Source organism: Impatiens glandulifera, chromosome 1, assembly GCF_907164915.1.
Source record: "Impatiens glandulifera chromosome 1, dImpGla2.1, whole genome shotgun sequence".
Taxonomy (NCBI): domain Eukaryota; kingdom Viridiplantae; phylum Streptophyta; class Magnoliopsida; order Ericales; family Balsaminaceae; genus Impatiens; species Impatiens glandulifera.
The window spans coordinates 137,991,870-138,136,048 of NC_061862.1; the positions used below are offsets into that span (position 1 = coordinate 137,991,870).

The 144,179-nt window shown below is 31.5% G+C and overlaps 4 protein-coding genes and 1 non-coding gene across 6 annotated transcripts; 3 read left to right on the forward strand and 2 right to left on the reverse strand.

The window, feature by feature from the left end:
* The first annotated feature begins 17,984 nt into the window (after positions 1 to 17,984).
* Positions 17,985 to 18,056, forward strand: TRNAE-UUC. Its single transcript has one exon. It is a non-coding gene; the product is annotated as a tRNA-Glu (tRNA).
* A 4,357-nt stretch (positions 18,057 to 22,413) lies between these two features.
* On the reverse strand, positions 22,414 to 26,701 carry LOC124919891 (probable protein phosphatase 2C 38). Its single transcript, XM_047460257.1, has 5 exons — positions 26,360 to 26,701; positions 25,764 to 26,270; positions 23,985 to 24,352; positions 23,130 to 23,366; positions 22,414 to 23,023 (listed from the first exon to the last, which is right to left on the reverse strand). The coding sequence occupies exons 2-5, from the start codon at positions 26,089 to 26,091 to the stop codon at positions 22,808 to 22,810; spliced, it is 1,149 nt and encodes a 382-aa protein (XP_047316213.1). The 5' UTR covers positions 26,092 to 26,270; positions 26,360 to 26,701; the 3' UTR covers positions 22,414 to 22,807.
* A 15,351-nt stretch (positions 26,702 to 42,052) lies between these two features.
* LOC124919892 (SAC3 family protein A) lies at positions 42,053 to 54,944 on the forward strand. Of its 2 annotated transcripts, XM_047460258.1 has the most exons (14): positions 42,053 to 42,382; positions 42,457 to 42,531; positions 43,899 to 44,864; positions 46,500 to 46,943; positions 48,120 to 48,221; positions 50,172 to 50,269; positions 50,491 to 50,683; positions 50,862 to 51,347; positions 51,456 to 51,596; positions 51,828 to 51,887; positions 52,342 to 52,472; positions 53,487 to 53,620; positions 53,716 to 53,948; positions 54,478 to 54,944. In XM_047460258.1, exons 2-14 carry the CDS (start codon positions 42,469 to 42,471, stop codon positions 54,577 to 54,579), a joined length of 3,153 nt encoding a protein of 1,050 aa, XP_047316214.1. In that variant the 5' UTR covers positions 42,053 to 42,382; positions 42,457 to 42,468; the 3' UTR covers positions 54,580 to 54,944. The 2 variants fall into 2 exon arrangements, with proteins under 2 accessions (XP_047316214.1, XP_047316215.1); XM_047460259.1 differs by lacking the exons at positions 42,053 to 42,382; positions 42,457 to 42,531 and having other exon boundaries at positions 43,979 to 44,120; positions 44,189 to 44,864.
* Positions 54,945 to 72,575: 17,631 nt separating this feature from the next.
* Positions 72,576 to 89,931, forward strand: LOC124919893 (cingulin-like protein 1). The gene is made up of 18 exons (XM_047460260.1): positions 72,576 to 72,931; positions 73,638 to 73,859; positions 75,494 to 75,589; positions 78,406 to 78,458; positions 78,641 to 78,737; positions 80,000 to 80,073; positions 80,499 to 80,616; positions 81,999 to 82,109; positions 83,366 to 83,442; positions 84,255 to 84,321; positions 85,802 to 85,867; positions 86,819 to 86,926; positions 87,091 to 87,221; positions 87,391 to 87,457; positions 87,565 to 87,632; positions 87,717 to 87,810; positions 88,386 to 88,453; positions 89,311 to 89,931. Exons 1-18 carry the CDS (start codon positions 72,779 to 72,781, stop codon positions 89,687 to 89,689), a joined length of 2,049 nt encoding a protein of 682 aa, XP_047316216.1. The 5' UTR covers positions 72,576 to 72,778; the 3' UTR covers positions 89,690 to 89,931.
* A 30,062-nt stretch (positions 89,932 to 119,993) lies between these two features.
* Positions 119,994 to 123,556, reverse strand: LOC124919894 (ankyrin repeat-containing protein ITN1-like). Its single transcript, XM_047460261.1, has 4 exons — positions 123,367 to 123,556; positions 122,726 to 123,205; positions 121,560 to 121,969; positions 119,994 to 120,985 (listed from the first exon to the last, which is right to left on the reverse strand). Exons 1-4 carry the CDS (start codon positions 123,386 to 123,388, stop codon positions 120,161 to 120,163), a joined length of 1,737 nt encoding a protein of 578 aa, XP_047316217.1. The 5' UTR covers positions 123,389 to 123,556; the 3' UTR covers positions 119,994 to 120,160.
* Between the last annotated feature and the right edge of the window lie 20,623 nt (positions 123,557 to 144,179).

The window sequence follows — 144,179 nt, forward strand, 5'->3', positions numbered from 1 at the left end:
AACAATTTCTCCCTTTTTGATTATTTTATTTAAAATTATCAAAATCATGTAAGTTTGCAACCGTAGGCCGGTTGTTTTGTTTGTCCGGTTTTTGAAAAAAGACTTAGAGAATTTTTCGAAAAATTTTGAGAGAAAATTTTGAGAAAAGTTTTGGAAGAGTCTTTATCTTTTATCTAACAATTTCTCCCTTTTTGATTATTTTATTTAAAATTATCAAAATTAAGTAGAAATGCAAAATAAGGCCGGATTCAAAAATAACTTTATATATTTATATATAGATGACCGGAAAAGACAAAATATATAGAAATACTAAGGCCAATAAGAGAAAGAAGGATAGTCCCTATTCAGAGTCCGTGAAGTCATAGACGCTCTTCTTTTTCTTCTTCGGTTGTTGTTGCCCGGTCGGTTCGGAAGATCGTCGCCTTTTAGACCGGGACCGCAGTTGTTCTTCGACTTCGTCCTCGACTTGGTCGGCTTGCTGCGATGTACCCGTAATGACCGGTTCAGAGACCTCTTTGAGCAGCTCAGCTATCTGAACTTTCTTAGGGGCCTCCCTCTGTCTCTTTTTCGGTGCTGAAACGGAGGCGGCCGCCTTCTTCTTCTTGTTTTCCTTTGCATAGCCTTCCAGCCTCCGTGCTTCCCTTTCCAACCGTGCGGCATCCTCCGCAGCTCGGGTGGCTACTTTCTCAGCAAACCCTGGGAATATGGCCTCAGCATTTTTAAGTCGTGCGGCTTCCACTTCCGCTTCGGTCAGCTGAGTTGGGCGCGGTGCCTCTTTATCTTTGCTAACTTCAGCGTCCAGCGCATCCTGGACCCTTTTGGCTACTTGAGCATCAGCCGCTATAGCCGCGGCATCCGCGTCCACCTTAGCCCTTAGAATTTCGGCCATTTGTTCGGAGAGCGCCTTCACTTCGGCCATGAGACTCTCGTTTGTCTTCTCGAGTTCGGAGACCCTGTTAAGTGTTGTGTCGACCCGATCGAAGTCTTTCTTTAGATCGGAGGTCACATCCTCTAGACTTGCGGTTCACTGAGCCCATTTATCGCGCTCACCGGCCTCTTCCCACAGTCCGTTGCCGAGTTCTGAGAGTCGTTCTTGATGTTTTTCCAGAAGCAGCCTTGTCACGTCGGTGAACTTCAGGGCCGAATCAACTATTCTGTTGGATCTATCCTTGAATGGTTGAAGCTCGGACACGTTGTGTTCTTGTATGCGGTCATCGATCCGTTCCGATATGGATGCTTCAAGCTTTTGAAGACGGTCCTCAACCCATTCTTTAGCAGCCCATTCTTTAGTAAGGTCTGAAGCGGTGACTTCCGGTGGTGGGGGAGGTGATTGCTCTGTGAGATTTGGATCGGCTCTGTCATTGGATTCTATCGGTGCCGCATTTTCTTTTGGAAGTTCTAATGGTGCCGCAATCTCCAAGATCGGTGCCGCATCCTCCAAGATCGGTGCCGCATCCTCCATTGAAGGTGTTGGACAGTTAACCGGAAACTTTTCGATTACGGGAGCAGTATAGACCGGTACTTGCATTCGGCTGCATATCGTTTCCAGCCGCTCGATTTCTTGAATTATTTCCCTTTTGCCTTTTTCAAGCCTTGTTAACACCCGCGGCGCTACGGTGTCCACCGATCCCGTCTTGTTGAGCTCTTCCTTAATTCTCCGAATGCGCTTTCTTAATTTCCGAAGTTGGATCCTCGGTAACAGGAGACAGGTTCGGCTTTGTACCTCTTGAATTGTGTTGGATTTTGTGAGGCTCATCATCAGGTCCTCTACTTCCTCCAATCTGTCGATGCATTGCTTTTCCGTGTGGCCCGGTAGGATATCTCTATATGGTGTACCGAACCGGTGCTCATGCCACTCCAAGTATAGCTCTTCAACGTCTTCTGCTCGCTTGTTGACGCTCTGAAGGATTTTCTGGGCTAATCTATCGGCCTCTGCTTCTTCGGCCTCCTCCCTCTCCGTGTCGTAGCCTTCATCATCGGCTTCTTTATCAACCCCTTCTTCACCCTCGGTGGTCTCAGGGTTGGTGTTCGGTGCGGCATCCTTAGGGCTCTGGACCGAGCCGTCTGCATTGAGGACCGTTCTATCATCCTCCGTCTTTTCGGTGTCTGTTCTCTCAGAAGCCCACTCCTCATCTTCTGTGTGCTGAGGTGGGTCGGAGAAGGTTATCTTTTCTTTTCCTTTGCCTCCGGTCTTTGCTTTGGCCGGGGCATCTTTCTTTGCGGCTTTCTTCTTTCGGCCACCTGTGGAGCTGGGGGCCGCTGTGTCCTTTCAAGGAATTGCCTTGATCTGATGAGGCAGCGTTTTGCTACCGCAACGCCGGGACCGATGTTGAGATTTAAATGGAGGAATATCTTACCGAGAGGCACGGCGTATCCCCACGACCGGGTTGAGTCCGGTTTCACCATATCCATGAGGTTGCTGAACACCGATCTTGCCCAGTTGACCTATTTACCCTCCATCAGACCGATTAGCATCTTGATTTTGTCCCTTGTGAGGTTGTTGAGGTTTCCTCCCCTTGCCAGGATCGCCCTTGTGAAGATGTCACATATCGGGATATACTCCGGCCTTAGCATTTGTTTGCTCCCGGATGTTTTGATCGGCTCATTAGATGCCGATAGAATGTAGCAAGCCGATTCAAAGGTGTCCTGGTCTATTTCTGCCGTTGCATCCTGGCCGGTAGTTGGAAGACGCAGGCTTTCGGCCACCAATTCTTCTGTGAGCTCTATTCGGGAACCGTATACAGTCGCGGTGATCTTGTCGTAGGCGATAGTTGCGGTTTTGAAGAACTCTTCGACCGCATCTTTGTAAATGACGTGAGGACCGCCTAGGAAATATTCCAGACCGGTTTTGATTACCCGGTCAATAACTGCTTTCGCCTCGGTCGTACCATTCAGCCGGATTTCCTCGAAATCCACCTGAGAGTAGAGTCTGAACAACACCGAATCACGACCCATGTTAAAGAGTTTGAGAATGTGAGAGAGGGTGCCGATTCAAAAGAGTTAGAAAGCTTAGAGAGAGAAAGTAGATTCGCGTGAGAATGAAATAAAGTGACCGAAGGTCCCTTTTATAGATGCGGTTTGGAAGCCCAACCGTCCCATCAATAATGGGCGGGAATTTTCCCTCCAAAATGGAAAAGGCGCCAAACTATGGGCGGTAAAACAAGAAGAGGTGGGCGGCAAATTTGAGCGGGAGATTTCCCTCCAAAATCCTTTGCTTATGTCATTGATGACGCACTCTTCTTCTAGAGACCGATTGATGATGCGGTTTCGAAGTCTGACCGGTTACTTTGAGTGATTAGAGTGTTAACAGATTAAGCAGATGTCATGTGACCGGAAAGGAATGCGGTTATAGTTTGAAGATGTGAACCGGTTACTTAGATAAATGTTCAAAAATTAAGGAGACACGGTCATTTAAACTGAGATGATAATAGAATTCAAGAAATAGCAGATAAAGGAAACCGATTATAAGATTCGGTACAGAGATAGGCATACAGAAACAATGTAAAGTATAGCCTATTCAAAAGACATTCTCCAGATTCGTTCTATTGCCGAATCCCTGTCGAGGATGTTTGAAGAGGAAGCCGGTGTGCCCGGTCCGAACTCTGGTCGGTACCCAAGAATCAGCTTGCTGATATGCGGTGCATACCCGAGACCTTTCTTGGTCGGCACCATATTCTTTAAGTTTTCCCATATGACCGATGACTAGTTGATGGCCGATTTGCAAAGAATGTGGGTCATGATGTTGTAGGTATTCCTGGAATACCGTTGATTAGGTGATTGACACAGAATCGACCGGGTCACGATTTCGAGCAGTAGCTGACCGTGACTAGCAAGTTGGGTTTTTGGCCCAAAGTGTTCCACCGGAGAGGGGGTGGCCGACAAGTATTGCGCGGTTTCAAATCCCGCAAGGTCCTGAATAGTTGGAAAGTCAGAGAAACCTTCAGTGGGTAGACCGAATAGTGAGACAAATTCAACCTCGTCGATCCAGAACGTGTGGTCTCTGACAGTAGAGACGATATACTTCTCCCTGATGCAGGCGCTTCGAAAGAAGGCCTTGACATCGTCTAGAAGAATAGGACCGGCCTCTTCAAGAAACGGTTGAAGACCGGTTTCAGCAAGAGAGTCATACATGAATTTCTGCTTAGTAGTGCAATCTCTTATGCCCGTGCAAGAGTTGAAATCGATGCATAGAAAGTTTCCCAGAGTTCTGCTCGGCATGATTTCGGTATTGAGAGAGACGAAATTCAAGAATATCAGAAGTGAGTTTGTGTTTTTCGGATGTGATAAAATGGGTAGAGGATGGCTCCTTATATAGGATCGGTTTTTGGAGGGAAAATCTGAGCATTGATGGTCAGTTTTGTTTTATTAAGGAAAAGAATCTTTACCTTTTCAAGGCGCATGGGGAAGTGGCAAATTGCAAAGCCCAAGGTAGGTGTTAGTTGGGAAGTAACCAGTTTGGTTGGAAATTAAATGTGCGGGTGGTTGGGGGTTATCTCATTGATTGGGATTATCTCATTAAATGCACTTAAACATAGCCGAGGTTAATTAGATAGAAGCCGAAAATAACAGAGACAATGCCGAAAATGGCATAAAACGATGAAGAAAACATGAAATCACGAAAGTCATAAATAAAGCCGAAAGAGACAAGGATAAGGCCGAAACGATCAAACTTGAGTTGGACAAGAATACACCCGGTGCATGAAGCAAAACGACCGGGTGCAGGAAGGAGTGACTTAGGGTGCAAAGGGGTTGACATCACCGTTGCGGTTTCTTCTCCTCCAGGCCCTCTCGAACCGTCTATAAAATGGGTCGGTTACTTCTTTGGTGAGCACCTGAGCTTGGTTTAAACCTTCGCCGGGACAGGTTGGGACTCCAAGCTCCACAAGGAGGCTGCTTATTTGAGGAATGAAACCAACTGATCGGATGCCGATCATCCAGATAAGGGTGTCGAAGAGCACCCTAGACCAATTTACTGGTGTGCCGGTGATTATGGCCGCCATCATGTTGAAGTTCGAGACACTGTAGGTGTTTGTGACGTCCCTACCAAAAATGCTCTTGCCGATCACATCGTTGAGAAGCTGATATTCAGCTCTCAGACATGATTTTGCTCCATGGTCCTCAACCGGGTCGTTAGACCGAGAGAGGGCGACGCAGACTTCGGCTTTTACATCCCCAGGGATGTCCAGATCTGTGATCCCGTGCCTTGGCAGGCTATGACACCTTGCAAAGTCCCGTTCAGTGAAATCGAAGACAATGCCTCCCACCTTGGATTGGATGTGGGTATCAAAGTGGGGGGTGCCCCGAAACACCCTTGCATTGTGGAAGAACTCCACAACGGAGTCCGGATAGATGGAGTGCTTATCACATAGGAAACTTTGGAGGCCGGTTTCCTCCAAAGATTTTATCATCTTGTATATTTCATACTGGTCTGTGGAAGAACAGGATTGAAAATCAACCTGAAGGATGTTGGGAAACTGAGACATTTTGTGCCTTAGTGAGAGGATGTTCTTGTGACTTGTGAGTGTTGTGGTGAACGTTTGCTTCACTTAAATACTAGTTTAGGGACTATCCTATTGTCCAGGCATTAAATGGGATGACATGTATTAACTGCAGGATAAGAGATATTGCATGAAATAGGCATGTTTGCAGTCTAGGTGTCGGTCATAGGCCTGGACTGTGAAAGATATCAAAAGATCTTTACGTCTTTTTAGGCGCGACCATGTTACTCTGAAAAGGCAATGTTTCAGAACAGATATCTACAAGCATTGATAGTTGTTCCACTTCTGTGTGAAATTCAAATAATCTAGAATGACCTGCTTCCAAACCGGTCAGGTATCAGTTGTTCATCCCGATGCGGTTATTTGGTGTTTCCACCAAGTAGCCGGTCGGTTTACTCTATATGATAGACTGGGCGGTTCTTCCACAAACACCCTGAAGATTCGAAGTTCAACAGTTTAGGAAGAATTACCGGTTTTGTCTGTCCGAACCGGTTTCCCTTTAAGCATCCTTTGGAAGGATTTGGCTAATGTCGGTTAAGCCGAGAGTAAGCCTGAATTGAGAAAACTTAGCTTCCTGTAGCGGCTTTGTGAAGATATCGGCTACTTGTTGATCGGTCGGTACGTATTCCAGCCGGATATGCTTCAGCGTGACATGCTCCCGGATGAAGTGATGTCTTATGTCGATGTGCTTGGTTCTGGAGTGGAGAACCGGATTGTAGGTGATCGCTATGGCACTCGTGTTATCACAGAAAATCGGGGACTCTTCGGCTATGACACCGAAGTCCTTCAGCTGCTGTTGGATCCAGAGGAGTTGAGAACAGCAACTTCCGGCCGCCAAGTATTCAGCCTCTGCAGTGGATGTGGCCACAGATGTCTGTTTCTTTCTATGCCATGAAACGAGCCGGTCACCAAGGAACTAACATGTTCCGCTGGTGCTTTTTCTGTCAATCTTACAACCTGCATAGTCTGCATCTGAATAACTTGTTAGATTGAAGGACGAGTCCTTTGGGTACCACAGACCGACATCAGGTGTGCCCTTTAGATACTTCAGTATCCTCTTTGCGGCTGTGTAATGGGATTGTTTTGGATTTGCTTGAAATCTCCCACAAACACCGACTGCAAATAAGATGTCCGGTCTACTTGCTGTCAGGTACAGTAGGGAACCGATCATGCCCCGGTATGCAATCTGGTCTACCGATTGACCCTCATCATCTCTATCCAGTTTAATGGATGAGCTCATTGGAGTAGCCGCCGAGGAGCAGGTGTCCATTCCGAACTTCTTTAGTAGCTCCTTGGTGTACTTAGGTTGGCTTATGAAGGTTCCTTCCTTGAGTTGTTTAACCTGAAGACCTAGGAAGAAACTTAATTCTCCCATCATACTCATTTCAAACTTGTCAGTCATCATTTTTGAGAACTTATCACATAATTTAGGATCGGTTGAGCCAAAAATGATATCATCTACATAGATTTGAACAAGTAGGATATGTTCCTTCTTCTCAAATTTGAACAATGTCTTATCCACTGAACCGATGGTGAAATCATGTTCTAGTAGAAATGCGGTTAGTGTATCATACCAGGCTCTAGGTGCTTGCTTTAGACCGTATAAAGCTTTGTTCAGCCGGTATACATGGTTTGGAAATGCAGCATTCTTAAAACCGGGTGGTTGTTCAACGTACACCTCTTCACGTAGGTCACCGTTCAAGAATGCATTCTTAACATCCATTTGAAAAACCTTAAAGTTTTTGAAAGCTGCAAAAGCAAGAAAAATCCTAATGGCTTCAATTCTGGCTATAGGGGCAAATGATTCTTCAAAATCAATGCCTTCTTCCTGTTTGTAACCTTGAGCCACTAATCTTGCTTTGTTCCTCGTGACCAAACCGTCCTCATTGAGTTTGTTTCTGAATACCCATCTTGTTCCTATGACCGATTGATCTTTCGGTCTGGGGACTAGGTACCAGACTTTACTACTCTCGAACTGGTTTAGCTCTTCTTGCATTCCCAAGATCCAATCCGGATCTGACAATGCTTCATCTATTCTTTTCGGTTCAATCTGGGATATGAAAGCAGAGTTAAAATATCCTTCCAGAAGTTGACTCCTAGTTCGAACATGTTCTGAAGGGTCACCTATAATTTGCTCAGGAGAATGTTTACTGTTTCTTCTGAGATTCAATTCAGGGATGTCTACCAAATTACCGTTTATTTGATCAAGGCTAGACATGTCGGTAGGCTGAACGAGATTGTCAGACCGACCGACTCCCTCGGATTGGACCGAAGTGTCAGCTTCCTGTTGTGGAATAGCTTGATCCGGCTGGGTATCAATATTACCCATTTGGTCATGGACAAACCGCCTGAAGACCGGAGTCTCATCTTCACTATCAGAATGAATATCGTTATTTTCCAGTCTGTTGTGTAGATCAAAGCATGAAGCAGTATTGCTTTCAACCGATTCATCGAAAACAACGTGAATTGTTTCCTCCATGGTTGCAGTTCTATTATTATATACTCTATATGCTTTACTTACTGCCGAGTACCCTAGCATGATGCCGGTATCGGTTTTTGCATCAAAAGCGGTGAGTTGGGTTTTACCATTTATGTGAATATAACATTTACAACCGAAAATCCTGAGGTACTTGAGTTTGGGAACTCTGTTAAAATAAACCTCATACGGTGTTTTGTTGTGAAATCTATTTATTAAAGAGCGGTTTTGTGTATAGCATGCAGTGTTGATAGCCTCAGCCCAAAATTTCTGAGCAATGCCGGAGTCGGCTATCATGGACCGTGCGGCTTCCTTGAGAGTCCGGTTTCTTCTCTCGGCCAGGCCATTTTGTTGAGGAGTCCTAGCACTAGACAACTCGTGTCTAATGCCGGATTCATCAAGATATGCAGTTAATATACTATTGGTAAATTCGGTACCTCTATCACTTCGAATGCTATTAATGCGAGTTGATTTTTCATTTTGCAAACGCTTAAGAAGTGTGATCAGGTTTGATACAGTTTCACGTTTAGATGGTAGAAATATTACCCATGTATATCTAGAGTAATCATCAATAACTACCATGGTGTAGAGCATGCCTCCTAGGCTAATGACCTGAATCGGTCCAAATAAATCCATGTGAAGAAGATCTAGGCATCGGCTAGATTGGATATTTCCTTTACTCTTGAAAGATGACCTAGTTTGTTTACCCATTTGGCATGCTGAACAGACCTTATCCTGGTTAAATACTATGTCAGGAATACCTTCAACTAGCTTTTTGCCGCGAATGTAGTTTAAAGTTTTCATGTTTAGATGGTTTAGTCTCTTGTGCCATAGCCAGGTTTGATCAGTCTTAGCTATCATGCATATAGGATATTCTATTCTGGTTTTCCAGTCTACCTTGTAAATGTTACCTATCCTATTTCCGGTTAGTAGTACGATGCCTTGAGAATTCTTAACTAAGCATGCATGTTTAAGGAATTCTACCGTGTATCCGGCATCACACATCTGACTAATGCTAAGTAGGTTAAAACTTAGGTTTTCAACTAGAAGTACATTATCAATAGTTAGGTTACCATGGACAATCTTACCCTTGCCCACAGTTTTACCTTTTGAGTTGTCACCGAAGGTAATTAGAGCACCGGTTACTGATCTAATGTCGGTTAGCAAATTACTGTTTCCGGTCATGTGCCTGGAGCAACCGCTGTCCAAGAACCATTCGGAGTTTCCTAGCCGCTTCTTTGGGTCCTGCAAAATGTACATATTTACAACTGTTTGGTACCCACATTTACTTGGGTCCACATGCGATTAGTCCCTTGGGTAACTTTGATAAACCGGACGGTCTTCTTTGCTAGGGTTTTAACTGTCCTTTTGACACTTGGTTTCGTGTATTTCGGTTTTCCTTCAAATGTCCTAAATGGTGATGGTCTTTGGTTCGGTGATCTATGGTTTGACCTACGCGGTTCAGGAAAGGCTTTCTTATATCTGAGGATTTCGGCTTTTCTTTTCTCAGGGTCAAGCCATGAATCGGTTGGACCAATATAATCGTATTTTAGCTTCTCTTCCCTATAATATGCGGTCTCCTCTTCTTCAGCTGTACAGGTGCTCTTAAGAAATTTTATAAAGGGAAGGTTTCCTTTTGTAAGCCTTGATTTCTCTATGGGTTTTCGGTCTTTAGAGCTATTCCCTGTGTATCCAAGGCCACGCTTACAACGAGGATGCCTGTAGTGTTTATTCATATTCTTTACTATATCGCTAGATCTCTTATAGGCGGCCATCTTGTATTGAAGTCGAGCATTCTCTTCCTCGGTTAGTTCTCTAGTCGGTTCACTAGATTGTTCGGTCTTAGGATCTAATTCGGTTTCTAGAGTATGGGTATTATCAGATTGTATAACTTCCGGTTCGGTTCTGATAGGTACCTCTGTTTCTATTGAAATAGGTATTATGGGATCGGGCTTCATGTTAAGGTGCTTAGGTAGCATGGTCAATAGGTTCTTATATTCTTCTACCATGTCATTCAATGCATTGTATAACTCATCTTTAGTAAATTCCTCACAAGGAGAGTCAAATACCTGTTCCTCATTTGCCATGAGACATGTGAGTTCATCGTCACTATCACTGCGAGCCCATAGACTTCCTCCATTGTCGGCTATCAGTGCTTTCGGTATCTCACTTCCTTCACCAGTTTGTTGATAATTGTTTCGGTCATTCTGATAGTCCGGTTTCTGGGTATCCCTCCTCGGTTTCCTGCATTCCCACTTAAAATGTCCCAAACAGTTGCAGTTATAGCATCTTACGTTGGATTTGTCACCATAGTAGTTGTTCGTCGGTTGGCTCCTCTTCATGAACCTTCCAAACTTCTGTGCAAGCATTGCCATGGCATCCTCAGTGAACTGTTCGGCGGTTCTGATCGGTACGGGTGCAGGGACCGGTATCGGTGCAGGTGTAGGAGCAGGTGCAGCCGGTTCTGTAGATGTGATTAGTGCTCTGGTTAATGTTGAGGCCGAGACTTCCTCTTCAGTTCTGGATCTCATTTCGAACTCATATGCCTTGAGATCTTCGAATACATCGTATAGTTTCATCTTACGTAGGCTCTTTGACTCCCTCATTACCATTGTCTTTATATCCCAGGCACTTGGAAGAGATCTCAAAGCCTTCATAACTACCTCTTTGTTCTCATACTTCTTGCCCAGAGTTGCTAGTTCATCTAACACACCGGTGAACCGGTCACTGTATTCCTTCATAGTTTCTCCTGGTTTCATTTTGATGCTTTCAAACTTCTGTGTGGCCATCATTATTTTGTTCTCCCTTGTTCTTTCATTTCCTTCAAAGATCTGGATAACCGTGTTCCATGTCTCCTTCGCGGTTTTGCAATCTCTGATCTTGCAGTATGTGTTTCTGTCCACGCTGTTGGAGATCCGGTTTCTAGCATGGTTGTCCAGATTGTTCCTTCTCCTATCTTCAGCCGTCCATTCCTTTCTATCTTTATCAATGAATATCGGTCCTTCGGTCAGAATGGACTCCATTTCATCGTCCAAGGTGACTAGGTGCAGGTGCATGCGTGCCTTCCAGTTGGCAAAGTCATCACCTTCTAGCATTGGAGGCCTATCTTGATACATGCTTGCTTGAGTATTGAAACTACCTGCTCTGATACCAATTGTTAGGATCTAGATCGCCGCTGGTGAACCGGGGGTTGGACCGGTTAGCGGTTCACACTCGAAGGGTGGTGGTTAATCCGGTTAGAGATTAACACCGGGGTTTCAATACTACACAACCTGTCACAAACCCTTGAACTAGGTTCAAGCGCGGAAGAGGTTTGCTTTCAGGTTGAAACGGTACTCTTGTATGATAGGCACGGTCGGCTTCGGATGATGGGGATTTGGAAATGGTGGGTCGGTTTCGGTAATCTGGATATTCGGTATGGTTAGTATAAAGTCGGTTTGGAGCGGTGTGGTTAAGTTAGTCAGTTAGATAATGAAGCCGACAGAAAGTAAGTAACAAGACGGATTTTATGGATGTTCGGAGATAAAACTCCTACGTCACCCCTTCCTCTCGAAACCGCGAGAAAGATATTCACTAAGGAATACAAGTACAGGCCGATCGAGACTTATTTCCTGCTCGATAACACTCTTACAATTTACACCGAAATTGTAAAACACACTTTAACTTTCAACACTTAGGCTTTCTAAAACAGCACACTCTTATCACTTGTAGTAAATGCTCTTAGCGCTATCTCAATATCACACTGTTGTCTCTTAATGTCCCGCTTAAGTCACTGCATTTACTCTTCTTCAGCTACCCCCTTTTATAGGTGAAATATGCCAACGGTCATATTTCACTGCCTTGAATCTGATTGGCTGATCAGAAGTGCAGTGATTCAGTGTTTCAGAGGTTCAGACCTGCGGTCGTTTCCTCAGACCTGGTATTATGTCTCAGACCTGGCGGTCTGTTCTTCCGGTGTGTAAGACAAACCTGCCGGGTTTGTCTTTTACTTGATGTAGGCACTGTCTGTTGGACAGTTGTCTGTACTTGGAAGATTTCCTTTCTGGCTTATCCCGAAGTAGAAGGATCCGGTAGTACTGTTTTCTGCAGCCTACAGTCTTTCCTCAGACTTGCATGGATATGGAAGTATTCAGTCTGTTCCTTTGGTATCATTCTCAACAGATACCCAAATTGTCTTCTTGTACTGGTCGGTCATTTGACTTGGCCGAATGTCTTTTGGTAGTGATGTAACCGGACTTCTTCCGGTTATTCTTGTCTTGTGGATGATCGGCTGTTTGATGATTCCGGTTTTGAGCTTTGACCGATCCTTTCTTTGTGCGGTCACGTTCCGAATACTCTTGATCGGTTTGGTAGCTTGACCGGTTAGGTTTCTTTAGTCGGTTCTCTTGTTGGTCCGGTTCCTTGTTCCTGCATGGAAAGTTTATTTAAGTTAGGTTTATTTGAACCGGTCTTATTTTATCTAACACATATATTTAAGAATATATGTATATATATATATATATATCAATATATTAACTTATAAAATTAAGCTTCGACAAAAAAAATAATGTTATTAATAAAAATATGTGACCGCAAAGGATCAGCACACATATTCCACAAACACATTTAATCATTTATCAGACGCGGAATTTTTCGTTTGACGGGCTCGAACCCAGGATCTCTCAAGGAGACTGAAAATATTCACATCTTGTTGCTGCTAGGCTAGAAGAGGGGATAAATAATGTTATTAATAATATACATATATATGTATATATATATAATAAAGACTTATCTTTAGGTGATTCATATATTCCTTAAGATGAACAATTTCAATTCATTTTTTTCTAAAACATCAAAGAAAAAAAAGTCGATAGTGCAAGCTACTAAATAGCTTAGCACGCTAGAATGGTTTGAAAATCGTTAAGTGTCTTGTCTTGAAAATTACATAAAATATATAAAGATACAATGTTATAAATAAAATAAATAAAGTATAATATACGGAAAAGCAAAATCACCAAAATAATATATTTGATTTGAGGCATTTTCATAATACATTTCCTTTAAAACAGTTTAATTGTCTCTCTCTTATGCTAAAGTTTATAGTATATGGTTGTCACATTGGGTATAACGAATATAGTATTGATTCGGTATTCAAATCACTATGCAGTGAACTTGATAAACGTACATGAAATATCACCATGATCAAAACAAAATTGTGTTAAGGCACAATAAATATGATCGATGAAATGTTTTGTTTTTGAAAAATTAAAAAGTAGCTAGCTTTTTGTAATGTTAAAAATAAAAAATGTAGAAATTCATATAGGATGATTGAAGGACAAGATTGTTCTCTAATTTCTATTATCTTAAACAATATGTGAGCAATTGAAAATTTATATCAAATTAAGTTGTCAATAATCCTAAAGACTAATATATATATATATATATATATATATATATATTATATATATATATATATATATATATATATATACTATATATATATATATATATGAGAGTAAATGTATACTTAGGTCGGATCGTGGGTTGACCCGTCCATAAACTTAAAACGGTTAAAAATAAAATTAAAAATATTATATGTATGTTTCAACTTGTAACCTAACAAAACAAGTAAAACCCTTTAACCAACTAAGCTAATAAAACTTTATATTTTAAATTCTACACAAAAATTAATAAACGCGCGAATATAATATATATATATATATATATAATATTGCTTAATTTGAATTTTTATCGGGTCAAGAGTAGTAGTTAATTTGGATATATATGTAAGTGTAAATTGATATTTAGGTCGGATCGTGGGTTGATACACCCATAAACTTGGAACCTAACAAAACAAGTGAAACTCCTTAACCAGGTAAGCTAATTAGACTTTATATTTTAAATTCTACACAAACTTTGATGAATGCGCGCATTCATAATAATCTCTAACATCATTAATAATCTCTATCATCATTAACTTTATATAAATATATTATTTTTTATTCTATTTATATATAAATAAAAGCTTAACCTATTAAATCAAATATTATACAATATAAATTAAAAATAAGAAAAACAATATATAAAACTCAAACAATTATTTAGTATTTTTTGAAAAAAAATATAGGAAAAATATGATATAAATATTTATATATATAATTAAATAAATAAATATGTTACATTATATAATTATTATATATTGAAAATAAATTAAAAGATAAATATTTTTAATTAGAATAAGATATAAATATATATGAGAAAAAAATAAAATAAAAAATTATTTTTATTAATAAATTTATATATTGAAAAAATTAAGATGTAATAATAATTTTATATAATAATGTTAATTTAGAGAGTTATTAATTTATCGATTAATTAATAATTATTAATTTAACGATAAATTAATAATTATTAATTATTAATTTAAAGATTTTTTTAGTCGATTCAACGTATAATTCATATATTTGTATAAAATAAGTAATTATACATACTAAATAAAAAGGCAAATTAGTTTATGAGGTGGGACAATCTGATCTAGGAAAGATAAATGTCTTTAATGTTATCGATTATTAATTATTAATTTAAAGATTTTTTAGTCGATTCAACGTATAATTCATATATTTGTATAAAATAAGTAATTATACATACTAAATAAAAAGGCAAATTAGTTTATGAGGTGGGACAATCTGATCTAGGGAAGATAAATGTCTTTGATGTTATCGATTTGACAATCCCAACTTAGACAATAGATGTTATAAAGAAACAATGACAAATTATTTCGGACACTGTAAAATTTGTTCGGCTAGTGACGTTGCAAGAAAATTTAATGAATCCACTTTTGATGAAGAAACTAAAGACCTCGAGACTATGATCAATCGATGTGGCTATCGTAATAAGATGGATATCGACAATCTAATGAACTACCCAGGTAAAAATGAAGCATGTTCGAAGGTTTAGAGTTTATAAGATATTGGGGGTACTATCATTGAGAAAAATGCTACAGAGGATGGCGGTGAATATGATATGTGTCTTTGGAGCCCTATTACCGCGAAAGAATCACTTATGACGTGAACACTCTTCACAACTTTATGTACAATATAAAAATACAACACTATGAGCTATTGAATCAATAAGAAAGTTATAGATGAGCTCCAAATAAACTTCAACTTTAAAAGAAACTAGACAACTAGTGAATCATATTTAAATAGAGTGTAATATATAGTTTTCAGTTTCTATGAATTATTATTTAGGGTTTTCTTGGACCAATATTATAAAGGGAATCTCCCGAAAAAAATATAATCTATTATTTTATCAGTTTTTCAATTTTTTACATTGCCTAAGTCGGGACCGAACAATTTATTGTTTTAAGAGAGTTTATTAATTTACCGAATATTAATTTAAAGAGTTTCTACGAGGTATATCATTATTATTTTTTTTATATCCTAGGATAAGAGATATAATTATTTGTATTATATTTTTTTCGTAAGAGTATAAAAAAGTTATATAATTTACATAGTTATTCAAAATGTAACTTACAAAAATATATGTACATACAAAAAAATTATTGAATTATTTTCAAACAATCATAAGTGGTCTAGCAATTAAAGTGTTAACATTTCATACTTAATACTAGAGTTTGAATCTCTCTAAAAGTAATTATTATATGTGAGGTGCGCGCACATTGGTAGATGAAGAGGAAAACGAGATGTATGTCGAAAGGTGTAATCGAATATTGAGAATGTCGGCTTAAGTAATGCAAACATTGGTGAGAAAAACTAAAGGTTCGTCCATGGAGGGTAATTTAGGGCCTAAAAATTATGTCGAAAGGTTAATCGAATGTTGGGTATGCACCTGAAAAATATAAAAAACATAATAAATTCAACAACAAAAAAATACAATAATTTTAAAATATGTACTCAATGTGTCTTATACTATAATAATAAAGTTAGGCTTAATAAATTTCATTAATTTTATTAAATATAATGTTATATATATCATTATTAACAAATAAATATTTTTTTTAATATTAGGATAAGAGATATAATTATTTTTATTATATTTTTTGTATGAGTATGAAAATTTTATATAATATATATAGTTATTCAAAATGTAACTTACAATAAATATATATATATAATTAAAATTATTTCAATAATCATAAGTGATCTTGCGGTTAAAGTGTTAACATTTCATACTTAAGAGCAGAGTTCAAATCCCTCTAAAAGTAATTATTATATATGGGTGTGTGAATATTGGTAGATAAAGAGGAAGCGAGAATATTGACTTGAGTAACACAAACATTGTGAGAAAACCTAAGTGTTCGTCCACGGAGGGTTGAGTAAAGCAAACATTGGTGAGAAAAACTAAAGATTCATCCTCATAGGGTGATTCAAATCATAAGTTCATGTCGAAAGTATAATCGAATGTTGGGAATATCGGCTTGAGTAAAGCAAACATTTATGAGAAAACCTAAGGGTTCGTTAATGGTGGGTGATTCAGAGACTAAGATCGCGTCGAAAGGTGTAATCAAATGTTTAAGAATACACCATTGAAGATTGCAAAGTTCTTCCATGAAGGATGAACAAAAGCCAAAAGGGCATAGTCGAATACTTAAATATGATGGGAATTAAGAATGGTTAGGGTTAATAGATAATTTAGATTATATATATATATATATATATATATATATATATATATATATATATATATATATATATATATATGTATATGAGTGTAAGAGATTTCAATAATGCATTTTTTTTCTTTTTAGCATTAAAATTATTAATTATATATATATACAAAAATCTATAAAATATAATAAATATTTGTTATTTTAATTTATAATATTTATATATATATATATATATATTTAAAAAAATATATATTTAACTAAATATGTTAAATTTTTAAAGTGATCAAAATTCAATGTTTGATGATTTTTTTTCTAAACTATTTTTCATCCACCTAATGGATGTTGTCAATTTACATGATTGATCTGTATGCATTATATCTTTCTTTTAAATATTTTTCAAACTTTATATATTTTATGAATTTAAAAATATAAATAAACATTAAATTTGTATTGAATTTAATATTATAAATTAAACCAATTCAAAGATTTGAACAATATTATTATTTTTTAATTAAATGTAAAGAAGTCATGGAGTTTGTGCTAGAAGGAATTAAGGAAGCAGAAATCAAATAAATTGAAAAAATTGTTTAAGAAGTCAGCAAAGAATAGCGGGATAACAACACAAGTAAACAATCTGCTCCAACTGCTGCTGGGAAAATTCATGTAAAAAATAATGCAGGAAAATAGGGAGATAATGAATGAGCTTGGAAGATACAATACAATGAAAGAGCTAATATGTTTGGGCTCAAAAATTAGATTACAAAGCTCTTTATGCATGCCAAAAGGGGATAAAATTTCATTAATAAGGAGAAAACACGGTAGATTACAATTGAACTCAACCTCCACTATCTTAAAGACTGAAATCTACTGAAAAATAAGAATATGAAGAAATTGTTCAATTATCAGTTGCTATAATGAAAGAGTTGATGAAGCTTTCAAATCTAAGTCATGTACTAATTTATTTTATGTCAATTAAATGTAATTTGAAAATAAGTTACGATCCGTTTGGATTCATTGGAGACTAATAGCAAAAATCATTTTATACATGATTTATTGATACATCATAAATATACTACATTTTGCTATTTTTCAATGTGGGACACTCACTAATTAATTTTATTTTTGGAAGTCACACATTCAATTATTCTTTTATTTACATTTGCGTTCATATAATGGAACCATCCACCTAGTACAAATTCCAAATGTACAAACATTGATTTATATTACTCTTATAATACGATTAGAGCTTCTGTCATAAAAAAAAATTATAGTTTAATGTCTCACAATCATAAGAGTATGCTATAATTATGATATCCAATGTCGAATTGTTGTCTTAAACTTTTTTATATTAGTGTTTATATTGTATAACAGTTTACAATAACAATTTATAAATATAAAATCCGATGTCGTCCAGCGGTTAGGATATCTGGCTTTCACCCAGGGGACCCGGGTTCGATTCCCGGCATCGGAATTATTTTTGAAAAGAGTTCAATACCTTTGCCCTTTTCTAGAGTATTTGCTATTTAGACTGCCCAAATTATTGTGGTAGTGAAAAAAAATACATGTTTAGAGTTTTGGACAATATTATTATGATAGAACTTTGATTGAAGAATGATGTTATGACATTATTATTATGATAGATTCCTTCGAATGATAAATATTATTCTTAAAATAAAGAAACATAATTTAACCTTATCATTTTTCACAATTGTTAATATGTCATCACTATCTTGTTAGATGTGTTTCAACATCATTGTCAAGTTCATATTTTACAACAATGATATTGTGGTGTGTCGTCATCACGGTTACTATTGTCCATGTTTTGGATATAGCAAGATAAAGACACTTGTCAACTACATTAGCCTCAGACAGGGTGAAAAAAATGATTCAGTCCACGAGACACTTGTCGATGTTCGTGTTATCTTTCACTGAAAACTTTAATGATTTATTGAATGTTTTCATGGTGATTTCAATGGCGATTCTAATTTCCCTTCATGGTAGGTATATTATATCATTTAGAAATTATTGCAATTGGTACTATATATACGATAAAATATGAAATTGATATTAACCTAGACTTTTGACGAGCTCTGAATCTAACTTCTTTCTTTTATGAGTAGTTTATGTTAACATATTCATAATAAGCAGGTTTTTTTTTAGACAATAATGACTTTTTCTCTGAAATCTAAAATAAGAGATGAACACTTTGAATCAAATGACGACTGCATATTTTTTTTTCTTCATATTCAGTAAAGAACTTATGTTTAGATCCCTCATTGTCTTTGATAATCTGAATTTTGTTTTGTCAACGATGGAGGTGAATTTGGCATTGTTAAACGTTTTTGACATCATTCTTTTTGGTGTTTAACCTTCATCTCTAATCACATTTTTTTTTCATCTCTGAAATTGCAATATTTTTTTCAGACGGTGGAGAATTTTCTGTTTATGAATTCTACCAATAGATCAGGATCTATGTTGTCACATCATGTTGTCACGTTAGCGCCGATCATTTGGCCGGAGATAAACATATATACTTTTTGGGTATTTTTTAATCACGGGATAAAGTGTCAATTTTCTAAAATGCATGGTACTCAAGTGTCTTTGTCCCTACAAGAAATGTTGTGATTTTAAACAATTAAAAAGTAAACCTACATTCCTTGACATTACAAAAATAAACAAAAACTATTAATAGAACAAATAAAAAATTATAGCATGGCCATTTAGCCCTGTTGGTTTAGAGCGTAGTGCTAATTAGGCCAATGTTTATTAAAAAAATCTAAAAAAAATCACAAAAGATACATCAACATTTTTTCAAAACAAAATATGAATCACTTGGGTGTGTTTGGGTTGATTTACTATTTTGAATCACTCTTATATTCATAAATAATATATTAAGTTGTCTTAATAAAACAATATTTCGATACAAACAATGAAAAAATAAAGTAGTAATCTCGTGATATGATTAGAGTTTATATGATAAAAGAAGTTAAAATAACCTCCCATAATTACCAGATTTGATGTTGTTGAACGGTTAAGATATTTGATGTCATTCTTATATTTTGTACTACTAGAGTTAGGGTCAAGATCATGATTTTGAAAGAATTGAACAAATAGTCATATGGGGTGAAAATCTCAAAACAATTCATAAATAATGAATTTGGCTGGTTTAATAAAACAACATTTGATACAAAGTATGAAAAAATAAGATAGTAATCTCGTGATAAGATAAGATAGTAATCTCGTGATATGATTAAAGTTTACGTGATAAAAGAAGTTGGAATAATATGCACAGATTCGATGCCGTTCAACTGTTAGAATATTCGATTTCACACTTATATTTTTTAAGACTAGAGTTAATGTCAGATCCAATGACTTTGATAGAATTGAACAAATAATCGTATGGGGTGAAAAAAATACCATTCTTATAAGTAAGTCACAGTGATATTCTTTTAATTTATCATACGGTTGAATAGAAGAAGTTAAAATGACATCTAAATGGGGGAGAATGTCAATTTTACCCACTAAGTTGTAAGAAAGTGTCAAATTTACTCATTAAATATCAAAATTCTATTTATATATACTAACTTGTCAAATTTATTTAAAATAACGGAAATGTTAAACGAAGTTAAAAAAATTTGCCACATATAATATCCACTTATTTTTTATTTGTTTTTAATTTACATTACTTTAATTCTTTTTCCATTAAACAAAATATCCAAATTTTTTCTTATCTATTTTTTCTCTCTCTTTAACTTTAACTCTTCATTTTCTTCTAACTGTTTATCTTCATTTCTTCATCTTTAATATGAGTAATCTATTTTTTTTTTTTTTGAAATCTCTTATTTAGATATGAATAAATGAAGAGGGAACAGTTAGAAGAAAATGAATAGTTGTAGAGTAAGGAAAAAAATAGATAAAGAAAGATTTGGATGTTTTGTTTGAATGGAAAAGGAATTAAAGTAATGTAAATTAAAAACAAATAAAAAATAGGTGAATATTACATGTGACAAATTTTTTAACTCCGTTTAACATTTCCGTTATTTTAAATAAATTGGATACTTTTTGACAAATTAGTATATATAAATAGAATTTTAACACTTAATGAGTAAATTTTACGCCTTACATCTTCCTTAACGTGTAAAATTGACATTCTCCTCATCTAAATTATAAGGTCTAATATTGTCCAATAGTTACAATATCTAGACAATCTGAATTCAGTTCTCCCATCTGAAAAATATTTTATAATACATGGCAACCTATGTTTTTATTTCTTTCTTTTTTCTGCACATAATAAATCTTGATAAAAGAAATCACAAACTTGATTTTATTTCAATCAAAATGATCTAAGTGAGAATTGAACTTAAAAACCTTAACTTTTTAAGTCAAACATTATCCTTTTCTATGAGAATCGGCAAACCATTTTACAAAAATCGCAAACAAATTACAAACTCGATATGTGTAGGACGTTCTAGTTGGTTTACTATTTTGAATCACTCTTATATTCATAAATAATAAAATTGGGTCGTTCTTATAAGTTTAACGCCAATTATTGTCTTGTGCAAAAAAAAAATTAAGATAGTAATCTCGCGATATGATTAGAGTTTATGTCATAGAAAATGCGATTAGCTTAAAATCCCAAGATCAGAAGAACTATGTCGTCATGTGGTTAGTGGTTAGATTATTGGATGTTGTTATTTTGTCTTACATTGTTTTTAGATAGAGTTTATTTCTAATAAGAGTTTAGCACAATTTTTTGAAACATAACTACTTATATTTTTCTCCCAAATACTAGAGTTAATATCATGAAACAAGATTTTTGTTCTCAATCTTGTAAAATTGTCAATTGGGAGTTTTCTCTTATATATGTATGATTTTCTCTTTAAAGCAATTACTACATTTAGTGGGAGTTACATACTTACACCCTAATAAAAGTTAGTTTATTGTGAAATGTGGTAGTTTTATCAAAAAAGATATTAAGCTTGGAGAAATATACAAAAATTACCAATTTGAGTAGTATAGGTTGCTTTCAAATTTCTTAGAATGTATGAAATTCATTATAAGAGTAGTGTTCTTTTTCATTTTAATAGACACAACTCACAAGTAAATCACAATTGAACTCAAACATATGTTTTAGACATATATATATATATATATATATATATATATATATATATATATATATATATATATATATATAAAAGGATTTCATTGTATCTATAAAAGAGGATCAATCTCAAACATTAATACCTCTGATAATTTAGTTGGTAGAAGCCATGAATTTATAACCATAATGCCAATTATGTCAAAGCATGGATTGAAATGAGGTCTAATGTTACCCATAAATTTTATCAAAAAAATAGAGATGCAGGGTGGGCCGGGTCATGAAAAAAAATGATCAATCTCCTACTTTCTAGAGTTTATGCAAACTACTTTGGGTAGAAACACCTTCATAAAATAGGTTGTGATTTCTCCCTCTTAGTTACTTTTGACCCATTTTATAAAATGACTCATTTTTGTAAAAGATATTAATGGTGATACACAAAATCTGTAATAGCATATCTCAACCCCAACTATTTTAGTTTGGTTGGTTTGGTATATACAATTAAGGGAAGAATAAATATTAAAATTTAAACTAATCTTCTATAAAATAGTAAAATTTTAAAAAATATACAAAAACATCCTACCTTGACAACTCAACCATTTGATCTAATTTATTCATTAACCACTCAAGTTTGAAATGGTCTAATTAATTTAGCAATTTAAAAGTGTGTTTTCTCTGTAAAAGATTGGTATATCCATGGAAAATAAGACAAAGAAAGACCCAACAATTAAAACAGAATGTAAACCACAAAGCATGGGTCCTTTTAATGGCAGATTTCAACATCTTGATTCATATTCATTCCAGTTTGCAATTCATTACTAGTACTTTCAAAATGGTATGTTAAGTCTTCCAGTTTCATGGGCCAGGAAGGAGCTGAGCCATGGGAGTTTTGTATGGCCTGCACTCTTGGCTCAATCATCAACTCTAACACTCATACCAACATTATCGGGGGACTGTCAGCTATTTGTTGTTTTAACTCAGATTCATCGTTTGGGCATAAAATAAAATAATAAAAAAAAATTAAAAGGGAAGTGAAACTATTACTGTTGGGAGAGAAATGTGAAAGGGGCATCTCTCGAGTGAAGTATGTTAAAACCATTTTACTTCTGAAATGATGTTGTTCAAGTAACACCTCGACTACCTTTTATTGAAACTGCTGGGTCCCGATATAAACCACGGCTGCTTTGATTCGAATCGATAAACAAGACTATAACAGTAATGTCATCATGAAAATGCCTTCTCACCCCTTTGTCGATCCTTTCCAGGTCTGAATATCTCATTTCTCTTTTCTTTGCAGCTTCATGAAGTGCGGCTTTAATGAGCCTCCTTGCAATACCCTGTATAAAACAGCTTTGTGTCATAAGTTGAGAAAATTGTAGAAATAATATATGAAAGGAAGATTTTAAGGAAAGAATTATGTCGAGGAATGACCATAAATCATACTTTGTGTGGATAGCTGTTTACAATATCAACTGCTTCTTTATTGCTGAGATGTTCCCACAAACCATCTGACGCAAATATAAGAAACTGATCCCCCGGGTGAATTTTCTGGACTAGTACAGATGGTTCAGCTTTCAGGATTGGTTTGTCGAATGATTCCCGCAATCTGAACTTTGGAAGAAGTGGTTCTTGGTTAAATTCTATACTCTTCAAATAAGAATCGCCAATTGATCTTGAAACCTAACAACAACACAGAGCCTCGTGAACAAAATGGAATAATAATAAATAAATAAGAAAGAACAAGCAAGTAAGATGTCCTTCATTATCGAGCTTACCATTTTTTTTCAAATAAGACACATTAGAGTTTATTGACTACTAGAACAATAACAAAAGTTAGTAATCTAGTTGGGTTCTCTTTGAAGGGAAGTCTGGAAGATGAAAACATTTATGGACTATGAGATTTGTTGAAGCGAGTTAATTAAACACAGAAGGAGACCAATAAGAATTCAAGGTTCAAATTGGAAAATCGGAAACATAAAAATCTCCATTGGATTATATTGCAATGAAGGTTACATGCTCAAGTTTTGTATAATCAAAGGCACCTGTTTTTGTGAATGGAGATCTTTGTGAGCATATAAAAAATTAGTTGTACACATGTTTTGTCCTATCATGAAAGTGATTGCTTTTATCACTCTCCGATTTTAAATTTTCAATAAAGCGATATTAAATTTCCGTCCATGGCCCAAATTATGTATAGAGAGAATTTAGGTTCTAAAAACAAAAGAACTGGAAGAGAAAGTTGAAGTTAAATAACAATGAGTCCAGTATACATAAGGAAAGCAAAGGGAAAGGAATCACCTGAATAATACCTCTGACACGCCAAACATTATGTTTTAAGACAACAACATCAGGATCATCAGGATGCAGCAACCGCAGTTCCTCTCTCACTGATGGTGAACTTGCATTGTGCTCATATGATAATTGAATAGCTTTAACCTCATCTGCTGACGATTCCAATCTTCCTAATACAGCTCGAGAATCACCAGCATTTGCAATATATAACATTCCCTCACAAATTATGCCCACCAAACAACATGTTCCTGCAGAAGCAATTTTTGGCATTCTTAGCCATTGTGACCTCACTAATGAAAGGAAATCCTCTTCTGTAGCCAAGAAGGATTTGATTATAACTTCAGGTGACATTCCTTGACTCTCTGATGTAAATTCTGCACCATGATAGAAATCAAGTCAGTAACATATACACTAACCACATTTTTGTGGGGTGGAAAAAGAAAGAAAAATATGTCTAGAGATTGAATGAATCTTGCCGATAGAACATAAGCTGAGTGAAGGACAGGCTCTTTATAAGATGCCATCATCAAATTTTGACCAAACAAAAACTGGATTTGTAGATGGGAATCTCGTATTCCATCAATGTCATGTTATTCAAACAAGAGCTAAGAATCCCCTTTTTCAAATTAATGTGTTCTTTAGCTTGATCACGATTCCAGCCATTTATAATGAACTTACATGCATATCTTACTAAGTCACAACAGTTTGCCAACTGAAAAAACATTTTGAGCCCTGAATTCGCACAAGATCTTAATTTAGGGTTTAAAACTCACTTTCACTTCAAAACAAACCTCAAAATGAGGTGATAAATTGAAATAGATATTCAACTAATACAATGAAATCAAATTATTATTTTAACTGAGAGAAAATAACACTGTTTTAAGCAGTAGGAAATTTGATGTCATTATCATGCAATGCAACATTAAAAATTGATAACTCACAGAGGTTCAAGATTGGTATTGGAGCAAAATTGTGTTTAGAGTTTAAAATGAATAGTTCATACTAGTTCAAGAATCAATACGAATTTTAGGTCAATTATTTCCATAGCAACTACTAATGATTCTAGTTATCCGGGAGAGAAGTGGTACCTTATCCACCATTCACCAATGATTCTAGTTATTGAGCAAAAGCAAAAGATGAAGAAATTGTTCTCACATTTTTCCCTTTTCTTCTTCGTCCTATGCTATTAACAAGCTAATTCCCTTTTTTTTCGTCCTATGCTATCAACAAGCTAATTCCCTTTTTCATTCGTCCTATGCTATCAACAAGCTAATTCCCTTTTTCATTCGTCCTATATAATCAATACTATTAACAAGCTAAGTCTCTTTTTCTTCTTCGTCCTATACTATTTACAAGCTAATTCCCTTTTTCATTCGTCCTATATAATCAATACTATTAATAAGCTATGTCCCTTTTTCTTCTTCGTCTTATAGTAAATAACAAGCTAATTCCCTTTTTGTATTCGTCTTATATTAATCAATACTATTAACAAGCTAACTCCCTTTTCTTCTTCGTCTTATAGTAAATCAATACTATTAACAAGCCAAACTCCCTTTTCTTCTTCGTCCTATATTAATCAATACTATTAACAAGCTAACTCCAAATGATATTCATTGATGTGGACAATAAATGTTCTGTCTAAAATTGATTATTAGATTCTCAATCAGGATACATAGATGCAAATAGAATAAAAATGCTAAAGCAAGTTTGCAACCTAGAACAACTTAAAATGAACATATATGAAGTATATACAAAATATTTAGCAAGAGAATATGGAATACATACTCTTAAGATGGTTGAATAGATGTTCATTGACAAACCTAGCAGCTTCAGGACCTCCATGGCCATCATAGATCCCAACAAATGTACCTTGAGGACCCCATTCAGTAGAACTCAGTGGACCTGACTCAAGTTGACACTGGTCTTCCAATACATTGTTAGCTTGAATTGCTGCCATGGAAAACACCCCATTTACATGGCGACCTACATCTTTGTACCACCACAACCCATCATTTTGACCGTTAACATCACCCCTTCCTCTATTACTCCCCTCACCTTCATCCTCAGAAGACGGCTTGAAACAAGGGACAATGAATCTTCTTAATGAGTTCATCTCTCACAACATCATCCGCCAAAGTGAACCAAAAACATAAATATATTTCACTACTAAAATCAGAACTTCAAACCCTAAGCTTTGCCTCTACCCAATCTTTTCATTTGTAATTGTAAACCCCAGTTTATTGAATCAGAAGAAACCAGGCAATCGTTGATGAAAAAAAGAAAAACCCCAATCTGTTTGTGGACATTCAAGGGCAAAGTTCAAAGATTGGAATATTTCCAAGCAAATGCAAATGACAAACAGTAAGGGATTGTGGGTATACCTTATCTTCCTCCCTTAGGAATGGCGTCGATAAGGGTTACACAAATTAGTTGTTTTGATCCAAAATTTTGGATTTTTCGGCAATTGAAACAGGTAGATCTACATGGATGGAGAGAGAGAGAGAGAGAGAGATGTGGTGGGAGTAAAATATATAGCGTTGGTCTTCCTTCGTTGAAAAGAAAGAAGAAATTGAAGGCGGAAGCGATCAAACGAAGAACATGTAAGAAGAAATGGGCTTTTTAGGCCCTCCCCTTCTCTCTGATTTGGAGATCTCTTCGATTTGTTTGATCCCTCACCAATTTATTCCGTTCTAATTGCTTTTACAGATTTTGACTTTGACTAACACAACAAACCCCCCAACCCTTTTTAGGCAACTTCTCTCTCCTATCTCTCACCCATATATACATATATTTTTAATTTTTGTAATAAATTCTTTCAACATTTATTTTAAAAAATCATTTTTATGTGAATTTTCAACTTATTTAAAATAAATATTCATAAATTACATAAACACTAGTGCGACACTAATGAGTAAAGTCCAGGTCCATCTCGAGCTCGACTCGATTAAGTATTTTTTAGCTCGATTTGAACGAGTTTATAAATTTGAGCTCGAGCTCGACTCGACTATTTACCTACAAGTTCAGCTTTATTCAAAAACTTGAACTAAAATTAAATTTTCAAATATTTAATAAAGAAAAAATATTTATTTTAAATTTAGGTTTTAATATTAAAATAAATAAAAATATATATTATTGTATTATCAGGCTCAAAAAAAAGCTCGACAATTCCATCGAGTAAGTAGCTCGAATAGTAAACGAGTCGGTTCGAGCTTACTCGAACTTGGTCATAGTTAAACTCAAGTCGAGTTTTGATGGATTCACGAAAAGTTTATTTTTTTTTCGGCCCTAATAATATTATATCAAATTTTTAATAGTTTTATAATTTTTTTTTATCAGTATAATATTGGTTTAGATTATGCTATTTTACAAAATCATATAATAAAATAATTATATACTAGAAAACGTTGAAGGTTTCATTGTTTAAAATTTGAGTAGCCTTTTGGATATCAAAATTGGGTCCAAACACATTAAACATGTTGATCATCCTAACTAAAAACTTCAACTTTAGTGGCTTAAATCGACATTTTGAATCATGTTTGAATTTTTTTTTGGTTTGAGCTTTTAAAGTTTGAATTTTCTTTTTATCGTATCGTTATCTATATATGTAGCGGTTCCCAAATCTCCCTTGCATTTCCACCCAAGAGAGGTAAATATGTAAATATTTATTTTTTACATCAATTTGATAATTAAAATTGTATTTTGTTTTCTTACCACTTTAATTGATCTTCTAAGGGTTTGAAATTATCTTAGGTGAAACAAATATTCTAAATGATTTTTAAAATTATAAAAAATATATGAGTACTAGATTTTTAAATTACCAGCCTAGTATAAAATCAGTGTTATTGAAATTAAAATACACAAGTTAATGTCAAAATATGACATATAATTATTTTCAAATAAAACTTAACATGTAGTTGAGTTCTAATTAGCTTATTTTCAAATATAGTTTTAGTCATTTTGCACCTAATTTATTGTGATGAGAAGATTTTGAAATAATTATTTGTATTTTTTTACTTCATTTTATTGTAATTTTGGGAATACAACCTAGAGGGGTTGTCTTTAAATTAATTCCTACCTAACCCTAAAAAAATTCAAACATGGGGAGCAATTAATTAACTTTTATAATTCATCCAAAAAATATTATAAATGTGCATGTGTTTCTCTCTATATATAATTATTTATCTTTTTCATTAATTATTTATCTCATTAATTATTTTTCTATACTTTTTGACTTTTTTTTTAATAACTTTACAATAAATAGTAAGTATTTTTTTATTATTTTATTAATGTATTTTGAAATCCTTCCTTAATTATTTATCTCATTAACTATTTTCCATATACCTTTTTTAATTATTTTAAAATATATATTAAAGTATTTTTAAATAAGTAATAATATATAAAATAAATATTCTATAATTATAAATATATAGAATAAATTATTTTGAAGAGAATAAAATTTTAAATATATAAAAATTTAATGTTAGTATTATAAATTATCTATCTCTCATTAATTATTTCTTATACTTTTTTAATAATTTTAAATATATATATATCAATGGATTTAGATTATTTTGTATTTTTAAATAAATAATAATAGAAATATCAAATTAATTAATTATAATTATAAAATATATAAGATAAAATAAATATTGAAGAGAATAAAAGTTTAAATATATACAAATTTTAAAGTGAGTATGTATAAATAAATAAAAACTTTATTTTTCTCTCATTAACTTTTCTAACCTTTTTAATAGTTTTAAAATATATATGAATGTATTTTGTATTATTGTATTTATGTATTTTTGAAAATAGTAATTATAGAGAAAATAATATTAAAATTCTAAATTTGTATTATAAAATTTCTAAGATAATAAAATTTTAAATATATTAAAAAATATGTTAGTATTTATAAATCATTTCTCTCTCATTAATTATTAATTAGTATATAATATTTTTATAATTTTGAAATATATCAATGTATTTTGTAGTATTTTATTTATGTATTTTAAAAATATTAATAATAGAAAAATAAATTAAAATAATTAATTTATAATTATCACATAATTAAATAATTAAACATTAAAGAGAATAAAAAATTAAAGTTAGTACTTTTTATTTAAAATATAAAATAATGTGAGAATTTTTTATTTTAAGGAAAACAGAGTTAATTTTTTTTATTTTAATTTTGAATATTTTTTTAATTCTTCTTCACGTGATATCTTTTATTAACATAAATATATATTTTTTAAATTTAATCATTGTTACACATTATTTGCGGAGATTGTGATATGACTTTGTATGAGAAAATTATAAAATTTTAACTTTTTCTTCAAATATTGTTGTGTCATATATGAAGAGATCTTTACTAATGATAAATGATATATATGCATTAAGTTAATTGTTACAAAAATGTGAAAAAGACGGTCACTTAATTTTGCATTGGGTCTTTTAGAGTGACTACAATTTGGAGCATACTTTGGAGCATACTTTAGAATAAGATTTGAATTGAGTGAGTGATACTGAATTAATCGTCGATTATTAGAAAGTTTGAATAGAAATTGTGAGCTCTCGGTTGTATTGAGTCGATGAGTCTATATCTCAATTATTTTCTAACGGACTATTTGGCTCGAAAAGAACCGTAAGACGTTTAGTGATCGCGATCGACCAGTATGTTTACTGAACATGGTTATTATTACACGATACGAGAGCTCTCTTTTAGAAAATCGATGAAACCGAATCGTGGAACTTATTAATATTCTTTAGAACTTATGAGCTCGTTAATGTTAGATTTTATGTTATGTTTATTCGTTGATGAGTTTAATGATTTACGTTTTAATTGTTTACTCTCAAATTGTTAATCTCGTTATATTGAAGTGTATTGAGTGATAAGATGAACATATTATTTTGTATTACCATCATTTATATCATATTACATTAACATTTATAAAAATAAAAAGATATATATTAATAACAAACTTAATATATATATATATAATAATAATAAATTTATATCAATAACAGATATATAATTTAAAATGAAAGGTATTTAAGGGAGAGAATACATTTAAATATAATTTGTTTTATATATATATATATATATATATATATATATATATATATATTTTTTTTTTTCTTTTTAATTTTGTATATTTGTTATTGTTATAGATTTATTATTATATATATTAATTTATTATATAAATATATATTTAATGGTAGGGTTATGGAATTTGGGGAGTAAAGTTTTTTTTTTTTTGTTTTTTTTAATCTTTCTTCTCACACTTTTTTTTCAGGCAATTATTTGATTACAGTAATTCTGTCAAATTTGATCCTTCAAACTCTCTCCTACCACTCATCTAAAAAAATACTAAATACATCTCTTTAATTTAATATATATATATATATATATAAAGAAAAATATTAATTATTTTTCTCTTCTTATAAAATAAAAAAGAATAAAGAGTTATTAATTGTTTTCTATTTGTAAAAATGTTTTTACAAATTGATTAATAATCATTGAAAATTGTAAAGAAAAAAACAATTAATTGAGAGAATTTCTGATATTTCGATCAACTCATTCTCACTATTTGTTAGTTACAAATATTTTGCTCTTCAATCATTATTATATATGTATTATTTAATTATTTTAGTCAATGATTGGTCGTTGTAAATGAATATGATATTCATGCTTAGATCTAGACTGTAGAGATTCTGAAGACCAGCTATGGCATGAATGATTTCGGTTTTGAGAGTTTCAATTTGGGTTAAAGGATGTAAGAACCCTAATTTAATTTGTTTATTTGAAGAAGACTGACTATTTGAGTCCCTAAAGTTTATGTCGTTGATCTTGAAACATAATCGGCCCAAACAAATTTGAGTTCAATTTGGTCTCTTAACTTTATAACTGAAATGCACAATGTTTAAATCGCCCCGACCTTTTTAGTTTTCCATTGGAGAACCTTTTTCTAACAAATCACTCAAAAGATTTACTCTTTTTTTTTAATTAATTTTGACATTTAACTTTTAAACAGATCTACTTTTAATCTTTTTTCAATATTTTTCACAATTGAAACTTAAAGCGTGATATTTTGTTGAGTAATTAAAATATATAAAGCATTTACCAAATTAATAATTGGTTTTAGTTTAATTATTTTATCAAATTGGTATGTTTATGGGATTATTGAACATTCCTTAACAAATAATTTTTATTATAATTATTGGAGGAATGAAAAATTTTAAGAGTTAAAGATTAAAACAGGACATAGTGTATTGCGATAAACAGGTAGGTACATCTAGACAGGTAGCTCGGGAGCTTAAAGTCTTGTTCGTTTAAGTAATTGAATAACATAAATTCAAAAAATATTATTTTTATTATCTTTCTTCATTGTATCGTTCAATTCATTAACTAAAATATTAAATATTTAGGTACAAACACATTTTGGGTTGACTCATACCCTAACTCATAATCAAACCCAAAATATAAATTTATATAAAATATTTTAGTTTGAGTTAAAACCTAAAATAATAAATTTTGATAAAATTATTTTGATTTGAGTTAAATTTAAGTTTATTAAATTTGAGTTATGTTTAATGCACCTTAGATTTAAGTTACACAAACAAAAATAATGTAATTAAAAAATAAATAAAAACACACTCCAATTAATTTTAAATTTCACTATAAACTAGAGTGAAGGATATGCACATTTTTTTCTCCTCTCTCACCTCACTCACTCTTTCACAAACAAAATTTTAAAATATTAACTTTTTATTATATATTTAATTCTGAGACAAAAATGTTGAAAAACTCAAATAAAAACAAATTGAATAAATAAAAAATAACTTATTAAACAAATTAAATACGAGATCAAATATTTATTAAACGGGTTAAAATATGTTAAACGAATTAATAATGTGTTAAACAAGTCAAAAGAATGTCAAATTAAAACAAAAACGAGTCAAATATTTGTTAAACGAGTAAAAAATATATTAGACAAGTAAAAAATATTTTAAATGAGTAAAAAATGTATTAATTGGTTAAAAGTATGTTAAACTTGGTATAACGAGTCAAATACTTGTTAAATGAGTTAAAACATGTTAATCAAGATAAAAATATATTAAATAAATTAAAAATTATGTTAAACAAAAAATTAAAAAAATAGTTTGGGTTACTCAAGACATACCTCATCAAACCATATATTAGTGAAAGATGAGTTGAAATCCCCTCTTACTAGCCTGACAACAATAAGAGATGAATATTTACCTTAAGGTCCTGAGTTCGAATCCGTTAAACGGTAAGTTCTGCGTCTGATTAAATTATTAAGTGTGTTTGCGGGCTATATACTTAATCCGTAAGATAAGTTGAATTTACCCATTTATTCATCCTTAAAAACATGTTATGTCAAATGATAATTGATTATCAACATATATGACCGAAATAATGAAAAAAACATACAAATCATGAGAAGATATCATAGCATTCCTAGTGTCCTATGTTCGAGCTCGTTAGACGACATATTTGATTAAATTGATTGAGTGTGTTTACGAGTAAGAGAGTTGTGGAACTTAGCGTTCTAAAAAATATATAACTAAGATAGTGAAAAACTCAGACAAATCTTGAGATGATGTCGGTAAGAGGACCTAAATATAAAAAATCAATTAAATAACTCATTAGTGAAAATATGAAAAACAACTTTAAATTCATAATTAATCTCATTTATTGTTGAGAATAAAATATCACCAACACATTTGAAGAGTATGAACAAAAAAAAAAAAACAAACGACTCATTGATGATTATAAGTATTATTTAGATTAAAAAAATTCAAAATAAAAATTTGATTTAACAAAATAAGATACTGTAACGAACAAACACACTACCATCTCAAAGTTTAAGATACAAAAAGAAAAACAAGATATACTTTCCAATGTTAGAAAATATAAAAAATAAAATAAAATGTTTTTTCAACTTTTCTAGAGATAAAGAAAAAGAAGAATATTTATTGAATTAATTAATGTTAATAACTTCTTTAGTTTATTCTTAAGCATTTTTAAAGAACTTCAAATGTAATGTAGCTAATTGAAAATTGTATGTGGCTTGGGAACTATTTTTGTTTATAAGATTTATCTAGAAAAAAAAAAAATTACCTTATATATTTGATATTAAGTTTAAGAAAAATTTAATGGATATAATGTAAAATTTAATTTGAATTATATAATATACACAAATTAATATATATATATATTTAATTTAAAAGATTATATTATAATCAAGATAATTAAAATACAAAATTTACAATTCTAAAATAGGCTCACGACGGTAAGTTAAGTATTAAAGCGGTGTTGATAAAACTGAAAATTAAGATCACTAATGAATTTTAAGTACTTAAATATCAGAGATAAAAAATTAAATTAACAAACATGAAAATCTAAAATTTAAATATTTAATAATATCTAAAATTAATATCTAAAAAAATAGATCAAAGACTCTTATACCTTTATATATTTATTATATTAGGTAATAAACTTAATATATTGAAATATGTAATTTAATATATTAAATAAAAATAATTGAAACGAATATTATATTTGTTAAATGTTATATTAAATTATAATTTGTTAACGTAATATATGAGAAAATAATAAAAATATCTATTTTTCTTTATTTTTTTATATTAATCAATTGATATATTATCATATTTTATTTTATAATGTTTGGAAAGATAATATTATAAAATTAATTAGATGAATTGTAATAAATAAAAAGTGGTGGTGTATTTGATAACTTAGTTTATTACTTAATTGAATTTATTAAGAACTTATTTAAAATAAGTAAGTTTGATAACATATATTTATAATTAGTTATTACTATAGACTTAACGAAATTATATTAAAAAATAATAAGCTCAAATATGAAGCTTATTTTAAAAAAGAAAAAATTTAAACGCTATTTTAAAAAAATCACCAACAGACTATTATATCCTTTTAAATTTAATAAAATTATAGTTATATATTATAAAGTTGTATTACTTTTTCATTTTTTATCTCTGTTTTTTTTTAATGATAATTCATTTAATTATTTATACGAAATTATTATTAAATATCAGAAAATAAAAATATAATTATATCTAAATTAATTATTAAATAAAATATATATATATATAATATCATTAACTCATATTTAATACTATAAATTCATATTATTTTCTTCCTTTTCATATTATAATACAACAAATTTATCTTTTCTTTATCATAATTTATTTAATTATTTTTTTCCAAATTATTTCAAATATTATCAAATAAAAATAGAATTATATCTAAACTAACTATAAAATATAAAATGATATATATATATATATATATTATGTTAACCAATTATAATTTAATATATTATTTAACAAAATATAATATTTATTTTAATTCTTTTTTTATATCTTAAATTATATACTTCAATATACTAAGTTTATTAACTAATATAAATAATATATAAGAATATAATAGTCTAGATATATTTTTGATATTAATTTTTGATATTATCAAACCAACTAAAATATTAAAATACTTAAAATTACATATCTTCTTGTTTAATAATTTAATTTTTATCTCTTACTATTTAAATTATAAGTACTTAAAATTCGGTATTCAGATAATTATTCAATTTACCACACATAGTTGTTTACTTATAAGACTTTATATTTATATATCAAGTAAAATATGAGATATAATATATATATATATATATATCTTATTTTTTTATTTTATAATTAATTTAAATATAATTATAAAAATAATTAAATGAAATAGGATAAAAATAAAATAAAAAGTTTGAAGTTTGTTGTACATAGAATATGAAAATAAAACAAGATTTTATATATAGCATTAAATATTAGATAATAATATAATATATATATATATTATTTTTATTTATAATTATTTTAGATATATTACATTATTATTTTATAATATTAAAAAACAATATCGTAAAATAATTAGATAAATTATGATTAAAAAATATATAAAAAGTTTGTTATATTTGAAAATGAAAAAATAGGACTTAAAAAAAGTAGAGTAGTCTGTTATATATATATATATATATATATATATATATTTTGTAAAATAGGGCTTTTAATTTTTTTCACTTTTTAAATAAGTTTCATGATTTATCTTATTATTTTTAACATGTTTTCATTTAAGTCTATAATAATATATATATATTATTTTTGGTTAAGAGTTAATTTATATATATATATATATATATATATATATATATATATATATATACTAAATGAATACTTGGATCGGATATTCGGATTGTGGGTTGAACGCCCTTAAACTAAAAAATAAATTAAAAATGTTATATGTATGTTTTGAACTGCTACATTACCAAAGAAGTACAACTATTAACCAATTAGGCTAATACGACTTTATATTTTAAATTTAACATCAAATTTGATGAACGCGAGACATTCTTAACAATATAAGTTTAACTTTTAACTAACTAATATATAAATATAATAATGTTTAATTTCAAAGTGTGCAAATTGTCGGCTCGAGAATTGTGGTTAATTTTGATATATATGTGAGAATATATTAATATTTGGGTCAGATTGTGGGTTGATTCGCCCATAAATTTAAAACGGTTAAAAAATTAAAAAATGTTATATGTATGTTTTGAACTTGGAACATAACAAAACAAGTATAATACTTTAACTAAGTGTGATTGAGATGTGGTCTGTTGATGGATAATAGGCCGATAACAACTTAAAATGATTAAAAAATATGAATCAAATATTTGATTGACCAAAATGTGATGTCACGATACTAAATGTCAATTGAGATTGATGATTTGTTTTCTTAGGGAACAAGTACAACTATTTAACCAATTAGACTAATAGACTTTATATTTTAAATTAAACACCAAATTTGATGAACGTGAGACATTTTTAAACAATATAAGTTTAATTTTTAACTAACTAATATATATATATATATATATATATAATAATGCTTAATTTTAAATGTCCGAATTGTCGTGTAGAGAGCTATGACTAATTTGAATATATATATGTGAGAGTAAATAAAATATTTTTGATCGGAATGTGGGTTGACCTAGGGATGGTAAAAAGTACTGATATTATAGGTATATCAAAAATACCGTACCGTAATATATCAAAAATATCGATTTTTAAGGTATACCGAAAAATAGGTGGTATGATATTGATACCGAAATTATCAGTACGGTAAATGTATGATATTTTTAAAATTTTGGTATATCGAGATATACTGAAAAGTATTAATAAATTAAAATATAATATGTATATATATATATTACTTATAAGGATATAAATAGATTTGATATATTTTAATTATATAAATATAATTTTTGAAAATCATATCATAATATAATTATACTAAATTATTATTCAAAATAAATGCCATCTATACTTTACAGATGAGATAGAAAAAAATTCAACCAAACTTTCAATCTCTTCGAGTTGTGGAATGAAAGTGAAAGTCGGCATCCAATCCTTTCAATTATTGTCAATGCTATTTTTTACAATCTCATCCTTAACGGATGTTAGTGAGTCTTCTTTCAGTTTGGGTAAAAAGACAGTAGATCTTTTTAGGAGCAATTTAAGTCCTAGAATGATGAAAATATTGGTGTGCACTAATGATTAACTAAAAAAAGAGAAGAGTTCAACTTATGAAAATATTCTACTAATAATGAACTTGAATTGTTTAAAAAAATTTAAAAATTGAAAAGAGTTATTTTTTATTAATTAAGTCTAAATTAACTTAACATTTATTATTATTATTATTATATAACATGAATTGTATTATCCATTTATAAAACAAATTTGCAGATATAAATACGATTAAAAATCATTCTGAATTTCACTTTCTCGTCTCCACTCTAGTCAAATTTGAAAATTATACCTATGTTAAATCTTGTTAACTCCAATTTTTTTAACTAAAGTTAATTTTTAAAATTTATTAGTTTTTACACATGTTGAATTTTAAAAAGAATATTTTATTTTATGATAATTTTTTTTGTTTTTTAGTTTTGTGTAACGTTTACGTAGTAACTATATTAAATTGATTTTTTGTTTAAGAATATTTTTTTAGGTATTATAGATATAATATTGATATTGTACCGAAATTTAGGTATACCGAAATCAAGATAAGGTAAATGTATGGATTTTTGTATACCGAAATTTCGTTAAGGTATACAGTATAAATAAAAAAATTAAGGCATATCATACCGATCCATCCCTATGTTGACCCACCCATAAACATAAAACAGTTAAAAATAAAATAAAAATTGTTATATGTAAGTTTTAACTTGCAACCTAACAAAACAAGTACAATCATTTAACCAACTAGGTTAATAAAACTTTATATTTTAAATTCTACACTAAATTTGATGAACGTGTGACATTTTTAACAATATAAGTTCAACCTTTTAACTAACTAATATAATATAATAATAATAATGCTTAATTTCAAAGTATCCTGATTGCCGGGTCGAGAGCTGTAATTAATTTAAATATATATGTGAGAGTAAATGCTTGGATTGATTTGTGGGTTGACCTACTCATAAACTTAAAACGAGTAAAAATTAAAAATTATATATGTATACTTCGAACTTGCAACCTAACAAACACAAGTACAACCATTTAATCAAATATGATTGAGATGTCGTTTGTCGATGGATAATAGACCGATACCAATTAAAAGTAGTTAAAAAATATGAATCAAATATTTGATTGACCAAAGTGTGAGTTCACGATGCTAAATGTTAATTGAGATTGGTGATTTATTTTCTTATGGTTAAAATACGTGTTAAAGTGTGATTGATATGTAGTTTGTCGAAAGATAAGAGGTTGGTAACAAAGAATCGTGAGGTCACGAGATTAGAAGCCGATTAAGATTGATGATTAGTTTGCTAAAAGATACAAGACGTGTGAAATTGTGATTGAGATTGATGGTTAATTTTCCGAGAAATATATATATATATATAATATATATATATAATCAGGGACGGACTAAGGATTTCGATCTGGGGTGGGCTTGAAAAAAATTTAGGGTGGACTTAAAATAATAACGAGAAAATTTTGAAAAAAACAAGTATATAAAAGTAAAGTTTTACCATTTTTTAATAATTAAATAAAAAACAATGAATTATATTAATTTTTTAAAAAATTAAGGGTAATGTCATATTTCTACCGTAAAATTTTTTTTTTCTGGTGGGCTTTAGCCCACCCGAGCCCCTATATAGATTCGTCCCTGTATATTATATATATATATATAGAGAGAGAGAGTTTAGCTAATTATGAAATAATTTGACACATTTTTTTATTTTAATAATAAATTTAAATAAATAAAATTAATAATTCAAAATTTATTTAAATAATAATAAAAAATTAACATTAATATACTAATAATTCATATATATATATATATATAATTATAAACCTTAATGAAAAAATATAAATTATAAAAATAAAATTTTAAATTAAATATATTAAAATAATAAGTATTTATTAAATATTTTAAAAATACAAATATTATATATATATATATATATAAATATTTTTTTAATGATTAGTCATATAAATTATATATGCATACATAAAATTATAAATATAAATTAACAATCTTAAGTAGTTTATTAATTAAAGTGTTAATACTACATAATAAATATCATGTTTCAAATCTCGTTAGGCACAATTTTTAAACTATTAAAAACATTGATGTTAATATGTGAAATAAAAATGTTGGTTTATCGAAGTGAGGAGATGGTTGGATGCGAATGATGTTGGTTAAAATTTGCGATGAAATGTGGGTGTCTAAATGATATTCATAAAATTAGATTTTGATTGAGATGGATGTTTAAAATATGCAATGAAATTGGTGATTGTGTAAATGACATTCACAATATAGAAAGAGATGGTTTGTCGTTTATTGATTTGACCGAAGTGAGTGTAAGGTCACAAGATTAAAGGTCAATTGAGGTGGATAAAAATGTGGAATGAGATGGTTGGTTAGTCGAAGTGAATATGACACACGATGAGAGGTCGACTGAGTCAATTGAGGTGGATAAAAATATGAAATGAGATGGTTGGTTAGTCGAAGTGAGTATTCCACACGATGAGAGTTCGATTAGGGATTAGTGGGCTAAAATGAGGGTAAAAGTGATTGGTAATGTACCAAAGTGAAAGATTAAGGTCGCAATATGAGATGTCCGAGGGTGGATAAATGTGAAATGAGAGTCAAAGTGATGATAAATAAGCCGAGTTGTTTATTGTAAAATATGTGAGGAAATGAATTGTTTTACCGAAATGAAAGTAAAGTCTTGAGATGAGAGGTCGATTAGTCTCTAGATGAGAGGTCTATTGAGAATAGTGGGTTAAAAATTTGGAATGAGATGATTTTGATTAATCGAAGTAAGTAAAGTCACGCTATGAGAGGTCGATCGAGGGATTGATTCGTCAAAGTGATGGTGAAAAAGATTGGTAACGCTGGAGATGATTGATTTAACCAAAATGAAATTATGTAAGGTCACACAATATGAGAGGTTGATTAGGGTGTGGATAAATATGGAATGAGATGATTAGTTATCTAAAGTGAGGATAAAAAAGTCAGGTTGTATATTGTAAAATATGTGAGGAGATGGGTCACGAGATAAGAAGCTAGTTAAGGATTTGTGACCAAAGTGAAGAGTAAAAGAGATTTATGATGTTGGAGATGATTGATTTGACCGAAGTGAAAATGTAATGTCACATATGAGAGGTCGATTATTATGGTGGATAAATGTGCAATGAGATGGATGGTTAGCCGAATTGATGATAAAGAAGGTCGGGTTGTATATTGAAAATATGTTAGGAGATGAATTGTTTGACGAAGTGAAAGCAATGTCTCAAGATGAGAGGTTAATTATGAATTGGTGGATAAATGTGGAATAAAATAGTTAATTAGTTAAAGTGAAAGTAAGGTAACGAGATGAGAGGTCAATTAAGATAGATAAATGTGGAATGAGATGTATGCTTAGCCGAAGTGAGGATAAGAATGTCGGGATGTATATTATAAAATATGTGAGAAGATGAGTTGTTTAATGAAATAAAAGTAAGGTCTTTGAGAGAATAAAGTCGATTGTGATTGGTGGATAAATATGGATTGAGATGATTTTTTATTAGTCGAAGTAAAAGTAAGTTAAAGAGATAGAAGTCGATTGAGAAATAAATTGATATTGGTGGTTAAAATATGCAAGAAGATTAGTTGTTTGACCGAAGTGAAAGTTAAGGTCACGAGATGAGAAGTCCGGTTTGAATTGGTAGATAAATGTAGAATGAGATGGTTGGTTACTCTGAGTGCTTTAAGGTGACGAGATGAGAGGTCGATTGAGCATTGATGGGCTAAAGTGAGGATAAAAAATGAGAATGTAATGTTTGAGATTTTTGATTTGTTCAAAATGAAAGTGTAAGGCCACATGATGAGAGGTTCATTGAGAAAAAATATGTGATGAGATATGTGAGAAGATGAATTATTTTACCGAAGTATAAAATGTGGAAAAAGAGTGTTCTATTTTTTATTTTAATATATTATTCGTGATTTATTAAAAATTTTAAACATTGAATACATATTATAATTTTTTTTATTAAATTTATTTTGTTTATAATTTTATTCGTGTGCATCACACGAAAATCTTCATAGTTTTAAATAAGTCCTTAATACATTTAATTAAGTGATAAGTCAAAATATCAAATATAATTTTACGATTTTAAATCTTATGATATTAAAATTTTATGATTTTACAAATTTACAATTTTACAAATTTAATTATTTGAATTTTACAATCTAATACGATAATTATCAAAATAAATATGAATTTATATTTATAAATAAAAATTATTATTTAAATAAAAATGATTATTTAAATAAATGAACTCACTTAACTAGGAATGGAATGACAATCTGGTAGAGCTGAGGGAAATGTATTTACCACCCATCCATTCACTTTGGGATTTTTTTACTACCAATCATGCTCATTTGATTTCGGGGAATCCATATTCCCTTAAAAAAAAAGTTATTTGATAAAATTATATAAATAGTTATTTTAATATTATATTAAAAAAATTATTAGAATAAAAAATAAACTTAAAACTCTTATAAAATATGATAAATAAATAAATATATTGACGATATAATATATTTAATGATGTTTCTTAGTGTTCGGGCCAAAATCGGATGAAATAAAGCGACAAATATTCGATAAAACTGGAGAAAAACCGTTTCTAACAAAAATAAAATAAAATAAAATAATAATACTTATTATGTGCTGAGAATTTTGTGTAGCAGATATGAGATCAATTAGCTTTAAGTTAAAGCCTCCATTTCCCCAATTGATTAACTGATTGGACTGCGAGTGACAACAACGCTTTTAATGCATGCATCGTCTCCAAACCCTCTATGCTATCGTGTAGCGCAAATCCGCGCTATTGAAATTGCCTGAATTATTAATATTTTCTAACTATAAATATTTGTAGTATCATTGATTTATTATTATATTTTAAATGAATTATTATATTTAGTTATATATAAAATAATAATAATAATAATATATAACTAATATTCTTTAATTTAAACTAGTTAATCAAATCAATATATTATGTAACCTAATATATATTTTATATTCATAAATAAATTTAATACTTCTTAAAATTCAAAATTTATAGTTAAATTATATATTCTTCCAATTATTTATATCATTATTCCATTCATAAAACATCTCCACATACAAAGACCCCACACATTAATCATTTGCTCATATATTCAGAACTTTCACCTGGCTAAGACCAATGACACTATAATCATATCACCCCCTTAAAAGAGTCCTTAAAAATCTTTGTCATAAATAATCTATTTTTAATTATTATTTAGAAAATAAGTAAAAATATTATTTTATTAACAAAATAACATAAACCTAAAAAAGGCAAATAATTTATAAACATTTATTTATTTAATTTTAATTTTTATTTCAATTTCTATTTCAATTTACCTCAAAACCTGAAAACAAACTCTTTTTAAGAACACAAATCATACGAGTCGTCTTCTCCGTCTTCCCTTGTTCCTCATGAATCGGGTGACTAATAAGGCCGTAAACTATCAAACTCATGTCTTTTACGAATTTGCTTCTCTCTCCCCATAAGAATCTTTGTTCTTTCTCTGATTTTGTAGCTATAGAAATAGGTAGAATAGACATATAGTTGTCTTTTATAATTTTTCAATATTTTTTTTTTGTATTTGTTTCTCTGTGATATCGTGAAATTTGTCTTCCGATCTGGTGTTTTGACGGCGATAATATACTTCTCATACAGCTGGATTCGACGTTTTCAATTGATTTTCTGAAAGGGTAATTTACTTGTTAATTAGGGTTTATACTGTTAACATTTTTAAATTACTAATTATTTTTCATTATTGAATTAGGTTGCTAGAGAAATGATGAATCAAGGAGGAGGTAGAGATGGGTACATTTCTACTGCGGAACATAATTCCCTTCAGGTTATTAATTGATTTATACTGTCTTTTATACTAATTTTCCTCATGTTAGGTTGTTTCTGGGATGCATAACATATTACTTTTGTTTTTTTGGTTGTAAATATGTGATTTGGTGGATTAATACTTAATAGGCAGGTGTCACTATAGTATTGTGTCTTATACTCTTTTTTTGATTAAAGAAAACTGTTGATTTTAAACTCAGCAAGATAAAAGATGAGGCTCCTGGGTCTGTACACCAACTAGGCAGACTTAGTAAGCATTCAACATCCTCCTTGTTTGCTGCAAGGCGATATCTTGGAGGGAATTGTGATTAAACTAAAGAATGCAGCTGTTGGATATTCGGATTTATGTAGATTATTGATAAATAAATAAGTTAGGGCGCATAGACCTGTTCTTTTCAGACAAAAAATTGACGTTCCTGGGTCTGTATCCCAGCTAGGCAGACTTAGTAAGCATTCAACATCCTCCATATTTGCTACAAGGCGATATCTTGTGATTAAACTAAGGAATGCAGCTGTTGGATATTCAGATTATTGTAGATTATTGATATATAAATAAGTTAGCGCGCACAGACCTGTCCTTTTCGACAAAAAATTGACGCTCCTGGGTCTGCACCCCAGCTAGGCAGACTTAGTAAGCATTTATCCTCCATATTTGCTGCAAGGCGATATCTTGGAGGGAAAATTGTGATTAAACTATGGAATGCAGCTGTTGGATATTCTTATGCAGACTATTGATATATAATAAGTTAGCGCGCATAGACCTGTCCTTTTCGACAAAAAAATGACGTTCCTGGTTCTGCACCTCAGCTAGGCAGACTTAGTAAGCATTCAACATCCTCCATATTTGCTGCAAGGCGATATCTTGTAGGAAAATTGTGATTAAACTAAGGAATGCAGCTGTTGGATATTCGGATCAATGTAGACTATTGATATATGGATAGTTAGAAAGCTGCTCTATATATATTTATTAGACTGTCCACTAGAAAGTTATAGATAGAACAACATGGCCAAAAGGTTTTGTTCCTAACATGTTTTGATTGTTCTTTAAGATACGTGCTTGTTACCTTTTAAATTTCTTGATTTATGAATGATTAAAACTGTTTGAAGTTGCCCATGAATGAATAAAAGAACAAGATGGATTATTAATGCAAGGGATGATTCTATATCATATATATATGTTCTATTTAGGCTTAATCAATTTCCTTTTTTGTAGTCTGAATCATCTTAAAAAGCATCATTAATTAGCCTTGCATATTGTAGCACATTCTTTTTTGTCTGGTTATCTGCATTTTTACCTAAAAAAATGATTATTCATATACAAGACACTTTGATGATAAAATAGTCTTACATTTACTTCATGTTTTCCAGACACATAATACTGATTCCACCCAAGGATACACACCTTCATATCATCCTCCATCTGCAAGTTCCGAAGCCATGCCCTGGACCTCAAACATCACAGTTAATTCTAACATTGCGAATATGAATTTTCCGAATAGCAACAACAGTGATCAGCATGTTGAGCCTTCAAGGAATATTCAAGATGGCTCTTCTCTTACCTCTGCTCAGTCTACATCGATTTCGGGGGCAGTAAGTGTACCACCACAAGAATACAACACGTATGCAGCATACTCAAATACCAATTCACATGGATATAGCAACAATGGATATGCAGGTTACTATAGTGGCTATCAACCTCAATCAAATCAACCATATGCTCAACCTCAACCAAATCAACCATATGCTCAACCTCAATCAAATCAACCATATGCTCAGCCCCAATCAAATCAACCATATGCTCAACCTCAATCAAATCAACCATATGCTCAACCTGTAGGAGCATACCAAAACACAGGTGCTCCTTATCAGCCTAATTCCTCATTTCAGAATACGTCGTCTTATGCTGGGACTCAAAATTATCCAAGCTCTTACTACAATCATGGTGATTATCAGACATCTGGTGTTTACCCTAGTGGAGGTTATATTAACCCTACCAACTCATGGAGTGAAGGAAATTATGGAAGTTATGCCTCTCATCAATACCCGAATTACAATCCCGACACTAGTGGTGCTTCTTATAGCTCCACTGCTGCTGCGGCCGTTGCTGCTTCTCCAGTTCAGTATCAGCAAAACTACAAGCAATGGCCTGATTACTATAGTCAAACAGAAGTTACATGTGCTCCTGGTACTGAGAAGGTTTCTGTTGCAAGTACAACTAATCCACTGTCCTCTGTGCCTGCCACCAGTGGGTATCAGACATTGGGTCAGACATCAACTCCCTTTGTCCCAACATGGAGGCCCAATTCATGTCCGTCTGAATTGCCTTCAGTGCAGGTTTGATATTCTTTCTACCTGTAGTTTAGTAGGGAGTGAAATGTTTTTCTTTTTGACAATCATATATGATTTAAGCAAGATCAGATACTTTACCCAGGGATATGTCTATAAGGAATATGGATAGATCATTTGTTTGGTAGGTAGATAAATTGGTGTGTGATAAGTTTCCTTGGAAGAGTTTTGATTATCATGTAATGCAAGTTTGTGGATGAAAATGTAAAATGGTGCCCGTTGGAATTCTAATTCCATACAAGGAGGGCCTAAATGAAGAATTAATGTTGCAGCCTACATTAACTGAATAACCTTACAAATGGGAAGTACATACTTGACCCTAAAGTTTGGGTCCTTCCCAAAACCAGAAAACCCCCAATAATATTGATCCTCCTGTGTGAATCAACTGTTATATTTTTTTTTCTTCTTTTAGGAGGAAGTTTTGGTTGTTGCTTCACTGTAGCACATATACTTTGATTTATTATCCTGTATTCTAGAACCTTTCTTCATATTTATCACCTAGCCCGCCATAGATTTTTTTGGGTACATTTTACTGACTGCTCAAAGAGACCTGATTATTAGAATAGGATAAAGGATAATGTTTAAACTTGTTTTTTTTAATTTATTATTTCATTATAATGATTATTAGTTACTATTGAGAACATGTATTGCGGGTCAAAGTGGACAGATTTTAAAACAGTGCTTCTAATGAACTTGTAAGCCCTTTTTGATTGATGACATATAATGTGGATGGTATGTAAAATATACACTGGCCATGTTCAGCTGACCTAGCCATATCATGATTTCTTTCAATTGTTCCCATGGATCTCTAATCTTATATTGATCAGCATAGACCCATTATATAGTAATTGAGGTTGAATATCCAAAATCAACCCTCAAACTAGTGTAATATTTTCAAATTGGTCCTCTAACTTCAAAACATGTGAGAAATTTCAGTTAACTTGAATGGGCTATTACGTGATCCTCGAAATTGCATCTGACTTGATTCAAGACTGATGAAATTTAAAATGACTATTAATCATCGAGCTTTTGAGGCATGGGTGGAATTGATGATTTAGAGTCTATTTCATGTGAATAATGTGAACTTGAAATTAAATAGAAAACAGGTCTTAGAAATTTATTTTCTTCCATTGATATGTTAACTTGTTTATATGTTGAAATCATCTGTTTTTTCACTTCCATTTAAAATGATCTTTTCAAAACCTCCCTCAGAAAGGAACCATGCTGATTCTTCCCTGCACAAGTCTGCAATGATTGTGAAAGATTGCATTTATACATTTCTGGCAAAGAAACAAATTAAGGTTATATGATAAAATAGGCAAAATATCAAATAAGAAGTAAAGGAAACCATTTTCGTACTCAGTGTAATACGAATTTATCAACATTCAACTAATATGAAGTTTGTAGATGCAATGTATTGTTTCTTTTTACATGCTGACAACCACTGTATTTTACTTAGCTGTGTTTGTGGAGATATCCTACGTTTTTAGTTATTTTTTGTTTAAAGTTGTTGCACATATTTAACTCTGAGGTATGATGAAGTGGATATAATTTTTATCTACCTTAAAAAGTGTTCCACCGCTACTAGGCATGTTGAATACTAATGCCATAATCTCTTGTCAGACTGGTGCAGTAGTTGCTACTGGACATGATGGCTACTGGAAACATGGGACCCCTACTTTCATAAATCAGAGTATTAGTCCTCAACAACCACAATATCAATTGGCCACGGAAAAAAATGATACATATCAAAACGTTCAGGATCAAATGAAGACTTCAGGGCCCCAATCATCTGTACAATATCCTGCTGTGCATCAGATGCATCATAATTACCAGGTGCATGCACAACCTTCCCAACCTGTTTCCTCAGTAGATTCTCGCAGGTTAAGCACACTGCAGATTCCAACAAATCCTCGAATTGCTCCAAATTTGCCTTTGGATCTTGCCAAATCAAGTATGGAGACCTCAATGATCAGTACAGCAGAAAAACCAGTTTATATTAGTGTTTCTGTGCCAAAGCAGACTGATAAAACATCTTTGCAGGGTGGTGCCGATTCTATGATTAAGGTGAGATACAAATTTGTTTCATTGCGTAATCTTTTATATTTATTTTGCAATGCTTGATCTTTTCTAAGTAGGCCTTGAGACATGATAATAGCTTAGGACCCCCTGAATTTGAAAAAAAAATAAGGGAACATTCATTTGTAAACATCAATACACACACATACATGTACTTGTTTATGTAGTATATTTTTAGTTTCCTGGAAATAAAACAAAGTAATTTAAGTACACATGTTAGAGCCATTCTTATGCAAGGAGTTTAAAATTGATAAACTGGAGCAGGCCAACACATTAATCTTTTCTACATAGAGCACCCAAGTTTACTGTCTTTATGGACCAATCTGGAAATGATATCACAAAGTTTTCATTTCTTCCGTCTTCTCACAAGCGAAAGAGTCTTACTTACAGTCTCCAATCTTGGTGAAGAGAGTGCTCTATTGGCTATTGTAAAGAAGAAAAGAATACAAACAAAGAAGAAGAATTACATTATCAAATCCATCCTACAAAGCTCTTGATAAACAAAGAAACTGATTCAATTTTGCATATCATATAAATTGTAACCCAGCTGTACACAAAAAGGTAAAAAACAAAAGAGGAATACCTTAGCGTGTAAATGTTATTCAATGCCTTACAAGCTTCTCTCGTTTCTCTCTCTTCTGATGATCACATTAGGCACAAACTGCCCATTTCTTGTCTTCATGCACTAGAAGCAGCAGTTTGAGGGAGAGTCTCTTAACCATTTTTTAGACATTACTTTTTGAGAAACAAATATGAAACTTAATAATTTTTAAACTTACACATGCTATTTCTTAACGATTCTCAAATTCAACTCACTTCTATTCTTAGGAATGGTATTCTCTTCCAAGTTTCCTCTTCCTTGCCAAATGATTTATAATTTGCTACTTAATTATGTATCAGCATTTTATGGCAATTACACATTTCTGGTAAACTTTACTGTCTAAATTCCCTTCCCTTCCTTTCTGATCTGATTATTCTCTTAGTTTACACTGTTCTATTTTATGAATACAAATTGAGAGGAACATGCTCTAGAAAGTTGTCCTAGGATATTCATGACTTGCTGCATTTTGAACAAAGTTAGGATGTGAATTATATATGTGGCATACTGGATGTTGGGATATTGCAAAAAGAGTTTCATCACTTAATTGTCTGTTTTTTTGGCAGCCCGGAATGTTTCCGAAATCTTTACGAGGTTATGTTGAACGGGCTCTAGCTCGCTGTAAAGATGATAGTCAGAAAGCGGCTTGCCAGGCTATCATGAAAGATGTAAGCTGCACTTTCCTGTTTTCCTACAATTCTTCCTTTTGATCATTTGCGGATATTCGTTATGTTGGTAAAGTCAATGCTAATCTGGCACTTAGTGATGATGAAATTGTGGAGACTATAGTCACTGTTCTTCATTGTGATTCTTTTTGGAGAACATGCTGCATGGGATGGTGTAGTTATTCCAACACACCTGATTTGGATTATGAGTAGTTTGAGGAAGAGAAAATTTGAAATAGACCAAAATTGGTTTCTCTTCTCTTGGTAGCCCTTGTCAAGCATATCCGATATGTTTTCTGTTGGGAGGGCACAATATGCTTATGTTAAAATAAAAGAATAAAGCCCGAGCGATACTTTCAAAAGCAATGCACCGGACAACAAAAGAGTTGTAACAAAATAAAACAAAAGGGGAATTAAGGCCCTATACAATATACTAAATGAACAAAAATGATACTTTCCCACCCTTCAAAAGTAAACATATGATAGCCAGTGATATTACACAAAATGAGCCTAATCCACGACCAACCAAAAGGCAAACCAACCCGTGAGAAAGCTCAACAAACCAACATTGAACCACAGCTACAAGGGGAAGAACATAAAAAGGACAACCTGCTGTCTCCTGTGAGAATAACATAATCTAATTCACATTCTTTACACATCAATTTCTCATTCTCTCAAAGTTTGATGCTTAAGCTGTTACAATATAACTTTAAAACACATTTTCCCAAATCAATCCTACAATTTGTTCTTGTATAATTCGATTGTGGAGAGGTCACAAACTTTTGCAGTAGCAAAAATAGACAGTGTCACTGTGGTTATGATCAAAGGTCAACCGCCATTTAAGTCTTCACTTGGTTACTCTTCTTCTAGTATCACAATTTTGGTTATCTGTAGTAGATTAGTAGCTTTTTAGCTTCCTAAGAGCCTAGAGTCAATTTTGGCAGACGATTTCCATTTCAAAGTTATTCTTCCGATACTCTGCTGCCTGTTTTATTGTGATTGCTGGTGCCATAATGACCTATTTTTTAGTATCTCTATACATTTTGATTTCCCTGCAAACTCTAAATGCATTTTTTTCTTTCTTAAGATGGGCTATCTTCTCCCGGCATTGTATAGACAGTCTCTCCTATTTGTGCTGGTGTCACTAATGATATTTCTCTTCATAACTCCCATGTTAACAATATTTTCATTTAATATTTCATAAAACATGAAATTACCATCATCCAGAGCTAGGCATGGATATACCATCTGTACTACTGAAAGTTGGAATTATCTTAACATCAACTTTGGCAATAAACCAGTAAGTAAGATATGGCATGGGAAGTCCTTCCATGAGTGAAACCTTTCAAAAAGTCTTTTAACTTTTTTTCTGGGAGATTTCCCAGAGCAAACAATTTCTTATTTCACTTCTTTATTGACTTCTGAAGCATAACTGCATGAATGTGTCGGACCAAGAATTTGGCAAAGCCTAATTGAATAGTTAGCAAAGCCATGTGTTTGTAGCTAGCAATACCATCAATCTCTTCAATTTGATTCCTTTGGTCACTAATTTAGCAATGCCTTTAACTCTTACTTTTTACTGGCTTTGGTACGCAGTTAAAAGATTGATGCTGATGTGGTTGTTGCAAAGCCAAGTTGTTTTATGTTTACCAACTTAAGTTTGAGAGTGATTATTGAGAATTGTGATGTAATTTGATTATTTGAGGGGTTATAATAGCCTATGTACTAGGATGAGGGCTTAGATAATTTTAGTTCTTTAGCTATATAGACACTTGTGGTTTTCATTTGATAAACTGTTTGTACTCCAATTCTATCTCTATAAAACATTTGCTGTGTTCTACCTAATATGTTTGCTTTTATTCATGCTGTTAATGTTCTTATGCATAGACTGATGAAATCTTACAAACTGTTATGCTGTTTCTAATGCAACTGATGTATACTTTTTCCCTTCAGGTTATCACAAAGGCGACAGCTAATGGTACCCTTTTGACACATGATTGGGATATGGAGCCCCTTTTTCATCTTCCTTCTGTGGATGAAATCAATAAAGAGTACCTATTCTCTTTTAATCCGTCACTTCTCATTATATGATGAACTAACCTTGTCCTTGTTTGCCATTCATGCCCTGTGATTTCATAAATTGAAAGGAAATAACTTTTCTTATTCTTGTTGGGTGATCCAAATGCTTTAGAACGGTCTTATTTTTGAAATGACTATAGAAAAGACATATGCCACCTTTATATTTCTTTAATCCATCATGTGTTTGCAACAGTTTGCATTATGCCCCTACTGTTTCTTCATTGTCAAAGAATAAAAGAAGTCCAAGTAAGCGTCCAAAAAGCAGGTGGGAGCCTGTGGCAGATGAGAAACCGGTTGTAAAGTCATTTGCTGCTGTTGCTGCTGCTGCTGCTGTTGGTTCAGTAAAATTTAGTGGTTGGGGTGGTTTCAATAATAACAACAGGAAGGTATGGTGTTCATTTTCCTTTTTTCCAATGCAGTACTTACACTGCTTATCTCATATTCTTTTCAACTTAAAAAAATGAATTAAATCTAGAAGCTGGTTTGGCAATTTTATGTAGAGAGTATGTACCATGAAAGTTTCTTCTTGTTCAACTCACTGCTTATGATAATTATCCCTTGCAGTTTTCTACTGGAAAACCAGAAAATAGAGGTGGTTTGAGCAGTGCTAAACTTTCCACATCAGAACCAAAAAACATAAACAAAGTCCCATTTAGGCCAGCTAAGAGACAGCGCCCAGGTGAAGGTTTAGATGTGACAGATAATGGTGATGCATCCAGTGATAGCGATAAGGAACAAAGTTTAACGACATATTATCCAAGTGCCACTACCCTTGCAAACACACCTGAAGAAAAAAAGAAACGTGAAAATAGATCAAAACGTTTTGATAAAGGAGATAGGCATCATGGTGAAATGAATCATTACAGGCCAAAAAATGTTAGAGCGGGAAATTTATATGCCAGAAGGGCAAATGCATTGGTACTAAGCAAAAACTTTGAAGATAGTACAGCTGTTGAGGATATTGATTGGGATGCTCTAACTGTCAAGGGGACATGTCAGGAAATTGAAAAACGCTATTTGCGCCTTACATCAGCTCCAGATCCATCCTCTGTAATATTTGACCCTTCTAATTTCTGTGAAGCGAATAAGTATTTTTATTTATTTTTTGAACTTTTTTCTTTCTTCTTACTTCCTTAACAAAATGGAGTTTGCTTCCAGGTAAGACCAGAGGAAGTATTGGAAAAAGCACTGGTAATGGTTCAAACTGCTCAAAAGAATTACCTTTATAAGTGTGATCAATTAAAATCCATTCGCCAAGATTTGACTGTACAGCGTATACGAAATGAGCTCACAGTCAAGGTAAGTCCGTCTCTTGTTTAATGTGCACATAATTTTGAGTTTGAATAGCCGCGGATGGGAAATGGTTCATAATTATTTTACCCTCTCAAGGGTTTTGTTTTGGAAACTATGTATCTTCACTTTTATATGGATAAGATACTAATCTAACCTAAGACTTGTTTGGTTATACAATACAGCTTCTTCATAACTCTAGTGTTTCCTAAACATTTTTATTGATCTCAATTTGATCAGGTTTATGAAACGCATGCTCGACTTGCTATTGAATCTGGAGACTTGCCAGAGTATAATCAGGTTACTGCATCTTATCTATTGTTGTATCTTTCTCAAGCTAGTCACTCAATTACATGTACACTGCTAGTATAAGAAATAAGCCTGATGTACACTCCATTTGGAATTATGTAAAAAGCTGACTATTTTATCTAATTTATGTTGCTCATGTATTGCATATGACATAATTCTGGTTAAAAATAGTCGCTTCTTAAGAGTATCGATATCAGCTTCTTTAGTGCATGGTACATAATAATTTACTTGAGTTTGGACTGAGCTGGTTCTTTCATCATTTTTTGGATTGTCTGTCTACTAAAAGTATTTAGAAATTATAACTTTGGAACTCATATTCTTCATGCGGACGATTGCTATTAGGGCATTGGTGTTATTGGATTAAATTCTGCAGCTGAATATACTTCCCCAGTCCTACTCATGTTTTCGTCTGATTTTTTTGTTATTGCTTTTCATGTGTCTCCAGTGCCAATCACAGTTGCAGACACTTTATGCAGAGGGAATCAAAGGATGCCACATGGAGTTCTCTGCCTACAATTTACTTTGTGTTATGTTGCACTCTACTAGTAGCAGATATCTTGTGTCAGCGATGTCAAGGTGAGTAGAATTTTTTGAAATTCAATTCCTGTATTATAGGATTTATTTATATGTTTTTATCTCTTTCGATAGACCTTTTAGTTTTTAGTAATTATCATTAGAATTAGGTGGTGATTTCTTTTTTATGAAAAAATGTCAACTTTGTATTGAAATCGACGGTGGAACGCAAGAAACGTTCCTAAACAGTTTGCAAAAAAAAGAGGGTGAAGAAAGAGAAAACCAAAAATACAATAAGTTAGATTCTGATAAGCTCGAGATAGTCCCATCCGATGCACATCCCATTGTTCTTGATTGATGTGAAAGTTTGAAGAAGAAAACCTTTAATCCTATCGGCCCCAAAACTCTCTCCTTGAAAATTTCTCCCAATTCTCCTAGAATTAGGTGGTGATGCATACATAGGTTCTTCTCTTATATATATATATATATATATATATAGGGTCGTCTAACCTCAATAATAACATTCATCTATTCTCTCAATAAATTCAACTCATTTATAGATAAATTACTTATAGGTACTCTTCTGTCTCTCTTGCCCGTGAATCTATCCATCATGTTGTTAAGCCCGTGAATTTATCCATCATGTTGTCATCTTGATTGTAAAAATTCAGTTATATTGTTTCTGTTCTTTAAGCATAAGACCTATAAAAAATTGAATCAGTTATAAAATCCTATCCGACCCTATACCCAAATGATGATGTTACTATATGCAGTGCTTGTTCAAATTGATTAATACCTACTATATTTTTCTGGAAATGAGTATGATGTGCTTTCATGAGCTGGTTACGTGTGATCTATTCATAGAATGAACTGGAGAAAAGGCTCTGGGTTGTTTATAGAAGTATTCATGTTTTTGGCATAATATCCATCTCTTGGCTTTAAAAGACCTTCACTTATGTTTTTGATATTTATGTTCTTTTTCATTTTGGACTCCCTTCTAAAATCTTTCTAAATGTGCTTGAAGTAGGTTATCTTGGATTCAGAAGTTAATATATACATATATAATTTATTTTGCAGATTACCAGTTGAAGCCAAAGAAGACGAGGCTGTAAAACATGCTCTTGCAGTTCGTAGGGCTTTCACTGCTGGGAATTACGTATTGTTCTTTAGACTATACAAGAATGCTCCCAATTTGAACACCTGTCTAATGGGTAAGAAATATATATATATATATGTATGTATGTGTGTGTTTTGTTTGAATTTTATGAATATTTAGCCCATCTTAACTATTTTGTTTTGTATGCAGATCTTCATGTTGAAAAGATGCGGTATACAGCATTGAAATGTATGTCTCGTGCTTGTCGACCAACAGTTTCCATTCCGTACATTGCTCAGGTTCTAGGGTTTAACCACACACTGGCTCCCTGTGAAATGATTGAAGAAAAGATAGATGGATTGGAGGAGTGTATGGAATGGTTGAAGGCTCATGGAGCTTGTCTGATCTCTGACAACACTGGAGAAATGCAGCTTGATGCAAAGGTGTGTATGAGTCCTTACATTTATTGTGTTTTCCTTCCCTGCAGACTTCAGGCATCTTGAAAAATAGTTTGGTGTAGTTTTAAAATAAATAATCTGATTTCTTGAAAAAAAATATCTTGTTTGATGAAAAAAATGAAGAGGTTTTTTAATGTAGGGTTAATTGAAAAAAATATTGTTTGATGAAAAAGTGGACTGTTTGGGTTAAATGACTAAAATATCCTCACTATTTAATATTTTAAATTGTTGTAAAAAGTAAAGTAAGAGGATTAGTGTATTTTAGTCGTTGATTCAGAGGATTTGATTGATAATGAGTGATGATGGGATATAAGGGGTTATTTTAAAACAATGTGATTGACGATGAAATAGTGAGTTATTTGAAATTAGAAAAGAAAAAAAAAACATTGGGAATAGGAGATTTACCAATAAGTTAGATGCCCTTTGAACCATATTCCACTTATGAGGCATTCAGTTGATGTTCCCATAAAAAGTATTGTCCGTCAAAACTGAATTTGTTTTTTGATATGGACAGGCTTCGTCAACAACCATTTACATGCCAGAACCGGAAGATGCTGTAGCTCATGGAGATCCTAATCTTGCTGTAAACGATTTTTTCGCAAAGAATGTACAATAAAAGCAAAACTCAAAAAATCAAACTATAAAATATGACAGTGATGAAAGTTGAAACAACTCCGATGCTGATGATCCCCACCAACTTCGACCAAATAGGCTTGTACAACAACAACAGGTAAGTAAGGCTACCATTCTTATTATATATATGTGTGTGTTGATTGTGACATGTTTTTGATCTGATTCATCATATGGGCAGCAAATTTGTTCTACCCTATTTTGCATACATATATTAACTGGGGAAAAACAAATGTTGTTGGCCCTTCAACTTTTTAGTTTAATACTTTCTGGTAGGATATTCTATTGATGAAGTACTCTTAATAAAAATTACTCTAGTTTGTTTTTTGTAGCTGTTTATTAACAGCAATATATCATTGTATTTTTGTTCTTTCACTTTTATCGCCCATTTTTCGAGTTATTCTCAACATGGAGTTGTCTTATGTGCAAATTTTTACAAATTTACTAAGAACCCTGATTTTTTAAAATGTGTAAATAAGTGCAATTTGATCAAAAGTAATCCTGTTAAACTAAAATCCTGATACTAGTAACATAAAGGAGTATAAATGATTAAATTCTCAATTTAACAAATTTTGCAAGCCCTATTTCTTTTAGAGGATTTTGAATTAGCCTCTTAATACTTTAAAATTTATCTAGAAAATGTTACTTAGTGTGGATTATATGTTGGGTCATTTTTTGAAATTCTTTTAGTTTTCAAAATTACTACAAAATTGTTTTGTTAATTTGAGATTGTAAATATTTGTTGAAATGGAAAAGTATTCAGAAACTGAAAACACATAAAATAATGAAAAACATAAACATATTAGAAGACTATATAAACAAAGGTAGCACATTGACTATTTGAAATAAGTTTTCAATAAATCTAACAATGTTAATTTGGTCTTAAATTGCATTTTAATTTTACACTATTGTTGAGAGTGCAAGTAAATTGAACCGAAACCAAATATCAAACTAAAAAGGCTAAATTGAATTCAAATCGATTTGAAACGACAAAAATTAAACTTTAAATTGAAAACGATGAATAATTTAATATAAGTTTTAGGTCATAAGTCAGCATATATGTAAAGGAAATAATGAAAATATCATGAACCTAAGCAAAATTGTTGTTTCTTTTTTGTGTGATGTTTAGTAAATAAAAATAATTTTTTTTAATATAATGTATTCATGAAAATTATGCTACTGAATCATAAATTATGTTACTTAATATTATACTTGTCCGATATATATTTAATATATTTTACCAGTTTAGTAAACTAATGTCAACGATTTGAATGTACATTTTGGTTGATAAATCGACCTAACCGAATCATTTAACACCTTACTATTATTATATCTTTGAGTTTGCAAAGTTTAAAATTAAAATAAGTTAATATATAATTGGAAAGTTTTGACTTCAACTATCTATAAATTATCATAGGAAAATGGAAACTAAACAGATTGTTGAGAGTTTTTAATTTTTAAATAAAATTAAACTTAGTATTAAACAATTATTTATACCAAATAAATTGTTAAGTGTCTTTAAAATTTAAGATAAAAATCAATTTTGTAAACACTAAAAATCTAGTATCCAATTTATAATATTAAGATAGTTATTTTGAATTATTTTTAAATAAATAAAATTAAAATATTTAACTACATAAACAAAAACCTATTTAAAATAATTAATTATGGTTAATTATTGTACTAATTAATTAAATTAATTAATCTAGTAATTAATAAAATTAATTAAAAGTTTAGGCTAAAATAAAAAATAAAATTATTTATGATAAATGTTATATCTATAATATCTCAAACTAATTTTAGAAAAATTAAAGGACAAAAATAAATAATTTTGATGAATTGTTGTATTTATTTCATCTAAAAATAATTATTTATTTAAATTCTAAAAATATACAAAAATAAAATAAAATAAAATAAATTGGTAAAATATTGTCACATTTATTTTAATATTTTGTGTATTTAAAAAGATTAAAATTAAAGCTAAAAGGGTGAAAGAAAAAAATCAATTTCAAATAAACCCTTAAGAATTTAATAAATATATATATATATATATATATATATATGATTTTGTGTGTCCGAAACTAAAGAAATTAGTTGCAGCACACGCCAGGACAATCGGATGAGCGCTGAATTTTCATCTAGCGCCTAGAAGAGAGACGCGTAGCCGGTTGTAGCTAGAGCAATGCGCACCCGGGCCACAGCAGAACGACTAACACCCCGTTAGCCAAAACGCTAATGAAACGTCAACTTCTGACGGAATGCCAAGGGAGCGCTGGAAAGCGCTCAAAACGACGTCGTTTTGAGCGCCACTTTCGTCTCCAACGCGACGCTGGAGGGATAAGAACGAACAACCGTCTTTGATTTTTCAAACTTGGAACTCCTCCATTAGTCCACCATTTTGGCTCATTTAAAGCTTAAAATGATCACCCTACGATGGTGATTATTTCTACCTATCAAAATAGGGATGAATCATCCCTATTCCGATGACTTCAGCCAAGAACAACGCTTTTGGCCGATTCAGGTTACTAGATTCCTCCAACGACTTAAGAATGCTTTAAATAACTTCCCTAAGTAATTCCGAAGGTAGTGAATCCAATCTCCACATTCAAATCGGAAGATTTCAGAAATCTGCCAGTGAAGCTTAAAACTTCTAAATTTTTCAAAAATCTGCTTGAGACCTTAAAATTTGGATCCAGACATCCCACTTGAAAAATTTGATTTTTAAGGAGAGCAAAAACCCTCAGAGAAAGAGAAAATGCCTTCGGTGATAGTGTTGATTGAGGACGATAAATGCTCTTGTAGCGTCTCAGTGATAAGGTTGTCGGTGAAAGAAAAAAGAGTATCTGCGAGAACATTTGTTGTTCTTCAAGATAAATTATCACCGAAAGCAAATAAAGGCTCTCCGTGAAATTTTTTAATAATTGCCGAGAGCTTTACCACTGCTCTCGGAGAAAATGTTAACTCTAAAAAAAAAGACAGACATATAGCTATTAACTTACATAAAGAAAATTGACAAATAGATATTAATTCTTCACACCTCAGCTTTAACCTATTAATGAGATTAACAGACAGTTTCAATAAACTGTTAATTTATTAAAAACAATCGAAGAACATTATGTTTGGATAGATGCAAATCCACAATTAGTTAAATGTTTGAAAAGAGTTTCTACTGCTTCAGATACATTTCTGGATTTATAACTGTAATTTCTGCACCAAGATCAACAATAGCATAGATTTATGGCTGTAGGTAGAAGAAACAAGAAGAAGAATTAGGGTTCCTAGGTAATGAAAAGAATACTAACTTGACTTTCGAGTATTCTCTTGACGCTCGAAGCGCTTCCCACACACATCATTTCTTATAGGTAGGAAATGAACAACAAAGAATATAGACAGGCATATAGACAATATGAGAAGAGAAGATCAAAATGCTTCTTCTTTTTTTCAAGACTTATTTGCAAAATTTCCTTTCTACCAGGAGCAGCTGGATATAGTCTTCTAGGATCTCTAAGCTTTATGCCTTCTTGTATGAAGGTGATCTCAAACAAATCGCTAACAATAAACAAGGCAAGCTTTCAAAATCATCAAGGGTAGATAAACAAAATGTAAAAAGGAAAAGAAATAAAGATACCAGAAGATAGATTTAAAGATATATTCCAAAGGTGTTGCTGTTTTTGGCAAGAAATCATCCTGCAATCAAAAGATCACTTATATAAAATCCAGCATTCTTCTTTGAAGCATTTTAACAAACAGGGTAAGGTGCATACCACCACAGAGTAAATCATGTTAGCATATTTGACAGCTAAGGTTAAGTGACATACACCCAGCAGGCACAAGATCATAGCAACGTAGTTTGTTCTTCGGTATTCCAACTAACTGATCAAGATGATTCGCCACGATTATAGTTGTCAGGGCAGCTACACCGGAGCCCAAATAATGTCCAACAAAAACTAACCCGTAAGACTTTTGGAGATTGGAGAAAGAAAATCCTTATTAAGCAAAAGGAAATGAGAGAGGGAAAGAGTACCCTTCATTTTGATCATATTGCGAGCAAGATTAAGCAAGAAAAGAGGAAAGGAAAGAGATGCGGTGATCAAGATTAAGCAATCAAAGAGAGAAGAGAGGAAGAAGACGCCTAGGGTAAAATAAAATCTTATCTCCGACAATAATCTTTCGTTCCTCGGTAACAATAAGATTATCATCGAGAGCAATAGTTTTCCCTAGGTAAAATAAATATCTTTGAGAGCATTCTTTCGCTCTCGGAGATATTTCTCGGTAATTGTCAATCTTTTACTAGTGTCCCAACAGCTGTTCTCCAATCCTTGGTATGATTCTAATCACCCTCTAATTCATATTTATAGTTTGAATTTGAAAATTTTATATTTAAAATTGCAAAAACTTGTATGTTTGTTGTTCATAGTGTTTTATGGTTGGAAATCGTTCATTGGATCATTTAGGAACTATCTAGATATGATAGAACCGATCAATCGATTTAAATAATAAAATCCAAACTTGAATTTCAAAAATCAAAAAAACGAGTTTGTTATTCTTGGGTTAATTATATTGAATCACATCCTATAAAACTTCCTAACATGATTGTAAACATGTTGGGCAATTGTTTGGATTATGTTTGATCCATCTCGATCATATTCAAAATTTCAAAATAAATGAAACTTTTGAGTTCTTGAATTGGTCAAAATGTCTGTTTTTGTTTTGGTACCAATTAAGTATATATGATATAATGAAGCTATTGGGTAGCTCCTTTCACTTCAAAACAACTTTAAAATCAAAACTTAAATATTGATCACAAACTGTTTTGAACAAATTGATCATCATCCAGTTCGATTGATACTTTGAGATGATGATCAACACATTCTTGAGAGCTTTGTGAACCTACCCAAGTTCTTAGATCAAAGAATCAGAGCTAAAAAACTGAATTAAAAAAATGGATCATTGTGTTCTTGAGAACCGATGCCTGTTAGCCTAAGACTGAGAATCCTTGGTCCGTACTGAGACCAAGGACCAAAAAAATCAAGTTAGAACCGAGACCTAAGACCGATATTATTGAGTTAGGATTGAGACCTAGGATCGATGTTCATGAGTTAGGACCGAGAGACCCAACCGGGGATTCTCACCTAGGATCGAGAGGTCTGAACTAGGATCGAGACACCCAAGACCCACGACCGAAAAATTCAAACATGGGACTAAGACTCCTGAGACCTAAGACCGAGAGGTCTAACTTTGGGATCGAGAATCTCAAGTTTGAGACCGAGAGCTCCCAAGCCCAAGACTGAGAGACTTAGCCTATAGCTAGCCCCAAACCGAGAGGTTTATACACCTCGACCAAGAAACCTAGCTTTAGGCTAGCCCAAGAGCGATAGGTTTTTACACCTAGATCGGTAATCCTAGCCAAGGATAGAGATCCTTAGCATCCTAACCAAGGGACCCTGACACTCAGACCGAGAGTTCCCGAGCCTAGACTAAGCGTCTCTAGACCTCGACCGATAGAATCAGACCCAAGCCTTATGACTCTAATCCTAAGGTCGGATTGCTTCCATTTTTAAAAATCCAAAATTATTTTTATAATTTTGGGACTCTAAATCATTTTCTAAAATTTCTGAAAAAAAAGCATTTTAAATATTTTGGGATATTTCCACAAAAATATTTCAACAAAGGCTCATTTAGTGTTTATTTCTAAACCCCAATGCCTTTAAAAATGACTGATATTCTTTAGGAATTTTCACCATAGTTATCATCTCCAACAGGTACCCGTATTTAAATATTTTTATTTCAATATTTTAAATAACGCTAAAACCTAAGAGCATGACTAGGACTGGAAGAATATTGGTTAAAACTCAAACGTTATCCAACCAATTTTCAAAAAAGCCAACTTTATAAATATAGATCGTTTTTAAAACAGGTACAGATGACAAAGCGTGAAAGTCATTTCCCGAGTATCACCAAATTACGAACTAAAAGTAAAACTCTAGTCAATACGTTGTATACGTATGTCAATTTTTATTGATTTTCAAAAAAAATAATTGACTATGTTTCAAAATAAATAATCTTTTAAATTAATTATGTTGAATTGATTTATAGATTTTTAAATCAAATTATAGTTTGATGAATCCTCGGATTATTTAAAATTGAACCCCGAAATTAATTATTTTTAATTAGTTTCAAAAAGTTGTTAGAAATTAACGACATCTTTTTAAAATAAAATTCCTGACACGTAAATCGAGATTAAAATTCTCAAATCTCGAGCTTTCCATGGAACTTGATACAAATGGGTCTTTTCCGATGTTACAATTATAAATATGATTTATTAATAAATATAATATTATTTTGTTTTCTTGGATGAATCAATAATTTTTTATTTATTTAGATAATCTCAATTTATTTTAAAACAACGAACTATTAGCTAATTAAAATATCAAATAAGTAAATAGATGGAGAATAATATTCAAATACAAACCCAATGTAGAAAGATTGAGAGAGAAAGTTTATATATATATATTATTCATCATAAAAAGCCTATTTAAAAGGATAAAGGGTTACATGCATATTGCCATATATATGTCCATGTGTTGAGAAGAATTGACATCCACTTGTTAATATGTTGTTTCATAACTACATGCATTATGACACATTAGTATGTATCATAATTAAATCATCACACTTGTAAATATTATTAATATCCACATGTTGTTCTATTTATTTTATAACACTCCCCTTGGATGTTAATTTACACAAAGAATGTGACTCATTAAAACCTTACTAGAAAAAAACTTGTGGGAAAAAAATCCTAGTGAAGGAAAAAGAGTACAATATTCTTGTGTTTATATCTCCCCCTAATTTGGGTATTACTTTAAATTTCGAAGTCGACGCATCCCTATTCTCTTTACTAATTTTTTAAATATAGAAGTCGACAATGCTTAATAAATCCGCTAAGTTTTCATCTGATCTAACTTTTTGCACATCAATTTCACCATTCTTTTGAAGATCATGAGTAAAAAAGAATTTTGGTGAAATGTATTTCGTTCTATCTCTTTTAATATAACCTCCTTTTAGTTGAGCTATACAAGCTAAACTATCTTTAAACAAAACAGTTGGGAGTATTTTCTCTTTAGTCATTAAACCACAATTCTTTAAAATGTGATGTAACATTGACCTCAACCAAACACATTCTTGTCTAGCCTCATGTATTGCTAATATTTCAACATGATTTCATGAAGTAGTGGTTAGAGTTTGCTTCATAGATTTCCATGAGATAATTGTTCCACCACACATAAAAACATATCTAGTCTGAGATTTAGCTTTGTGTGGATCAGATAAATATTCGGCATCAGCATAGCCAATTAAATCTAGCTGAGAGTCTTTCCAATAAAATAACCCGATGTCAACTATCTTTAGAGATAACGAAAAATATGTTTTATGCCATTCCAATGTCGTCGCGTGGGGCAAGAACTAAATCTTGCCAATAAATTTACAACGAACATGATATATGGTCGTGTGTTATTTGCAAGATACATTAGTGCACTAATAGAACTTAAATAAGGTACTTCAGGGCCAAGTTCTTCTTCATCTTCTTCTTTTGGCTTAAATGGATCTTTTACAGGATCAAGTGCTCGGACGACCATTGATGTACTTAGTGGATGAGCAAAATCTATCCGTAAATGCTTCAATACCTTTTGGGTATAAGCTGATTGATGGATGAATATGCCATTTACAAATGCTCAATTTGTAATCCAAGGAAAAATTTAGTTTTCCCAAAATCTTTGATTTCGAATTCCTTTTTCAAATATTCAACAGTTGTTTACAGCTCTTCAAGAGTTTCAATCAAATTTAAATCATGCAATGATTACAAATTCAGACTCATTTTTCTTTATGAAAACACATGAACAAATTGGGTCATTCACCTAACTTTCTTTCATCAAAATTTCACTAAAACGATTATACCACATTTGTCCAGTTTCTTAAGCCCATACAATGAATTTCACAATTTAATAGATAAAATTCTTTGGGATTTATTTTCATAAATCATACATCTTAAATCCTCCTGAGATTTTCATATAAATATCATTTTCCAAAGAGCCATAAAGATAAGCAGTTACAACATCCATTAATCTCATTTCGAATTTTTCTCGTACTACTAGGCTCACAAGATACTTCAATATTATCCCATCCATGACCGGGGAATATGTTTTCTCAATATCAATTCCTGGTCACTGGGAAAAACCTTGGGATACAAGCCTTGCTTTGTGTCTAAGAATTTCATTATTTTCATTTGTTTTTCTCACAAACACCTATCTGTAGTCAATTGGCTTTACATTTTCCGGTGTTTGGACTATTGGACCAAATACTTTTCTTTTATTTAGTGAATCTAATTGAGAATGAATTGTTTCTTTCTATTTTGGCCAATCATTTCTTTTTCGACATTCATCAACTGCTTTTGGTTCAGGATCCTCATAATTTTTTATTATTTCAATTGAAACATTATATGCAAATATATTATCAACTATAATCTCCTTTCGGTTCAAAGATTTTCCAGAAGTTATATAATTGAAAGATGTTTCAATAACTGCATTATCTTCTAGATGAATATTTTTAATATCACCATCTTCAAAGGATATATCTTTTCCAAGAATCTCTTTGGAGTTTTGATCATCTGTTTGCACAATCCTTTTCTTTTTAGGTTCAGATCTTCTGTTATAAAAGCCTGTTCCATTCTGTTCCACACTATCAAAACAATGTCGTTTTGGTAATATAATTATCAGCCTTTAACCGACTAGGATAATAACTCCTTTTACTCTCTCACTTATTTTTACTTTGCATTTCATCCCTCCCTCTTCTTCTCCAAGCATTTTTCTTCGATTAGAATCCCAAAATAGAACCGAATCCACGGGCAGCCCCGAATCCACTATCGATCTCCTCATCCTTCTTCAAATTTCACTTGTAGGTATCTTCTAAAGTTCGCACAAGCAATGGGAAGAACAAGCTTTGCCCTTTCATGTTAGGGTTTGAGGTACATTGCATGTATCTTCTCAAGTTCGCAAAAACAATGGGATGAACAAGCTTTTCACGCTAAGGTTTAAAACTTCAACGAATTTATTCTTCTGGAACTATCATATTTTTATTGATTTTGAGAATATCATATTCGAATTTATTCTTCTAGAAGTTATTTCATACATTGTTCCCATATGATTTACTTCATGGACAACATTTTTGACTAATTAGTTTAACGCTACTTCCTGTAATATCTTTCATTTTTCACCTTTCTGATGACGATGATTTATTTATTATGAATCAGTAGAACTAGATCAAACAAAGGAGAGTAATAATAATCTATTTTGACCATTGAGAGAATCATGGCAGTTGAGAATGCTGCGATCAATGTTGTCTAGTCTAATCGGACCGAATGGGACGATCAAAATTTTCAGATGATTGTTAACCACAACAAACAACAGCAGCAGAAGATGGTTCCGACGCCGGCAGTTTTAGGCCAGCCAAACATCGGGAATAACCAGAACAAGCCTCAAATGGCGCTACGGGAATAACAGAACAAGCCTTAGATGGCGCTAGTTCACAATGTAATTAATTATTTCATACATTGTTCCCGTATGTTTTTAATTTTTAATTTGATGATTCAAGCAAAATACCTGATAAAATGAGTACTTTGTCATCCATTTTGAATGTGCATACATATAGTTGGAGTTATCAAGCTATGGAAGTAGTTTTTTTTTAGTTTTCAAGTCAGCCAAACATCGGGAATAACCAGAACATTTCTCAAATGATCATATTAGTTTTTTTATTATTTTTTAGATAATTGTGAATTTCACAAACATGACAAAGCATATATTTTTCAACTTGAAAAAAAGAGTGATAACAAAACAGCCCAAAGTGGTGTGGATTTACGGTGAAGATGGTTTACATTGATAGAGCTATAAATTTCAAAAATGATTTCATATAAAAAATCATGACTTCTCTTTTATTGGTATCAAGTATTAAAGTTGCATTGTCGTCCTCCATCCAACAGTTAAAATAAGCTGGAATCGGTAGCCACTCAGGGAACAAGCTTTCGCCATACTAAGCCTCTCAGATTTACATTTGGGTCTTAACTTGATGCCATACTTATGAAACCATTTTGACAATTGCATTTCAAAAGATTTGTCAAAACAGGGGATGGTCTGTTTTGTTTCCCTGTTCTAGGCCGCCTTATGTAATTTTGTGATAATACAAAACCAAACCAATTCTATTCTTTTTCAGTGATTTTTTTTAGAAATAGTTTGCTATAGATAATGTTCTAGTTGAGCTAGGTTTAAACAAATCTGAAGAAACCATCCAGAAACTGATTCTCTTAGTAATATATTTTAAGAAAGATAAATTTAACAAATAATAGAGCTGATGAAGCAACAACAGAGAATTTAAACAAAGATATTGCACTTTAGCAAACAAAGTTGTTATTTTACACAAAGTAACTTCAACAAATAAATATGAACATATGAACTTTAGGATCACGTCTATAAAAAATCCTCAAAATAAGACCGAACAACCTAAAAAGTATGAACTTTAGGATCATGTCTGATTCTAAATAAGACCGAAGTCAATCAATCTGACATATCTTTGTCTAATGTCGGCCTGTTCAGAAATATTACTGCATCATTCTCTGATTTGTTCATCCGATAAATTATAGCATCCTTGAATTTCTTGTCTCTGAGAAGAACCACTATCAAATGGTTGTTCAACTACAATAACAAATGTTCAAAATTATTCAATAATTAATCAACAATCTCTAATTTAATACTACTTGAATAACAATAAATATCAGTTGTGTATTTGGCCAAACAATCGAAGGCTGTGAACTACAATAACCCAAGTGTCTTGGATTTGAATTCATATAAACTGCCCGTTCATTTAAAATCAATAGAATATGATAGTTACAAAAAATAAATATTTGAAAAATATGATTACGAATGTACCTGAGAATGCATTACTGACATAACTTGTGAAGCTTGAGTTCCAAACATACTAAAACTATCAATAGAGTCATCAAGTGTATGCGTATGAGTTATCAGCTAAAACAAAAATATAGTTTTAGAAACTTTTGACATCATTTATAACAGTATTGCATCACTAAAATAATTCTAAACATAATTCACATGATTTGGGTATTGTCCATCAGAAACATATGAAATAGAATATCCTTGCGGCTCTTTCATGGACTGCCCCTCTTTCATACCCTATTATGAAAAAAATATAAGTAAAAATATTTTATACGAGGGTAAATGATACATACCATATCAACTAGTGAAGGTTCATTGATCTTTTTTTCTGGTTTCCTCTTCCTTGAAATCTTTTCTAGGCTACTATTTAATTTTTTGCCTGAAACTATTTTTTTAAAATCTTTTCACTGTCATAGATTTCCCTTCATCAAATTCTACCATATCTTTACTATTGTGAAGACTAGAGGGCGCATTAACTTGCAAGTTTGTATCTACCACCTTACACAAACCCAAAAGACTATCTTTAACAATCGTGTAAGTATTCTTGCTCTTTGCTTCCTTGATACTCAACTGAATAAACAACCCACACAGTTCTTTATATCGGATATTCTGAAGTATTTTAGGCTCTAAAGATAGTTCAGTGACATTTGAATCTTTGACTCCAACATATCCAACCTTAGCACCTCGTGTCCATCTTTTCAATATGTAGTCACTAGAATATCATAAACATTGGTGATCGTATATATTTTCAAAATATGAGAACACAAGATACCTGCAAACTCAAATTTTCTACAATCACACTCAACTCTTTTCACATGATTTATGAGTGTAACTATATGATGATAACCTTTTCCTCGAGGAATAACTTTACATTTTACAAATAAATCAACATCCTCACAAGTTTCGACACTATAATCATGACATTTGAACCACTCGTCTTCAAACCAATTGAATACCTCGGGAGTTTAAATATTTCTTGCTTTTTTAAAATTCCAATAGGATATCGTAAACAAGGAACACTATGATTTGATTTGAAATCAACTTTTAACTCCATATATCGACGATCTTCAAGAAGTCTTTCAAAATGATGAAAAAATACTGAAATTTTTTGTTTATAAGTGACATAAATTTTACAAGGCTGTTCAAACTTTCAACTTTTTGTGTTGTAGTCATATCTGCTGAAAATATGTGTCGACCATACACCAAAGCCCATTTCTCTCTGATGTGAAACATACGCTTCAATCAATCATTCTCTTATAGTGAATAGTTGTTCAACATCATGGACCATGTTTCAATAAAGTCACCCTCTTCATCAAATTCATATATGCAGGTGGCAAAATCCTTTGCAAACTCTTTAAACTGAGAAAAAATACCACTCAAATGTATAGCGACATTCTGATAAATATGCCAAATACACAATCGATGATGTGTTGTTGGCCATGTAAAAGCTAAGGCCTTTACCATGGCTGCATCTTGATCTGTAAAAATTGTTGTGGGTTTTCTCCCACCCATAGTCTCAACAAATGTATCGAATAACCATTCAAACGTCAAATAGTTTCATCATACAATAACGCAACACCCAAAACTATTGATTGCTTATGGTGATTAATACCAACAAATAATGCAAATGGATGACCCTCATTGTTGTTCCTATATGTTGTATCAAAACAAACCATATCTCCAAAATGACAATAATCAGCTCTCATTTTTGCATCAGACCAAAAAATATTTGTTATCAAATCATCCTCATCAACTTGAATAGCACTTGAAAAACTACTATCATTAGATTGTTGTTTTTGCAAATATTCTAAAACACCTCATGTGTCCCCAACAATCATACTTCTTTTTTTATTTTTGAACGTAAGTAATTTCTGTAATCTTCTGGTATAAAACCTACAAACTCGTTCCCTCCCAATTGTCTCGCCATGAGATCATGAGATGCTTCTGAAGAGATTCCGACATCACTTACCATTTCAATCTGTATTTTAGCTAAAGAAGATATTTTTATATGGCTTCTATGTAAGTGAGTCTTGTTTGGGCTTGATAGATGATGATTATGCTAATCTACAAATTGCACCACAATAAACATGTCATTTGTTCGGTTGCAGATTTTCATTTTAGCCTTACAACCACATTTTGTTTCAGGCCGACTGTTCTTCACATAAACCACTCGTTTATCTTTTCCCCTCTTACCTTCAGAACTACAACAAAAGACCCTATCCAATATCTTACCCAAATTATCACTATGATTACTAGATCTTCTTATTCCAAAACCGACCCTCTTAGCATATGCCAAATAAAAATCATAGACTTTCTCTTCGGTCTCAAACTTCATTCCTAATTGTGGTACAAAGTCTTTTATGCTTAATGAATTATTTTTATTCAAATCTATATCAAACAGAAAACAATACTAACTTCCCTAGATTATAGAAAAATATTATTATTATATTCTAACCTTCATTGATAACATTAATATCATTTTCTGAACGATCTTCATTGGTTTCGAAACTTAACCGCTGACAACTAGTAGATTCACCTTCCATATATATTATTATAATCCTGGAAAAAAAAATTGAGAGAGTTTTAGCTAAAATTTTAATCCGAAAATATGCTACAAACTTAAATTCATATTTTTAAATTATTAGACCATACATAAACATTCTGTTGAAATTTTGTTTATTTTAGCTAAATTTTTTGAATGTGAAAATTACAAATGGTACAAATCACAATCATTTATACACAACAAATAAAAAAATAAAATAAAAGCTTAGATGAAAATCCAAGGTGAGGAGTTCCAAATGCATATATTTTCAATGATTGTACTATTCCAGATTCATTTTTGGGATTTAAGAAGTTCTTAGCTTAATTAGATCCAGTGGAGTGCACAAGAACATATAAATACAACACTTGTGAGTATAGTATCAAGTAAATCAATGTTGTCTAAGTTAGTAATCTTATAGAACATCAAATATCCTATGAACAATAAAGATAATCATCTTACCTGAACTTGAAGAAGAGAAATTCACCAATAATCACAAAAGAGAAGCATGCCCCAAGAAGCTCTAAATAATTTACCAATAATCACCTGGCCCTAATCACCTGAACCTGAATTGAGTAAGATTTAAAATATAAGAAACTTAGCCTATATAAGTAGAGAAAAATGTTAATTTTATTCTAATAAATTTAGCAGTCACCATGAAATGCATTGACTCTAAGATTAATAGAACATAAAACAAAGAGTGCAGAAAAATGTTCAAGTTAAGAGTTAATGAATAAGTTAACCGTGCTAACCATATCATAAAAATATCAATATATATCATAAATATTCTAAAATAACCTGATAAACAACATCATTTAGCTATAACTTGTGAGCATAGCAAGCCCTACTTTTCTATCAGAAGTTGTTTTATGGAACTGTAGTTATGCAAATTCAAACATTTTATTGTTCATTTGTTCATAGGATATTGAACAGCCAAAATAAATTCCAGAAGAATAAATTCGAATATGATATTCTCAAAATCAATAAAAATATGATAGCTCCAGAAAAATAAATTTGTTGAAGTTTTAAACCCTAGCGTGAAAAACTTGTTCATCTCATTGCTTTTGCGAACTTGAGAAGATACCTGCAAGTGAACTTGAGAAGATACCTGCAATGTACCTCAAACCCTAGCGTGAAAGGGCAAAACTTGTTCATCCCATTGCTTGTGCGAACTTTAGAAGATACCTGCTAGTGAAATTTGAAGAAGGATGAGGAGATCAATAGTGGATTTGGGGCTGCCCGTGGATTCGGTTCTATTTTGGGATTCTGATTGAAGAAAAATGCTTGGAGAAGAAGAGGGAGGGATGAAATGCAAAGTAAAAATAAGTGAGAGAGTAAATAGAGTTATTACTCTGGTCGGTTAAAGGTTGATAATTATATTACCAAAACGACGCCTTTTTGATAGTGTGGAACAGAATGGAGCAGGCTTTTGTAATAGAAGATCTGAGCCCTTTCATTCTTGGATTTTTGTTTTTGAAACCTAAAGGTCTATCGCGCTTTTGACGTTCAACAGATTCATTAGCACTTAGAATTTTTCCTTCAGGGACATTCATTTTAGCTAGTGCATTTGTCGCTACAATATAAGATTTTGTAACTTTTGCCGCTACAATATAAGATTTTGTAACTTTTGCCGCATCATTGAAATCATCAGGTAATTGATTTACAATTCTTTGTAAATATATAATTCTCTAAACTTTTAGTTCACATTGTTTTGTATGAGGATCACTGTTATCAAGTGAAATTTTCCACGAAATTTCTTTTTTCAATTGATTATTGTCTCCCCCTAATTTCGAGAAGTGGAAGTGTGTAGAGAATGTTTTTTCCATCATGTCTTCTTCAGTTATTTTTTCTCTACATAACTGAAATTTCGATGTAATTCTAAACATTGCGGAGTTATATTCCCGGACAGATTTAAAATTATGGATCCTCAAATTGTGCCATTCACTCCGAGCTTTGGGCAGTACAATCATTCTAAGATGATCATATATCTCTTTCAATTTCTACCATAGCTCCAACGGAGATTCGAGTGTAACATATTGTAATTTAAGTGCTTAATCGATATGATGTTACGAGAAAATCATGGCTTTTGCATTTTCCTGGTTCAATGACTTTTTATCGGGGACATAGTTTCCTCTAATCCCATGGATGCAAGATGCATTTTAACGTCACGAGCCCATGACATATAATTATCCCCCAAACGGACAAAGTGACAAAATCATGTTTTGTGAGGTTAGTCATAATAGAAAAAAGAAAATAGTGATAAAAAAATATACCTTAAACAACTATATAGTCGTGCTGAGAACGTGTTGTAAAACAATAGACTATTAGCTAATGAAAACACTAAATAAGTAATAGATGAAGAATAATATTCAAACACAAACACAATGTAGAAAGATTGAGAGAAAGTTGAGAGATCTATATATTATTTATCATAGAAAGCCTATTTATAAGGATGAAAGGTTACATGCATATTATCACATATATATGTCCATGTGTTGAGAAGAATTATCATCCACTTGTTAATATGTTGTTTCATAACAACATGAATAATGACACATTAATATACACTTGTAAGATATATTAGTATGTATCATAATTAAATCATCACACTTGTAATTTTCTATTTATTTTATAACACAATTTACATTTGTTTAGAAATTTTATAAGTCATTTATAAATAATTTTAATATATAAAAGGTAAAGAAGATTACCACTTTTTATATAAAAAACGTAACTGTAATTAATTTAAAAGGAGTATTACACGATCAAATTAAAAAATGATAAAGGTAAAAAAGTGATGAAAAAGTAAGTAAAAATAAACCAAATTGATTTCTCCATGATGCTAAAACTGAAATTTGATATAATGTAGGATAGAGGTAATTCTATGAAGTGGAAATTCTCCATATATGTTTGACATTGCACTCCAACTCGAACAATGATAATAATTTCCCTTCAACCACTACAAAGAAAATCTAATGTACAAGGAATATCTCAATTGATTTATTGCAATAAGTGTGTTATATAACATTTTCAGACTCAGAATCAAACCCAACATTAAGGATGACAATTTAAAATCGCCTTGCGGTAATCGAATCAAATTGTCCCATTTAGGGCGGATTTTTCCCAGTTTGACAGGTAGTTGACCGGGAATACTATTTATGTCTCAACCCGCCCCGATTTTACCTTAATTCTGTCCCGAATACTATAAACACAATTAAATATATAAAATTATAAATATATTTATTTATTACATTTTATAAGAGTTGTAAATTTTTTTTATAATAATATAAAATTTTAATATATTATCATATATATATATATTATATTAAAAATTCGTTTATATAATTTTATTGTATAATTTTTTATTTTCTTTTTAAAAGATGATATAAAAGATGTCATACGAGATTCTCCGAAATCGAATGAGACATAGATAATATTAAAATAATTCCCGAAATAAAAACTGGACTGGAAGGAGATCATCCCTGCCCACATTAGCGTTCTTTTTAATAACACCAACAATGACACCCATTGTTTTAACATTGTAATTAAGAAAATCTAGTATCCCTAAATCAAATGTGTAATTAATAAAGTATTAAAGATACAAAAATTCTAAAAAGTTTTTAAACTTCAAGATTATCTTCTAACATTAATTAATACTAGCATTTAGCCCGTGCATTTGCACGAGTAATAATATAAAAACCGTGAAAAAAAATTACGAATAACATTTTTTATTTTATTTTTAACCGTTTTAAGTTTATGGGTGAGTCAACCCACAATCCGACACAAGTATTCATTTACTCAACATCATTATATATTAGTTAGTTAAAAAGTTGAACTTATATTAATATTAAAACGTCCCGCGTTTATCAAATTTGATGTTGAATTTAAAATATAAAGTCTGTGTAGCCTAGTTGGTTAAAGAGTTGTACTTGTTTTGTTAGGTTGTAAGTTCGAAACATACCTCTAGTATTTTTAATTCGGACACTTTAAAAATTAAGCATCATTATATATATATATATATATAGATTAGTTAGTTAAAAAGTTGAACTTATATTAATATTAAAACGTCCCGCGTTTATTAAATTTGGTGTTGAATTTAAAATATAAAGTCTTTGTAGCCTAGTTGGTTAAAGAGTTGTACTTGTTTTGTTAGGTTGCTCGAAACATATCTCTAGCATTTTTAATTTTATTTTTAACCGTTTTAAATTTAAAAACGGGTCAACCCACAATCCGACCCAAGTATCCAAATTAACCACAGCTCTCGACCCGACAATCCAGACACTTTAAAAATTAAGCATCATTATATATATATAGATTACACTTTATAATCAAATTATCTTTCACATATGTATAAATATTTAATTAAATTGTATAATAATAATTTCCAATATTAATTATCATTTAGAAAAAATCAAACAACCCAAATCCTTTAATTGACAGTTTTCAAGGCGAAAGGTATAACTGTGATCTTCTTCACCGAGCTCCAAAATCCCGTATGACCAAAGAGTCATCGCAAGAACTCAACTTTCAAGCATACATTCTCTCGACTCTATATATATATCTGCGTTTGTGAGCCTGAGATATTAAGGAATTGAAAAAATCAACCATAAGGAAAGGAAGAGAAGAGGTGTATTAAGACTATTGCAATGTCATCGTGGCTAAGATCTGCGGTCAACAAGGCTGTGGAGGTTGGTAACAAGAACAACCTCACTCGAGTTGTTCGCAACTATGCCGACACCGTTGTCCAACAAGCCGGTCAAGCTGTTGCCGAAGGTGCCAAAATCCTTCAGGATCGCATGGTAACAATCTTTTCTTTTTTATTTAGGGACTTGTTGTTGGAGCTGTAAGTTGACTTTCTATCTCATTTTGATACAACCCATGTAATTATTTTCTTTTGGGTTCTGTTATCTGGATGTAATTGCTGTATGTTTAGTATACTGGGTTTTTTTTGCTTTCTGCATTTAGGGTTTGATTATCTTTCTTTCGTTCAGTTCTTAGTCTAATGCTCTAACAAACCCATGAAAATGATGAGAATCAAGTGGGGTTTTGTTTTGATGGGACGTCTAACATCAATTAGTACAATTTAAAAAAAAAAGGGTATTTGCTGAAGGAAGGGAATAAATCTTAGTGGCATTTCCTTTTGATCTCTGAAGTTCATTTGCTACTTTTGCAACAAATTGGGTGTTTGCTTATCTTCTATCGAAATCAATCCCAACTCCCACCAAACCAAGTTTTGTGAAGGGAGTTGCTACTCTTAATTTTAGTGCATGCTTTGAATACCGCTTCTTACGTATTTAAAATACCACAAATCTTCATACTCAAACATTGAACAGTAGTTGTTTTTTATAGCTTCTTCACTGAAAGATACATTTATGCTGTGAATTGTTTCTTTGAATTCTTTTTGATTTAAAAATGTTCTTGCTTCACTTAAAGCACCTTAAACCTTTACTATTTTTTTTTATGAAAGTGTGTGTTTTATGTCATTATTTATCATTGACAATGTAGGGAGGCAGCAACTATAAAAGCTATAGGCAGACTATTAAAAGATTGGAAGAAGCCTCTGTTTCTTGTAGAGGGCCAGAAAGAAGTCAGTTGATAAGAAGATGGCTGACTGTACTTAAGGAAATTGAGAAATTATGTGGGGTTTCTGTTGAAGACAAAGGAAGCAGTTCTGAGCAATTTCAACCTAATCAAGAACCAAAAGACAGTACCAGAAAACTTCATCTTGTGAGTCTCTCTTGACATCATTAAATCCATTAATATAGCAGCAGACTCAATAATAGAAGGCACATACAAAATGTGAGACTTGGATTCTTATTTATTCTTGATTACATTGACCAAGCAGTCCATGGTCTTAAAATCAATGTGTCATATCCATGTAATTGCCATTACCTCTGGAAATTAGTTTAAATACATAGGATTCTTCTCATATTTGTGGTATAAACATGTCCCTGTTGTATTGTTTCACATTGAACCTGTTATGCACTTGGTCCTTACTTTTCCTGCTTCATGCGGGCTTTCATGTTACCTCTTCTTCTCAAGTCCAAACTTTCGAGCTCGCTATGTGGATTGTTTTTTTTCATTCCTTTCTTTTTCTTTACAGATGGCATATTATATTTAATTTTCTCCTCGACTTGCATCTCTCTATAGTTTTCCTAATGGATTACTTTCTTCCCAAAAATTAACAGTCTAGTTGGCTAGTTCTTACCAGCTCTCATGTCTACTAGATAATTATGGTATATCTTGTGAGATTGATCCCAATGTTACTTTTCCCCTTAAATTTGAGTGCACTTGGTACACATTCAATGCATGCAAGTGTATCGTCATACAGGCATACCTTGCACATATTCCGTTTGTTCAACGTTTCTTGCAAATTCCACCTAGTGCATTTGTTAGTTCCCTTTAAAGGTTTTTTTTGTGAAACTTTTCAGTGAATCTTTATTGTTTCATCAATGTGAGTACACATGTACATGGTAAAATTTCTAAAGTAGGAATTGAGTATCCCTAATATCTTAGAATCTAATAACTATTGTAATAATCAATTTTCAACCAATTAATATTATGAAGAAAAATTGATTCGCTACAACCTTTTATTCGGTTCAATTGTCCTTAGGTTAGGTGGGTCTTTCTATCTCTCTATCTCTCTATATGTCGTATTAGCTTTCACTGTGTAATGGTCAGTTAGCAAATTTCCCAAGGTAAGCTAAGTATGGTAAAACATGGACAAATCAAAAGAGAATATACAAGTGGAAGGTACTATTTGAATTTGGAATAATCGAGCTCGCCATAACCCTTAAAAGTCACATGTTTATAGTTTTATGAAAAATAATTTTCACATAGAATTCCCATTTATTATCACTTTGCTTTGGGACAAAATAAGGTGACCTATGTCCTCACCTCTTTCTGGAGCTCTTGGATGATTCTTTTTCTTCCACGGCTTTGTTGTTTGAGAGAGGATATTGGGTGCTATTGTCAATTCATAATTTTTTTTAACTTGGGTATGAAGAGTACTAGAATATGTAATTATTTTCCTTCACCCCTCTTCTTTGTAATGTTCATAATGCTTCTTGTGTTTTCTTCTCAATAAAAGTTGACCTTTAAAAAAAAAGAGTATTGAAATAGGAGATATGATATATTTCTAGAATTATGAAATTTACCATCTCTATAATATAATTATGATATGATTTTGGAAGTTATATTATGTGATTGAATTTGTTGAAAATATATTATCTCGTTATCCATTATTTAAGAAAAATGCATTCTCAATAATACAATTTCTTTCTTATTCTGAAGTTGCGATCTCCTAAGCGGGATTTTCAGTTTTCTACACACTTGAATCTGACTTTTCTGATATTGACTAGGTTCTTTATTTTGACCCTGACCTGGATGGTGAGCCAATGAATTTTCTGGACGTGTTTCTCTATAGTCAAGCTTTGGAGGGCATCATTATATCTATGGTATGTTATACTCTCTCATAATTGTTCAAAATGCCACTTCCTTCTCGGGTAAAGTAAGAATGACTCCTGTTACACTGTTCCATTTGAGAACTGTAAGATGTACTATAGTTTCTGTTCCATTTGAAAACTGTATGATGTACGGTAGTTACTGAGGGTTGAGGTGAATTGACACATTCCACCATAGTGATATAGGGGGGGCATTAAGGCGTTAAGACACCTTAACTGAAGCAATGATATAAGCCTGACCAAATTGTATGTCCAGTGCATGAAAAAGTAAAAATTACACATACAATAGGAAGAAACTATGTCTAGAAGAAAAGCTGAAGTTTTTTTTAATGCACATAATATCTCCTTCTATCTGGATTTTCTAGATGGGAGAGCTCATGATCATATCATATAAATGAGGACTGAGCATGTCAAAGTCATCTACATATTAGTTATTCATGTGTAATTCAATCGACAAGTCAAGTTGACAATGGTCAGTTAGGTGGTTTGGTACTAATACCGCAATATTTTCCTAGGACTGTTGGGCATGTTTTACAGTACTATCTGACCTAATCCCCAAAGTATGGTTTCAATACACCTTTTCCTTTCCATTGCTTTTAGAATAGGTTTTAGTGTCGTGCCTCTATAAAAAATTCAGCACCGATTATATCAATTCAGCAGTCACCACTCTACGACTTGTGCGAGACGTTTAATATTGACCCTCTGTTGAACAATTGTCTTCAACAGCCATTCTTTTTGTGTTGAATCAAGATTTTTGGGTCTCCTTGTTTAGGCTGACTTTTGTGTGCCTAGTTTGATGGGGATTGGGGAGTATGGAAAGACAAACTACGCCAATTCCATTGTACACCTTTTCCTTTCCAAGAGAATGACTGCCAGTTTTTGCGTCTTCCGAACAAAAGTTCATTTATGCTTCTAGGAAGTTATTCCATCGTTTATTTACTTTCTTTTACTATTGCCTATAAGTTATAGCATCATTTGTAATAGTTTTAACAATTCCAAATATACGAAATCCCATTTCTCTTCAAAATTCTACACAACACAGTTAATATTAGCACATTAAGCTTTTTGTACATTGTAACTAACTGATTTTCTTCTGAGAATATTTGTTATTTGGTGCTTCAATGAATATATTAAATCAAATGATTTTTGTAAATTATTGTGGATAATGTATATAATGGAAAAAATAAGGCAATGTGTGGAAATAGTCAAACTAGTTTAGGAAACCAACTAATAATTTCATTCATTAATATACACAAAATAGAGGCATTTAATCCCTCACAAGTTTCTCTAAATTCCCACGTTGATACAGAGCAAGAAACCTGTTATTGACCACGACCACGTCTTCCGCTGCCTCCGCCATGGCCGGAGTAGCTATTGGTGGAGGGCCTCAAATAATCCAATAAATTTCTTATTCAACTAAGTCTCTGTTTGTTTCTAGGGTTTATATAATTACAGTAAAATAATAAATTGAAAAATGTCCACCTCACAAGCAAAATATTTAGCAACTGTTGCAGGATTCAAATTTCCCACAATAGACAAAATGATGTCAATGCTTCAAACCAAAACCCATCAGCCTTTCATCATTATCAAATGCAGGACCAGCACATGATGGACACATTATGTAGTTGTAACTTTTAATTTCAAATTTAAGGTCCTCTTACAGAACAGGAAGAAAACGAGCCTACAAAGGACCCTTTGGGCCATCTCTTGTTTGGGTGATCTCATTTGGTGGAAGGATATCTCAAAATAGTCTCACCCAGAAATATCAGAGTCCATTTCATATTTTGGCTGAACTATCAACTACTGAAAGTTTTGGCATCACCTCTGCATATGTTCTGTGCCGTCACTTTGGCTGAAATTCAGTACCACTGTGTCAACTGGCAGACCCTCAACGCCATCACTATACGAGAATTTCGACATCGACTATCTGTTCGGCTATTGCCCTGAAAGCCACTCTTTTTGATTGAATCAATATCTTTTATGGCTCCTCGTTTAGGCTGGAACTTACCGTAGTTTGAGGGGGAGGGTGGAAAGTAGTCAAACTATTTTTCCTTCTCTAAATGTTCATGTAATTTTATTCATTAATACACACAAAAATAGAGGTATTTAATCTAACAAATCTCTCTAAATTCCCACACAATCAAATGATTGATCACTCCAAACAGTAATTGAACCACATAAGACAAATTTCTGAAACCCACAAACCAAAATCAAACAAAGGATTTGATGTATGAGAATTTTGTATTTCCAAGTTTTGCTGGTTGGCTTGTAATGTTACATAGGACAGTGTTTAAAAGACAGAGATCCTTTACCGAACTAAGCATTTAATAATATTAAAATTGGGCGGTACATCTGGTTTGGCACAATGAAGTCTAGAGTTTATTACTCAACCCAAACCATGGACCAAACTGTAGGGAACAATGAGAAACTACTCAGCATAGAGCTCTGATTATATAAGTCCCTAAATCTAAGGTGGAAGATGGGGCATGAATAAATTTAGGAGAAGTGTTGTGAATCTTGATTACCTGTATTTGCAACTCCATCTAAGGATCTTTTTGGGGCCATGATATATGAGAATATATGACACATTCACCTCTTATTCTTCTCTCTCTAAGTCCTATAGAAACAGTTTGTCCCCGATTGTGCATGCTGAGTGATGGAAGTTATTTATTTTTATGGCCAGGATGTAGAAGAAAACATATTCCAACCATTTTAGTAGTGGTGATTTGTTTTTATTGAAATCAGTCTTTTTAATAGTAGATGCTGGTTGTTAACTCTGGGTGCACCTTTGTTTTTCTTTTCTTTTTCAGATACTTGAACCACCAAATGAAGAAGAAGTTTCTCTGCTACTGGATTTATTCGGGTTAGTTTGTTGCTATGATTCTTACCAAGATGTGTACTTGTAGAATCATTCTTCTGTTTCCTTCTATTGGGGTTGTGTTGGGTGGGATGTCATAGTATTTATCTGGTCAACTACATTTCTTTGAATTCACAATTTTATTTCTGTTATGTATATTTTTATGATATATAATTGATTACATACAGGCTTTGTCTTACTGGAGGCAAAGAAGTTCATAATGCTATAGTGAGCAGCATACAAGATCTTGGAAAAGTTCTGTCAAGCTACGAAGATGAAGTATTGGTAAGTGGAAGAAACATTGCATTACTTTCTTCTTAACAAGCTACATTCCATTTTGAGTTGGAACAATCATTCTGAATTCAAAATATATCATCAAGGACATTTAGGTGAAACATGATATTGAGAAAGCCATTTTAGTTTTGTATTTCTTCCGATTTATCTTGAGATATGCAATATCTACCCTTGGATGATTGATATCATTTGTCTATATGTGATATGTTAGACATGTAGACAAATGTATAGAAATCAGAGATGAGATATTCAATTATTGGGTGGAGGTGATACAGGCCATATGAGATTTACAAATTCTTAGGTTGGAGGAAAAAATCAGCCATCTATCCAAATATACTTGCCATTCCTTTATTTAATATTCTTAAGATTATACTAACCCACTAATGTAGCTCAAGTGGCAAGAGTGGTTCCTAAGAGACCAAAGGTCACGGGTACGATTCCCACTTAGAACGCCTTAAGTTGAAGTGAGTGTCATGGCTGTGGTGGGTCATGCTAACATCCTATATTAAAAAACGAAAAAAAAGATTAAACTGTTATGAGGCAGGAGACAAGGGTTTATATCCTAGAATCAAAGGTTAAGATCTGGTCTGATCCAAATGCTGCCAAAAGATCTGGGCCCTTGTTTGCGAGAGACCTTGGGCTTGATTTTGGTGTTCTTGACTTGCAAGACACCAAAAATGTTGTGGTTTGCCTTTTGTCCTTTTCCATATTTGTATTTAACTCAAGTACATTGTACCTTCGCCCAAAACAACCAAAACAAGCTTGACAAACCAGTACATAATATGTTGATGCCAACTACATATTTGCCTGACTACTTCAAAGTTATATTGTAGGAAATGAATGAATGGTGGTCCCATGGGCATTTTAAGCATCCAACCATTTTTTATATCAAACAATGTATTTCAGATAACTTGTGACAAAAATTTAGAGAAATGGATTAGTTTAGTATTTATGGTCTTTGGAAAAAATTATCGCAAAGTTAGAATTGTTTTTAAAAATTGAGTTCTTGTGGATATATATTTTATTGTTTTTCATATGTTCATTTGCATTATATTTGGTATTGAATATTTCCTTCTTTCAAAAAAGGAAAGAAACTATATAATATTACCTTTTTTATACCTTGCTCTGCTATAAGGTTCCGGTTTTGCTCATCCTCAAGCTTTGCTGAATCTTTCTCTTTCCCATTCTCGTTAGACTTATTTTTCATGTATCCTTCATTCTGGTTTTAAACTAACATTATGCATACGTATCAGGTGAAACGAGAGGAGCTGCTCCAGTTTGCTCAAACTGCCATCACAGGGTTGAAGATTAATGCAGATGTTGGGAGGTTTCTAAGATTCCTCAGTTCTTCTTTCTCTCTTTTCTGCTGAAGTTTATAGTTGGATGCAAGTGTAGTCATTTGCAGTGAATTTTCTTGATTTATAAAATGCATGTATAGTATGAAACTCCCTCCTCAACTGCAAGGCAATGTTAATCATCACTAGCTTGTCTGCTTTTTAGCCTTTTAACCAAAATTGATAGTTTTATATGATAAACGTGGCTCATTTTTAAGATGCGGATTTCTAATAACGACCTAAAAACACTTTCTTATATCTTTATAAAAAATGAATGGTTGCATAAAGTTTGTTTGTATGAGTTCATTCTATTAATGAATTGGATTCTGCTAGTAATTTCTGTTATGAAAACATGAGGCAGGTTTAGTCACAATCTTATACCATCTTTTATGTGTAGTAACATGTGTTTTGGTTTCAGAGTAGATTCTGAAGCGTATAAGCTAAAGAAGAAACTTGAGGATATGAAAGCATCTAGAGACCTAGCGGTTGAAGTTGGGGAAGAAACCTCTAAGGAGAGAACTTTTGTGACAATAGAGGTAACTGTTTATTGCTCCCTACCTCTTCAAGTGCTTTGATGTGCTGATTTCAAACATTCATAAAGGTCATTACCCTAGAGACCTCCAATATACTCCTCTATGGTTTTGATTTGCTTTTTCTTGCCCCTTGATCTATATTAGCCAAGATTTCGGGATTTTCTCAACTCCTCGCAACTGTCAATTTGCTTTCCTAGAGATATTAAGTAACTGGCCTTACAAGATTTTTTTTCAAGCTTGTAATCCTTGTTATGCAGCTCTCATTCATGGAAGACTTTTGTACTAGTGACAAATGTCATTTCCTTCATCTCCCCCCTTTCCTTCTCCTTGGATCGTTTCTTGTAATAAGTTACATTTCACAAAACTCATTTATACACGCTTTAAAAAAAAATGGGACAACGGATTAAGTATGTAGTTCGCAAACACACTTAACCATTTAACCAGGCGCAGAACTTGCCGCCTGATGGGCTCGAACCTAGGAACTTAGGATTAGTATCCACCTCTTATTGCCGCTAGGCTAGAATTGGGATTTATACACGCTTTAACTGTAAAAAAAAAAAGAATTTTATTTTAAGTGGAGTTGTTCCTGTTCTTAGCTGAGTTAAGTGAATACTGTATGCAGCTTTTCTTTGGACAAAGACATTCCATTTGACTAGATAACCTATGTGCAAATACTATTCCCTTCTTTGTTTATATATCTTCATGTTTGCATCAATCTAGAAAAGGGGTGTTTGCAAGGGATGGATTATTTCGGTTTGATGGATCTAATCTAATCTGTTGTTTTCTTCAGTTTGTTTTTTCTTTTGTAACCCATGAACCTATATTGCCTTCTCCTTATTTTATTTAAAAAGTTGACATTTAAAAAAAAATTGCATGTGTATATCTTGGTCTTTTACGTCTTCTTATTTATTTATTTTTATTTCTTAGCTTCTCCATTCTCCTTTTATCTAGGATCTTCTTAGACTCCTCCATAGCATGTCACATTCTCTTTGTCTGTTGAAGGCTTTCCTTGTGTTGCTAATGCAACTGCAACCATGTGCTTTTTGTTTCTTGTTGTTTGTGATACTAAATTTAAGGAGTGCGGTTAGACTCTCAGATGAATTGAGGATGATAGCTGCATTAGTCCTACTTACTCCAACAGTAACCTGTATGAGACTAAATTTTCATCAAATAAAGGTTCTATTGCAGGTTGAATTCCATATAATCATTGTAATATTATAACTTGCACATGCTTATATAAGTCAAGGTTGTACAAATATATAATGTGGTTTGTGAATACTTAGAGGACTTGCACTCTCTCTCCCTTTCTTTTTTCCTCCACAAACATGGTCCTTTAGAGAGAATGCAAATAAATAATCACAAAACTTGTTTGATGCATCTTGTAGGCATTAAAAGAAGCTCTTGCACATGTTCGAACTTGTTCTCGATTAGAAGGGCTTCTCCTTAAGAAGAAATCCTTTAATAGTGGAGACTCCCCGGAAGTTCATGCACAAAAGGTATTATTTTTCTTTCCCATCATGATGCCTAGTTCTTTTTGGTGTTTCCTATGTTAGTATGTCAACTTCATCTGTTAAGAGTTGCACAAAGTATATTAGTCAACCTTGTAGGCTATAGTTGGTATAATTCTACGGTCGATATGTTGATATAGGCATGCCCTTAATCAAACTCTTTTATTAGAGAAACTAGAATTATCATTACCACCACAGTCGAACACGAAAGTTGCATCATCTATGGGGAACAGAACCAGATAAAATACAAGTTATGACAATGGTTGTCATATGTTACATAATAAAGAGAGAAAAAAAGTCAAAAGCTATACAATCTAAAAGAAAAAAAATACTCAACCATCGTCAAAAGAACCTACGTCGATTTCTCAATGATCCATCACTTGGTCCTAACACTCTTGTCATTAATGGAACACTTAAGTTTTGTTTTCGTACTAAAGTCTGCAATATGGTGATTTTCTTGATCTACCAATCCCCTTACGCCTATTGTTGAGTCGCAACACCTTGAAAAATCAGTGTGTTATATATACGATTGGTGCTTCAATTAACTTTTTCTTAGACTTTTTAAAAGCTTTAGAGAAAACTATATGTCCAATTGAGGTCATCATTCATTAAGCAATTTGTGATAAGAGACACTCAGACAAACCTCCTAAAGAAGGAAGTTGTTTTTGGTAGCCAATTTCTTTTGGCTTTAACCTTACCAGGGTTATGTTGACTGATATAAATTAACCCAAAACAGCGATTGTGGCTGCATGAATTAGCACAAGGTTGACATATAACTTGTTGACTCGAAGACTTCCAATAACTTGTCATATATGTTGGATATGGTACACTGGTCTTGTTAAAGATCAAGGTATCATCAAAGTAAATCACCAATGTTCTCATATTGAAGGAAACAAGTCATGTGTATGATTTCCATCTGAAAGCGCTTTTTGTTTAAGCGGGGAGCCATGGCTGTGGGTGTGGGGTGTTATGCTGATTCTCCTTTATTTCCCAAAAAAAGTCATGTGTATGACCTGTATAAAACTTCCAAAAGAATTGAACAACCAAAGGACATGATTAATCATTCATACAAGCCATCTTGTATTATAAAGGAATTTACAAGGTTAGGTAATTGCAAAACCGGACCTAAATCGATCTCATGTTTTTCAATGAAGTCTAAGTTATGGAATGTTCTTTGACCTCATCTCAACTGGATCCTAGATTTGTTTTTGCAACTAAAAATTATCAATGAAACTTTGGAACAGGTTGACAAATTGAAGGTCTTATCTGAATCTCTTGCCAGTTCCACCACAAAAGCTGAGAAGCGGATATCAGATCACAGGTCAGAAAAAACCCACTTAATGCTTCTCGACATATCAATGGAGGAAATTTTGAGAGAAAGTTTCACCACAATTTTGTGGGACTTTGTGGTATTTTTTTCTATTCGTGCTTTGTTTTTGTCTCCATTTGATTTGCTGAAGCTACATGTTAACATGATTGGATATAAGTAGTTGATTTGCTGTCTTACCTCAACAAAAGCAAAGCCACAAGTGATTAGTCTCATATTCATTTATTTGAAACTATACTTGTGTAATCCAATTAATGCAAGCTTATGGAGATTCATGTTTTAACTTTCTCAATGGTAAAGTTTTCATGAATCATGATATCGACCCCTTTTGTATATGATTTCTCCCGATTCAAATTTACTTCCCATATATCTAGAGAAGGAGAATGCAATGGATCATTTTTTAGGATTTGATTTTCTGCTGCTGCATTCATGCTTTAGTTTCTTTCCATTTTTATTTGCTTTCTTCCCCTGATATATGAAGCAGGTTGAATGGTTATTAATGAAGGCACACCATTATATCCTCCTTATTTTTGTAGGAAGCATGTTTTTCATGAATTTCAGAACCACGTGAATATTCTCTTAGAATGAAATGTGACACCAAATTTACTTTTTAAAATATAGTTTTTATAAACAACTAGTGCACATTTACCTGTTTCTATTGCTTGTTAATATGCATTCAGGAGCCAAAGAACCTGTCAACTTTTCAGTATTGAGAAGTTACATTGCAAAATGATATATAACATTTTACCTAATGTGTAATGTATGTAATAAGATGAACATGTTTCTTTATTAACCTTTTCTTCCAGATCCCAGAAAGAGGAGGCCTTAAAGTTCCGTGTGTCCAAAACAACCGAAGCCACTGAAATAGAGAAGGTACTAGTTTCTCAAACTTGGTGGTTCAGAAAATAAATATAGGAAATGTTTGATATTTTTGCATTAACACCAATAGATATAGTGTAGAACATATGTTGAGAGATGGACTCAAGGGAAGAGGGGAGAAAATAGGATTCCATTGTCTTTCTTGCACTGACAATTTTATTGTAGAAACATCACAAATGTAGGATTGTATGGCTTTGTGTTTGTACCATGTTTTCCCTTTTTCTGCTTTTTTGTTTTTGTTTGTAAAAGCTCGTCACAAAGGTAACGGGCCGGAAGTGTTGAGTTCTTTCGCCCCTTGAATCTTTCTCACAATGATAATAAAACTAGAATACCAACTTTTCTCAAAAGAATTCATTACGTGGAAATGTTTGAATGAACTCAAGTAATCCTCCTTAATAAATTCCCAAAGACTCCTTAATGAAACTAGCAGTGTATCCGTCCGAATCCGGTGTTTTTTCTCCATTGTAATTCATAATAGTTTCCCAAATTTTCTTGATCATGAAGTCATCTTCAATACAAATCATTTGATGGCTGTTAATTTGTGGAGGTCGTTCCCTCCTAAAATTGGTCTCTTGCTAGAAAGCACCAAGAGAAGGTCCTCGGAGAAGGAAATAATGGAATCCCGAATGGTGCTACGCTCAAGGATCTCGACCCCGTTCACCTTAAGGATGGAGATCTGGTTGTATCTTCTTTGTAATTAGCAAAGTTGTGGCAAAACCTGTTGTTACAGTGCCCTCCCTGAGCCACTGGCACCGAAATATTTTTCTGCATGAAAGTAATAGATGCTGAATATTGATGTCTAGTTGAATAAGAATTTTGCTTTTAAGTTTCAATGAAGGAACAAGATAAACCGGATGTAATATGAAATAAATACCGACTATTGCATCTAGATTCAGGACTATGGCACGCTAATACTTGTACTAATTTCCTACCAAAGATGTTATCCTTGACTGTTTGTATTTCTTACTCTAGCCATTCTTTATCTATCTTGAGTTTGACCATTCTAACACGACATGCCTTTGAATGATCTTCAATATGTTGTGACAAGGAAATTTAAATTTGTCCTTATAAGCCAAATGAAACAAACAAGACTGAATAGAAAAATAATCAAAAAACAAAGTAATCTGCTCCATGTTTTGCAATCCAATGCGCACGCAACTTGCGTCTCTTGAAACCCATGATAAGTTGAACTCTAAGGGTGGTACAAACATCCAAAACAATGGGCTTAACTTTTCTAAACTTATTGCCAATTCAACAAGGCAATTGAAAGCACAAAATTGTTGCTAATTTTCGTTGTCAAATTTTATTGTTTTTCTCTCAAATATGGCCATACTAAGTCTTAAGTTGGATTTCTTATGATGTTCTATACATTCAGCTGCTCTCTTTTTCTTGTAATTTTGAAAATCTTTCTGGCATAACAGTGATCCAACCAAGTTTACTATGCTGGTCATGTAACTGTTTTTCTTTTATCCAGGAATTGGGAACTGAAATTTCAGCACTTGAAAAACAACGAGATGAACTTGAAGCTGAGTTAAAAAAGGTTTATCATTTGTTAATATACTTTACCTTCTTTTCGTTGTGGATAGCAACTATATGTTCATAAAATAGGTGCTAGCAGAATTTGCTTAAATTTTCCATTATTGTATAGCCTGAATAGAAATAACTAAATTATTTATCCTATTAGTAGCTTATGCAGGTAATATGTGATTTTTCTTTGTTAGAGCATCCATTTAAGCATTAAAGTGAAGTATATGCTTAATTCATGCTTAAAAACCATACCAATTTACAAAATTCCTTACAAACTGTTAGACTTGATATGAATTTTTAACTGTTAGTAAGGGTTTTTGTAAGTTGGTATGAATTTTGTAAATTGGAAACTTGCAGCCTTTGCATTAATACTTCACAGGGTTGCATCACTTGCAACTTTTGTTTTAATACTTGCATATTTGTTTTTGATTTATTTTGAGTAAACTCTTTACACTACATCGGAAAATCCTTTTTGTCAAAATCCTAACAAACTAATCCGTTCTAAAAGACAATAACAAATATTTTTACGTTTTCTGATTTCTAGTTAAAACTAAATAAGCATTCAATTAAACAAAATCTTCAGAACCGATGGATTACTCGTGTGGTATCAACCTTCAGAGGCTGAATGTGGCATGGTCCTCCATGAACTTGCTTTGATAGTTGTAGAAGAAGTAGATAGATTGTGAATAGAAAGAGAGACTGATAATTGATTCATTTTGATGTGTTAACGATGCTGAAAATTGGCAGATTAAATACTAGAAAAAATGACTAGAAAACAACTAAGAAATAAATGCTAGGAAGATCTCAATGAGATGAGAATCTTAAGCATTATCTAGGGACACCAACATAATAAAGGAAGAAAGGGGCATATTTCTACAATTATATAATTTTTCATTGTATTCTTGTCTCATCTCATTCCTGCTTTGAATTAGTGATACATATGTAACTTCCATTCATTTTTCAGGTAAATATTTCCTTGGGTGCTGTTCAGGCACGCCTTCGCAATACGATGGAAGAGAGGGACCAGTTTTATGATGCCAATGACAAGATCGTAGCACACTTAAAAACAAAGGTCTGTTTAACATTCAAAATTAGGTCAACTATGTTAGTCAGGACCACCCCTTAACACTAAGAAGAAGAAAAAGAATCAACAATGAAAAAAGACCTATGAAGGTGTTAGTCACTTATCTGAATATGGAAGGCCTACCACTGGTGGCCTGTATTGTAAATATGTAGGAAGATGAATTATTGAGGTCGATTGCTACATGCCGAACTGAAGCAGGTGTTCTGGATACTTGGTTGAATTTTTTGGAAGATACCTGGGTTCTTCAACACTCTGATACAGATATTAAAGAAAAGCAAGCCAGGTATGTCTAACAAAACTAGTTTTTCTAATGTCACGAGATGTGTTGCCAATAGGCGTTTCATAGAGTTTGGTAGAACTATTTGACTAGTTTTTGGTTTTTTATACGATTCCTTTCTATGAACTTTGATCAATAAGTTTTTTCATACTAATTGCTGATTTGAATCTTCAAGTGAGGAATTGGAGAAACACGAGAGCTATTTTGTGGGCCTAGTCATCAATCTCCTCTCAGCTTATGAGGTATTCATTATATTCACAAATAAAAAAATTCCTTCATAATGACATTGTAGAGAAACTGTTATCATGTAAAGAGATGTTCATGTATCCTTAATTATTTTCTTATGCAGAAAGAGCTGAAGCCTTTCATTGATCGGATTGGTAAATTTGTTGATAACTTGAAGAACTTGGGTGAAGGGTAACTTGTTCCCCTTGGAAGGACTTATGGCTTTGTTTTTCTTTTGCTTCTTACTAAGCTCATAGATTTGCCTTTTTTGAACAGGTCTGGCATGATGTCTAGGGTGGATACTGAGGGCTCTAAAGAACTCAATCCAAGACAAACTTTGGAAGAAGAATATCTGGACCTTGAAGCAAAGGTGAGTACTGGATCATGGTTACCAGTGATTTTGCTTGGAAAAATATTCTTCTTCTAGTGGTAAGGTTTTCTTGCTTCGTTATTTTACTAATGCCATGACTTCCGGATAAAGAGGTTCAACTGGATAACTTATCTATGGAGTTTCTTATCCATCGTTAAGTTCAAAGTAGGGTATTAGGTGTCTTAAGGAAGTACCTGCAATGCAATTGTTTTGTTTACAATTCCACATGTTTGTTAATCAGTTTTAGTTCTACACTATACTAATTTCAATTCAGCTAATTCTACCAATCCAAGCATAGCCTTAGACTCTTAGTGTTCTATGTTGATTGGATAGTTATCTTCTACCAGAATTCTAGTAGTGAATTTTGTATGCTTACCTAGTTAGTATGATGGTTCATGTGCTCTAATCTTGTTAAATTAGAATTTTTGAGTTTCTTATATTTTTGTTGGTGCTCTTGGCTTGTAGGATGCCAATTGTTGTTTTGTCAATTTGACTATTTCCATTTACATAATTAACAAAAGTATTGTACCATTCTAAAAGAGTCCTCTTAAGGTTCCTTATCTTGTCATTTTCAGATTATAACTGCCTTTAGTGTTGTGGATAACATGAAGGAACAATTCTATTCTCAGCAAGGGAAATTAAGGTACAAATCTATTATGCTTACAAATTATTGCCTCCTTTTTTCACTATCATATTCTACAAATGCTAAATCTAGTTTACTAAACATGCTCTCTTATTTGTTGAGAAGTGAAGTTGGTGAGAGGTTGAGTTAACTTGCAAAGGAAAATGCTCAAATAAAAACATGCCCAAAAGGCTAGATTTGCAAAGGAACTAATGCTTGGCTCAATTCGTCCACTGAACTTGTGTAACTGTTCCTTTTCGTCTTACTTTTAGTAACTCCACATTTTAAGCTTATATATATCGGTTGCAAATAAGCTACGATTTCTTATTTGGTATAAGAAATATAGGCCATTGACGGAGTTAGAATAAGAATAAATTACTTCGTATTAGATGGAATGGGTTATTTGAGATAACTATGCAAGTTCAATTGACGAATTGGAACTTTCCGCAAGTTTAGTGTTCTATTTGGGATTTTCCCTCTCTTTGGCATCTAACCTTGTTATGTTCTTGTTTCCCTGTTTTTGTTTTTTCCTGCTTAATAGTTTCTTGCGTTCTTTCTCCATTTGTTCTAACGAATGATTATGATTATAGTATGATTTTTATCTTTCATTTGGTATATAAATCATTTTATAGACTATGATCCAATTTATAATATAGTGTTTTTCTTCATTTAGTATAGAGATTTTTTTTAAGGATCATGATCAAAATTCCCTTTTTTGGATTAAGATCCGGAATATTTTTAGACTATTGTGATTTTAACAAATGTTGATCTTTTTCGGATCAATGAACATGAAAAATAATTTATCAACAAAACAGCCAATATATATGCCTAATGTATTTTGAGATATGATTGAAAGTAATTGTCTTATTTTAATCCAGGAAAGATGAGCCAAGGGTGAAAGAGCTATTTGACAAGCTTGAAAAAATGAGGGAAGAATTCGAAAAGATTGAAAGGCCAAACTTAGAACTAGAGAACCCTACTATCCCTGAGCCTGAGGTAGTAAGCCCTCGTGAGAAGTCACCACAAAACATCTTCCTGCAGCCTCCATCACCAGTTGCTTCCGTGTCTCCCAAAGTCCTCGCAAATGTGGAGAATCCCAAAACAGAGCAGGTTCTGGACACGGAAGATGAATTGGCGAAATTTGAGTCTGAATTTGGTGCTGTAAGTCGAGATTACACAGAGGAGGAAGTTGGCGACTGGGAATTTGATGAGCTTGAGAAGGAACTGACAGCTGGTGACTCAGCTCCAAGCAAATAGGATCGATTGATTGAACACAAAAGTTTAATTAAAGTTGATTATGCTTTTTACAAAAAACGGTATGCATAAAATTGGCTGGTTACTTTCTTTGCCAAGTAAAGTTTGGATTGGAATGGATTGGGATTGGATGATGTTCAATTTACTCACATGTAAATTATGAGTTGTAAAAGATTGTAACAGTTAATGTTCAAAGCTTTGGATAGATTCATGAATTAATTGTAAATGTTTAGGACCTACAGATATGCATTATCTCCTTAAATTAATATGCAGATGATTTTGCAATGTTTTATATGCATTTATTTTAATCTTACAAGAAAATAAACTATCACCTTTTCAAATCTTAGGATCCAATTTACCCACAAGTTTGGCAGAGGAATATGGTGTTTCCTGTTCCGGACAAATCACAATTCAGTTTTATTATTTTATTATTAAATCAGTGTTCGGTTAAAAAAAAGGAAAAAAGAAATTTGGAATCCGGATTTATTTCCGGGTTCATGAGAAGTGTAAAAGAGTGAAGCTTTTCTTTGTTTCACTCTGTTTTATGTGCAATAGATAGAGTGAATGAGGAAGTTTACTTCATTTTACATCAGTTTTTTAATGTAAAACTGAATTAAGCGAGACATTGTTGTGAAGTTTGCTTCTTTTGACTTTGTTTTATAATTTTTTGGTTAGTGTTGTTACAGTGTATTTCATTTAAGTAAAGCTCATATTTGATTGCGGTTTATAAATTTTGTTTATAATTTTATTTTTGTTCTATTTAAATTAATAATCATAAATTAATATAATTTTATTTTTAATTTATTTAAATTAATAATTATAAATTTTGTTCATAATTACTTATAATTTTATTTCTGATCTATTTAAATTAATAATTATAAATTTTGTTCATAATTACTTTGTGATGGGACACATTTAAAATAGGTTGTATAATTACTAAATTTTTTATAAGTGATATATATTAATTATTTTATAATTAATATAATAATAAATTTATTTGTGATATATTAAAATTAGTTTGTAAAATATATAATTATATATATTATATAATTATATATATATATATATATATATATATATATATATATATATATATATATATATATAAATTTATAGGAAAGAATATTTAAATAAATTTGTTTTAATTATTTTATAATTTATATAATTATATATTAAATATATTTATATATATATATTTTAAATTTATTGGAAAGATATTTAAATGAATTTGTTTTAATTATTTTATAATTTATATGTTTATATATTAAATATATATAAACGTTAATGTAAAACCACTAAACACATTAATGTAAAAATTTTTATTCGTTCCTGTAAAAATATGTATACTTCATGTAAGCCCTACTGGAGAATTAAAAAGAGTGAAATTAACGCTAACCAATGAAGATTGTTTCACTAGTTATTTGCACCGCTTATATGAGTGAAAAAAGCGGTAACTAGTGAAGATTACTTTGCTAGGTATTTATAACGCTTATATAAGTGATTATAGAGCTAACTAGTGAAGATTGTTTCACTATATATATTTACAACGCGGATAAGAGTGAAACGAGCACTACCTAGTGATGGTTTCTTCACTACGTTTTTACAGCGCAGATAAGAGTGAAACAAGCGCTACATAGTGATACTTACTTCATTTCTATTTACAGCGCTAATAGTTTCACTCATGTACGTACGATTGCTTCACACTGTTGCGCTTCGATCGTAATTTATAATATAAATTATTATAATATTATTACAAATTTTCTACTTCCTTCCGATTAATCTCTATCTCTTCAAGTTTTAGCTTCTTCTTTCACGACGATTCAAATTCGGGAATGTTCATATTTACAAACCTACACCCTAAACCTTAAACCCTAAACCTTATTTCGAAAATCGAAAAACAAAATGCACCTAGAGAGAGAAATTTTCTCTGAAGATTTTTTTTCCTCACACCGTGCACGACCGGCACATCAACGCTGCCGGAGCTTTTTACGTCGGAATGATCTCAAATTTCTCCAGCAGATGCGTCTCTTTCCCCCCTACAATCTGACCGAAGGAATTTCATTTTGAACGGAGGAATCGGGAGAAATCACGATTATAGTTTCTAAATCGGATATTTAGGTCGTTTTCGGCACGATCGGCACATTCGACACGATCGGCACATTCGGCACGATCGGCACATTCGGCACGATCGGCACATTCGGCACGAACAACACAAACGACACGGATTCTCTCCGCGACCGCGCTTCTACATCGGAAGTCGACCGCCATCCTCCAGCACCTTCGATCAGTTGTCGTGCGCCCTCTGGAACGTGTTCTGTTGTGCAAGGAACGGTCGCGATCATCTTCTCTTACCGTTGACCGGAGCATTTCGTCAAACCCCCTTCTACAGAGACTTGACGTCGAATCGGCGTCGGTCGCCCTCTTCTTCTCACTTTTCGTTTATAGGTTAGTTCGGACCTCGGTCGGGACATCAAACCACACCGCGAGGCGCGGGTAGGTCTCCATTGAACTTCTTTCTCGCCGTTTGAATCAAGTGTTCGGTCTGGAGGAAGCTTTCGTAGCTACAGACCGTTCCAAAATTGCTTAAACCCTTTATTGTTTGAGCAATTATTTTCAAGCCCCTGTTCCGGTGCGATTGGTTTCCAATCGTGCTGTTTGCGCCCACCCTTTACTGCAGAATTCCAACCTCTGTGGCTCCTTTGAAGATCAGGCAGTTTGCGCTTGATCTTTTCAATGACTGGTACGCGCTCGTCCAGTGTAGTTACTCGGGCAAGGGGCGTCCTTCAAGTCCGCCCTGATGGTCCTAAGAAGGTGCTGAAGGGGCCGTCGACAAGCAGCAAGGCTATGTCTGATAGACGAACTCGCAGGTCTCTTAACAATCCAGAAAGCAGAAGCCAATAATCATGGATGAAGTCCTAAACAACGGAGAAGATGCGCCTATTGATTCTATGCCAAATACATCATCGGGTATGAGTTCTTTTCCACATGCTGATGAATTATATGAGAATAGTTCTATTGGGTTTCATACTGTAACAATATGCATGTTCATAATAGAAATGATAGGATTGAATTGATAGAAAAAGACAATACTGCATATAAAAATGATAGTACTTTAATTCCAGAAAATTCTGTTGTTACTGGACTTGCTGCACAAAATGGACCGTTAGAGTCGCTGGTTGGTACCCTAGACCTGACCGGTCATTTTGTTGGGAAATTGGATTTGAAATCTTGTCTTGCTGAAATTGATGACAATCGGGTAGCTTGTGCTGAAAATTCGGTCCCAATGTTGGAGATAATCTGTCAAAAAGGCTCTAAGGTAATGCAGGAAAATGACATAAATTGTACAGGTTTATTGGGTCCTATTGAAAGCTCAAAATTTGGGTCTGTTTCTGAATCGGGTAAAAACATTATGCTGAGATTTATGTCTGTTTTGAATGATCCTACTAAAGTTGGTACTGGTGTTCCTATTAAGGTAAGTATGACAGAGCTGAATAAGACTGCTGATCGAGAATTAATAGGTTCAAAGAATATTACAAGGTCGGGGGGGGGGGGGGGGGGGTCAGTTTCAGAATCAGGAAAACATGACAGTTTGGGTAATTCAGGTGCAGAGAAAGATCAGAAAACAAATTTTACCGGTCCTACTAGAGAGAATGCTAAACAGGGCAAAATAGGTCATTTTGAAATTGTCTCTACAGGGTTGGAGATATCAGTTGCTCAGAGTTCATTAGGTCCAAAGAAAGATATAATTTCAGAGTCTTGTTCTGCAATGGGAAATCTTACAAATCTAAAAGTCTCGGGTTCCATTAATGATCAAAATGCTAAGTCTACCTGTCCTGCTAAGGATCAAATGGAAAGTCAGATATCCAGACTATGTACTAGGCTTGAAAAAGGTTGGACAGAATACACTAAATGCGCCCAAGATTCTAAACCGAGGCTAAAATTGCAGGATCTTCTAAACAGCCTACACATCTAGCTAAAACTGTTAAAGGACATAGTCTAATAGAATCTGGAAACACTGAAGAAATTGGATCTGAGTTGGAGCTATTCATGGAAATAAATTCAGCTAAATTAGAAAAACCTAATAATACAGATCTAAAGGATGATGAACTGAACTTGATTGGTATAGCCAATGGTGAAAGCTTGGCTGGAAATTATATTGATTCGTTGATTGATGACATCATGAATGACAATCTGTTTGAAAATCTGGGTCTGGGTATGGATCTCATGGAAGCTACAAATAAGTTGGGTCAGAATATATGTCAGGGTATAAGAGGTGAAGAATGTATGGAACTGGAAGAATTAGCCAACGGTTTTCGCTTGGTCGGGTCTGATGAGGGGTTAGCCAACGGTTTTCGCTTGGCTGAGTCTGAAAAAGATAATTTGGCTGCAAAAAAGTTAGGTCTAACAAGGGTGGATAACATGAATATTCAAGTCATTGATCCTGAACACGCCGGTCCTGGACACACTAAAACTACTCATGGCATTGGTCATATCTCTTCAAATGCCGGTCCTAGCTCTTCAAATGCCGATCCTACCTCTTCAAACGTCGGTCATAGCTTTTCAAATGTTGGTCCTAGCTCTTCTAATGTCAGTCATATCTCTTCTAATGCCGATCATATCTCTTTAAATGTCGGTCCTGACATCACATATCCACCTTCTACCGGTCATAATCGCCAAGATAATAAATCTACTAACAAAGCTATGAGCCACCGGTCGAATCAAAAGAACCAAAGTATAGATATTGATTTGGAATCAGACGATAGCACTGACTATGATGAAACAATAATATGCAACCTCGAATATCATAAGTCCATGAAGAAGATATCGGCAACAAAGATCAAACCAAAAGCAAAGAGGCATAATTCTTCCAAAACAAGTGCTGAAATTGAAAAGATCAAACAAGAAACCGGATCAAATAATTCTAAAACAGCTAAGAAGGGTAAGAATGGATCGAAAATCAAAGAAATGAAAAACATGAAGGCAAATAACTCAAGTTCTAAGAAGAATGCTGAAGTAAATCCCAAGGAAACTGTGACACCCGAGGCTAACCCTGAGATATTGAACCTAGGTGCGTTTTCTCCACTCGTTAATCTGGATCATGAAATGCCAATTGATAGCATTCAAAAGAGGAAAACTGATACACAAGAGAAGAGCACTAAAGGGGATATTTTAAAGAAGATCGGAATAATTGAAGGCAACAGTTTTGTGGGAAATACAAGGGTTAGATGGGCCGAAAAGAACAAACAAGTTAGGAAAGATAGCATCCCTGAAACAGTCATCTCCTCAGCTCCTCCTACTACTGTAATTCCTGGAAAAGAAAATACTCAGGCTGATAATAAGGATCCTACTACTGGTCCAACGTGGTCAATGAGAAAAAACGAAATAGCAAATTTGGCAGGACTGAGAAACCAGATGAAGAAGCTATTTTTCCAAATTAATATACAAGAGATTACGATGCCCCAAGAAAGAAATGATCAGTTGAATGCTTAGTTCAACAGTCACTATCTAAAGAATTGGAATCTTCAACAAAGACCAATATGATGAAGTGATCAAGTGGACGATTGACGCCATGAAGGAAATTTCGAAATGTAATAAAACAAAGGTGTACACAATCATGAGCAACCCAAACAAAACCTGGCAAGAAGGAAATGTGTGGAATGGAAATTCCATGAGCGATCCAGAAAAGGGAAAATTCTAGATAGACACCTTATTCCCAAAGGTAAATACACTTGATCATCCGCACTGGTTTGAGCTCCCACCAGAAATTGAAGAAAATGCGTCAAGGCATGGGAGTTTGTCATAGTTGGTCATTTTATGAGCAACATGAATGCACCATTTGCTGAGGTTAAAAGAACGTTGATGGGTCAGTGGGAATCCTCTGGTCTAGAGAGGATCACAATCAATGATCACAGATTCTACTTTCTATCCTTTAGGAATGTAAGCGAAATAAAGTCGAGCATAGAGAGCGAATATACTTTTATCAGGGGAAAAAGATTCAAGTTGTACAAGTGGAGCGAGGAACTTAATACTAATCATAGACCGCCTGAACTTGAACAAATTTGGGTGAATCTTAAGAATGTTCCACCACACATGTGCAACCTGATGGGCCTGGCCTATATTTCAAACATTATAGGCAAACCACTTATGTTTGACCCAACAATGGAAAGCTACGAGCGTGCATCTGTGGCCAGAGTTAGTGTCGAAATTCATCCAAGTAGCTCTCTTCCAATCAAGCTTGAACTTAAAGATAGACTGAGAAATTTATTTAACATTGGAGTACAATACGAATGGAAACCAAATCGATGTATATGGTGTAGCACTTTCACACACGCTACGAATAAATGTCTAGTCAATAATAATCTAAAATCGAAGGCCAATAACAACACTCAAGTAAGCGATATCAATGACACTAACCAGGCTCAGGTTGAGAGAAATGTGAACAGGTCTGAACTTAACAACAATGAACGCATTGAGGATGATAAGATGGGCAACCAAAAGCAAGAACAGATAAGGGTAAGGAAGAAGATAGGAAAAAAATGAAGTGGGTAAGGGTACAAGCTGGCCTTACTAACGTTGATCATATTGGTCATGTTCAGGGCACCGGTCCTAGGGATTCTGTTTTCTCAAGAATAGGTCCTGTTCAAAATGTTAGTCCTGGTCAGAGTATCGGTCTTGATAAAGCTGGACATAGACACACCGGTCCGAGAGCTTCTCATAAAGCTACTGTTCCTAGCCATATTGACCATATTAAGTCTGATCTTGGACTTGCTGATCATGAAACTACTCAAGCTACCGGACTTGCTACTACAGGTCCTAATGAAAAATGTGCAACCATTGATGATCCCGGCTATATTGGTCCTGATACTGGCACAAGTCCTATTATTGTGGTTGATACTATTGTTGGTCTTAACTCCACCGATCCCAATACTGATCAAAGAATTGGTCTTGATGTAACTACATGTCCTGGTTCCATAGTTTCTGGAATTCAAAGATCTATGGGACGGGAAATACTTGGCCCATATGAAACAAGCAAAATTGGATCTGAAGGCACTCCAATAGGTCGTGAGTCTACTCTTCACAGTTCTAGGAATGCAAGCAAGAACCGAAAAAACAATGTCATAAAAATTTGAAATGACCTGATCCTTGGGCTCAGAGCCACCTTTCGAGATGATGAACAGGAGAATATTGGAATAAGTAATAAAGAATCTCTTGAGAATGGACTGGGAAATCTTGGGTTTTATGAAATCAAAAGATCAAGTGCAGAAGAAGACAATTTGGTCTTGAATAAGGCAGTGAGCTTTAGTTCTGAAGTAGGGCGAATTAAAACCGATAACAAACATGAATCCAGTAGTGAAGAGGTTCAAAGTCAGAAAAGACCTACTAAAGTAGAACAAGATGAAAATCGAAGACAAAGCAGAAAGATCCTAGATCCAGAAGCCACTAAATCTATCACGGGAGAAGATGAGATCTACATGAGGCAACCCTCACTCAATGACAATAGTATTCCATGTAATCAAACTGTAGTCATTGAGGATAGTGAGGCAAATGATGCTTATGATTTCTTTGATGAAGAGGTCCAGGACAGTCTGGAAAGTCAGGAACCCAACACTTATATTCATTCATGAATATAGTGACATGGAACATAAGGGGACTCAATGACCCTCTAAAATGTAAAGAAATAAGGAGGATCGTTGAGAATCAGAAGATCACTATTATGGGTATTCTTGAGACAAAAGTCAAAAGTCGGAACGTTGAGAAGGTTAGCAAACTGTGTATTGATAGTAGCTGGGAAATCATTCACAACTCAAATGACAAAACGGGCAGAATCTGGGTTATTTGGGATAACAAAGTTGTTGAGGTGACGACTCTCTTTTCGAATGATCAAGCAATCCTAGTGGAGGTCAAAGACAGAATCACAAGAATCGTGTTTAATCTTGTTATTGTCTATGGTAGCAACTCAAGCACTGACAGAAGACTCCTCTGGAATTGTCTTAGAAACTGGATCGGTATTGATAAATCTTGGGTTATCCTCGGTGATTACAACGTAACTAGAAACGAATCTGATCGTAGCTCAGGATCTGAAATAACTCGGGATATGATTGACTTTAATGACTGCATCAGAGATATGGGTTGTATCGAGTCTATCAATTCTGGGAACTTCTTCACTTGGTCTTCTACGAGAGGGAATGAGCAAATTAGAAAAAGTAGAATTGACAGATGTCTGGTAAATGAGAACTGGATTAACCAATTTCCGATAACTCAACTTCATGTTTTGAATCCGGGTATATCTAATCACTGCCCGATTAAATTATTCTGGGAAAAGGAAGAAAGGTTCAAAAGGCCCTTTAAAATTTTCAATTTCTGGATGGATAATGATAAATTCAAGGGTATTCTCGAAAGCTTATGGTCAACAGATGTCAGAGGTTCCAACATGTACAGGGTTTCTGAGAAGCTTAAGCTCCTAAAGAATCATCTCCAAAGCTTTGACAAGAAGAAGTTCAACAATATCTCCAATAGAGTTATGGCTGCTAGAGAAGAACTGGAAGAGGTTCAGAAAAAGTTATTAAGGGATGATAGTGATGAACAACTCAATGAAACATAAAGATATGCGCTTGAAAACTTTAGGAAGCTAAGTCTACTTGAAGAGAATTTTGTTAGATAGAAATCAAGACAGCGCTGGCTCTCGTTGGGTGACAAAAACACAAATTTCTTCTACAGAAAATGCAAGGATAGAAACATGAAAAACAATGTGTACAAGCTGAAGAATATTGATGGTGAATATTATCAGGGTCAAAAGGGTGTCCAAGATCTGGCTATCGATTTCTATAAGCAGCTTATGGGTACAAGAAAGCAGCATCAAAGTCACCTGAATACCTTGTATCAAATTATTGATAGGAAAATCTCTACAGAAGATAGTCGAGAGTTGATAAGGGTGGTCACGAAGGTTGAGGTTAAAGAAGCTCTGTTTAGTATTGATGGGAATAAAAGTCTGGGTCCTGATGGGTTTAATGCACAGTTCTTCAAAGATAATTGGTCGGTTGTGGGTAAAGATGTTACTGATGGGGTTTTGGTGTTTTTCAAAAACAGGAAGATGTTAAATCAATGGAATACATCGGTCCTAACCTTGATCTTCAAAACTGCAGTACATGAGAAAGTACAAGATTTCAGACCAATTTTCTGCTGCAATGTGATTTATAAAATAATTTCAAAAATTATTTCTGAACGTTTTAAAAATGTAATAGGAAAAAATAATAAATCTTAATCAATCTGCATTCATCCCCAGTAGGACAATCTCTCATAATGTTCTTCTCATACAGAGCCTATTAAAAGGCTACGGGAAAAAGAAAATATCCCCGAGACTGGCTTTCAAAATAGATATCAAGAAAGATTTTGACTCTGTTAGATGGGAAGCCATTCGAGACTTTCTGGTTGTTTCTGCTTTTCCTATGATTTTTATCGATTTGATTATGCAATGTGTTTCATCATCCTGCTTTGTTGTTAGCGACAATGGAGTCCACAGAGACTATTTCAAGGGTGAAAACGGGGTAAGGCAAAGGGACCCCCTCTCTTCTTACCTTTTCGTAGCTATCATGGCGATCTTTGAGAGCATCTTCGCGATGTTCCGAAAGAATCGTCCATACATCTTTCACCCATTCTGTAAGGTAGAGGAGGTAACATATTTATGCTTTGCTGACGATTTGTTCATTCTAGCGCACGCAGACGTTGATTCCATTAAAACTATTAGGGCTGCACTAATGTTCTTTTCTGAGGTAACATGTTTAACTATTTATGAAAGCAAAAGTGTGGCATTTTATGGAGGCGTGAAGGACGAAACAAAGCAGGACATCTTCAACATCATGGGCATCAAGGAAGACAGCTTTCCCATAAGGTACTTAGGAATTCCGTTAACTGCGAAGCAGATCGAGATCTCACACTGTAAGTCGCTGATTAAAAAGGTAAAAAACACGATATCTGGCTGGGCAGCGAAAAAACTTTCTTATGCAGGGAGGATCGAACTTATCAAAACCGTGGTTATGGGCATAGTTGGCTATTGGGCGCAGCAAATGGTCATTCCAAAGAAGGTAATGAAGGAACTCGACACGCTGATGAGAAACTTTATCTGGGGTAGTAGTGGAAGAGGAGGAAAGAAAGTCAAATGGGCCGCTCTCTGCAAACCGAAGGACGAGGGAGGCATCGACTTGAAGAACTGTATCGAGTGGAACAAGGCTCTAACCTTCAAGCATCTGTGGGCTTTGGAGCGCAATCATGAGTCACTATGGATCAAATGGGTGCATACGAGGTTTATGAAACACGAAACCAGCATCTGGACCTGCAAAATTCACGAAGGTATGAGCTGGTCTCTAAAAAAGATTCTTAAACTAAGAAGCGATATTGCAGATCTTTATGACATCCGACTAGGGGACGGGAAAGGCACTCTATTCTGGCACGACCCCTAGTTCGAAAACCAGCCTATCATCGACAAGGAGGAGTTTCAAAATACCCGTATCAGAAGGGACTGCGCAAAAGCAAAAATCAGAGACATCAAAGACGGGAATTGGAACTTGCTCCTGAGAAGAATTTCAGTAGGAAAGAGGATACTTGATCATATAAGTAACATACAACTACACGACAGACCGGATATTCATGAATGGAAAGCTGAGGACAATGAGAAGCTGGTATTGAAGAAAATATGGGAGGTAATCCGGGAAAAAGCGCAGAAAGTAGAATGGGCTCCTCTTGTATGGTCAATGAAGATTATCCCTCGACATCAGTTCATCCCATGGCTCGCCTTCTGGGAAAGACTCAGCACTCGTCAGTAAGTATATGAGCATCCCGGATGCGAGCTGTCTTCTATGCATAGTAAATGAAGAAACCATAGATCACCTATTCGGGAGCTGATGTATTGCTTCGGAGCTTTGGGACAGATTCTATAAAAGTCTGGAGCTGATCAGTTTCCCGAGTGAATGGAATGAAATCAAAGAAGTAGCACTACTCAAAGCCAAGGGAAATAGATTTGCAACATGCGTGTTCAAGTGTGGCTTTGGAGCAGTGGTGTATAACATTTGGCAAGAACGGAATGCAAGGGTATATGACAGAACCCGCAGGAGCATTGACGAGTTATGAAAAGATATTGTATCGTATTGCAGCGCCCTTGCGGGAACGTGGAGAAGAATTTCAAGCATAGAGCATAACTGGAATATCTGTAGGAACTGAAATTTACCGTTTTTTAAACTCACTAGAATTGAAAGCATTGTAAACAGATAATTAATTTACGTTTTTAGCTTTTTAGATTTTATTCAGAATGTTACGACTTCAAAATCATTCTAGGCCTATCTAGAATGATCTCTTAAACTCGTGGTTTTTTCCCATTTTTGGGAATTTTTAATGAAACGACGCTAAGTCGTTTTTCCCCCAAAAAAACTTATTTCGAGAATGGTACGTACGCACATTGAGGTCGTTATGTTGAAATGTTCAAATTTAGGAAACTCTACTCTGAAAATGTTACGTTCAATAAAATTGTTCATATTTAGGAAACCCTACTTCAGTTTTGTATATTATTTCCACGAAACCCTACTATGATGTTAGAAAAAGTTCTTTTTGTAAATAACAAAGCCCTTTTTTTAATATGCAGACAACAAACAATAAAATCGTCCCAATCACTGTAGGCAAAGAATGATTTTTTGCGGGAATCAATTATCTAGTGAAGATAATGTATTATTCTCTCTATTGACCCTGTTCATATTATGTAAGTTTTAAATGTAATAACCATGTTTTTCTAAGAGATAATTTGACATAGTTGTTGATGGTGCAATTTGCTGACACTTGTGGTGCAAGGGTGTCTATGAGGTGGAGTGATAATGTTACTCATGGTATAGATTACACTGATGTTAATGGTGCATGCAGTCAAACTCTCAAAGTATTGAATGCAACATTGAACGGGAGATGAGTCCTTACAATTGATTGTGATTCTCTCTTAACACGATTCGTTTCATTTTATTTTCAAATATAGAAAACTAAATAAAAATTGTTTTTATGTAGGGATAAAATCATCAATGAAAGAAAAAAGTTATGTTGATAAGGAACCGTATGAGGTTAAACAAGATATTCATGGGGTCCATGATGGTCCTAGAGTTGGCAGACTTTGGTATTTGAACAATGTAAGTTTGATCTGATTCCTCCTCCATGACATGTGTACCTTGATTATGAGTTAAAAACTGAAATTGGTTTTTTTGTTTTTCAGTTGTCGAAACTATTCGACAGTTACACTTTTAATTTTGCAGGGGAATTCATCTCAGTTTTCAAATAAGATCTTATATAGTTGGTAATTAATGGAGGAGGTAGCACTAAAGAAATGGAAAAACAATTTGTTAAGCCAAAAGACGACAAAACTATAATAGTATACATGGAGATAAATAACACGATGAATGAAGAGAGGGCATTATAAATGGGTTATCATGTTTTTTTGTGACAATTGGTTCTTTAAAACAATTGCTGCTATATCATCATTATTGGATGAGCACATTATTTCTCACAAATGGTTGATTGAATCTATTGCTGCCTATGCTTACTTAATTTCGTTTCTCATTGTTTAGTCTTTTTGTTAACAATATTGAATATTTTCATTCCTAAATTGGTGATTTCATATGACATTAGTTTGTTCTTAGTATTTTAGTTTGTTTGTTTTATAGTATTCATTTAATATATGAACAATGAAATGAGTTTTTAATATGAAAATGTTTACCAAATTTGGAGATAATAGGGTCAACTATAAGTTTTTAATATTGCAGTTGGTTTATATGAAGAAGTTGTTTCTAGTTGAAGGTTAAAAGTTGATATAATCATTTGAAATGTTGAAATATGAATAATGCTTGAAAACTGAAAATATTGAATGGTAAACAATTTGTTTAATGTTCAAATGCGAGTTATAAACTTTGATAACCGATTATAGTGTTACTTAATGAAGGTTTTCATAGAGTATTTACGACCTGAAATCATTGAAAACTGAATTATATGCCTGAAATAATCATGTAAATTCATTTATACATTCATGTAAAATAATTTATACTCTTATGTAAAAGCATTTATACGTTCATGTAAAGCCATGTGAATAATATGTGAAGTAATCTTCACTATGTAGCGCTTTAATTGTATTTACACTGTGAATAAATGTGAAACAATCTTCACTATCAAGCGCTATACATGTTTTTAAACTATGAATATTTGTGAAACAATCTTCACTATCAAGCGCTATACATTTATTTACACTGTGAATATATGTGAAACAATCTTCACTATCAAGCGCTTTACTTGTATTTACACTGTGAATATATATGAATCAATATTCACTATCAAGCGCTTTACTTTATTATTAATTTGTAATTATGTTATTAATTTAATTATAATAAAAATAATTTACGTTAAGTCACCTCACCACTCACCTCACCTCAACTATCTTCATCATTTCACTACCATGTCCATGCTAGCAGTTGCTTTTCTATTTCTATCTCTCTACTATTTTAGTCAAAAACAAGCTCCGATGAAATAGAACTTGACTTATTTTATCTGGAAAATCCATATTTCACGATTCATCGCAGCAAACAAACTCCTCAGTAAACCATTATTTTCTTCAGGATTCCAGGGTGACAATGGTACATTTTTCAATTTCTGTTTTAATTTCTTCAAGTTTTGTTATGTTATGTTTTGTTTTTTGACAATTTGGCTAAAAATGTTCTGTTTTTTGTTAATATTCAGGAACGAATCAACGATAATGATGATGAGAGGTATACTTTGTGTTTGTTTCTTTAATACTGTAAGTTGTTTTTGTTTATAGTGTAGTGAAGTGTTCTTCACTTCTATTGCACTGTTACAAGTGAAGTAACAAAATGATTATTCACTTGTATTGATCAATAATAACATAATCTGCAATTTTTGTTCATGGCTTGCATCCTTCATTTCCTTCATTTTATAAGCATCTTTATTTTATTTCAACATTACCACACCAATATTTATTTTTTCCATGATCTATAATTGACAACAGAATTGCGAGTTACTACCGTCAATTAAATTTTGATCAAAATTATCAACCGTTGGAGAATATTTCAGCAGAATTTATTCCACATCTAGGTATGGAATTCGAGACAGAAGAAGATGTCTATAAATTATATTTAACATATGCTAAAATAATTGGATTTGTTATAAGGCGTAGTTCAAAACACGATGATAAATCAGATTTATTATTGGATAGGATTTTTTGTAGTAGTGCATAGTGTGAAAGGGGAAAAAACAAACGAGATGTTTATGTCAAACGTAGTCGTTCTGAAACAAGGTTCGGTTGTGAAGTAAAATTGAGGATAAAAGGGCAGACAATGGAAAGTTTAAAGTGGTCAATTTTCTGAGTGAACATTGTCATCCTCTTGCAAGTCCTAAGAAATCTCACCTCTATAGATGCTATAAGAATATTTTTGCATCTGCAAGCTTACAAATTGAGATTACATCTGATGTGGGAATCGCTCCAAAGACATCACATGCTCTTATGGCGAAACAATTAGGTGGCAAGGAAAGTTTAAGTTTTCTTCCTGATGATTACAAAAATTACTTGCGATCGAAAAAAACCAGAGAATGTAATTTTGGGGATACAAGGGGTGTATTAGAGTATTTGTAGAAAAAATAATCTGATGATCCCGGTTTTTATAACGCTTTTCAACTTGATGCAGACAATTTAATAACGAATATTTTTTGGTTTGATGCCAATATGCGATCAGGTTTTTCATATTTCGGAGACGTTGTTAGTTTCAACACGACTACAGGAAGAATAAGAAAGGTCATCAAATTGCGCTTTTTGTAGTGTGAATCTCATAAACAATCTATTCTTTTTGGTGCAGCTCTATTATACGATGAAACTTCTATGACTTTTGAATGGTTGTTTGAGACTTTCACCATAGCTATGCGTGGAAAAAAATTGAAAACCATTCTTACAGATCAAGACGCGACCATGGCTAAGGCCTTAATATCTAAATGTCCCAAAACAAAATGCAGCCATACATTTAAGCTCTGTGTTTCATTAGTTTATAGAGTTTTCGAAGGATTTGTCTTCATGTATATATGATTTTGATGAAGAGGGAGAGTTTCTTAAAGCCTAAAATCAAATGTTGATGAAGTTTACGCTTGAAGACAACGATTGGTTGAAGCGTATGTTTTGCATTAGGAGAAAGTGGGCGTAACATATGGACAATATTTGTTTTGTGCTGATATGACTACAATACAAAGAAGTTAGAGCATGAACAATCTGTTGAAAATGTATGTATCCTACAAACATAAGTTCTTGAAATTTTTCAAACACTTCAACAAACTCATCGATGAACATAGATATGATGAGTTAAAAGATGATTTTAAATCAATTACTAGTGTGCCGTGTTTGTCCTACCCCATTGAGATCTTAAAAGATGCAATTATGGTTTACACTACTGAGGTATTTAAGTGTTTTGAAGAGGAATGGTTTAAGTCTCATGATTGTGGTGTAGAAATGTTTGAGGATGTTGATACACATACAAAATATAAAATAAATCCCCACAAGAGAAAATACCACCATACAGTTACAATTCATAAAAATGGTGATAATATTGAGTGTAGCTGTCGTAAATTTGATTTTGGTGAGATTTTGTGTACTCATATTCTGAAAATATTCACGACGATAAACGTGATGAAGATTCCTCCTGCCATGATATTAATGAGGTGGACTAGAATGGCAAAAAAAACATATTTTGGAGTAACAAATTCAATGATGGACAACAATAATGTTGATCCGAGTGAACTTTAAAATATTTGATACAAAGATTTGTGTTGTTTGTCTATGCATTTATTTACAAAGACACCAAAAAGAGATGACACAAAGTCGCGGAGACCAATGAGTGTCTCGGCGAGTGCAAGGCCAGCCAACCCTCGGGTATTTTTCCATTAGAGCATGAAATACCTTGAGGAGCCTATCGGAAGGCTGTCGGTCTTCAGTAAGACCAAAAAAAGAGCAAGAACCACGAGCATTAATAGCCTGCTTTGTCTATGGTTGATGGTTATGTCTGCTCCCTGGACACGCCAAATGAAATCGTCAATGTGTCGCATATTGATAAATCCATGATTCATGGTGAACAATATGTCGTCATACATTCTATAACCATAGAAGTTATAGAGAGTCTCGAATGAAAATTCAAGTAGAGGGTCGTTAGAGAACATAAGCATGAGCTGATCAGATCGACACTTGATGATTGCTTGAAAGTCCTCAATCGTCGGGCAAATGTGCATATCTGAATGATAAAAGAACGAATTTCCAAACTCCATTTGCTCTGTATGTGGGCCATCAACGCTCCCTCAATAATTATGCGAATAAGCGGTAGAATATCATCTACGTCATAGGCACCAAATGCATTAAGGTTCTCAATGATCAGACTTACGTATTGCTCCAACTGTTGCTCCGATAAAACATGCATCTCTGGCTTTATATTATTATGTTTCACTTACTAACTGAACTCACTGACTGAATAGAATGAGGTATCACCGGTAGATAGTTGAGAGGGAGAGAGTTCAAAGAGAGAGAGAGAATATTTGAGGACAATGAGAGGGAAAAAGATACATATCCAATGTAAATAGTAGCGTAAATAGAAGTAAAGCAAGCTTCATTAGGTACCGCTTATTTCACTACTATCAGCGCTATAAATACGTAGTGAAGCAAGCTTCATTAGGTAGCGCTTGTTTCACTAATATCAGCGCTGTAAATATAAGTAAAGAAAGCTTCATTAGGTAGCGCATGTTTTACTATGTAGCGCTTGTTTCATCTATTTAATTCTCTAGTAGGTGTTACATTGAAGGCACAAATGATTTTATAATGTATAAATGTTTTTACATTAATTTGTTAGTGATTTTACATAAAAATTAGAGTCTTATATTATCATATAAGTGAATGATAATAAAACAAACAACAACAATATGTACAACTATTATCAACATAAACAATAAGTGCATTAATATGATAAAACAAACAGCATAATATGATATATAATAATTAAAATTCATTTATACAACTCTTATCTAAGTGAATTTTTTAAATTGCTCTTATTCACATTCAGGTCTGACATAAAGAATTATGTATAAGTATTTTATCCTGAGTGTACCCAAAGCTTCTAAGGCCTTCAAAACAACAAGAAAAATATAAGAAAATCAATAAAAAAAAGTGTGAATGAAGAATACATGTTTAACATTTACATTTTCATTAGTGATGTCAATATTCCAGTTACTCCAATCTCCTCTATAAGTTTCATATGCCTCATACAATAAATACCACAACAGGTGATGTTTATATATCATTTTGCCAATCCATTTTTAGACACATAAATTTCATTTCTTTTAATATATCAGCTAAGGGAGATAGGCCTATACCTCTCAGAAAATAAATAAAATAACTCATATGTCCTCTTATACCAGTATACTTACTATTAAAAGTAATACCTTTCGGAAGTTCCCTATTGTCTAATATTTCCATTTTCTTAACGACCATATTTACACATATAGCATAGTAATGCCCATAGTGGATGACCGGTATGAATATCTGTAAAAAGAAGAATTATTGGTTATCATTGCATATAAGCATAAACAAAACTTATTATTTGAAGGGTTTACATACAAGGTCATCATATCTTCTTATGCTATTTTATACTTCACCATGTCTTCCTTAAGTGCTGACTCAAATGATTTGTAATCATGTTCCATCATAACCTGTAAATAAATTCTAAATTATCAATATCATTAACATTGAGCATAATACATAGAACACAATCAAGTAAAGCACTTACATAGAAAAATGTAAAAAAACAAATTATTCATTTTGCATGCCTTGCTACCCTCCTAAAATTTGGGTCCAAACGTCCACTACTTCACCAGAAAGTTCTGTTTCTTCTTTCATTGAGTTAAAAAGTGCATGTGTTACATTGGTTAATCCTTCGAAGAGTACTTCACTGTAAAGCACATTGATTTAGAATATACTCTACTTTGTTATTTTAATTTGAGGAAAGCTTTACTCACTTTTGATTGACTTCTTCAGAAAAAACCAAATCGACCAATAGATGTTCCTTTTTTATTATTTGACTCAACTTCTTGTCCACGATGTTCATGTAAGGGGATTGAAGGCGCACCGAAAATTTGTTAATCTTCCTCTTCAGATGGTTTTTAATATTGACGCATTCCCCCTTATCTTCATCATCTTCAGAATCTTCAGATTCTTCACTGAAATCATCTCAAGTAAGAGAGTGTGGTGGACTATCTTTAATGTCTCCATCTGGAGCCTTTGGAGGGTCTTCAATCATGGGACTATTCATTTTAACGGCTTCACTATCTAAAGTGTCCCCAATTGCCACCTTTGGAGGATCTTCCCTATTTACACAACCCTCTTCAGTAGGCTCAATGGATGTGGAACATTTATTTGTAAGGTCTTCATTCACTTTGAAATATTTTTTGTACACTTCTAACTTTGTAAAATTCAGGATACCGACCTCAAAAATAGGCCTAGGATCGATATTGAGTTTCTCCAACTCGCCTGCTAGATATAATAGTTGTTGTGCCTTATCTTTAAAAGTTTGGGCGACATTAGATGTCTAACATCTGTAGATTAAAATCAGAATAGTTTATTAGTCTCAAAAACATGCAAGTATATACAAATGTAAGTAAATTTGTTAATTCAATACCTTTTCTTTGTAAATTCATCATCTCGTGTTCAAGTAATTCCAAATAATGAATTGGAATCTCAAGTAGAGGTAATTCCAAACAATTAACTAGAATCTCAAGTTGATTTTTATTAAGTGGTAGGCGTGCCCTGACCCTCCCACATCCAAAACCACCTCTAACATGCTGATTTCTGACAATGTGGTGTCATCCAAGTAAGAGATGATTGGAAAAGACCTCTGATAAGAATTTCGTACACCATTTACAACAACACCATCTAGGTAGCATAACTGAAAGAAAAAAGGAAATATGTTAGTGAATATTTAATATTTATCCAACATAAATAAGAGAGTACTTATAAGTTAATAAAATATTTACCAATAAAAATGTTAGAGGTCCATCAAAAAAGGATTGTTCATTTTTTTCTTGATATTTTTTTCGTTTTCGGGCACTTTTAACCAATCCTTATAGTGTTAATTTGCACCAATTAAGGTTCTTTATGTTCTCATCATCCATTAAGAATTTGAGAATTTTGAATCTGAATTAATATAATACATGTGTAAGTATTCACAAATACAAATAGATATATAATAGATTTGAATTTTTTTTTACCTGGATCGTGAATTTTGAACTATACATAAAAAACTTGAGACAACGTAGACAACAAAGTCAACTTTGAAATCGTTGTCTACACTTGTCTTACTTAATATCGTTTCTATCATATAATTTATTTCAGGAGCTGAAGTTGATTCCATTCCACCCCATCTTACCCTCGAAACCCTCAATAATGCATAAAAATCAAGGTCATATATGTCCGTCTTAATGGACTCAACTTTGTCCATTGGCCCTATAGGGAGTTTGAGCACGGACTAGACAAGGTCTTCATCGATAAGGATCTGATGTTGGCCAATACCAGATAATTCTTCTCGGAGTCGATAATTGATCACTACGTGTTTGAAAAAATTAATAAGGCACTTGGAGACGCCAAATGTAAGAAGAGAACCAAACCCGATTTCCTTCACAATTTCCTTATGTTCTTTAGTAAGTTTTGGAATCATGTTGAAAAGGCAATTTGGGAATGTTCTTGTTTTAAATACTACTTTCATTTTTTGGGTTTTGGAGGGATTTGGTATTTCTTGATCGAGAGGTGTAGTTGTAGCTGTAAAAGCAAGAATAGACAATGATTCATTAGTTTTCGATGACTTCGTCTTACTCTTCCTTTCATATTACTTCCTTATAACCTTACAAAACAATTTTTTAGTAAAAGAAGAAAAAACAGTAATTTACAAATAAAATGAAATAAACTGGTGTAATACTAATGAAAATACTATAAACACAATATTAATCAAAATACACTACCTCTCCAATTTATCATCAGCGTTGTTGTTGGATACATGGACGATTTCGTTAATGTTGTTACATACCGTCAAGACGATTTCTTGGGCGTTGGATACTTCCACAAGCATGTCATTGTCGTCGTTTTGTGACATTTTCGCAAGAATTTAAAAGTTGAAAGATGATCGTTGAGAGAGAAAGTGAATAGTGGGAGGAGAAAGTAAATAGTGGGAGTGCAATGAGAAAAAAAATGTATTTATTCCTCCAGTGAGTCAAGTTAGCTTCACATAAATTAACTCATATTAGCGATGTAAATAGACATGAAGCAAGCATCACTGGGTAACGCTTGTTTTATTCGTCCTATTAGCGTTGTAAATAGACATGAAATAAGCACCACTAGGTAGCGCTTATTTCATTCCTCCTATTAGCGTTGTAAATAGAAATGAAACAAGCATCACTATGTATAGCTTGTTTCATTCCTCCTATTAGCGCTGTAAATAGAAATGAAGCAAGCATCAATAGGTAGCGCTAAGTAGCGCTTGTTTAACTCCTATTGGCACTATAAAACGTAATAAAGAAAGCTTCACTAGGTAGGGCTTGTTATGTTGTTTTTGAAACAATTAGAATCTCATATCAGAAGATGATGGGAGTGAAAGAAGTTTCTTAGTATATAAAAGAAACTATCTTCACAATTAGAATAAAATCTCACATCGAAAGATGATGGGAGTGGGGGAATTTCTTAATCTATAAAAGAAATTTCCCTCCTTTGATTTATTGTACCCAATACTTGTATCATTCTTCCTTATTAATTGATAGCCTTAGTGTTCAAAGACGTATGCAAAATTGGCTGAATTCCGTTATTAAATTATGTAGTTTGTTCTTTCTTACGTTTCTTCTTTTGTTTTGTCAGTTGTTTCCCAAAAAGTGGTATCAAAGTCGAAAGTTCGTCATTGGCATGGCGACTGAGTCTTCAAATGGGACATCAACTCCTTCATCATCCTGAACGAGGACCATATGTCGAATTTGAAGTTTGTGGTGGAAATATTTGATGGAACTGGGCATTTCGGCATGTGACAATGTAAGGTTTTAGATTGTCTTTTTCAGCAGGGTTTAGATGTTGTTATTGAGGTCGGAAAGACATATGGTATAGAAGAAAAAAAATGGAGTATTATGAATCAGTCGGCGTGCGGAATAATTATATTGTGATTGTCTAGAGAGCAGAAGTATGCCATGAAGAGCGAAACTTCTGCACATAAACTATGGAAAGCATTGGAGGACAAATTTCTGAAGAAGAGTTGTCAAAATAAGCTCATAATAAAAAAGCGATTGTTTTGGTTTGATTACCATCCATGTACTACCATGAATGAACACATCACTAAGTTTAATGAGTTAGTAGCAGATCTATTAAATCTTGATGTAAATTTTGAAGATAAAGATTTGGCCTTTATGTTGTTATCGTCCCTTCCTGATAAATTTTAACATTTAGAAATAACGTTACTTCATGGGAAGGGAAATGTATACCTTGATGCTGTAAGTTCTATTTAATATAGTCATGAATTGAGAAAGTAGGACAAAAATAAAAACAAAATAGCTACAACAGATGAAGTATTGGTGGTTAGGAGCCGTCAACAAAACAAATCAAAAAGGGGAGGAGTAAGATCCAAAAGTAGAGTTGCCAAAGATGAATGTGTTTTCTATCGTGAGAAAGGACATTAGAAGATTAACTGCCCAAAGTTGAAAAAGAAAGAGAAAGATTCTGAAGATGCAAATGTTGCAGAAAACAGAGATGATGCAGATTCAAAATTCTCTTTGTCAATGTCACACACAACATCACATCCCGACGCATGGATATTGGACTCAGTCTGCACTTATCATATGACATCAATTCAAGAGTGGTTTTTTGATTTTAAAGAACTAGATGGTGGAGTTGTTTAAATTGGAGATGCTTATACATGTAAAATTAAAGGGATAGGTTCAATCGAGCTGAGAAATGATGATGGGTCCACCAGAATTATCAAAGATGTTCGGTACATACCGAATATGAAAAAGAATTTCAGTTCTTTGGGAGCCTTTAAGTCAAAAGGTCTAAATGTGAGAATGGAAAATGAAATTCTTAAAGTAATCTATAGAGTGCTAGTGATGTTGAAAGTTATCAGGAAAAATAATAATTTGTATTATTATAAAGGTAGTACAATTAATAGGATAGCCACAGCTGTATCAACTTCCAACAGTAGTAAGGAATCAAAGGCAACAAAGATATGACATATGCGATTGGGACATGCTGGTGAGAAATATATGCAAACTCTTGTCAAACAAGAATTGTTGAAAGGTACAAAAGTTTATAAATTAGATTTTTGTGAACATTGTATTATGGGAAAACAAATGCGAGTAAAATTTGGTACTATTATCCATAACACTAAGGGTATTTTGGACTATATACACTAAGATGTCTGGGGACCTACTAAGACCCCATTTCTTGGAGGTATACTTTACTTCGTTATTTTTGTTTATGATTTTTCCAAAAGAGTATGGGTGTTTACGATGAAGAACAAAGATGAAGTGTTTGAGATTTTTCTTAAATGGACAACTCAAGCTGAAAATAAGATAGGAAGTAAAATCAAAATTCTCCGGACTGATAACAGTGGAGAATACAATAATGATTCATTCCAGAAGTTATGCCAAAATTGTGGCATTGTTCGACACTTCATAGTTAGAAAAACACCACAATAGAATGGAGTATCGGAACGTATGAACATAACATTGGTGGAGAAAGTTCTATGTATGTTGTCTAATGTTGGGTTAGATAGAAAATTTTGGGCAGAAGTTGTGTCATACACTCAACATTTGATAAATCGCCTACCATCATCTACACTTGGTGGCAAGACTCCATTAGAGGTATGGTCTGGAAAACCTGCAACTAATTACGATTCTTTGCATATTTTGGTTATACTATATATTATCATATAGTTGAATCAAAGTTAGATTCACGAGGAAAGAAAACTTATTTATGGGACTTACAACTGGAGTTAAAGGATATCGCCTCTAGTGTTTAGATGGAAAGAAAACCATTATCATTAGAGATTCTACTTTTGACGATTTTTCAATGTTGAATAAGGTAACACCAAACAAAATTAATTGTACTCCGTAACATGTGGAGTTTGAGAAGATAAAGATAAGCCCAACGATAAGTGACTTTCTGACGACAGACGAAGAGTCAAATGAGGAAAAAGAAAATTTGTTATGGAAGATGAGATGCAATCTCTTCAGAAGAATTAGACATGCAGGTTGATGCATCTACCAAAGGGAAGAGGCTATTATTTATAAATGGATATTTGCTAAGAAAGAAGGATTTCCCGAAAAAAAAATTGATGTTCGCTACAAGGCAAAATTGGTAGCTAAAGACTACGCTTAGAAGGAAGGAGTTGATTATAATGAGGTACTTTCTCCTATTGTTAAACACTCTTCCATTAAAATTTTGTTGGTTTTGGTAGCATAAATGAATTGGAGCTAGCTCAACTAGATGTGAAGATCGCAGACATGCACGGTCATTTAAACGAGGAAATCTACATTTATCAATCAGATGGTTTCAAAGTTGTTGATAAAGAAAATTGGGTTTATAAGTTGAACAAATCATTTTACGGGTTAAAGCAATCGCCGAGACAATGGTACAATCAACTTGACAAGTTTATGATGGAGCACAAGTACACAAGAAGCAGATTCAATTCATGTGTGTATCTGCGAAAACTGCAAGATGAGTCTTATATCTAATCTTGTACGTTGATGATATGTTGATAGCATCAAAGAGTCAATATGAAATTGACAAATTGAAGGCTCAATTGAGTAAAGAGTTAGAGATGAAAGACATGGGAAAACCAAATCTAAACATTGTTTATATTTGGTAAACATCTTTCGTGTTTGAGTCGGCGCTGAAGAGCGCCAATTGAAAACACTTAAGAACTATTTTTTAATAATGAAGATTTGTATTGATATTGTGCAAATGTGGAGATTTGTTGTTTTTGACACAATTAGATCCCACATCGAAAGATGATGGGAGTGAAAATGTTTCTTAGTATATAAAAGAAACTCTCTTCACAATTAGAATAAAATCCCATATCGGAAGATGATGAGAGTGGGGGAGTTTCTTAGTCTATAAAAGAAATTCTCCCTCCTTTGGTTTATTGTACCCAATACTTATATCTTTATTCTTTATTAATTGATAGTCTTAGTGCTCGGAGACATATGTAACATTTGGCCGAACTTCGTTATCAAATTTTGTAGTGTGTTCCTTTATACGTTTCTTTTTTTGATTTTTGTCAATTTTTCCCCAACATGTTACACTCATATAAGCGTTGAAAATACATAGTGAAACAATGTTCACTGGATAGCGCTAAGAATAAATGTTTTAACCTGAACGCTTAAAAGTCTTTACATTAATGTGTTAGTGGTTTTCATGAAATTTCTTAAAGGCATATAAATTTATAAAACGAAGGGAAGCGAAGCAAACTTCACTGAATAGCGCCTCACATCATTCAATTTTACATTACGCTTCTGATAAACCCGGAAATAAATTCGGGTCCGGATATCTCTCTTCTCTCCAACCCGTTGCTTGATTTAATATTAAAATAATAAAGTTGAATTATGGTTGGTCCAAAATAGGAGAATACCCTGTCCAGTAAAATAAGATCCGCATCCCAAGTTTGGATAGTTTGTAGATTAATTAATACAATCCTTTGATCTCTCCTAGTCTATGGAACATGCTCTAGCAATCTTCAAAATATCAACTGGCCATTGAAAGCTATGTATTTCCAATACTTACAATTAATAATAGTAATTTATATTTAAAAATACAATTATCCTATACATTTTTTTATGATATAATACAATTGCGTTTTCCTTCCAAATTTTCAAAATATATATCTATGTAATATCTCAAATTTTTTATAATAACTTAAATTTCATTACAATATATATATATATATATATATATATATATATATATATATATATATATATATATATATATATATATATATATATATATATATATATATATATATATATATATATAATTATAATGAATTCAAACATTTAGAATATATTATCATTTTATATAAATAATTATATTACTAATTTTAATATTAACTTAAAATAATGTATTATTTTCATAGGCATATAATTTATTATTAGTAATATATAATTAATTAATTGAATCATTTGAAATTAAATTGTTACAATAAAAAATAAAATTATAATATATATATTTATATTATACATTTCAATAAAAAAAATTATTTCGTCTAATTATTTTATTCTAAATATCATGTTATATAAATTAATAAGTATTATATATATTATAATTTATAATTAAGTTAAAATAATGTTTTTAAATAAGATAATAAAAATAATTAAACATAAAATATTAAGATGTATAAAATAAATTCAAAAATTAATATAATATATTATCATATTATATAAATAATTACATGACTAACTTTAATACTTAACTAAAACAGTATTATTTTTAAAATTTAGTCAACATAATTTATTTGTAATAATATATAATTAACTAATTGAATTATTTAAAATTAAAAATTTCAAATTACTAATAAAACTATAATAACCTAACAATATTAATAATATAAGCTTAAGATTAAAATCATATCAAAGAACTATTTTATATTATAATTAATAATTAAGTTAAAATAATATATTTTTTAAAATATATTATAATTAATAATTAAGTTAAAATAATATATTTTTTAAAATAAATAATCAAATAGACAAAAATTCCATGTTTAATTTATACAGTTAATATGTTAACTTATTTTATTTATTTAAATAAAGTGTGAATTAAAAGCCCTAATTAATCATTCTATTCAAATTAATTTTGATCAGAAAATTATAAATAATTTAAATATTTAATTTCATTCGATTATATTTAAAATTAATATAAAATATAATTATATCTTATATATTAATTAATATATATTTAATATATAAAATTATATAATTACATACATATAATTTAATATATTAAATATTAAATAAAAATAATAAAAATAAAAATAAATTTTTTTTTTAATTTAAAATTTATTATATATATAAAAGATAGAGAATTCATATATATAAATTAGATATTTTTATTTTTACTAAATTTTAATTTAAAAATATAAATATATTTATATCAAATAAATGTTTAATATTTTAAATTATTTGATAAGTTACTTTATTATTTTTTAAAATATATTTAATATTTTATCATAATTTAAATTTAAAAAAAAAATAATAAATTTATTAATAAGATTAATAATTTATATATATATATATATATATATATATATATATATATATATATATATATATATATATATATATATATATATATATAATAGTAATTTAAAATAAAATATTTTAAATTATTATACTTTATAATTAAAACTAAAACAATTCTACTATATATATAATTTATTCTATTTAAAATAATTAATTATATTAATAATATTTTATTATTTAGAATATATGATAAAATTAAATGATGACTTAAACAATATTAATACTAGTTAATAAATTTAATATATTAAATTATATAATTTAATATATAAAATTTAAAAAAAACAAATTAATATTAATATAATATATTAATATATTTATATTTTTTTAATTTTTATATTAAACAATTAATTTATAATTTAAATAAAAATAAATATTTTTATAAATTAGATATTTTACTTTTTTTTTTTTTTTTTTTTTTTTTACGTAATTTTATTTATATTTAACAAAATAAATGATATTATCAATAAACTTATATTAAATAAATGTTTAATATAATAATTAATTAATAAATTATTCATTATTTTTATTATATAAATTTAATATTTTAATAAAATTAATCATTTTAAATATATATATATATATAATGGTGTTAAACATGTATGGTGGATTAGAGTAGTTGAATAAGCTATGTGCGATCTCTCGTGCGAAAATGTGGTGTTGTTACAATTTGATAACTTTTATAATATTTTATATTCGTTTATATTATTTTGAAAAATATTTATAATTTGATTTTTATATAGTTAATAAAATATAAATAATAAAATTTATTATATTTTTTTGTAGTAAAAACAAATATATTTACACCGCCTATAAAATTGAGAGATTTTCATACATATTATTTTAACCTATATTTTTTTTTATCGTTTGTTATACAAATTTTATTTTATAATTTTAAATATATTCAACTTATATATATTTAGATTTTATAAAAATAAATAAAAATTTAATATCACTAATAAAATAACATTGTCAATAAATGTATATATATTAGTTGAGGTTATTTAGTTAAATTAATTTTATACACATTTTATATATTTATTTATAAATCTTTATATATTTATTTATAAATCTGTATAATAAGTTAACAACTTTACTTTTGTTTATTATAACTTTAATAAATTTCAACCACATTTTTTTTAAACTATCTAAATAAAAAAAAAAGTTAATAAATTTTTATCTTATTTAAAATTTATTAAATAAACTAAATAATAATAATAAATTACAATACAACATTAAAATATTTATAAAAAAGTTATTAAATATCTATTTAACTCTAATTAGTAATTAGAGTAAACTCTAAAACTAAATAATTTTTTACAATTTAAGAAAATAAAATATTTTAGTGCTTTTATTAATCTAAATTTAAGATAAACTTGAAAACTAATTAAATTTTTACAATTTTAAAATTTACTATAATAAAAGATTTTATCCTTAGTAAATAATTTCCAATTAAATTTTACTGAAAAAAAAGTAATTTATATTTAAAAATATAATACAGTTGTGTTAGTAAATTAAAATAAATTATTTTAACTTCCTTCAAATTTTTTTCAAAATACGTAGATATATATAATATTTCAAATTTTTTATAATAACTTAAATTTCATTACATAATATAATATATATATATATATATATATATATATATATAATTATAATTATAATGAATTCAAACATTTAGAGTAATATATTATCATTTTATATAAATAATTATATTACTAATTTTAATATTAACTTAAAATGATGTATTATTTTCATATTTTAGGCATATATTTTATTGTTATTAATATATAATTAATTAATTGAATCATTTGAAATTAAATTGTTACAATAAAAAATAAAATTATAATATATATATATATATATTTATATTATACATTTCAAATAAAAAATTATTTCGTCTAATTATTTTATTCTAAATATCATGTTATATAAATTAATAAGTATATATATATTATAATTTATAATTAAGTTAAAATAATGTTTTTAAATAAGATAATAAAAATAATTAAACATAAAATATTAAGATGTATAAAATAAATTCAAAAGTTAATATAATATATTATCATATTATATAAATAATTACATGACTAACTTTAATATTTAACTAAAACAGTCTATTATTTTTAATTTTAAAATTTAGTCAACATAATTTATTGAATTATTTAAAATTAAAAATTTCAAATTACTAATAAAATTATAATAACCTAATTAAAATCATATTAAATAAATATTTTATATTATAATTAATAATTAAGTTGAAATAATATATTTTTTAAAATAAACAATCAAATAGGACAAAAATTCCATCTTTAATTTACACAGTTAATATGTTAATTTATTTTATTTATTTATTTAAATAAAGTGTGAATTAAAAGCCCTAATTAATCATTCTATTCATAATTAATTTTGATCAGAAAATTATAAATAATTTAAATATTTAAGTTCATTCGATAATATTTAAAATTAATATAAAATATAATATAATTATATCTTATATATTAATTAATATATATTTAATATATAAAATTATATAATTACATAAATATAATTTAATATATTTAATATTAATTAAAAATAATAAAAATAAAATATATATTTTTTTTAATTTGTATATTATATAATTAATTTATAATTTATTATATATATAAAAGATAGAGAATTCATATATATAAATTAGATATTTTTATTTTTACTAAATTTTAATTTAAAAATATAAATAGATTTATATTAAATAAATGTTTAATATTTTAAATTATTTGATATTTACTTTATTATTTTTTAAAATATATTTAATATTTTATCATAATTCAAATTTTAAAAAAAATAATAAATTTATTAATAAGATTAATAATTTATATATATATATATATAATAGTAATTTAAAATAAAATATTTTAAAATATTATACTTTATAATTAAAAATAAAAAAATTCTACTATATATATAATTTATTCTATTTAAAACAATTAATTATTTTAATAATATATTATTATTTAGAATATATGATAAAATTAAATCATGACTTAAACAATATTAATATTAGTTAATAAATTTAATATATTAAATTATATAATTTAATATATTAAATTTTAAAAAAAAACAAATTAATATTAATATAATATATATATATATATATATATATATATATATATATATATATATATATATATATATATATATATATATATATATATATATATTAGTTGAGATTATTTAGTTAAATTAATTATATAAACATTTTATATATTTATTTATAAATATGAATAATAAGTTTAAAACCTTACATTTGTTTATTATAACTTTAACAATGTGAAATTTTAAATTTCAACTAAACTAATTTATATGTTTTTTTTAGTATTATGTAGTTTATTATTCATTTTTTTAAAACTATTTAAATAAAAAAAGTCAATAAATTTTTATCTTATTTAAAATTTATTAAATAAACTAAATAATAATAATAAATTACAATACAACATTAAAATATTTGTAAAAAAGCTATTAAATATCTATTTAACTCTAATTAGAGTAGACTCTAAAACTAAATAATTTTTTACAATTTAGGAAAATAAAATATTTTAGGCTTTTATTAACTCTAATTTAAATAAATTTTAAAACTAATTATATGTATAAATTATAAGAAAGAAAAATATTATTTATTAATAAATAAGTTAATGTAACTAATTTTGAAAATATAACCTTTTTTTTATATTATCATTTTTTTTAATTATTTTTATATTTAATTTTATATTTATAAAATAAGTATTTTTTAAAAACTTCAACTTAATATATATAATTTTTTTAATAAATAAATAAATAATATATTATAAATATTTTATAAATTAACTAATTATTGAGATTAAATAAATTATTATTATTTTTAAAAGAATAATAATAAAATAACTATTATATTTAAAATTGTATAGTGGCTTTGGAATGAGTGCATAAAAAAACATAGAACTTGCATTTATTAATGTCAAATAACATGATCTTAATTTATTATATTTTGAAATATATTAATGTTCCAACAATTTTCACCTACTTTATAAACTTTCAAATAAAACATTCATACAAATCCCGATTTACAATTGATCTCGACGAAGATCAAAGCGCATAAATGGGATCAACATCCGAATTAGAATACTCCGAATGATGCCATGAATTCGACCCGCTCCGTTGCTTCTCCCTTTTTCTAATGGACCGACTCTTTTTCGATTTCACCACATAATAAGTCATCGTGCCCAAAACTCCCGCCATAATAAACCCCCCAACTCCCGTAACCAAAGCCGCAGCCCATTCATGCTGCCGCCCCACCACAATATACGACGAAGCCATAAACGCGACCGAAGTACAAACCGAAGCCAGCCACATAAGCTTATTAATAACAACCACCACCCTTCTCTCCGCCTTAGTCTCCCCCCTCACGAGCGTAATTTGTACCACCACAACCGCCAACGAAGTGAACAATGCCACCGCGTTAAATATGAAGAATATCTTAAACGAGGCCGTGTTCGCCACGACAGCAGCTCCGTTGTCGTAATCCCCTCCGGGAACTGTGAATATGGCGGCGAAGGCCACGGTGGCGAAGAGGACGGCGACGACGGTTACGGAGTTGGTGGCATTGTTGATTCCTTCGCGGTGGAGCTTTCGGAGTTCTTTCGCGATTCCGTGGACGTTCTTGTTTGTGCGTTTCGTTTGTTCGAGCTGGGTGTGAACGTCTTTCTTTATTTGGGAGACTGTGTTTCTTAACTCGTCTCTTGGTTGGTTTAACTCGTTGGCTCTCACCGCTCCGTATCGGTAAAGGCTATCCTTGATTTCAGATGATTCTTCCGACAGGGGAAGTTGTTCCGCGATGTCTAGTGCTGTTTTGTGATCTCGTGTTAGAGCGTTCACGTTTATGTCGGGTAGGCGTAGCAACTCACTCACTATCTGCAAGAAGAAGAACAAATTCAAACCATTTCCATAAAAATGTACAAATTTATTTGCATGGAGATCCTATTCTTAATCGGGTTCAAAAATGGGATTAGTACAAAAGACTGAAAATGCTAATTACAAATTATTGAATGATGAGTAGATAATTGATTGAATAGTGAATTATTTCAAATTAATCTCAAATAACTTACAAACCAAGCTTACTAATTCTTAATAACATTTTAATTATTATTAAGGCTCGATTGATGTTGGATATTTGAAATTATTTACAAACAATTCACTATCTAATCTACCATTGTATATTAAAATCATTAACTAAAGTATCTTCTAATGTTTTTTGTTCAAATAACTCAAAATAACGAGGTTGTTATTCAAATAACCGCAGATCAAACAAGTCCTGACAGTCAAACAAACCGCATTTTTTCACCAAACAAGATTCAGTTTATTTGCAAATAACCCCAAAGATCAAATTGTTTTATGTTTTTGCACTAACTCCTAAAACAAACACAAACTAGAGATTTACAAATTCATTATAAGTTTGTTTAAGTAAGTAATAGCCTATTATATGTACCTGTGTTCTCTTCTTCCTTGTGGCGACATGTAGAGCAGTATTCCCAAACTTATCTGGCAGCATCACAATTGCAGCATCAGCATCGAGAAGCAACTTCACGACCTCACAATTAACCCCCTTTACAGCCATATGCAAAGCAGTTTGTCCCTTCTTGTCTGTTCGTCTTGCTAGCTGTGGATCTTTCTCCAGTAATGCCCTCACAATATCAGCATGCCCCTGTCTAGCAGATAAATGTACTGCGTTTTTCCCATTTGATCTCGATATTTCATGCAAACTGCCATCCCTAGATAGCAGCTCAATAACTACAGCAGTGTGCCCTTTTGTGGCCGCAGTGATAAGGGGGGTAGCGTTTGATTGCCCAATAGTTTTACTTAGTCCAGGATCATAGTCCAGTAGTACTTGGACGATGGCTGCATAGTTTACATCAAAATTAGGTTTATTCATTCAAACCGATCAACAGAAACCTTGACATGATACAACATATTTGAAGATTAAGCCTTTGTTTGATGTAGAGATTATTTTCAAATAACCCACTATCTAATCAATAACCAACTCATCAATCAATCATATCATTCAAATCATCATAACCCTAATGTCTTTTTACTCATATAATCTGATTTTTTATAACCTACATCAAATGAAAATAACCACTTGATTATTCAAATAACCCCATATCAAACAAGGCATAAGATAGCTTTAATAGATAGAACTTTCAATGAAATAACCCCATTGTCATGATCCTCACTTTATTCGGAAGACTCTTTCCACTTGAGCTACTCTGTTGGGTTTGATTCTAGAATTTTCTTGGAAGATATTTGGACAAGAAACAAGATTTGTAGGACTTTTCGAAATAATTTCAAATTAGCCAAGATAAATGCAAAAATCTGATGTGTCAAGGAACCATAAGAAATTTAGACAAAAATGTAATTTTGACATCCATATAGCTACAAGTCAATGCATAGGTCAAATGGAAATGTGTGTGAAGACATATTAGTCTCTGAAAGTAGTATATACAACCATGACTGGAACCATTGAACTTTCCTCATGCTTTTATTGATTTACTTAGTTCAATGTGTGTTCTTAGTCAGCAAACAAAATAAAAGGAACATATCAATGTATATGCAAAGGAATACTTGCTATAAACTTAAAGAGGTTTAGATAACTACCATGATGGCCCTGACTAGCAGCAATATGTAAAGGATCGAATCCAGATCGATTCTTCTTCGATACACTATCCTTATTAGCATACTTCAACAACTCCTTAACAACATCAATATGACCTTTATCCGCAGCTGTAAAAAGAGCAGTTTCCCCCAATTCATTCACTTCATTAACAACAGATGCCCTAATTTCTGAAACCTCTGCATGAAATTCCTCCTCACTAAGAGTTCCCATCATCTGAGAGTTAATATCATCAAGTATTTGCTTCACAGCAGCTAGATCTCCTCGTCCAGCTGCCAAATGAAGGTCCGTATCATTGTGTCGACCTGTCACCTGTTTTACATACTTCTTCCCAGCTTGATCGATCCGTTTGCCTGAATTCGATAAAACAAGTGCAGGAGCTGTTGCCTGTGTAGGCGAAGGCTCCGATGGTGAGTTTAAACTCCTTGGCGAATTCATTGATCCTTTTTCCAAATCCCTCACAGCTGAAGTTGAAGGAATAATTAACAAGCAGTATGTTGAATTCAAGAATAATAAAGAGGTTTGACCAAAGAATTAGAGTGAATGGAACTGTATAAAGGTAATTCGTAATGAAAACATGGGTAATTAGAAGAAACTGGAGATGTATTATGTATAGAGAGATTACCTTCAGTGATTGATGAAAACATGGTTGAAGGTGGAGTAAATGAGATCCTCCGGTCTCCAGTCTCGAGAGTATCTGAGGAGGCACAGAAAGAGAGAAAGATGCAGAGGAAGAAGTCTTACTATTGAAGACTGTTGACGATGAGAAGAGAGAGATGAACGCAGAAAGTGGACAATAGGGAAATGATAGTGGGGGAGGAGAAGACGAAAGAAAGCTCTGTATTTGGCGCAAAAGATAGAATACATGTGCTATTTAGCAGCCTAATATTATTATTATTATAGGATTCTTTCATTCATTATTGTTTGAAGATATATATTATATATTTTCTATGGTCTTTCTTTTCCTTTACACTCAACTCTACCATTCATCCAAAAGATTTTCTTTCAATTTAGTCTCTACACTTTTAAAAGATGATTATTCTATTATCATGTGAAAATCTCAATAGTTATGTTACAAATATAATGCCAAATATAGGTTCTGATCTATATTAAGTATGGGTGTTAATCGGTTCGGTTTTTGAGTTATTCGAGTTTTTGGTTCGAGTTCTTTGAATTTTTATTTTTTTTAAGAAAATTTGAAAACTGAACCGATTTGAATAAATTCGAATTCGGTTTGTTCGAATTCGGTAAATTCGAATTCGGTTCGAATTCGGTCGAATATTCGGTTTAGATCAAATATTGAACATCACCTACTCATAAGATAAAAAAATTCTTAAAATGAGGTAACAAAATAATAATTTGTTAAAAAGATCTTATCTACTTAAATTATATAAAAAAATATAAATCATGCAAACTAAGCTTAATGACTCAACGTCAATATATATTCGACAATTGAACGACGAAAGTAAAACAGTGTCGACGACGATAATATATGGCGGTTGAGAAGTGTGGACGGCTAGAGAAAGGGGAAAATGAATTAGAGATTATGGATATAATGTAAAGATCTAGTAGGAGGTCCATGATAATTTAATATATAATATTTAAATAATATATAATAAAAAATGAATTTGGTTTTTGGTTTGGGTTCGAGTTGAAACCTAAATTTAAAAACCAAACCGAAAACCGTATTTGAATTCGAATCGGTTTAGAATTCGATTCGAAAACTGAAAATATAATTCGAATTCGGTGAATTCAAATTCGGTCGGATATTCGGTTTAGACCAAATATTGAACACCCCTAATATTAAGAGTCGTGATAAGGATAACGAAGTTGGAAAGAAAAACAAGAGCATGATTCTGACGTGACCTACCACCTGTGTAGGGGAGAGAAATAAAAAAAAATCTTCCAAACATTGCCATTTTCCCGAAAAATAAATAAATAATTTTTTTCTCTACTACACATGGGCATGTTCGGGACAAAAATCTCCTAAACATGGTCATTTTCCAAAAAAATAATTTAATTAATTTTTTTTCTCTCCTGTACATGACCATGTTTGGGACAAAAATATCGCAAATATGACTATGTTCTGGACAAAAATTTCACGAATATGGTCATTTTTAAAAAAAAAATGTAATTAATATATATTTTTTTCTCTCTTCTGCACTTGTGGTATGACAGACTACGTAGATTCGTGGTCTTATTTTCGTTGTCTAAATTATTTCTCTTTAATTAATTAGTACCATTGAGGGGATGATCTTAAAAAATCGCCTAATTCCTCTCACCTAGACAAGGGCCTTGAGAAAGTCTAGTTAATCATTAAGATATGAGAATCTCATGTCCTCATAACAACTTATTAGAAGTTAAAACTATAAAAATAATTTTTTTATAAATTATTAATAGAAAATTATTATTAATATACAATTTTTTTTATAAAGAATTAATTCTCAAAAAAGAGTTATATATGATTAATTAATTAATAATAATATAAGATAACGTCTATAAAATCAAAATTAAATAATTGATAATCTAGATATTAAATTTAATAAATAATTTACGAAAATAAAACTCTCCCTAGAAATGATCCTACGATTACGTGGTTTGTTGATAATTTTTTCAAAGACAAACTCATTTGAGTTCTTGAACGATGATTATTGTAGTAGAACAAGCCGAATAAAGCAATGAAACGGTGTCGGAAGAATCTCCACCAAAGATTCTGAGCGGCAATTAAAATTAACCTTAGTCGATGGTTGGTAAGCAACGCCGAAAAAGGTTCTTTCAAATAAAAATGGACAATCTACCTATAATGCCGAAAAAGTGAGAAATTCATACAAATCATGGGAGAATTCCTATAAAAGGTCATCCATATGAAATATCAAATCAAGTAACTTTTTATTGAAAAAATGAAAAATAACTCTAGATTCGATTATTTCTTCTTCTTTACTACTAAGAAGGGGACGAACATAGACTCGAGAAAGGATCACCAACACAATCACGCTTTACACGATAGCTCCTGTAATGTGAATGACGTTTTACACGATTAATGAAATACATTACCTCACATCATTATCGTTGACATCGTTGTTTGTTTCCTGAATATTAAAAAAAATATAACTTTGTTAGTTCTTCAAACAAAGCATAATATTTCAAACGAAAAAATAGAACCTTATTAGTTCTCAAAAACATCAAGCGAACCATTTTTAGAGCAACGAAGTTTGTTTCAGGTAAAGATTCATGAAGTTTCGGCAATCTACTAAGATTATTTTCGGCAAAGAAATTGTGAATGGTCTAGAGAGAAATCAGGAATTATAGTAAAGTGGTGAAATTGGAAGAGATGAGAACTGATGATGTGAAGCAATTATAACAGATGAAGTGACCGAACGAGAAATGTTAATTTGGGATACTAATGGAACGGAGAATGACGGAACGAGGAAAGTAACGGGTCAATCATGGGTTTTTGATATTTTTTATATCCAACTCAGTTTTAATAATAAAATATTCAGAAACATTTTGATTGGTTGACAACGTAAGAACATGAAGTTTGGGATCTGAAAATCCATAGTACATGTTTGGATAGTTTGTGACATATGCTTTAAGCAATATTCAAAAGATCAGTTAAGCATTGGATGGGAAATTTAATCAAATGATCCTGATAATGAGTTACATTAGAAAAATGACTCACGCTTGATAATGTTTGCTAAAATGACCTTTTGGGCATGTGAAATATCCATAGTGCCTTAATGTTTTTTTTTAGGAATTTGGACTGTGAAACCCTCCCAAATCCTTCTTTTCATCTTCTCCCTTTACCTAAACCCTAAACATCAGCCGCCAACAGCCCCCGACTCTCCAACTTCTCAATCTCCCATTCTTTCCGTTCATTTTCTCTCTCCCTAAACCCTAGTCCCTCTTTCCCAACCCCACGGTCTCTAACAATTCTCGTTCAACATCAGCAGAAAGATTATGGAAAGGAAAGTCAGTTACATTCTCCTCTAATCTCTCTTTTGCATTCTCCATGAATCTCTCTTTCACATTCTCTCTTCCTGTGATGCGAACTATAAAGTTTGTTGCGTAACACGAAATATGTATAAATTTAACGCAGGTAGAGTCGATTGATCAGTCAGTCACATTTTGCCTGTTTCTAGGGGTGTTCAACCGGCCGGTTAACCGGTTAACTAGTTAAACGGTTCCAGTTAATACCGGTTTTGGCTTTTATTTTACAAATCGGTTAACCGGCCGTTAATGGTATCGGTTTTACCGGTTCTAGTTCTACCGGTTTTGGTCGGTTCTGGCCGGTTAACCGGGTTTAACCAAGAACCGATAATTCAATTTTTTTAAATTAAGTAATTAATTTATAAAATATTTTTTTTTAAAATTATTGTTTTCACTTTCCTATTATACTATTCTTCATCCTTTTTTGTCTCTATTATAATATACTATATTATTGTTATAAATATATTATATTTTAATAATATCTTTTATTGATATATTTAGGAATATGTTATAATATATAATTTTAATATAACAATATAATATATTTTATAGCTATTCTGTTAGGTTTTTATATGTTTTTTGAGAAAATTCAAATTCATTATGTCGATTAGTCTTTGACCAACCAAGTAGAATATGATTGAATTCCCTTCTCAACCGATAGAATGAGAAGTGAAATCGGTAAATTATAATTTATAACTTTGATTTTAGGTGTTTCCGTGTTTGAGAGAAAGTTAAATAAAGTGAAGGTTGAACTTTGAAGACATCAAGTTTTAATTTGCTTAACTATTTTGATTTTGTTAATTTATAATTCCACGTTATCGTTATAAAAATAATTTTACATATTTTAATGACATTATTTTAATTTATTTTTGTAAAATTTTATATAGATTATAATGTTTTTTAAAAATTATTATATAAAAATTATTTATAAAATAACTAATACAAATTATAAAATATAAAAATATATAATTAAATTAGTATCGGTTTACCGGTTAAACCGTTAGAAAAATAAAGAAACCGAAAACCGAACCGTTTAACTAGTAAAAAACCGATTAATCGGAATCGCTAGAACCGGTTAACCAATAAACCGTTAAAATGAAACCGGTTAACTATCGGTTCGGTTGGGTTACCGGTTTTCTGATGTTTTTGCACAACCCTACCTGTTTCTTCATCCATGTAGCTTGACTTGGATCAGGAAAGGAAAGACAAGACTCTGGAGGAGATGACTCGAGAAGCATGTGAATATTAATAAGTGTTTTCACTCATCCTCCTACTCAAGACAAAGGAAAAGTAATCCCCCTCTTCTAGCCTAATGACAACAAGAGGTGGATATCCCCTAGGCCTCCATGAGGTCCTGGGTTCGAGCCCGTCAGGCGGCAAGTTCTGCGCTTGATTAATTGATTAAGTATGTTTGTGGACTATGTACTTAACCCGCAGGGATTAGTCGCACTCCATAGGAGCAGCGGAACCCAGCGTTCTAAAAAAACACGAATATGTATAAATTTAATGCAGGTAGAGTCGATTGATCAGTCAGTCACATTTTGCATGTTTCTTCATCCATGTAGCTTGACTTGGATCGGGAAAGGAAAGACAAGACTCTAGAGGAGATGACTCGAGAAGCATGTGAATATTAATAAGTGTTTTCACTCATCCTCCTACTCAAGACAAAGGAAAAGTAATCCCCTCTTCTAGCCTAGTGGCAACAAGAGGTGGATATCCCCCAGGCCTCCATGAGGTCTTGGGTTCGAGCCCGTCAGGCGGCAAGTTCTGCGCCTGGTTAATTGATTAAGTATGTTTGCGGGCATCGTTCTTAAAAAACACGAAATGTGTATAAATTTAACGCAGGTAGAGTCGATTGATCAGTCAGTCACATTTTGCCTATTTCTTCATCCATGTAGCTTGACTTGGATCGGGAAAGGAAAGACAAGACTCTGGAGGAGATGACTCGAGAAGCATGTGAATATTAATAAGTGTTTTCACTCATCCTCCTACTCAAGACAAAGGAAAAGTATTAATAATGTATTTGGTTGGTGATAGTGGTGTTGATAGCAATGGAAGAAGATCCACGTGTGGTGATAAGTTTAAACCCAAGGAAATTCATTTCTCATATGTCGTAGCTTCTTTCAAGAAACCATATAATCTTATTTGGAGTTTTAGTTTTTCTCCAATCATGTTTTATGGGCTAGTGGAAATTTCTTATGCATGACCCTTTAGGTGCTTGGTTATGTTGGTTGCTTAAGGTTAATCAATTTTTCTCCCAATCTTTTGTCATTTCAGATTTCATAACTCCTTTAGATCAACTATCTAAAGACTATAAATAGTTGGTTTGTTCACTTAAAAAAAAATCTTGACAAACATTATAAAAAATCGTGAGGAACATTATAAAAATCGTGAAGGACATTATAAAATTTGTAAGGAACATTATAAAAATTGCGAGAAACATTAAAAAATTGTGAGGAACATTACAGGAGAAATACTTACCATGAATAATAGAAATTTATATTTAAAATAATTAGTAAATAATAATACTAAGATATTAAAATTAGTCATATAATTATTTATATAAAATGATAATATATTAAACTAAAATTTTTATTTATTATTATGTATATTTTCTTGGACTGAGTTATTATAAAATTGTTTTGAGATATCTATGCATTTTAAAATTTTGGATGAATTTTCATATAATTTATTTTAAATTACTAATAAAATTGTTTTGGATCATAAAAAAGTGTAGGATAAAATTGTAATTTTAAATATAAATTTCTATTATTCATGGTAAGTATTGAAAATACATAGCTTTTAATGGAAAAATTGAACAAATGACCTAGTCTAATTAGAAAAATGACCCAAAGTTGATAATGTTTGTCAAGATGATCATTTGAGTCTGTGAAATATCCATATTATTTTTTTATATTTAACTTATATTTGAATTTAATATAAATTAATTCAAAAAAAAAGATATATATATATATATATATATATATATATGGTTAAACATTAAAATTTATCTACTTAATACTATATTTAACTAATTTTATTTTGTGAGAACGTTGTATTTCGTTTCTCCTTTGAAGTGCGACTAATCCCCGCGGGTTAAATATATAGCCCTAAAACACACTTAATCATTTAACTAGACGCATAACTTGCCGTCTGTCGTGCTCGAATCCAAGACCTCAGAGAAGCTGATGATATTCACGTCTTGTTGTTACGAGGTTAGAAGAGATGATAACTATGTTAGTTTACTTCTATGTAGTTATTAATTTTTTTTTTTAAAAATATTGTATTATTATTGTTAAATAACAAACCAATAATTAATATGTTAGATTATTATTACAAAAATAAGTTCTAAAAATACTGTTCATAATAATAAAAACAGAAAATATTAAAAAATTATAATAAAAAAGTTACAAAAATACTATATATACTCGTCTTTTTAAACTAAATGAATTTAATATAAAATAAATAAAGAAATCAATTGAAAAACTAAATTTGAATGTGTTTAGTTAAACTTTTTGAAAAACATTATAATTTTTTAAATAAAATAAATAATTAAATAAAAAATAAACCAATATTTAAAATTAGATATCTTTTATATTCCATATAACAAAATTAAACCTAAGACATTTTAAGAAAAGTAATCCAAGAATTAAAACAATATTTAATAAGAAAATTACCAACTATCTTTAATAATAACTATAGAATAATATAAATAACTGGCAAAATAATAACAACATTTCAATTGAAAAATATATATTAATTATTTGACTATTTAACTAAATGAGTGTTAATAAAAATACTAATAATGACAAATTATAAAAAAAAAATTAGGTCAATGCATTGATTTTATTCTTGTAAAATATTGAGTTATTTTCGATAAAAAAACACTTTGAGTCAAACTTTGAATATTTCTAAAAATATTAAGCCCCCAAAATGAATTTTTTTTATAACTATTCTAACACCATTAATAAAGGCTAAATTTGCATATACAGTAAAACATTCGGCCTTATGAGTATCTTTATAAAATTTAAGCTAATTTATCGAGAATTTTTAAGTTTGGTTAATTTAAATATTTTATATAAAAAACTTAGAACTCAATTTAATATTTTATCTTAAAAAAATCGTGGACATAAACTCCAATTTTGACTAATTTCGGTCCAAACAATTCTACCGGTCAACAATTTTTATTTGGTATGTATTTACCCTTCCTTCTACTCAAAGGCCTTTTTTTTTTTCATTAATTGTTTGATTCTGACCAAACTATAGGTAAAAATGACAAAGAAAAAAAAAGAGTTATTCAATTTGTACAAATATGTGATTGATAATTTTATTTTAATTCAACTAATATATTTTCTCTATTTATTATTTTTATTTTCTCTTCCTATTATTTATTATTAATATTTTTTTAAGAAGGGATAGAAGAAAGAATAAGGAAAAGAATGATGTGTTATTAGGGACGAATACATTTCAAGCTGAGGTGGGTTTAATCCCACCCCTTTTTTGGATTATGATAGGAGAGAAGTAAGTTAAAATGTATTTACTGTCTTCCATCACCGCATGTACTTTAGTTTTTTTTATATACATATTTGTTAAAGTTTGTTTGATAGGTTTCCACAAATGTCTTTACAATTTATGAGTTTTTTTGTTTGCAAGTTATTATTATTATTTTGTTTATATTCAAATAATATTTTTTAATAAATAATATTTTTTAATAAATAATATTTTTTAATAAATAATATTTTTTAATAAATAATATTTTTTAATAATTAACCACATGCCGGATTTATGTTAAGGAACTCACTCCAAATATATATATATTATAAGATATGACCCCTAATTTTATTTTATTTTAATATTTGATTTTTTTTTAAAACGGTTAAAACCATACCATTAAAATCCTAAAAGTGCGAGGGTCAGTAATCAAAGTTAGACAAATTCTAGTTATGATTAAAGAATAACAATCAAACGACCATAAAAAACTTGATTAATAGCAATCAAACATACAAACATATATTACAAACAAAAATTATAAACGGTATCAAATCCTAATTTTCATAATCATGATATTTATTTTCATATCAATCTATTGTATTAACAGATTGTCTTCATCTTTCTCTTATCATTCCTCTTCATTTTCTCTTGCAATGAAAGAGAATGAACTGATGAGGTTGATGAATACTGTCTATTCTCATTTTGATTCTTTAATTCATAGTAAAATAGTCAAATTTACGTTTAACCATAATTTTCCAGTTATGTTTTTTAGTCTATTCTAAATTCATTTTCAAGCCCACCCCAATATAATTTTCTAGATCCGTCTCTGTGTTACTATATCACTAGTTTGAAAAAGGATAAAGGTGAGGAGAGAGAAGATAGAAAAATTTTGTTATTTTTTCAGCCAATCAAATTGCGCCACGACATTCTCTCTCCCAAATTCCCTCTCCAATCATTTCTCTATTTTTTATATGTGATATTTCTTTCACTTTTTTCTTTCACTAATTCACGAGTGAGAAATTGATTCTTCTTTACAGGGGAACCAACCGAACTGGAGCTGCAAACGACCACATTCATCGGGGGAGAATGACCGCCTTGTTTGGAACCAACTAGATTGGAGCTGCAAACGATCATAATCATCAGGGGAGAGAAAGAGAAACGTATAATGTTGGAGATAATCTTTCGAACTGGAAAATTTCGGTTCGGATTTTCAGTTGAACCGTCCGGTCATATCAGATTTTAACCGGTTCGAAAAGTAACTGTATTGAAGCTAGAAGTCAGACCGTTCATCTAACCGGTTCGCGGTCAGATCGGTTAAATCACCGATTCGACCGCGTATTTTAAAACTAAGTACGTGCAAGTTTTTTTTTCTGAAGAGTATTTGTTTAAATTCAAAATCTTAATTATTAGCAAGTTAAAATTATTGAAAATATTAAATTGAAAAAGTAAAAAAAAAAAAATTAATTTAAGATGATATGAACAAAGAGGACCAAACCACTTATGATCTCCTTTGTGGGTCTTTAATGAGAGTTACATTATTTTAAAATTATTTTTATTGTTTGAATTATAATTATGACGATTAATATCATAACCTGTGTCATTTTATATATATATTTTAGAGAAATGATAGAGAAAATTGAGAAGAGGGAATGCGTGACAATCTATTGGCTGAAAAATTAAAAATATTTCTCTCTTTTCTTATATTTTTTCATTTTTTCGGCAATAAGCTAATGACACATCATTTACTTTCTCATTTCCTCCCCAATTTTTCTTCACTTTTCACCGCATTAATTATATATCTCTAACATAAATAATGAAATAATTGAATATTGTACTAACATTTAAAATAATTCAAATTGTTAATATGCATTACAATTTATTTTCATTTATATTAGGAAATTAGAGTAGCTAAAAAGAGAAGTACTCCCCATCTCAAACGTGATAAATGCCGTATTGGTTGATAAATAAATGTTTAATTTAAAAAAAAAATGGTTATTTTCTTAAGATTGACATAAATTAAAATTTCTAAAACACTTGAAATGAACATGTGCTTACACAATAAATTATTATTATCAAATACTTTTGGAACAATATATGGTATCAAAATATAGATAGTAGCATGAATTATTTATAGTCGGCAAAAAAGTAAATTGGAAGCTAAACTATGAATCAATAATGTTATTACCAACTTTTAGGTGGGGTCTTCTATCACTCAAAAAATGATTCATTGGTGCAGAATCGGTCTCATATGGCTAAGAGCAAGAGTTAAAGAAGTTTTGGATTTTGGATTTTTCAATTTTTATGTATTTTGCGACAATATCAAATCATGTTCGAATTGCGGGAAGGGTTGCAACGAGAGGAAGAGATACACAACGCATCTATTAGTGAGGAAACTATCGAGCTGAACTTAGGAACTCCCGAATAACCATGAACCGCTTTAATCAGCTCCAATAGCGGTCCTAAGATTTGGGATATATACCTTAAGCCAAAAAATAAATTGCTTACATTTTTTTATTATGTATATTTTAGATTATAATGATTTAATATAATAATTTTGTATTATGATTAACATAATATAACACAATCCTCCCATATTAATGCATATTAAAATCTTGTTTATAGATTTTAAAATTAAGCAATATATTTTTTTTTAAAATAAGTTAAACTGTCACAAATATTTAAATGAGAATATTTGTATTTAAATACATATTAAATAGGAGATGAAACTCGTTAAGGTGACTCGTGAAAGAATCGTTACTTAAGAGATAAAATGTAATCGGATTGATTCTCATTATTTATTTGACCATAGGTGGTGAAGTGTTAGTTTTCTAAATTAATTTTTTAATAATAATAATAATAATTAAAATTATATATATAGGCATTGGTGCATGCATCTTTGTTAGCGTTGTAATCAGTTATTAATTCATGACATGATATTTGACTTGACTTAGCTTTTAATGATGTTCTCTTTCTTAAAAACAACGTTGGCTTGCTTTTAATAATGATTAAAAAATATATTTTTTCAGTTCCATATAGAATGTTCTAATTGAAATAAGTCATCACAACTGTTCTTAGGTCTTGTTCGGATAGATTTTTTTTTAAATACAGTTATTTAAAAAGTAGTGATGATCGACGATTTTAAGAAGGTATGTTTGTTTGTTTTTTTTTTTTTTTTTTTTTTGATAAAACCGATTTAAAGAGTATTAATATAAAACAATAATTTAAAAGATAAGATATTTTAATATTTTAATTAATAAAGGAAGTGATGTGATGTGTGAAAAGGAGAGTCATGTGATTTTTTTTGGGTTATATAATGAGTTAGTTTGATTCAACTTATTCTCAGTTTATCCAGTTTATTCTTAAGTACGTTTAATATGATCTTAGCTTATTTTTAGGTACGTTTGATATCATTCTAGCTTATTTAAACGTTAAACATGGATATGTTTGATACAGTTTATACGCCAAACTTATTTATTTTTAATATTTATAATATATTATTTAATAATTAATATTATATATAGATATAATGTTATATATATATATTTATTAATTTAATTTTAAATATTAATAAATAATTTAAATTTAAAAATAATATATATTTAAAAATAATGTTTTTTCCCGTTCGTTTCCCCTAAAAATTATTTCGTCGTTAAGAGCGGTTTGTGCGATCCGAAAATTATCGACCCCATGCCTTACCTTCCTCACGTGCTCCTACGGTAGGAGACAATGTTTTTGATGTGTTGAGGCAAGTTATGTTAAAGAATCAATTGACTTACCTTCCTCTGTATTCCAAAAAAGTGGAATAGGATGTGGAACCAAAACTAGATTTCTCTAGCATATGCCTTTTGAATTGACTCGTACATGTTTTAAATTGATCCACTCACGAATGTATCGATTTAAGTCACTTTAGAGTCGCCACTTTAGTTTTTTTCTCAAAGAAACTAAAGAAAAGAAAACCAGAGATTCGTTTTAAGAGTTTGGTGTTTGGTTACGTATTAAGAAATGACTTACGACGCTATGCCATATATGATTGTCTTTACATATAGTCTCTACTCCTAAGTAATCAGCCAATTGATGTTTGAAGAATTGTTACATTTTCATTTTGAGTTGAGAACTCTTTTGCTTGTGTGAGAAATTCTTAACCATTTACCAAAGGAATAATCATATTCATGAGGATTGTTCAATGAACAAGATGATAAACATCAGGTTCATTCGCGATCCTGCAACCAATCACTATGATCTCTCAGAGGAGAAGAATCAGGTATCCGGAATGAAAAAATCTAATGGTGAATGATAGACTCCACCGGTAGATGCATTAATCGCATCACTAGTATGACATACTCCTCAAAGGAGGTTGCTGATTTAGAAAGGATATTCACCTTTTTGAGCATTAGATATGAGAGATATTATGCACAAGTTAAAACTTGATCAATCATTAGATCAGATTTTTGATTTACCAGATCACAAAATCAACTCTACTAAACACAATATTTTAATATCCAGACTATCTAACTTAGATAGACCTGTAAAATATGGTGTCTCCCCAACGAAAGCTACACAAGTTGAGCGACAAATCTTAGCAGAAAGTGAAGAATCATCTTAATCAAGTGAAGAGGATGATTATCAATCATCTGTAGAAAGGAGTAGACCTCAAATTTGGCCAGCCACACCAAGAAGATCATCATCTCCAATGCGTAGGATCCAAATTGGAAGATCAGGATCACGTAGGAGGACTGGACTAACTAATAAAAGTCTAAGTCATTTCCCTTCCAGAGATAGAATATCATGTAATATAGACGAATCTGTAAACAAAATAGTGAAGAAGAATTCGATCAACCGACACCGCCTAGAAAGGCTAATAGCAACCGTCGAAGAATGAGCGTTCATGATGCAATTAGTCTTTTTGAACGTAAACAAACAGATTAGTCAACAACAAATTATCAAAAAAGAAGATCTACTTTAGATGGTTCATTTGGTGCCAATAAAGGTGTACTGAAAAGAAAGAGCTCCAGCATGGACGTCAGCTCAGTTGAGCACCAGCGGGAACCTCTTCCAGAAAGTTCCAAGGAAGTAATAATATTAGAGACAATAGTAGAACAGGAATCTACCGAGACAACTGAGATGGACCCAATATTAGCCCTAGACGAAGAAAAGAAGAAACACTATCCTATTATGTTGGAATTATTTCCAATATTTAGGTATATATATTATTTAATAATTGTATATTAGTTGTTATCATAATAAAGATTAAAGCCCAAATAAAGTGATCTATTAAAGTATAAAGGTTATGGGCTTATTTAGACATTTATAATAAATATGGGGACATATTTGTGTAGAAGCAGAAATACCATTCATTATTTAGTTGATGGGCCGAATAATAAATGAGTATATTAGGGCTAGGTCCCCAACATAGCCTACTACCTATTTGTTTCTCTCTCAATAACACTAAAGAAGAAGGCTATCGATATAGGATATAGGGTTGGAAGACTTAAACCCCACCCACATCTGACATTCCGATCCAGGTCCAGATCCAGAACAAGAAGATCCACATTCAGATTCAAGTCCAGATTCAAGATTAAGAGAAGATCAAGAAGAAGAGAATAACGAAGAACGACTTAATGAATCGTTCTGCATTCAAGATCTAGGCACGTTTCCGCAATTACAGTTTATCTCGATTTATCGACATAGAGTATACAGATTATAGACTTAAGGATTAAAAATTTAGACTAAAGAAACTAACAAGTGGTATAAGAGCCATCTCTATGTCTATCTATTGAAATTTAAGTTTATAAGAATTTTAAAACATTTTCATATATGTTCTTCATCTATTTCGATCAGGATTAATAAGGATTAGTATAGATCATTGAATTTGTAAGGGTTTAATGATATTAGTAACTAATAAGGATTAGTATGGATTTGTAAGGATTTAATGATAAAGATGATAATGATAGGGAAGTTGAATAGGTTTTTTTTATGAAGAGAATAATTCTAAATAATATATATAAAATAAAAAAAATGAGATAATTAGGGAGAAATTATTTCTATTATATATATTTATTTGAAGTTATATATTTGTTATTAATTATAGAATTAATTATATTAATTATTATTTAAATAATTAATTAAAGAAATATATATTATATATAATATATATCTATATGGAATTTAGTAATTATAATTAATTAAAGAATTAATTATAATAATTAATTATGATTAATTATTATTAATTAAGGAATTAATTAATTATATAATTATGCTAATTAAAGAATTAATTAAGGAATTTAATATTTTAAGAATAATAATTAATTATTAATATTATTAATTAAGGAATTAGTTATATATATTGAGGAATTAATTAAGGAATTTAATGTTTTAAGAATAATAATTAATTATTATTATTATTAATTAAGGAATGTAATTATATATATTGAGGAATTATGGAATAAAGAACTCTTCAAATTCTAATTAAGTTTTTTTTATAACTTAATTAAAATATTAATTATTTATAATAATTAATGTATATGTCATAAAAGAAATTAAGGATAACAAGGTATAGAAACGAAAATAAAATCAAGAATTATATATATAATTTTTAGTAAGAATATTTGAAGAGTTATATATATATATATAATTAAGAAAGTGAGATATGATTAGATAATTAAGAAGATATTAATTAATATATTATATATATTTTGGTTCTTATTATAATTAATTTAAGGAATTAAAATAATGATAATATTATTTTAATTAGTTAAAAATTGAAAAAATATTTATTACTGAAATAATTGTTAATGTATTAATACATTTATATACAATTAAGAATAAAGTAAAATATATTAATCTTTTATAAATATTGATTACAATTAAGTTTGTAATATATTTAATAAATTAGTATAAAAACGGATGTATGTATCATCCATTTAATTTATGATTTAATTAATGTATGGAATATATTCAGAAATTAAGAAAAAGTCAATTCATATAAATATATTAGAAATTAAGAAAAGACAAGAATAAAGAGATTATTATTTTATTAATAATAATAATTTATGATTAAAGAATAAATAAATATAAAGAATTAAGAAAATCAATTAACCTAATAATTGATAAATTTAGAATGTCAGGTAATCTGTGTAATTGATTATTTAATTATTTATTATTATTATTATTATATTTGGATGAATAATCAATCATGTTATATTACACATTCAAATATATATACATATTTCGGTCTTTATGTATATATTGTGTTGATTGATATTAAGAAATAATTGAGTGATTAGTAAAATCAAAATTATTTGTTTTATGTAACACATATGGAATTTATGCAATTTTGATACATAAAACAACATTCAGATTTTCGGTATTAATAACACATTCAAAATTTGGTACAATTTTAGGCTCACTTAAATTTGTAATTATGCGGTTGTTAATCGGCCCAAAGGAAGGTTAATAATTGGTCGGATTGCAAATTTAAATAATGTACAAATTATTAATTTATAGAACATATTTGTTTTATAAGATTAAGACGGTTGTGTTTGTAACTATGCGATTATTAATCGGACAAAAGTAAGTTTAATAATTGGTCGAGTTACACACTTAAAGTATGTACATAATTTATTAATTTATTAAATCAATTAATTGAAGCAACATCCTACCAAAGTATGCTCTCTTGTGAAGGTTAATATGTTTTATAAATTAAGAAGGTAGTGTGTATGTATTTCATGCGGTTATTTAATCGGCCCAAAGGAAGATAAATAATTGGTCAGAATAACATTATGCACATGTGGTAATAAATATGTAACAATTATTCGGTGGGCCATGTGAATAATTGGAATATCCAAAGATAACCAATTGTTTGACAGGACTTATTGTTAATATTTGATTACTAACAAAGAATATCGTTTGCAAGTTAATATTTAATGTCCAAAGACTAAATATTAATGTTGCGTTTTGTATCTTATGATGAGACGTACCATTATTTTGAATTTATGTGATTATTAAATTTTGTGAGTATGATTGTTCATTTGTTTTGTTATCTAATCAAGTTAACACTTCTGCTTATACGAATTATTTTCTTGTCAACATCTTAAGTTCATTTTATATGATATAATTTTTAAGACATATTTAGAATTTGTTGTATTTTTTAAGAATTATATCTAAAAGGGTTAAAATTCTAAGGGTATTATTAGAATAAAGATTTCATAAATAATATATGTTTTATTTTGTTTCAAAAGTAATGCATTAAAGTCAGAGTTACAATAATGTATTCTCATGCATCTAATTTGGATTTTCTTATTTACACTTAAGTTAATTGATGTGAATTGTAGTTGTCTAAAGGGAGACATAGTCTCTATATGAACTCACATCAATTGTGTGTAAGAAAAATAAAAGATTGAAACAAAAATAACATAAATAGTGTTCACTTAGCAAATACCTTAATACATAATAAAGAAATGAAGTTGTAAGAATTGCAGATATTGCACCTAAAAGAAAATTACTAAAGAAAGTGGTGCATAAAAGAATACATATTATAGTTTGTTTTGTTTGTTCTAAGAGTAATTTAACTTCAGTACTCATACACATTTAATGGTAACTTCAGTATTACTAAAGTAAATGTGTTGATGTACGGTTGAGTTAATTGTCAAAAGTCAATTGATGGTGAAAGAAACATCGGCGTGGGCATTGACAATTCATATTAAAGATGAAGAAATAAAGAATTACTTTAGATACTTTTTTATTTGAAAACAAACATTTATGGAATATCTTCATGTAATTGATTCATTTGGAAGGAAGAGTTAAGAATTACAACTTATATATAGAATAAAGATTCAACTAAAACAACTAGTAAATTCTTTTGGGGTTGTCCAGTTAAGGTAAGGCCTTATAGGTCTAAAGAAAATAAACTAGACTAAAGAATTTCTAGATGTTAATTATTGGATATTTTGAAAGATCTAGAGATAAATTTAGTCTCATAAGTATTTCAAGATTAGTCTTAAAAATAAATATATATACATAATACTCCTTAAACAAGAGTTTAATGTATGCTCTAGATTATATGAATCAAGAAATTAAGAATATTTATGATGTTGGACAAATACTTGAAGGATCCTGGTTTGGATCATTAAGAAAGAAACCAAACAACTAATGTGATATTTTAAGAACAAAACATTGCATACTCATATAGTGAAATCGAATCGGATAGAGATCATTTGGTATATTGATTCGAATTTTGTTGGATACTAAAACAGTCGAAAATTCGTGCCACATCATTTTAGTTTAAAGAATTAATTTTTGGAAGAGTGTTAAGTAGACACTCGAATTATTTCAAGTTGATGGCAGAATTTATTAGGTGTTTTGTGGTATCCAATTAAAGAATTTGACTACAAAATTTTGTCACGAGGTTGCTAATTATGGATGATATAGAAAGACCACTAAAGTTATTACGTGACAATAATTTGCAGTTCTTTTACTTTAATAGTAATATGAGTTTGACTAAGTCGAACTATTTGGAAAATAAAGAATTCAGAATGTTTATTTATCTATTGAGCATATTTGGACAACCTCTAAAATTACGGATCCGTTCTCTAAATATTTGCTATCCGAGGTCTTTCATGAACATATTGTTCATATGGATATTACATATTTAGATGATATACAGTTTTAGTGGGAGTTTGTATTGTGATGCTTGTATAGATACAATTTGGAATTTATGTGCACATTAAAGAATTAGTTTCTAAAGAAATTAAAGATTTAGTTTTTAAAGAAAATCAAGATTTTAAAGTTATTCAGATTGATCTCTATAAGGAATAAAGGAGGACCAGTTGGTATTAGACATGTTAAAGATCACACTACATGTTAATTCACACTACACACCTATGTTTAATCTATGTCATTTGATTGTATTGACATATGTGACTATTGAGGGTTTAGTTACGAATTAATGTAACAAAAACCGCTTTAATCCTATGTTGTTATAATTGATGGACGAGATTGATATAGATGTATTTGTAATGATAACAATATTTTGAGCTCTTAAGGTTATAATATACAATTGAAATAATATTATATGACCCAAGTGGGAGATTGTTGGAATTATTTCCAATATTTGGGTACATATATTATTTAATAATTGTATATTAGTTGTTATCATAATAAAGATTAAAGCCCAAATAAAGTGATCTATTAAAGTATAAAGGTTATGGGCTTATTTAGACATCTATAATAAATATGGGGACATATTTGTGTAGAAGCAGAAATACCATTCATTATTTCGTTGATGGACCGAATAATAAATGAGTATATTAGGGCTAGGTCCCCAACCCATATAGATAGCCTACCTATTTGTTTCTCTCATCGAACAATAAGGTTTATGTTCATCTCTCAAGAACACTAAAGAAGAAGGCTATCGATATAGGGTTGGAAGACTTAAACCCCACCCACATCTGACATTCCGATCCAGGTCCAGATCCAGAACAAGAAGATCCACATTCAGATTCAAGTCCAGATTCAAGATTAAGAGAAGATCAAGAAGAAGAGAATAACGAAGAACGGCTTAATGAATCGTTCTGCATTCAAGATCCAGGTACGTTTCCGCAATTACAGTTTATCTCGATTTATCGACATAGAGTATACAGATTATAGACTTAAGGATTAAAGATTTAGACTAAAGAAACTAACAGTAAACAGAAGAAAGTTGAATTGAGCGAGATGTTTATGACAATGATGGAAAGCAAGACTAATAAATACAAAAACACTTCATCAGACAAAAACTTCTCAAGTACACAAGTTGTCCCATGGTTGACTCTTCTTTGACCTGGGTTGACTCGCCGGTTTGTGAGTTGACTTTCTAGTTCGACTCGTTCTTTCAGTTTTTTCGTCCTTTTGAATATCTTCTGCATACAATTGCAAATAACAATATTATACTCAAAATTCATAATATTTCAAAACGAAGGATATGAACGTATCACGGGTTCTGGAAACTAAGTCGTTATAAAAAACATCGTTTTGACCCATAAACGGGCTCCAAAATGACCCTTCAGTACATTTTTTCAACATCAATATTGTACTCAAAGTTCAAGATTTTTCGTGTCGGTCATTTTGAAGGTATGGGAACACTTATGACTTGAGCATTTTTTAAATTCGTCATTTGGATTGTTGTTTTCAGACTTTTCTGAGTCTGTTTTCAAAAGACATTTTTATGTTTTTGTTCTCCTAGTCCAACAAACAAGCATGAGCATTAATTAGACCGGGTTATTTATTGGATCTGTTACGATTCGCGAATAAGAAACAGCACCTTCCACGGTCCTATGAAACACTTGGGCTAGAAATTTTGGTAGGAAGTCTGTTTTTGTAGCATAACAACATTTTAATTATGTTTACTATTTCCCACAAAACTGATTGTTGCTAAGTCCCTAAACTTGTAACATAATTATAACCGACTACTCTTGGGTAATCCAGCCGCTATATATGTTGATTCCCACCTCCCTTATGGGCTTGAATGAAAAGCTTTTTGAAAGTTCTTAGTCTCAATTATATTTTCTGTCTTGCTCCCCTATCTTGGACTGTTAAGTATATTCTAGTAGTATTCTCTTCTCACATTTGCTTCTTCTTTTCCTTTAACCTTGAATTCTCTTCTCATAATACTTCCACTTCACTTTGAATATAGATTCCCCGCTCGGTCCCAACAATCAAGAACTTGATTATAGAAATCAAGAACTCAAAACGCTAAGTTACAAATTAAAGCGTAACATCTTGGTATCAGAGCAAGACGATTCTCTAAATGATAGAAATCCACCAGCAAGAAGAGATGGATGCTCTAAAGACCCTAATCGAAGACTTGTCCCAACAAATGATTTCTATGCAAGTTTCAATTGACAAAAGGTTTGATGTCGCTGAAGAAAGATTGGTAGCCATCGAAAGTGGTGCGTTTGGAAATAGCCAAGATCCCTGCACCAGACCCTATGATGATCTTTCTTGCCACGGTCCTTCCCCATATAGGCCCCACCACCCTGGCCAACACAATGTTCCTCCAACCTAGATAACCAAGGTCGACTTTCCTCGGTTTGATGGGCTCGATGTGGAGGGTTGGTTAATATCTGTCGAGTAATTTTTTAGGGTGGACAAGACTAAAGATGCAACTAAACTAGAAATTGCCCCCATTCACTTTTCTAGAGAGGCAAGAATGTGGTATGGCTCATATTTGCAGAACCGTAACCATATGGAAGCCATGACATAGGATGTGTTCAAGAGAGACCTAATGACGTAATTCAGGCCCTCTATACATGACACTCCAATGAGACAATTAATGAATCTGAAACAGGTTGGTTCTGTTCACGAATACAATCTGCAATACATGTCGATTTCTCAAAAATTATATAGCATGCCAAAGGAATACGTAATAGATTACTACTTGTTCAGCTTAAGGGAGGAGATTGCAAACTGCATCAGGCTGCGATTTCCTAAATCTCTAAATGAAGCCATGACCATGGCCAATGTCCAAGAAGCAACATATAGATCCTTAATGAGCAGCGGACACTTATACAATGCTGAACCGCCGCTACTGCCCAATCCAATTAACGTTAAACCAAGATGGCAAAGCACGAACAAAACACCATACATCAAGCCGAACTCATCATATGAGTCCTCTTCAAGTGCAAACTAGGACCATATTAAGCAACTAGACCCAGTCTCAATGGATGAAAAGAGAAATAAGTGCCTATGCTACACTTGCGATGAAAAATGGCAACCCAACCACATGTGTAAATCAAAGTTATTCATGGTCTCGGCCAATGATTAAGAAAGCTCCCCAAGTTTCCAAGAACCCGCTCCAAAGATAGTTTTTGATGATTTCCCTTTGCAGCTTGAAGTAGTGGAAGAGCCTGCCATTTTGCTACATGCACTAAACGGTTCAAAAAACTTCTAAACACTCCAGATTCTTGGCAAGATCGGGAACCTGCT

Bases quoted from the DNA above. Each gene is read 5' to 3' on its own strand.
- LOC124919892 (XM_047460258.1), top strand. From the start codon at position 42,469: ATGATGAATCAAGGAGGAGGTAGAGATGGGTACATTTCTACTGCGGAA. The intron at 48,222-50,171 runs GTAAGCTGCACT...TTTTCCCTTCAG, and splicing joins GCCAGGCTATCATGAAAGAT to GTTATCACAAAGGCGACAGC. The intron at 50,684-50,861 runs GTATGGTGTTCA...TATCCCTTGCAG, and splicing joins TCAATAATAACAACAGGAAG to TTTTCTACTGGAAAACCAGA.
- LOC124919894 (XM_047460261.1), bottom strand. From the start codon at position 123,388: ATGTTTTCATCAATCACTGAAG. The intron at 123,206-123,366 runs GTAATCTCTCTA...CTTCAACTTCAG, and splicing joins GTTTTCATCAATCACTGAAG to CTGTGAGGGATTTGGAAAAA. The intron at 121,970-122,725 runs GTAGTTATCTAA...TAAACTATGCAG, and splicing joins TGCTAGTCAGGGCCATCATG to CCATCGTCCAAGTACTACTG.
- LOC124919893 (XM_047460260.1), top strand. From the start codon at position 72,779: ATGTCATCGTGGCTAAGATCTGCGGTCAACAAGGCTGTGGAGGTTGGT. The intron at 73,860-75,493 runs GTGAGTCTCTCT...GATATTGACTAG, and splicing joins GTACCAGAAAACTTCATCTT to GTTCTTTATTTTGACCCTGA. The intron at 83,443-84,254 runs GTCAGAAAAAAC...CTTTTCTTCCAG, and splicing joins AAGCGGATATCAGATCACAG to ATCCCAGAAAGAGGAGGCCT.
- LOC124919891 (XM_047460257.1), bottom strand. From the start codon at position 26,091: ATGAACTCATTAAGAAGATTCATTGTCCCTTGTTTCAAGCCGTCTTCT. The intron at 23,367-23,984 runs GTGATTCCTTTC...TGTTGTTGTTAG, and splicing joins GTGTCAGAGGTATTATTCAG to GTTTCAAGATCAATTGGCGA. The intron at 23,024-23,129 runs GTATGATTTATG...TGTTTTATACAG, and splicing joins TAAACAGCTATCCACACAAA to GGTATTGCAAGGAGGCTCAT.